The 144,179-nt window shown below is 42.3% G+C and overlaps 4 protein-coding genes across 6 annotated transcripts in view; 2 read left to right on the forward strand and 2 right to left on the reverse strand.

Moving 5' to 3' along the window:
- Positions 1 to 5,710: 5,710 nt before the first annotated feature.
- si:ch1073-126c3.2 (uncharacterized protein LOC555816 homolog) lies at positions 5,711 to 8,625 on the forward strand. The gene is made up of 7 exons (XM_061690804.1): positions 5,711 to 5,782; positions 6,057 to 6,121; positions 6,207 to 6,289; positions 7,010 to 7,118; positions 7,996 to 8,108; positions 8,178 to 8,292; positions 8,449 to 8,625. Exons 2-7 carry the CDS (start codon positions 6,079 to 6,081, stop codon positions 8,622 to 8,624), a joined length of 639 nt encoding a protein of 212 aa, XP_061546788.1. The 5' UTR covers positions 5,711 to 5,782; positions 6,057 to 6,078; the 3' UTR covers position 8,625.
- A 1,644-nt stretch (positions 8,626 to 10,269) lies between these two features.
- On the reverse strand, positions 10,270 to 24,198 carry ccdc172 (coiled-coil domain containing 172). The gene is made up of 9 exons (XM_061690805.1): positions 24,039 to 24,198; positions 23,214 to 23,309; positions 22,899 to 22,984; positions 19,077 to 19,193; positions 18,805 to 18,964; positions 17,979 to 18,086; positions 17,807 to 17,909; positions 10,480 to 10,567; positions 10,270 to 10,305 (listed from the first exon to the last, which is right to left on the reverse strand). Exons 1-9 carry the CDS (start codon positions 24,139 to 24,141, stop codon positions 10,270 to 10,272), a joined length of 897 nt encoding a protein of 298 aa, XP_061546789.1. The 5' UTR covers positions 24,142 to 24,198.
- A 1,832-nt stretch (positions 24,199 to 26,030) lies between these two features.
- Positions 26,031 to 96,921, forward strand: gfra1a (gdnf family receptor alpha 1a). 3 transcript variants are annotated; one of them, XM_061690627.1, is made up of 11 exons: positions 26,031 to 26,291; positions 28,258 to 28,554; positions 34,472 to 34,552; positions 50,224 to 50,379; positions 79,916 to 80,094; positions 82,650 to 82,822; positions 84,631 to 84,740; positions 86,507 to 86,641; positions 92,384 to 92,556; positions 94,441 to 94,488; positions 95,514 to 96,921. In XM_061690627.1, exons 1-11 carry the CDS (start codon positions 26,252 to 26,254, stop codon positions 95,664 to 95,666), a joined length of 1,545 nt encoding a protein of 514 aa, XP_061546611.1. In that variant the 5' UTR covers positions 26,031 to 26,251; the 3' UTR covers positions 95,667 to 96,921. The 3 variants fall into 3 exon arrangements, with proteins under 3 accessions (XP_061546611.1, XP_061546613.1, XP_061546614.1); XM_061690629.1 differs by lacking the exon at positions 50,224 to 50,379; XM_061690630.1 differs by lacking the exons at positions 92,384 to 92,556; positions 94,441 to 94,488; positions 95,514 to 96,921 and adding an exon at positions 87,937 to 89,119.
- Positions 96,922 to 102,284: 5,363 nt separating this feature from the next.
- Positions 102,285 to 144,179, reverse strand: part of atrnl1a (attractin-like 1a) — a 111,829-nt gene continuing 69,934 nt past the window's right edge. The window contains exons 28-30 of the mRNA XM_061690662.1: positions 116,531 to 116,626; positions 107,357 to 107,471; positions 102,285 to 102,472 (exon numbers count right to left, since the gene is read on the reverse strand). Coding sequence (XP_061546646.1) covers positions 102,369 to 102,472; positions 107,357 to 107,471; positions 116,531 to 116,626 — 315 coding nt within the window. The 3' untranslated portion in view covers positions 102,285 to 102,368. The remainder of the gene's footprint in view (positions 102,473 to 107,356; positions 107,472 to 116,530; positions 116,627 to 144,179) is intronic.

A 144,179-nucleotide genomic window follows, 5' to 3' on the forward strand; every position in this document is an offset into this window, starting at 1 on the left:
TGTAACAGAAAGGCGATGCTTTAGTCAAAACGTACGATATGCATCAATAATAGAATGACGCATGTAGTAATAATGATAGAAGACTGCAGCAGCTTGAAATAGAAAGTCAAGTAGGTGGCGGAGGCTCGCACATCGCGTAGGGAATAAGGCGACGAGGACAGGTGATAAACAAGAGCACGCTAAGCCATTTGCAGCGCGTAAATATTTGATCAATTAATAGCTTCCGCCATCTGCTGTGCACTTGTGATGACGAGGTTCTCGTAACTCACCGCAGACTCATCTGGATTATTTAGTCCAAACCATTAATGTTGTACACAATCCATTTTGAGATGCCTCTGGATTTCTTTTTTTTTCCCATAGGAAATAATGGGAATAATCCATTCTTGGGGCAAACTGTCGCCAGTCTTACAAAAGTAGAATTTAAAGGAGATGAGGTTTGCAAACTTTTGTGCCTAATTTGATTTTTGAAAGGGATAAATGGGGCAAGCCATTCGTAGATTAGATTTTTTAAAAATGTTTTTAAAATGAATATGTAAAATACATTGTATGTCTAAATTGTGTTCTTTGATTTAATTAACCAATGACTGAATAAAAATAAACAATACTCTGTATGCAATTTTTTTATTTTAGAAATATACTTTATTTACAATAAATAAATTTAATTATTTAATGAGAAATTAATAAAAACAAATAAAAAATGGATATGTGTAAAAATGTATACAATTAACTTAATTAAAATAATTTTTTTGCTTATTTAGATTATTATAATTATATTATACAGATGGGCCAGGTCATTCTTTGATAAATTAAAAAACAGGTAAATTCTATATGTACAGTATTTAATAACCCATGCAAACAAAATGCATAATATGTCTTTGTTAAAGTACAAACCTGCTCTTAATTTGTGGTTTATGAGGCCTGACGTTGTCCCACCTGCACACTCACATCCTGGGTAATTAATGAGAGTAAAGCAGTAAAGTACGTTCTGCGGCTTCCCGCCACGCTGAGGCCGTTTGATGGCTCACGGCGGGAGAGCCGAGCGATGTTGCGAATTAAAAGGCTGTTTGACTTCGTTCCGTCCGACGCAATTTTCACACGAATCCCACAAAAGCTCTGAGTGGGGCTGTAAAATGTGTTTACGACACCGACAAATGCACAAAAGTAATTACAACAAGCTAATACGTGTTATTAGCCATTTCTAAACCAGGCCGGCTGGCTCGCTAGCCTTGCATGTTCCAGAATGCTAATGAGGCCGCCAATGAGGTAGGGCTAATCCCAGATTGGCAGTCAATTCATTTTTACTTGTATATGAAATCCGTTTTCCTCAAATTAGCTGGTGCAAATAGTTCTCAAGCACGAGTGGCCAGTATAAGTCAACAATATGCAAATAGTGCAGAGTGACGAGAATACTACAGTGAGTGCACGAATAATGTAGTAGTGTCTTAAAAGAGATGTCCAAAATTGACAGCATGTTACAATGGAATTGTAAGTTAACTGTTTAAGCAAGATTGCAAGAAGGAAGAAGCTGTTGGAATGTTTACTGGTTTTGGTTCGCATTGTTCGATAGCGCCTACCGGAGGGAAGGAGCTGGAAGTGGTGGTGACCAGGATGTGGAGCATCCAAGAGGATTTTGCATACCCTTGTCTTAGTTCTGGTAGTGTTCAAGTCCTCAAGGGTGGGTAGGTGGGTACAGACCTTTTTTTCGGCAGTCCTGACTGTCCGTTGCAATCAGAGTTTGTCCTTTTTTGTGGTAGCACCAAACCAGACTGTGATGGAAGAACCGGACCGATTCGATGACCGCTGTGTAGAACTGCCTCAACAGGAACGTGGCAGGCCGTGCTTCCTCAGAAGCCGCAGGAAGTACATCCCCTGCTGTGCTTTTTTGATGTTGGTCTCCCACTTCAGGTCCGAGAGAACTGTGATTCCCAGAAACTTGAAGGTCTCGACAGTTGACACAGGGCAGTTGGACAGCGTGAGGGGCAGTTGTGGCGAAGGATGCTTCTTGAAGTGTCATTTTCAAATCTGCAGTAGGTGTTGTTCAAGTTGTCAGCCAGTCCTTTGGGGGGGGGATGGTCGTTTGTAGTTAGTTAGCGATTTTAGACCATGGCAGACTGACTTAGAGTCACTAGCAGTAAACTGTTTTTCCAGCTTTTCTGCATAATTTCTCTTGCCGATGTTAATTTCCTTCGTCAGCTGGTTCATGGCCCGATTCTAAAGGGCCTTGTCCCCACTCCGATAGGCGTCCTCGTGGTTGACGTTTGGCAGTGAACCACGGGTGTAAAAATGTAATTGTTGGTACACACACACACATCTTCACAGAAACTGATATAGAATGTGACACTGTCCGTGTATTCATCCAGGCTTCCAGTTGAATTTTCAAGGACATTCCAATCTGTGCAGTCCAAAAAGTCTTAAGGTTTGCTGTGGTGTCCTTGAGCAAGACACTGATACCCTGAAATACTCCCCGGGCACTTCAGCTGACCCTGCTCCAGTGTGTTCCACTAACGTGTTTGCTGTGATGGGTAAAATGCAGAGAACAAATTTCGTGTGCATGCATGCATGTTCATGACAATAAAAGGTGATTCTTCCTCTTCTTTTTCTTCTTCATTGGTCCACTTCACTGTTTTCACTACAGGCTTCACATATTTAGGTTTGTGCCTGTATGTTGGTATTAAGTAACTTAAAGAGTGATCCGACGAGCCTAGCGCTGCACGGGGAATAACATGGTATGAGTCTTTTAGCGTGTTACAGGAGTGGTCTAGAATGTTGTTTTCCCTGATGGGACAGTCAATGTGCTGCTTGTATTTAGGGAGTTCTCAAAGCAAAGTTGACCCATAACGCCTGAGCTGCTAATAATTTTTGCTTTTGTGTCACTTCAAACTATAAAACAACAAAAACAAGACTGTGAACGGGCTTTTGATGGCTTAACAATCATTTATGTACCGATATACAACCATGCAGCGGCATCATCTTTTCTCAGAATGGCGACACACACTTTCTGCTACCAACCGCAGCACACACTCAACTATTTTAGATCGTACATATATGCAACTCTGTTGGAGTTTCAGGTACGTAAACCTGTCCGACATCCAACATGATGGCATTTATTTCCTTCATAATCAACGTGTCAAGCCGAAATCCACCGCCTAATCTTTACGTTCTACTCGAAAACTATGCTGATCTCAAATCCAAAGTGATGTAATCCCGCCATCTACAGGAAGAAGTCAGTCATGGCTTACAAAAACCTGAATTTCACAGAAGTTCCGGCCGGGCAAACCATCTTCCACGCTGACCTGTTGAAAAAAGTACTTGATGAATATACAGACCCTGTCCAAAAAAATTGAATATCATGGAAAAGTTTATTTATTTCCATAATTCCATTCAAAAAGTTAAACTATCATAGATTATAGATTCAGGGCCCACAATTTAAACAATTTCAAGTATTTATTTGTTTGTAAATTTGAATACTGTGAAGAAATTTGCCCAACTTTTGCAGGCCATGAAGGTTTTAAACCGAGTGTCACACACTAATCATCGACTAAACTCAAAGCACCTGCACAGGTTTCCCCAGGTGTCATTAAATTGCTTCAGTTTGTTTCAATTGTCTCAGTTGGGTTCAATATAGGGAAGACTACAGATTTGACAACTGGGCAGAAGACCATCATTAATACCCACGCCATAGGATGGGTAAGCCACAAAAGTTCATAGCTAAGGAGGCTGGCTGTTCACACAGTGCTGTGTCCAAACATATCAATGGAAGGACAAAATGTGGCAGGAGAAGATGCACCAGCAAAAGAGATGACCCCGGGCTTCAACGGATTAGCAAACAGAAAAGATTCAAGAATCGAGCAGAGATCCAGAAAGAGTGGAATGAGGAGGGAGTCACAGCTTCCAAAACCACCACATTCAGACGACTGTCGGGTTCCTCGGGTCGAGCCGCTTCTGAGCCCGAGCCGACGTAGGAAGCGTCTCAACTGGGCCGAGGAGAAGAAGGACCGGACTGGAGGCCAGCGGTCCGAGGTCGTCTTTTCCCATGAAAGTAAAGTATGCTTTTCATTCGGGAATCAAGGTCCAAGGGTTTGGAGGAAGACGGCTGAAGAACAGAACCCAACCTGCTTGAGGTCCATTGTGAAATATCCACAGTGAGTCATGATTTGGGGTTCAATGTCCAGTCCAGGTGTTGGTCAAATCCAAGGTCACTGCAACAGTGTACCAAAATGTTTTAGAGGACTTGATGATTCCCTCTGCTGAGGATCTGTACGGAGATGCAGATTTCATCTTCCAGCAGGACCTGGCCCCTGCCCATGCCATCACAGCGCTTGACTGGCCAGCCAACTCGCCCGATCTAAACCCCATTGAGAATCGATGGGATATTATCAAGAGCCCAAAACGGAAGCCCAAATTATGTAACAATTGTTTAAATTGTGGGCCCTGAATTTATAATCTATGAAAGTTTAACTTTTTGAATGGAATTATGGAAATAAACTTTTCCATGATATACATTTTTTTTGGAAAGGGTCTGTGTACGTCGGTGGCAGTAAACAGTTGAATTCCAGTTGATGAATAAAAACGTCCAAGGCAGTCAATGAGTTCATCTGTTCCAGAACCAAGAAAACCACACACACACACACACAAAGCGTATGTGTCTTTAAAAAGACAAAATGTACTGCAATTGCAATCACTTAATGGCTCACTGATAAGCACAATATATGAGAACACACATGCCAGTCAACTAACAGCGTTGGGTGTATCTGCCATATCACAGCATGCACAGCTTCACTCTGATTTGACAGGATGAAAGTGGTGGAAAAACACACACGCCAGCACAAAGCGGGAGAGACGAAACGCAAAGGCAAAGAGTTCAACGGCGGCACACTGAAAACGACTGACAAGTCTCCGGGGCAGCTGGAATCAAAGGCAAAGAGACAATTGTGCGCGTTAACGAGCTCAATCATTTCTGCTAAAAGCTTCAATTATTCATGCGGCTGCTGATTGTCACACATCCATAATGGATCACATCACCTTCTATTATTCACGCGCTTGGCGGCGCGATGTTTGCTTTCGTGCTGACATATGGCGTTAACGCTGCAGACTCACTCACTGAGTGGCGGTAGCCTGCCTGTGCTCATAGCGTGGCCTAACAGCACCGCCATCAGGACAGACATCGCCAGAAGCCCCGACCAGGAATTTCAAGAAGAACAGTGCGCATTCCGGTCCGCAAATTCCATTTTCAGGCTGAATGAAGACCTTCTTCGGGAGCTTGGCATTTTTGACAGGCCCAGGAAACGGGCTCGGCATAGATCAATCACAATCGTCTTTGCATCTCCAAAGTTGTGTGTTGATTATATTTGACTTTAATTTAATCCTAAAGACGGTTCATTTGTGACACGCGTCAATGGTGTCATGTCATTGTTAATGGAATGAAATGACGTCATTGAGGAATGATGGTCTCAATTCCCCCAAACATTCCTACCTCATCCCGCCTTGTTCCTCTGTTAATATCCGCATCTCCTCGATGGAATTTCTGGTGGGAGGAGCTAGGAAGTAGCAAAGGAGAAATGAGACGAGCCCCATGTGTTTGTGTTTTTCCAGTCGTTATGGTGACCGTCGGTGAGCGCGGCACCTGCTTCCCATTGTCATCAGCTGAGTAGGTTCATCCTGGAATGGTCTGAAATGTCAGCCCCTGCAGCCAATTTCAGGTGGCAACATAACATTTGGTGGACATCTATCAAACCTAACAAAAAGCTATACTTGAAAATACTCTACTAAAATTTGCAACAAGGTAGGTGTGGTGCGTTGCCTTATCAACCTGATAAATGTTCAGATTACCTTGGAATGTAGTTCCAATGCAGAACAAAAGGTACCAAGAACCAATTGTTTCTGCTAATTTTGCCAATTAAGAAGAATCTTCATTTCATTTCCATGCTGCATGGGTAAAAGTGATCATGAACTAGCTGTTTTGAAATAAACGTTGACTTCACTATTGACCAATTCTGTAAACTTTGCTCCCTAAGGCTGAGTCAACAAATTCACTGCCTCTGTTTGGTGTGTTTTAGTTGTGCTGGACAACATACAAAGATGGCACTTACAGGAATATTGGCTTATCTCTGCTTGCTAGCAGGTAATGTTAGCAGCAAGAGATGTGTATTTCAATGTTTACGATGAGACAATGTCTTCTTTTTTTCCCCCCCTTTTTCTTCTGGTAGTGTTTCCATACTCTCAACAGGGTGACGTTGAAATGAAGAACTGCAGCTCTCAGTTGCTGGAGGACCTAACTTCTGATCTCGAGGTATTTCTAAGGTCCAGCGCATGATGTCTAACAAGTTCAAGGATCTTTTTGTTCTTGGTACTCGTAGGTCCTCCGACGATAGGAAATGGGATGCATAAATGTTTCGACCATGGGAAATTATTCTGTCGATGTTTAAAAGTGAAAAATCTGATTATTTTAAGTTTATAAACCCCAACCAAATGTTATTGAATCTTTCGTAAGCACTAACCCTGACTCGAATTATTGAGACAACTCTTCCCGTGGCCCAAAATCTCCTCGTTCCGGTGGTGCCATGCACCCGAATCTAAAATTATGAAGCTACTGTTTGGACTTGGTGGCACGGTGGGCGACTGGTTAGAGCGTCTGCCTCACAGTTCTGAGCTCTGGGGTTCAATCCCAGACCCCGCCTTTGTGGAGTTTGCATGTTCTCCCCGTGCCTGCGTGGGTTTTCTCCGGGCACTCCGTTTTCCGCCCACATCCCAAAAACATGCGTGGTAGGTTAACTGAAGACTCCAAATTGCCCGTAGGTGTGAATGTGAGTGCGAATGGCTGGTTGTTTATATGTGCCCTGCGATTGGCTGGCAACCAGTTCATGGTGTTCCTGCCCGATGATAGCAGGGATTGGCTCCAGCACTCCCGCGACCCTTGTGATGATAAGCGGCTCAGAAAATGGATGGATGGATGTTTGGACTTGTACTCAAAAACGGCACGTTAAAATGTGTTCCTGGTATGATACACCAGGTGGCAGTAGAGTGCAGCATAAAGCAGAATTGGACCCCACAGCAGAGGGCGACCTTGCTGGTCTACATGAGGAATCTGACTGAGGTGCTGCACACACAACAGCTGAGAGGTAAAAAGATCAAACTACTTCTTAAAAGAACATTTTGGACAATTAATCCCATGTTTAAATGATCTATAGAGCGTCCACAAAGTACAAATGGCTCAATTATTTGCTTTGTCAACAGTATTGGTACTGCATAAACGGATTTCAATAAATTGGAGTGACGAAATGTGCCAAATAAGAATCATTACATTTGTTAGTGCAGTTCTGGATAAGAGGTGAGAAATCGACATTTATCTTATGGTTAAATAGTAAAAATGTCACAGTCGTGATGTCACGTGAGACGTTACCATTCTGAACAAAGGAGTAAGTCTACAAGTGATGTTGCTTTTTCTTTGGTTATTTTATGCATTTCCTGCAGATGCAACCAGAGAAAAGGGAAATGGAGCTCAGTGCAAGACAGAAAAGTATCACACTGCTAAGTACCACACAATTCATAATATTCACTCATTTTAGCAACTTAATGTTACAATAATCAGAATCAGAATCATCTTTATTTGCCTCTACTACGACAACAGACAGTCAATATACAATATTACAGTCTGCTCGATGGGCAGCGCGCTGGTTAGTGGTTTAAGCGTCTGTCTTACATTTTGGGGGTTCGAATCTCAGCTACAGGTTTTTTTTTTCCCTCCCACATTCCCAAAAGCATGTTAGCTTCCCTTACAGTAATACTAAATTGTCCATAGGTGCAAGTGTGAATGCTTGTCTGTGTGCCCTGATATTGACTGGCCACCAGATTCTAATGAGGTCTCGTGCTGTTGAAAATGGATGAACACTCTCCTCACCATCCAATAAACTGACTAGAAATCCTCTGTGACATTATTTGCACACGTAAAACAATGTTTGAAAATCCTGACTTGTCAAAAGTGCCGTTTACATTCAGAATGCCAAGGAGCTGAGCCCGTGAAATGCCCGGAGCCCGAGGTTCCTGAAAACGGAGGCTTGGTGTGCGCCACCGTGGCTAACGCTCGCTACTGCAAACCCATGTGCAACCATGTAAGCGTCACACATCAGGGGGAGGAGAAGTGGGTGAAGTTGACATGACGAGCTTGTCTCCTCCCGCAGGGTTACGACTTTGCCTTCCTGAGGAGAAGTCGAGTGTTTGACGAGTGTAGCGCGGCGACAGGTTACAAGTGGAACAGTCAGTACGTAGGTGGAAACAAGCTGGCTTTTTGTAACGGTGGGTGAAAGAGTGGAAGGACTTTTTAGGACGTTTTCACAGTGCACCACGTGTAGTTGTCACCAACCCAGTCTTGAATTCTGCTACTACACTATACTAATAACTAAACTACTCTATTAATACTGCCACTCTTTGTCGCGTCTCTGCTGCCTCTAGAAGCGACTCAAGTGGTGGGGCCCGAGACGGCGTACTTTGCCAAAGACGAGGACTGCCTGACCACCAAGCGGATCGAACAAACGAAGAGCGACATCCTTCAAGACTTCACAGAGGAGCTCAAGCATCACGACGGCGTAAACGGAGACATCGAGTCACTGTGCCTGGTGTGTGGATAAATTCAAACCCAGTGCACAAGGAACTTTGTGGAAATCAAATGTTCACTTTTAAACTTTGGGCAATTTGGCCTCTGAATAAAACAATACTTGTTACAAAGCGCAAATGAGTTTCAAATCACTTAATCAATGTGACTAATTCTATTGAAATAGTTGCATGTCTGGAGTACCTGTTCACCTGTCAAGTGTGATAGTAAAAAAAAAAACTTGTTTGTGTCAGAGTGAAGCTCCTCACTTCTGACCAACTGTGATGTCACATTTTGGCTACATAAAACCTGGGCCCACACTGAGTTTCTCCACCCATGACGTGGCAGCAGAAGGTCAGCAGAACAGACGGCCTCTACTTGCTCCCTCGGTGAAGCTGTTGACCCCATTTGTCAATTCGTGCGTGTAGGATGTGTCCGTGCACGTGGCACATGTGCACACTAGGTATGAAGTGAATTGCCTTCACCAATGAAAATGCTAGCTTTTTGACACCCCACACAGAACTAATCAGAATCTCATAAGCTCCACCCCGGGATGTCATGGTAAGGAAAGCCAACGTATATGTCTCTCATTTCAATGAGACAGGATAGCCTCCTCAAAACGAGCTAATGATGTTGGTTGTAAACTATGATTCTTAATCCTTGGGGTATTTTGATAAAAGCATTTCACTGGCATGCTATTACGACACCTGCAAACTGTTTTAAATTGTGAAAAAAAGGTAGATTTGTGTAATTGGAGAAAAAAGTCCCGGATTGTGCTCCATCTAACATCAACTGTAGAAGTTTAATTATAACAAGTTGACAAACTGAGCTGAACTAACCTTCCCAATAACAAGTTGACAAACTGAGCTGAACTAACCTTCCCATTTTTTTCTTTAACAGTAAACAATAATTACATTTATTGAGGCGACCCCCTCAAGTCAACATGTTAGTGAACAGACATTCTACACGCTGCACACTAGAGGACACCATAGCACCACTGACTAGCAACACTACAAAGACATCAACTTGAACTCATTTGAGTTCTAGTAGGCGATATCAGTGTTAAGGAAGCCACATTGAAGAGATTTTTCAGGCTACTTTGATATAATTGAACACCTCGACTTCGCTGAGCATCACAACAGGGCCATATGGGCTCATTATCTAAATTCATTTTGCAGCAATGCTTTTATAAACTTAATTTTAGACTACATTTACTGAAGTACATTACCCAGTCCCAATTATCTATACTTAAATGAAACATTGACCTGAGTTGTTTTTCCTCACACAGGTGGACAATGGAACGGAATGACTTTCGAATGGAAAATCAAAGTAACATTTACGATTGTCAGCCCGGCCATTTTCCGAGCAAAAAAAATAAAACAATCTCTACACTTCCCAAATCACAGGATAATTACATCTTTTAGAGACATCTTATATTCAGGCCTTTGTTGACTTTGATAGAAAAGAAGGAATACGGCTCAAAATCGACACATATGTGTGTACCACACTTAAATTGCAAATCTACTATAAATGACGATATAGGTTCCAAGTTTGCACTTTTTTTGTATCAAAAGGAACACATAGACTTGAGTATTTCCCAACTTATTTCATCGCACCATGGTAACAATGTCAACCTGTCTGTTAACCTTCTTTCCACAAACAAGAACAACAATGTGCAGCTTCTAAGTCTTCTCGCCGCCCTTCCGGCTGTCCACCTTCTAGAAGGAAAAACATTCAAAAGACAACATGACTAAAAGTCTAAAAATAACCACTGGTGTGGTGTACCGTGACATGTGTTACAAGGACTACACACTCGCTGCGTCAGAATGGAGACTCTCTGTGCTACCTCGATCTTGGCTTAACTAACAATGATGACATCACGGAGTACGTACGCTCTGGAGGTGTTGTACTTCCATCTTGAGGGTCTCCAGCAGGAGTTCCATGTCCCCCTCTTGGTGCATCTCCAGCTCCTTCCTCAGCCTGGGCAAACAAAAAGGCGAGTTTAATGCAAAATGAAAAGAATTTACAGACAGCATATCATCATGAGATTGTGTTACCCAATAAATGACACATTTAAGGTTACTTCGGGTTCACCATTCCTAAATTCAGATTTGTGCCTTTTTTTCTGTGGAGTCTACTCTCAGCTATCCACTAACAGAAGTCACCTCAGTGGAACCACCTTTTTTGTATGCTACTGTTTTCTTATAATTCAGTATTCGCCAATTTTTTTCCATCAGAATTTGGGCTAAAGTTTGTGTGTGTGTGTGTGTATATATATATATATATATATATATATATATATATATATATAGAGAGAGAGAGAGAGAGAGAGAGAGAGAGAGAGAGAGAGAGAGACAAAAATCCCGCATGAGTCGGCCAGAGTGTTCTTGAGCAGACCGGGAGGCTTGTTTTTACCTTGAGTTGTTAATAGTGTGGAATACGCCTTGCGGTCTCGGTTGAATCTTTTTTTTTTTTTTTTTTTTTTTTGTTTTCACACACACAATACGACAAACAGAAAGCTCCAGTGCCAGTCATTTAATAAAGAAGGTGAGAGACATGATAGAATTCATGGAAGAACTCGGAAAATGGCTCCCTTTCTCCCATCCTCGCTGTATATGCCATTAAGCCTTCAATACAGGTAAAAGTGATGTTAAATGTTCATTTATCCACTTCATGAATCATTACATTACATTTATTTCACAGTTTCCGAAGCTACAATTATTCTCCATAAAATGTAATTGTTAATATTTTTTCCTGGAACAGATTAATTGCATTTGAGTTATCTCGTATGGGAAATATTGCGTATGATTTTGTATGATTTGGTTTTAGTCAGACCTTCTGGAATGGGTTAATCACAAAAACTGAGGCACCACTGTGTTTGTGGCAAGATTGCTATTTCTATTTCTTTCTATCTGAAACGCTCTAAGATGCCATAAAATGCCGGCTGATAGTGTCAGAGTTGGACATCCATGCCTGGGGATGGTGTTGTTACATTGAACATATGACCAGAGAAAACAAAAGGAGCCTGTTGGTTCACTCCAAGAGTAGCAGTTTCTGAGTAGTAATTGATGTTTTTACAGGTTGGGAAGCGGTGACAAACAAGCCACTGTCTTCGCAATTCCTGTACAATTTTTTTGAACTCAAATCATCCGTAAGCTATTAAGTTTTAAGCGTATTGTGGAGCCACCACACAAAGTCTTGATGACTAATTGCTTCTAAAGTTAGACACTGAGAGACTGCTTGCATGCTGCTGTTTTGGTTAGCAACAAAGTTCAACTGGGCCTGGCGATTCATTGTGTAATGCATGTCCAATGACTATGAACTGAAATAATTACAGTCGATACTCGTTTTTTTCGGACAGAGAAAAGCAGGCGTCTATTCGAGGGCGCATCACATGAGAGGAAATGCAGCATTTTTGTTGTCTTACTTTAGCGACATGAGACTTCAAGCACAAGAAAGATAAAGTTAAAAGAATACCTCTATGAGAGTGTCAATCAAAAGTGAGCACTATCCTCAGCTTATTTTTTTTTTTTATTGGATCTCATTTGATACCTAATGAAATGGTAAAAATGAAAAAAGTGTATGTGGCCCATTTGTAAAAGTAAAAAAAAAAAAAATGTGTCTTCTTTTTTGGGTGGTATAATTTCACTGCTTGAAGGTTCAGTTGCACTTCGAACGCCTCCATCTTTTCAATTGGAAAGTAATCAAACAGTTGGACAACTAAGGCAAAATTACATTTTTGCAAAGGGCAGCGCTTGTGTTTTTTTGATAGGCTATAAAGTAAATTTCTTTACAGGGGTGTTTCTGATTTTCTGCTGAATAACCCCCACATTCTCAAGATTGCCATTTTCGATTGTTTATATAACATTTCTGTACATCAGCACTGTCTTGTACAGTGGGAAGAAAATCCCCCACACGCATGGCTCTAAATCCTCCGCCTGTGCCTTTTGTGAGAGGGAAACAATGTGCACACTGACCACTTTTTAAACGACTCCAGCACTCATTCAAATTGACACACATTCAATTTCCACCAGTCGATACGCAGAGAGTTAAATATGACACTTAAAGAGACAGCGTGGCCGGGCCCGGGGCGGGATTGATGGCTAGTCATCATAAGAATGAGCCGAGGCACATCCTCAGCACTTCCTGGGGGGCAATAAGACTGAGGGGCTAATGAAGGGCGGCTTTTAATGAGGCTGATGGATGAAGAGGACACGCTATGTACATGCATGATTTAGGGTCAGCTCGTGGGTGGGTGGGGGTTTGGCAAAAGCCAATAGCGTGACAAAGACACAATACAAACAACCTAGATTGTTCCTCAGAATGTCAACAGGGTCACTTTGATTCACCAAAAGTGGATTTTTATATAGATTACTGAAGATACAGTAGCAGGAGTATATGGATTACATTCAGTCGATACGATAGGATACAGTCAGTACAATACAGTAGTACGATAGATACGTTGCAGTCGATATGATACAGTAGGTACTACGGATACATTGTGTTGTATACATTGTATATTGTCGTATTAATAATATAGTACAACCAACAACGTACAAACAAAAACAAAAATTAGCACTGAGAGAGGGATTAAAAGAAATTTGAATTAAAAAAACAAAAAAAACAAAAAAAGATTAAGACGTTGCAGGTTGGTATGTTTGTATATTCAATTTAATCTTAAATATGCCTGTCATGTTTTTACATTCATTCCAAAGTGGGAAGTGTAATCTTGGCACTTTGGCAGTGATACTTAATTAGGTATTGGAGACAATGTGCTAATGATGTAGTCACATTATCTAAAGTCACATTTAAACAATGAATGCAAAGAGGCATAAATATGAATCAATGTATAACATTATATTGCATGTTAATATGAATATTGTGTGTCCAAGTGTCCAAGCAGTATTCATCCCACACACAGTGGAGGGTTGTATATCAATGAATAAATGGCGAAACATCATCAAAAGTAGCGGCATTAGCAATAACAATGACTCTTCCTTGCTTCCTGGAAGTCTACTGATTTTCCGTCCACAATGAAATAAAGGCGCATCAACCTCGCGGAGCATCGACAGGCAGCGGCAGTCACGTTCATTTAGCGCCCGGCTAAGCCGGCATGACAAGTCACGTCATGTCATAGAAGTTGTTCTCCGTTTAGGACAAAACTAACATCGCAATGTTGCGTCTGACTCTTATTGAACGCTAAACCTTTGAATAAAACTCCAGCGTAAACCTCCATCCTGGTCTCTGTGCTTGCTTAATGCCAGTGAGGCGAAGGTTTTTCTTTTTACGTCCAGATGACCTTTTTTGTTTGCATTGTGTTGTTGTTTCTGGTTTTGATACACATTTTGTAACTCAAATTATTATTATTTTTTTAGATTTTGTTAAACTAGATAAAAGACATTAATATACTTGTATACATTGTATACTTAAACACTAAAATTAGCACAGATGTTACACAATCATCAACCTTCAAAAACTGCTACTTTAACCCTGGACCATCAACACATACAAATAGAGAATACAGTAAAACAAAACAGAATTAAACATTATATAGATGAGTTAGACACCAAAATGTTTAACCAAACCATACAAGTTTGTATAACATCCACTAGCTTAAAACTAAAATACAATCACAAATGCAGTAGATGGGCTAACAGTACTTAATATTGGTGTTGCAGGTATTAATATTAACAAATAACAAATATATATTAATAATATATTTGTTACCGCAACACCAATATTATATTAATATTGGTGTTGCGGTAACAACTGCAATTTTAACGCAAATGGAGCAGCAACACATACAAACAAGGCATACAGCAATATTCGCAGGCATATATTCTCCATGTGCTGTGAGAACGGGGAAATTCTTTGGCTTTTCTTCTTACTCTTAAGCTTTATCTCTGGTAGTAGAGCTCAGTGCTGCCCGGCATGATGTGGTACAATGTGGTACTACACTTAAGGCATGCAACGCTAAACACAGACTTGCCTGTACACTGTAAAAATGCATCAAAAATGGTATCTTAAAAATCCACGATATAGAGGGGGTCTAACGCTATACGTTACATTATATTACAATTCCAATGAAGTTGGGACGTCCGTAATGGACGCCTGCTGCTAAGCATCTTCGCTAAAAGCTCCAACCTGCCTGCCCCCTCATCCAGACTGCGTCAAAAAGCTGACGGCCTCAATGGAATGGCCTCATTTCTCCACGTGTTTAAAGAACAAATGACAGGTTAATTATGCCAAAATGGTTTTTTTAACATTGGTAGAAAAAAACTGGGGCCAGCAGGATGCCAGCAGCAAGCAACACAGCTTACTTGCCCTTGTCTTTAAAAGATCGATTTGCAGCTGCAGCTTTTAAGCGTATTTAACGTTAGAGGAGCGATGGAGGCTGCTGGCGAGATGTCCAACGATTATTAGGAAGCAAACACCCCGAGATGGAAGAGAGGACTCGCTTTCACAACCAATTAAACATCACAGCACACTCGGCCTGGAATATTTCAACAGCAGGACGCCTCCAAACAGCCTCTGACACAAAGCTGCAGTTTATTACTTTTTGTTATTTCTGCCAAGGACCTCTTGCTTGGTCTGATGCTTTGTGTGTGCCACATGCTTATAAGATGGATTCTTACTGTCACACACGTAAAAAAAAAAAAAAAAAAAAAAAAAAGTCAACCAGTGCTTATATTATAATGAAAAACGCTTTGTTTAAATTTTAGTAACGAATCTGAAATTAACCATTTAGGTTTTATGAACATGAAAAACCCTCGGTTGTAATTTGAATGTATTTGATGATTTTTACGCAGTATAATGTGAACGTGGTTTGCGTCACAGATGAACCTCAAACGGCTCACTTTTTAACATTCTTAGCTGTCTTACAAAGTGTCAAAATATATGAACATATAAAAAACATTTTTAAAAAACACTAGGTTCACTTTAAACACAAAGGCGTAATGTGAGGTTGATTCATGTCACAGCATTGCCTTACACATCTTTTATTTTTACATTCTTAATTGTCATGAAAGTATAAAAAGATGTTAAACACCACTTCAATTAAGCTGTCAAGAAATACAAATAAAACTCAGTTTTACCGTTTACAGAAAGGACGTAATGTGATGGTGAGTCGCATTAGATACGTTTCAATAAGGATAATTTACTACCGATTACCGATACTGTACGTCTATACTCGTAAGCCGCTCCAATACTGATACCAGTCTCTCATATACAGTACGATACTCAAGTTTTTGTTTTGAACGATATTTCATTGTGGATAAAATTTTGATTTGAGTGAAACCTTTTCCATGTTCAGTAAAGGTTTGTATTTTTCGAACAAAATATGATTCAAATAAAAAGTATTCCTCAATATTGCAAGACGTCATGGCATATTCAAGTATCTGTACTCGGCGAGTACTCAGAAGTAAGTACTTGTACATTCTGAAAAAAGTGGCATCGTTGCATCCCTCTGCCTCACAAATTAGATTTTTTTGTCATGGTCTGTGTTTTGGTTTGGGTTGTTTAGTTTTGTTCCATGTTTTCCTGTGTTCCATGTTTGTCGTGTGCTCATTAGGTTGTTGTGTCCACCTGTTCTCGTCTACTTTGTGTCGACCAATCAGCTCTCTCCAGCCACTCGTGTCTCGTCCAGGTGTTCCTCGTTGTCTCGTCAATTTGTTTGTATTTAGTTCCCTGGTTTCTTTCAGGTCTTGTCGGTTCATTGTCGTTGTCACATGTCTTTGCCATGTCATAGTCGCCAGTTGTCTTTATCATTGCGGTATGTCATTGTCAGGTGTCCTTTTCCCTTTCTATTCCACGTCTTACTCACAGGTCATAGTTTGTTTCCAGTTTTAGATATTCGAGTGTTTCTTTGTTACTTTGATTTGATTGGTATCTGTTGTGGGACTTTGTTCAGTTTTCCCTTTTTGAAGATTAAATATTATTATTTTGAGGCTCCCGCACTCCTGCCTTGCCTCCCTGCTTCCCTGCAATTGGGTCCACCATGTTCTTGCCTTGCGTTACTCGCCCTCGCCCTAACCACATACGTGACAGAATGAACCGACCAGAACAGGACCCAGCGGGAAGAACATGGCGTCACCCGGGACACCACCAAACTGCCTCCCACCGTCCTCAGCCTGCCATCCATACCTACCCTCCTCCAGTAAGCCCTATCATTCAGTCTTTTCTGTCCTTTTCATCGGGTCCCCCCACTTGTCCTAATTATTCACCATGCCCTACTATTTTACATCCACGTGTTTCTTTAGATTCAGATTTTTCTGATTGTGAAGATGGCCCCAATTTAGTTAACCTCCTGTCTGATCCTGACACAGACTTAGATTTTTCTGGTTCCTTCCCTAGTTTATCCCGTTCTCGTCAGTTTTTGCCACGTCTCCCCGTTTCCAACCCCAGTGAGTCCAAAACCTTTCCCTCTGACCTTTTCTTGGGCACCGGTTTGGCCATCTACCCGGGACCGCCGCTTGGTGGCCAACGGAGGCGCCCAAGTAAAGGTCAAATTTTCCCCCCTCGTTGTTTTTCCCCTGTTCACAAGTCCCTTAATTTTTCACCTGTTCCCACACGTTGTTCCACGGCTCCAATTAAGTCTCGTCTAGTCAAACCTGCCACCATGTTCAGTACCAGCCATTTTTCCTAGTTCACCTTCCCGAGACCTTGTGCACTCTTCCACTCCGGTACTCTCTACTCCCAAACCTCAATGGCGGCAGGCTGACGAAGCGACTGCAGGCCCCGTTCCTGCTCCTCGGCAGCTGCGGCAGGCTCCCGTTCCTGCTCCTCGGCAGCTGCGGCAGGCTCCCGTTCCCGCTCCTCGGCAGCTGCGGCCGCCACCCGTCCCCGCTCCGGCGGCAGCTGCGGCCGCCACCCGTCCCCGCTCCGGCGGCAGCTGCGGCCGCCACCCGTCCCCGCTCCGGCGGCAGCTGCGGCCGCCACCCGTCCCCGCTCCGGCGGCAGCTGCGGCCGCCACCCGTCCCCGCTCCGGCGGCGGCCGCCACCCGTCCCCGCTCCGGCCCGTCCCCGCTCCGGCGCCGCTCGTCCATCGGCCACCCGACCCCGCTAAGGATAATTTACTACCGATTATTAAAAAAAAAATAAAAAAAAAAAATAAAAAAAAAAAGTTCCAGGGGCTTATTAAATAAGTATTTTTGAAGTTTGACATTTGTTCTACCGTATTTGCTTGTATGTTAATGTGACGACCGCTATTTGAACACTCACGTGACTACGGCGCTGTCCGTGAAAGCCTTCTGACCGGCAGCGTGGCTTTCGGCCCGCAGAACTGCTGTCATTTCTTTGGCCTCGCTCAGCTCCCGCTCCAAGTCTGAACGGAGATTCGGGATTATTGATCGGATTCAATTTGGATGCTACGGCAGACGCCACGGTAGTTCACCTGCGTGTACGCTTTTGAGGGCCTGCAGTTCAAGCTGGAGACTCCTTTTCCGTTTCAGTAAGTCGCTAACTTGACAGTTACTCTGGATCATCTCCTCCATGACTGAGTTTGTCGGGACAAAAAAACGAGACCGCGAGAAGAACCGAGTCATCAAAGCACACAGGAACCTTTTGGATAGTTGTCAGCGAAAGGAAACATTGTTCAGAAGTGTGAAACACATTTACTGTGTGTGAATGAGAGAGAAATGAGTCGCACATGTAACACCGCACCATCTCGAGTTCTCGTCTGCCCTTTTCATTGCACAGGTGAGGCAAGAAAACTATGGAGATATTTTCTGCTCGGAAGCACATACCTCGGCTCAAAGGCTTTCAACGTGTATAAACGACTGCTCTCGCTTAACATAAACGGACAACATGTCTTTGGCAATGTTCATTGTCTGACTTCCACCGGGCTCCTTTCTTGTCACGCGCAAAACAATATAAAGATGATTCCGCTAATGCTGTCTGTTTCTTAGCAGGAATTAAAGTCACTAGTCAAATTTTTTTATATAATAGTCCTTAGCGGGATCTTCTCTGAACATGCAGCAGTGCACATCAGCGCGGACATGCCTTGAAATAGAGTGCTACCTTTACTTAAGTTTAAGTTAAGATTTCAATCCGGGAAATTGATTTGCTAGACAAGTAAATTGAGTTACAATCTTGGTCAAAGAACAAATTACACTCATTAGTCAAGGTACCACTGTACTTATATAAAAAGTCATTTTTCTGAGCAATAAACACAAATAATTGATTAAATAGATTAATCATTTAAAAGTGTGCCTAATGACCTTTGTACAAAGAGTCCACCTCCATGTCCAGGTTGAGGATGTCCGCGAGCGTATGGCCGCTCATCTCTGTGCTCCCGCAGAGACTGAAATCACAGTTGAAGCTGGATATCTCCTGCAGGAATTCTCGCTCCTTGTCCTTCAACGTCGTCTTCATCCTTGCCTGGTGTGCAAGGTCAGACCATGAGAAACTCTCTCAATAGTCTCATTACTGCTGCTGCGAGTGCTACTGACGGTTTGAACTCCTCGCACTTGATCAGACGACACGAACGTACCAGACGTTCTTGGAGGTGAGCTTTGTCGCCGAGGAGCTCCTCGCTTTTCTGGGATATCTGCTCATTACATTTCTTCATCAAGTCCCACTGCACCCTCATCGCAGACAACTGCAGGTCCTGAAGTGCAAAAAACGTGAGAAGGTAAAATCCAAGGCAGATGCACAAAGAGTAAGGTACACTCCTCACAAAAAAGTTGGGGCTTTCGGGTGAAATTTTAGGGATTAACATACGTAAAATGCACCATAACCTCAACAGCTGAACTTAATTGTTCAACTGTTTAAAGTTTCAGTATTTCTTTGCACATTTTGCTTTTCCCTAACAAGGAACTGAACAGCGAAACACACAAGAGATGTTTGATTCATGAAAATTTCCAAGGACTTATACCTTTCTGTGACTCTTCCAGTGTTTCTGTAGCAACTCGCTGATGACAGCCAGTGACACTCTATTCCTGCTTGATGACTCGGTACTCCGAACTACAACAGTCGTGCTTCTTTAGCGCGTCACCCCTGCGCCCAGTCTTGAGGCATGACTAATCGATTTACGCTCAAGCCAACGGTTGCGCAACTGTAACTCTTGGAATGAGCGCGGGTTGATTGATCACGCCTGGAGCGCGAGGCACAATGATGACGTAATAGAAAGGCAATAGTTGTTGTGTTACCGTCTCAGACGCTACATTAGTGATGACACAATACCCCACACATCAAAATAACGCTATAAACAACAGAGGGTTATATCCAACTGCAGACATTTTTTTTATATCGCACCATATTATATACTGTATATCGCCTCATATTGTACAGCTCTCGGCTCGAGAGGACGTAGCCCGCAAAATTTCCTATCTGGAACATCCGTCCATCCATCCATTTTCTGAGCCGCTTCTCTTCACTAGGCTCGAGGGCGTGCTGGAGCCTATCCCAGATGTCATCGGGCAGGAGGCGGGGTACACCCTGAACTGGTTGCCAGCCAATCGCAGGGCACATAGAAACAAACAACCATTCGCACTCACAGTCATGCCTACGGGCAATTTAGAGTCTCCAATTAATGCATGTTTTGGGGAGTGCCCGGAGAAAACCCACGCAGGCACGGGGAGAACATGCAAACTCCACACAGGCGGGGCCGGGGATTGAACCCGGGTCCTCAGAACTGCGAGGCTGACGCTCTAACCAGTCGCCCACCGTGCCGCCTTTATCTGGAACATTTTCAACTTATCCATAAAATTGGTACATATGTCAACTGAAAGAGAATACGCTGAAATCAGAACACTTGGCATCTCTGCAAGGAGGAATGTTTGAATACTAATTCGAATTGAACAAGGAAATGTATTGATCACTTGATGGAACAAAAACCTGTTGTGAAGTTCTCTGTTCTTGAGAAGTGCTTGCTTACAGACACATTTTCAGAAAAAGGTCATAAAAGATTTACTTGGTTGTTTAATTTCACACTTGATGGGTGGGCAGGCACTCCAAATTACTATTTGTGTACAATAAATGAAAGTTAATTTCACATCTCATCATTTTTCAATAAGAGAACTGTCTCACGGCCTGCTAACAGACCATGCAATTCATTATTGACATTAGCCATTGAAATCCAAATCAATAAAGATATCTCTTTGATGAAATCATCACTACAAATGTGCAGAACAGTTGAGAAAGACTACCAAAGTGATGACCCGTAACTTTTACAGGGCACGCAGGTTCAAATGCATTGCATCCCGTCGCTGTGAAAACAACTAGCTGCCAATGTATCGGTACGATCGTAACTCAACGTGATGGTGTTTATCCCCTCACACTGTGTGATTACGCTGCCTTCCACAAAAGCAATCCAATAGTACAAGTGTTGTTTTCTTTAAGAGGTTCTTCAAACTTTTCGCAGGTCAACTGTCCGCCTCTGTGAGGAGGGAGCAAGTTTATCGCTGCTTATATGGTCATGCAGGAGGGCGCCACAGTGGTTCTCAAACTTGGCTTTCCGGAACCCTGGGGGTCTGCAAAAAATATATATCATACCTACATATTGTTAACCTATAAGCGTAACTTCCAGAGTGATTTTTTAATGTTTTCGCAAAACAAGACAAAACTCAACAAATTGAACAAACAAGAAGAGTCCAGTTGACTCGATTCAACCTTTGGGATGACTGACGATCTACAGATATTAAGGGGAAAAAAAAGACTTTTTCGAGCACATTGGTATTTACATTTTGTATTGACACTGTGACAGTACATAAAAAAATGACTCGGGCAATCATCATATTAGGCTAAAAATGTCGGGATGGCCGTGCCAATAAAACAAATATAAGTCATTGACTCCTCCCTTCCTTAGCTTTGGGCTTAGTAAAAGCTCTGATATGATTGTGAAATATCATCATGAATCTGACATCCCTCCATGAATAGTAATTTTTTCAATCCATAGGTATATTGTTACAGGAATAATGTCCTTTTTTTTTTTTAGAATATTGTCCTGTTTTTTTCAAGAACAAGGGGCATATCTTTCAAGTATGTAGTTCCAATTTTTAGAGAATAAGAGCATCTTTTCCACAAAAAAAGGCATTTTACAAATATAGTCATATATTTGAAATCAAAATATGACTTCAATGTGACATTACATACATTTAATAAGATTATGACTTTATCCAGAAATTCTTTTTTTTTATATATATCTAATGACATTGAGGGGCACAAGTGGTGGTTACATTTAATAGGCTTAATTAGAATTGTAAGCAGGTGACTGTAAAAATGTATCCCTGGACCCAAACACTTTGAGAAGCCCTAAGCTAAGCAGCGTCATTGCAGCAACACACCTCATTTACACGCCGCTGCCATACACTAAGCGGGATGTAAACACAGCAGCGGCATGTAAACATTTCTGTTTTCATTCGGGACGGGTCAGAAGAGGTTACGGCGATGGCTCCCACGCACGCACACACAGACACACAATACAGATGAAGCTCACACGCATTTCACTGGAAGATTTGCTGATCTGACGCTACAGCACAGGATCAGTTGCTCAAGCGAGCTTGTCTCGGACACGGCATCTCATGCGCGCGGTACCAGCGTTGGGTAATGTTATCCGGTGGAAATTTGGCACCGATCTGACGCTGGCACTCGCCATCGATCTACCGCTACGCTCATCTAACAAATGGGAGAGCGTTTTAAATCATAAAGTGGATCAGATCTTCAATGTGCCAATACGCCCGACTTCTGCTGATGCGTCACTTGCCACCCGTCCTCAATGCCTCTTCAAAGGAGAAACACATATTACTGTTTTATGTTACACTCCTTATCATGTTTCCTAAAATGCAACATTATCAAACCGAACAAACATATACCAGTTTGGTATATAAAGTACAATGAACTCTTTGTGTGTGTGTTTTTTTTTTTTTTTTTTTATGCACCTACCTAACAACTATTCACTGACTGAGTCAAATGTGTAATAAAAGGCTAATAGGAAAGTAGTTTTTGTGACTTTGACATGTTTTGTTTTTAAAATCACATCATCTGTAAGCCATTTATTTTTGGGGGCCAACGCTCAGTAATGATTTTGAAATTATATTAAAGTGATCATAAGGTGGGATTCAAGTTCGGGATATATATTTAGGATTTCAACCGTTACCATGGGCAATTATGAAAAACATGAGGGGGCATCTACTATTCGCTAATTGTTGCATTTTGCAGCGGGTCTTGAGTTGCGTGCAAATTTGAAAGGACTTGGAAACAATTGGCCTTTAGTTACAGGAGCTAGGTGGGAATTCAGCAAGCAAATTGAAGATAAAAAGTCCACCTTTTTAAATTAGAGTTCAATACATTTCTTTTATTATGTGTTGCTTACCTTCACTTCAAGTTCTTCAGTGGTCTTCTGGTACGTTTCTGTGGTAGCTTTCAACTGAGAGTTGCTTCTGATGATGGCTGCTTTCACTGCGACAGACATGAAAACTATACAATATTAAAAGGCATTAAAAATGTCATGATACACCACACAGTTGAAGCCTACGCGTAACTTCAGAGATTTTAAAACACAATTTAAAAAAAAAAGACTTCTGACCATCAGACTGTAACCCCGCTATGCAAACCAGGCTAGCACTCAGCGTCTGAGAGATTTAATTTGAAATAATTTAGCCCCAAACTAGCAAAGTACATGACTGACCTTCTTTCAACTTCTGAGTCTGCTCACTGAAGTGTTGTTCTGCCCGGAGGATTTGGTGAAAGAGTTTGTCCAAACTCATCGTGGATGTGAGGAGAGCTGAACAAACGAGAAAAAAAAAAGCAGTTTTAACGAACGATTGTAGCTAACTGTAGGTCTCACAACAAGCTACACGCTCGATGCCGCCACAGTGAACAGTCATCGGACCGCTGTATTTCAATGCGTTCACGTTATTTTCCTTACCACTCCACATCACTAATGACGACATAGAACACAATTGCTAGTTTAGCCACAATTTCGACATTTTTGTATCCACCAATTAGCCCCTACACGCACAAATCTCAGATAACATTTCCTGAAATGAATCGCTGACAACCGACCCTCAAAACCATCAAAGGCATGGAAAACATTCTTTCAAATCCCCATTTTAATATGAATTATATAGTTTTCTGTAATTCTGCCAAATATGATAAAAATTGATCAATTCATAGTTTTTTCGAACCCGCAACTTGTGATGTTACTTCGACCGGTGATACGTGTCAAATTTTCTGTCACTTGCAATGTTTTATGAAGACAAATTCCTCTTTACTGTGCTATATTTATTCGTTACGATGTATGTTTAACTACATATGGAGTTGTTGTCCTTTCTTGACTCTTAAAACTCATTCACTGCCAGTCCTCCATGTTAACATTGATATTTGAATTCAGCAGCCATCAAAGGCAGTGAATGAGTTGTTTTTCATTATTTAACTTTAGAACTAATGAAAAATAATTAACATCTTTATCATGTTGTATTCTTCTGTTTTAAAGCTTTCCCGTGATACCAACCTTTTGAAAATAGGATCACGATGAAGGAGTTTATGAAAGTTTCATCCTGGGATTTAAAAACAAATTGGGCAAAAATTGCATTTTCACCGGTTTTAAAATTCATAAGTGTCTCAATATTTGTCCCAAAATAAGGGAGTTGACTTTAAAAGCTAATGCTGGTCTCATGGCCATCAATGAATCTTTGAAACGTTCCTGTTTGCACAGCGAGCCGTGACGCACCTGTTCTTTCGTCACAAGCTGGACAGCCTCACACCAACTTGCCTTGTAGCTCAAATGTGAACCTTCGGTGTTTCATATCGAACATTTATTACCAGCGTATGTTACCTAACGTTTGTACCTTTGTGTCAATTTAATCACAGAGCGAAGCTACGTTTCACCGAAATGCGTTAGCTAGCTGTAGTTGGCTAATTGCTAGCAGGCGGAGCACAAGTAGGCAATTATGCATTCACAATAAAGTAAAGAAAAAGACGAACAAACTGTATCCAAAACGTCGCGTACTTAGTCGGTGAAGTGTCAGCGAGTCAACACGAGTCATTTAATGGCTGTGACGGTGAGGCAAGTTCAGCCAAAATGTCCCATTGATTGCCCGGTGAACCTTGTTGTTTGAGACTCACAACGCATGGAATGTGTCTTGTGAAAGAAGCTTCAAGCTTTCCAAGTGCCTCCAGTCATTGCTAAAACGTCTCCAAAACGCAAGGTAGGTGATTTTTATGTCTCATTTCTCACAGTCATTGACTTGTTAAGTCTCTTTTTTTAAAAAAAAAATCCATTTTGAAGTTAACAACGTTACAGGGGTTTGTTTTGTTTTTCAAATAATGCTCCCGTCCGTCACACGGGACACCTTAATTAGGTACACCGGTCGGAGCCAAATACATGAGCTGCACAACACATTGTGCCTTTACAAAGATAATCATTCGTTTATCGGTATTTCTAAGTTAGTTATACGATATATATTTTTGCATTTCTTCTGATTTTTAAATGCATTTCTTGGATTTGCTTCCATTGGATTGAAAAATGGAGTGGAATCGGCAATGTATGGCCCGAAAACAATTTACATTCAAAAGTCCATATTGGTTGGACTAATTTAGCAGTTTTCTTTATTTTGTTTTATTATTATTAATTTGTAATTAAATAAGTGGCAGATTCATTTATTATGAATAATGAAATACAATTATTGGTACACATTTTACATATAGTCAGCATGTTTCTTTTGTGTGTTTTTTTTAAAATGTAATCATTGGTTAATTAATTATAATTCTCCCGCCCAAAGTCCGCTGGGTTCGACTCCAGCTCTCCTTCAAATGAGACGTATGGAAATGAGTATTTTAATGACAAATTCAAATGAGATGGGTTTTTATTTTACTTTTACTGTATTGTTGTTGTTTTGAATGACCTGCATCGTGGTGCTTTACTTCAAATCATCGCCAGGTGGCACCAGTGTCCGCTGTGTGTCGCTCTGATCTGGACGCGAGTTTATTACACTCCCTTATATTCTATATGTATATGTATATGTATATATATATATATATATATATATATATATATACACACACACACACATATTGACCTCGTTATGAACACATGTTATGAACATGTGAACGATGTGACGCTAACAGGGGATGCATTTCTGTATGATTTGCCATGTGATAAACATGCGACTGTCCAATTATGTCCAATTACAACCCAAAATAACACTCCACACTTAAAATGCTTGCTATAAATGCAACTCTGGTGCGTGTTTTATTTTAATAGGCGTGCAAATGAGGTTGGCGGATGCGAGAGAACTTAATGAAGCACTTCGAAAACGCGCCGAATTGTCCTTTAGAGAGCAGCAATGATAGTTTGAGAGGGGGGGAGAAAAGAAAAGAAAGAATCTGATTTGGATGAGGCGCGGCGCGTGCTGGGATCGCGGTGCTCCTGAAAGACGACTCTGCATTTGCGGCTGTTGTCGGTCTCGATTGCGCGCACTGAGCATTGTTGGTGGCGCACCGGAGGGGGAAGCTGGCGCGCGCTTCTTCTTGCTGCTCGCTCACGCGCCGCTCGCACACACGCGAGCATCCCGCCGGACGAGCGCAAGGACTCTCACGGCTTGTTTGCAACATTTGGGGGGGTTTTTGAATGCGCGGCGATGGAATTGCTTCCCGTGGATTTAAAGTGAGCCCAACTTTGCGTATTTTCACCCAGCGAGGCTGTTCGTCGCACGTCAGGAGAGGATGATGCTCGCTGGACTCTATCTTCTTCTGCCTCTTTTAGGTATAATGCTCGCCTTTTGGTTTGTTTTGTTTTTGTTTTGGCATTTCTCTGAGGGCCAAGCCTGCCTGCTTCAGGGTCCATTCGAAAGTCAGCCACGCAGGAGCTTGTTCGCTTTGTCAGGATCATCAACTTTTCTCCATAGAACTTGGAATTCATACTTATAATAGTGCAAAATTCACTTGTACTGGATAGTAAAGGTTGTACATTTTGAAAATGTATTTAATTTACACTGAGGGTTGAAGGATTTTGACTGCAATTTTAGTGATGGATTGATTCCCCCCCACCCATAACTGTATCGTGATGCCGCTACGATCGGACTCAGAAGTGTTTCTAATCTTTTGACCTTTTCATCGAGCTAAAGAAGATAACCGACATAGCCGAAACACTTGTATAAGACTTGATGCAAAAACGTATCGTCGACGATAACGATACATGACGATATCGATATTTGGTCCCGAACAAAATGTGATGGGAAATGATACCAATATGAAGAAAGTGTTTCTAACATTCTGAGCATTGCCTTTAGCTAAATAATGCAATCAAAATATCTGAAACATTTAAAAAAAGTATTGTGATATAGCGTTGAAAAGTGTTTCCAATGTTTTGACCCTTTCATGTAGCTGAATATCATCACGAAAATATCAGAAACGCTTAGAAGATACTTTATCCAAAAATGTATCATCAGCGATAATGATACATAACGATTTCTATATTTTGGCCCAAATAAAAATGGCCATACTTTGATAGCTCATTTTTTTAATCTTAACTGTCATGGTGTTTCTAATATTTTGAACCCTTCACATATCCGAATAAGGTCACCAAGAAACGCAAAAAAAAAATATATTGTTCAAATGAATGATATGTGACGAAATCGATATGCTGTCCCAAAGATGGCAAAACATCGCCACCGTGATATATTGTTTTGTATTTCTAGTATTTTAGAGAAATAGGGTAATCAAAAAACACGGATCAGTAATGTTTTGTCAGAGATAACACTTCAATATGCTATATCACGATATCGACATTTTGTCCCAAAGATTTTTAAAATTGTGGTACGTTTGATATCAAGTGTGATATAAGGTAGACTAAACATTGATATTTTTTCCTGCTGTATCAATAGTGTATCATAAGTGATAATGACACTTTGATATTTTGTCCCAGTCAAAAAAAATAACGTGCAGCAGCAATATCTTTTTGTAGCATACTGTGAAGTGTTTCTAATATTTTGACCCTTTCATACAGCCTATTAAGGTAACCAAATCCAAGACAAGGATACGATAGCGATATTAATATCGATATGTTGTCCCAACAGTTTTATTTTGAATAAGTTATAAGTATGATATTGGACAATGATAATATCGATATGTGTTGTAGGTGCATTGTTATTTGATCCACTTGTATCATTAATGATACTTTATTTGATATTTTGTCCCAAAGAAACAAGAACAAATATCAATACTGTGGAATATATAATTTGTTTGTAGTTTTTCTAATATGTTGAGCCTTTCATGTAAATAAAAGAGGCAACATAACAAAAAAGAGGTACAGTGAAACCATTCGCAAATTTACCGATTTGCTGATTTCTTTGTTGGAACATATCCTCCGTGTTTTGCTGACAAAAACTCACCTATTTGCTGTTCTGTGTTTAGGCCAAAGCCATGCCTCAGATAAAAATATTGCTCTGACGCCATCTGGTGGCAACTTGGCGTCGAGCACCTTTGTTGCCGACAAAAGGGCGGCGCTTCTTTTTGTCAGGCCATTGCGTTGTCTAACTGAAAAAAGCCTCTCCGCCATCTTCTGGCATCGATAAGCAATTACAAACCTTCCTGTGCAGGTGTCAATTCCATTGTTTTTTTTATTAGTAGCTAACCAAATATCATCTGTCAATATGGCGTAGCACAACAACAAAAAAAAACTCCGAACTTTTCCAGGTGTACCTAATCATTTCCCCCTTTGCCTTTTCCAGATGTGTTGCACGGGGCCGAGGAGGGTGGACGGGCGTCGCGCATGGACTGCGTGCGGGCCAGCGAGCAGTGCCTGAAGGAGGCGGCGTGCAGCAGCAAGTACCGCACCATGCGACAGTGCGGCGCGGGCAAGCAGGGCAACTTCAGCGCCGTGGCGCGGCTCGAGGCTCAGGACGAGTGCCGCAACGCCGTGGACGCGCTCAAGCAGAGCCCGCTGTACAACTGCCGCTGCAAGAGGGGCATGAAGAAGGAAAAGAATTGCCTGCGCATCTACTGGGGCATCTACCAGACCTTACAAGGTGTGTTCGGCAGTCTGTCTGTCTGTCTGTCTGTCAGTCTGGAGTTTTGGGTTGACATCGACGAGTGGTCACTCACTCGCTCAACTCTGCCGTCCAGGCCGATGTCACACATCTTACTGACTCGTCATTATTAGTTGCTAGCTTTTTCCGTTCGTTTCACCAAAAACACAGATTTCTGACCAAAAAGTGTCACAAATGAGCTTTCTGTGAAAATAAACGTCAAGCACAACAGTAACTTTCATGCTAGTATTTGATGGACACCTCAAACTGTAAAACAACAAAAACAAGAGTGAGAAAGAGCTTTTGATTAGCAACGTGACAAGATTGACCAGAAATGTCAAAATGCTGAGTCTGGTTGGCATTTCCACTTCAACCTGAGCGCAATGCACCACGAATTTTGAAAATCGGATAAAGGGTTGGGGAGAAATGTGTTTTTGTGTGTGTGTCTGAAAAAACAAAGGCTTTTTGTGTGATATCGCCTGGTCAAAAAACGGGTTCAAGTTGGAGTCGAACAGTATCAGTTGACTATTTGATTCTAGCGCCATTTGAAATGCTCATGCCATGTGTTTGTAGAAAATTCTACAAAGATGGTGGCCACTAGTCACGTTGCTATTTTGTTGGCAAAAAAATTTTTATTTACAAATATTTGACGAAATAAAACGCACCATGAGCAAAGCTGACTCAGTGTATGGTTCGAGTTGAATGTCTGTGGCTTTTTTACATGGCGTTCTCCGTTGACTCCATGACCTGTGTCATCCTTTCTCGCCATTGCGACACACACTTTCTATGACCTGCTGCAACACATACTCTACACTACCCTAAATATACTTTGTTCAATTGAGATGTGCCTAAACTAAACATGTCCAATTTCCAACGTGTCGGCATTTCTCTCCCTCACAATCGCCGCGAGAAGCCCAGATTTACCACCTAATCTTTATCTTCAACTCAAAAGCTGTGTCGATCTAAACTCCAAAGTGATCCAATGGCGTCACCGCATTATTACAGTGGTTCACAAACTTGAATTTCAGTCTACCTGTTGAAAAACGTACTTGACGAATTTATGAAATGGTTGAATTCCACTTGACGAATATAAACGTCCACGGCAGTGAATGAGTTAACACGTATTTATTCATTATTAAATATTTGTCGTAGTTCTAATTAAATTAATTCCTATATACATACAAATACAAAAAAATACCTCATCAATGAATGACCTGGTCCATCTGTCCTTTTTAAAATTCAAATGTGAGCTGGCGTCTGCATCCGCAAGTCAACATGACACATTGTTACGCACTCAACTCTGCTGACTGTGTCAATATGACACATCTTACTCATCTTACTGACTCATCGCAGCTTTTTAGAACAAAAACACCACCTCTTTTGTCCCTTTGGCCCACTGTACCCTCCCTTGTGTCTGGCAAAAAGGGACAGAATGTCAGAATGTACGCGTAATATATCAGACACATCATAGAGCTGGGTGACATAATATATTTTTTTTCCTCTTCTGGGATTTGCTTTGTTTTTCCTGATACTTTAGATTTTTTTTTTCCCAGCATTTTTTTCCCAACCATTATCTTACTTCATCTTGCACAGAAATAAGATAAGATAAGCGGTTTATGTTTACAGATAATGGTAAAATAAGTTTGTACTCTTGGTTTAAAAAAAAAAAAGTGAATGTCAAAACATGTATGCAAACATGATTCTTGGTTTAATAACATTTTAAATGTTCAACAATTTGTCATCATAAAACGAGCCGTCAAACGGCATGAATAGCAGCGTTAAAACAGGAGAGTATATTGTACGTGGCGCTTCAAAACCCGATATGGCTCGGTAGGCGGGGAAGAATCTTCGACTGTATATTTATCGCATTTGTCCATTTCTGTCGCTTTTGGCCGCGTCGCTCGGTGTGCGGCAGGCCAAAGTCGTCAATCCACGCTGACTGTGCTTTGGTAAACTAGCTTCACTTTGCAGTCATGTTGTTAGTGTAAGCAGCACATGTTGGCGTTGAAGTGCTTTTAGGTATGGAGGTTGCAAAAAAAAAAAAAGAACAGTGTAAAAAAAAAAATTGTCCTGACAAAGCTGTTTATTGGCGCAGCCTTAATGACTACTAGAACTACTGCTACTACTATAAATTTTTTTTTTTTTACTTTTTTGAAATGTTTCCTCTCTTTGAACCAGGGCTGTAATAGTTTTAGATTTTTTACTCTACAGCGGTTCGACAATTTGTGTATTCACATATTTGCAGATTTTTTTGGGCGAACCTAACATGTTATTCGCGGTGTTGTTTTTTTACCAATCTCCCGTTTATTTGTGTTTTTTGGTTCCGATAACCCGCTTTTTGCATATATTTTTTTTCAAGGCAATTATAATGTTCGTCAATTATTCGCGGATTTTCGCAATCAACCTTCATTTTTCATTTTGACCTTTGTTTTTCAAATTCAGTTTGATTGAATTAGTTTCGAGAGCAAGTTTGAGTTTTTATTTGTTTTCATTTTTTTTTAATGCTTAGTTTTAGTTCAGAGTTTATGAGTTTTAGTATTAGTGAGCCGTACAGATGTCGTAAAACTGGCCGAGCCGCAATAAATACAAAAGAATCCGAAAAGCTCATGGATGAAATTAATTGACAAGACGAAAACAAAGGAAATTTTCGCTGTAATTACAGTTCGTTTGAATGACTTTTGTTAACATAAAATGTTGTTTCAGTTTGTTAGCGGTTTTATTTTTTTCCCAAAGACTCATTCCTTCATTTTATTTTGTTAACGAAAATGACTTTTTAATTGGAGTGATTTTGTGAAATTTGGTTTAATGTGTAACCTCGCTGTGAAGCCACCACGCCCAACTTTTGCCGCTGGGCACTTCCAAGAAAGCCGGATGACGGCGCCAGTGCTCAGTTGGGTTCCGCTTGGCTTCACAGTGGCAGCGAGTCAACCCGGAGCAACAGCGCCTCACCAATATAACATCCACACGTCTCTGTTCACTTGCCGCAAAATGGCGGTTGCGTGTTGGCAGCGGGGACTTGTGATGATGGGCGCCGTCCCTCTGGACCAGCAAAGGGTTGCTGCTGGTTTGGCACCAGTTTTGTCACTTCCAAGTGTCTGCTTCTGTGGTTTTAAAACAAAACAAAACAAGAAAACAGAGATTTGGCTCTCGCTCCAAACCAGCGCGGGCTGGCACCAGCTCAGTTTGAAAAAGGGTAAACGTGACCCGAACCTTTCCGAATTCACAGTTACAACAGAAGTCGAAAGATAATGATGCGATCACATTACAATAGTTTTCATTTGTTCCATACTAACTACAGAATCTATTCACGAATCTACACTATAAAAGGTGAAATATTGTCCTTGTGATGTACAATCAGTATTTTAATAAGGGAAATTTCTTCATAAAGTAATAATAGCTTTGTGCATCATGATTTAATGCTTCAAGTCAATTCATTGTGCTGCTCCTTCGGGTGTGCCCGCCTTGGCCACCAGGGGCAGTATGATACAGTCGTGCAGACACAAATAAAGAATAGTTTCACAACTGCTGTGACTCAGTACGCTGCTGTAATATTTGCCGTTCTTCACAGAGGATGAGTCTCGTGTTGTTGTCTGTCTACATTGGAACACCGTTTGTGTTCAAATATCCGTTGCTTAAAGGGTTATAACACTGCGACTATTGATGCGATCCGTTAGCCCAGGGTCGTCCAAACTTTTTCCTGCGAGGGCCGTATACAGAAAAATCAGAGGACGTGACGGCCACATTGCTCTCCTTTAATTGATTAAACACACGAAACCCACTTTATCAAGTTTAGTTTTTAAGAAACTATGTCAAAGCTTTTGATTAAATGTGATAAAGCAAAGAGTTTAGGATTTTCCAGGATTCCAGGATCCATAAATCCCACCAGAATTCATACACAACAGTGATCCCTCGTTTTTCGCGGTTAATGGGGACCAGAATCCCCCCGCGAAAGGTGAAAAACCACGAAGTAGGATTTACCGCCCCCTAGGAATTTTCGTGTATGTGTATCTGGGTACCAGAATGTTTAAAATATGTAAACAGTATTTATACTTTATTATTTTTTTGATATTTTGGAAAAACCCGCGAAGCACTGAAGCCAGAAAACTTGAAGCGCGAAGTGGCGAGGGAACAATGTACACTGTATTCTATATTGAGCAGCTCTCGACATTCAGAACCAAAGCAAAGGCAATCCGTAGAAGGCTGATCATTTTTAAAGCAGTTAATTGATGGTCGGGCCTTGGCAAGGAGCGGAAAGTGGAGCAAACCATTTTAGCTTCTAAAACTGAATTATGAAAATGTTGTCACTACTTAGTTGTAAATATAGTTTGTTTGCATCTTCGCATATCTAGAAAAACTCCATATGAAATCATTTTGTTAGTCGTTGCGGTAAAAATGATCAGAAGCATCGCAATTACCCCCCCACCACCCAACACACACACACTTTTTCGAAACCCTCACAGTATATGCCACAGGGTGCAATAAAACACACAAATGGCCCTCGGGCTGTAGTTTGGACACCCATGCGCGAGCCGGTCAATGATGTTTTCCATTATGTGTTAGCATTAAGGTAGCAGTGGCATTCTTAAGGCAAAGTTGTTTGATTATTTTAAATACGCAACATGCAATTCTCTTAGTTTGATGTTTAGTTTGACCTCAGCTGGGAGAGGCAATGAACATCCTCTTTTTTTTTTTTTTTTTTTTTTTTTTAAATTGTTCGTCATCTGCTTTTTATCTAACCGAAGGAAACCCAAAAATTTATTCAAATGAGAAATAAGATTTTTATGGGTGGAAAAAGAAATCGGTTTTGTGTCCATATTGTCAAAAGAGAAGAAGTCCGAAAGTAGCGCCGTCTTCACATCTACCAGCAGTCCAGTGCCGTCATGACCAATCACTGGGCTTCCCTTCAAAATCGACCCCCTCTCGCCACCTTTTACGCGCTCCAGCGGAGGCGAGACGCACTTTGACCTCCGCAGTCACTTTCTGCGGGCATAATGGAGCTTTTTCAGCGCTGCCCAGTTCCAGCTTAAAGGCTGCATCACCGCTACAAGGAACAAGGAGGAGGATGGATAGTAGGGGGGCGGGGTCATTCTGTGTGTGCGTGTGTGTCGGGGGGGCAGGGCGGCACGCGTGGGGTGGGGTGGCCGACAGTAAACTCCATCCCCCGTCCCCGCGAGGCGACTTCCACTCGCGCAACGCCGCTGACCAACCTGCCTAATCAAGCGTGAGGCCACGGGCCAGCGTGGTTATCGACTGACCCAAATAAGCGTGTCACACGCACAACCGTCGTGAACGACACGCCAATATGCACGGCAGACATTTCTACACATCGTTGTGCCAGGCCTGGGAATCGCTGAGTAACCTGTGATCGGATATTATTGTGATAGTTTGGATACAATTCTGATCGCGTCACGATGCGGCAATTGCGCGACGGTCCGTCTCGTGGGAGAACAGCACGTGCGATACGTCATGTGATCCACGTAGGGAACTTATTGAAGTGAAATGCTTTTGTTTTCAAATGAACAAACAAATATTTAGAGAATATGACAAATATCAACCAGACGTGAGCTATCAGACAGTTGAAATATCAATATTTGATCCAGCTGTTTCAATACAGTATTGTTAGGGATTAGGATAACTGTATTCATGTAACGGTATGTTTTATTATTGCTGTTGTAGTTTCCATTGGTGTCTAACTGTACTATGTTAAAAATGTTACAAGCAACAAAGTATGATTTAAGGTGTTTCTAATATTCGTGCCCTCTCATGTAGCGACATAATGAAATCAAAATATAAGCGTTATTATCTTTGCGAAGGCAGAGTAATTGCATTAGATCATGTCACTAGTTGTATTTCATGAAGTGTCTGGTGGCTTTCCTCTCCATCGCGTCTGTCTATAACTTTGTGTTCTTCCTGGCAGGTAACGACTTTTTGGAGGATTCTCCCTACGAGCCCGTCAACAGTCGCTTGTCGGACATTTTCCGCCTGGCCCCAATAATCGGTGAGTCGAGCCCAGACCGTCCACCCCGTCTCTCGCCTTTCCGGCCACCGCTCTGCGCCGACAGCCTCCCGTAGTTTGTCCGGCGTTTATCCGCACCCTATCCCCTATCACCCGTGCCGCCTCCTCTTCCTCGCCGCCGCCCGATCATGCACGCCGCAAGGAAGTGATCCCGCATGGTGGAGATAACTTCTGAGTCTCATTGAGCACTGAAGGAAGATTGGGTGAAGGTTGTTCAGATAGCAGCGTTGTGCTTGTGTGTGGGAGTCGACCAGCGATGGCAAAAGTACTCCAGCCATTCATTTTCTGTAGCGCTTTTCCTTACGCGGGTCGCGGGCGTGCTGGAGCCAATCCCAGCTATCTTCGGGCGGGAGGCAGGGTACGCCCTGAACTGGTCGCCAGCCAATCGCAGGGCACATAGAAACAAACGACCATTGGCACTCACATTCACACCTACAGAACTGTGAGGCAGATGTGCCGGCAAAAGTTCTCCAGTTGTGGATTTCAAAAGGGAGTTTGCAGTGTTTCGACAGCGAGCAAGATTTGGATGTAGTCTCACTTCATTAATTTGCAAATTCCACGTCGCTTCCAATCTGAATCGTCACAGCTGCGAGGCTGGCTCCTCCACCTTTTAAAGGCAGCTCCTATGTTCACCCTTCTCGAGCTCTGTCCAATTCCTTCTCTTTATCATTTTTTTAAAAGGTGGATATTCCGTCATAGTTTCAGCAAAGCCATTTAAACTACAAGAGGGGCCAGAGATGGCAGATTTTTTTCACAGATTATTTTACTCCTGAACTACTGTCAGATCATTTAGCAAAAAATGAAAAAAAGGGATTTTTTTTCTCTAAATTCCAAACCTCCACTTTCAATAAAGGTACAAATGTGTAGAAGTACTGATTCAACTCCTCCATTTGAGTAAAAGTAAAACAAATAAATAAAAAATACAAACTCTGAAAAGTACAAAAGTAAAAAGTAAAAGTAAAAGTTGATCATAGCACCGTGAAATGAAAACATGCAAAATAGTTTCCCTCTTTTATTAACTTGCATAATGCTACTGCTAAGAAGTTAAAAGAAATTACTAGGCACGTTATCAAAACAATACTTTGTCATAGGTTTACCGAACATTGGGAACAAATAAATAACAAAAAAATGCTAAATTAGCTAATAATAACAACTGAAAAGAGTACCAATTAGCTGAATATTTTTTTAATACCAGAAGCTGAAAGTATTTAAGCTCACACAACACACAACACAAAAACAAAACAAAAAACCTCTTGAAGAAGGCCATGGATGAGGAATGTCTTCTTCTTGGCTTCTATGAATCGGACTTTCCTTTTCTGTAGTTGCATCTTTTAATGCTGCGTCGTCATCTGTGGATTTTGAAAAGGTAACGAGCCTATTTTGACCAAGCAAGGAGTAGAACGTTCAAATATCCATTTTCAAATGCAGGGAGAACAAGTAAAAAAAAAATAAAAATAAAAAATGTCAATAAAATCAATACTCAACTAGGGCTATAACTAACAATTACTTTATTATTTTGATAATCAATTAATTGTCGATTAATGGATTAATTGTTGCCCTTCCATACTCCAGTAAAGGAGAAACACCTGAAAAATCAACTGAAGTGCAGTAACCAAATCTTTCTACTTCGTTGCGAGTTTGTGTGTGCGTGCGTCAAAGCCACGATCATCCCTAGATGGCGATGTTCTGATATTTGTATATTCTGCCCGGCCTCACGAGTCGTGCGCGATCGCCGCTGCAGGCTAAGACGGACGGACATATGGAAGACACGTCAAATCAAAGGGACGCACTCGGCCTCCTCATCCTCCACAACTTCCTTTTAGCCTCACAGTGGGCTCGGGTGCCCTAAAAACAACAACAATGCTCTTCCTACTCGTACGAGTGACATCATATCGTGGGTGGCCGGAGAATAAATAGCATCTAAAGCGGATGTGCGTACCACATTGCTATTTTTAAAATGCCAGCAGGCCCCACACATGACGATAAAACAAATCAGCTAACACGGCTCATCACAGACGAGAACAAGTATAGCATAGCCAACAAACGGTCAAAAGCGCACAAGCACACAGGTCGAGCATTCTGATCAAAGTCAGCAAAGGCCCAATTATAGGACGTCTCTCAAAGATGATCGCGAGTGATTGTCGCGTGGTGAATGATGGGTTAAAAGTTACTTTTCCTCCCAGATCTGGCGGGAAAAGGGTCGTAGTCGACAATGGTAATTGAGCTCAAGCAGTTTGTGTAGGTAGCGATTAGTTGGGCCTGAAGCAATCGTGCATCCGTCTTGCATGGTTATTATCGCTGTAGTTCAAAGTGGTCTTACACCAAGGAAGCTAATTCAGCAAGCTAATTGGGCCTGAATGAATTGTGCATTCGTCTTGTGTGGCTGTTATTGCTGTACTTCAAAATGGTCTTACACCGAGCTGTTTTCTCATTTACATTCTTTTTTAAAATGCATATGGCAGCCCATTTGGGCAGCATGCTAGGCAGCTAGCTAGGCCTGAACCACGCTTGCTGTGCGTTTTTCCTTTGGCCTCACACTTGGCACTTTTGGGTTTTTTTCTGTTTACTTCTGTTTTCATTTATACACCAGCCTATTTAGGTCGCAAACCAGTTAGGCCTGAATTTATTGTGTACTTTTGTTATGCTTTTTTCCCTTTTGGTTGAGCTCCAAACGATTTTCCTCTTTCGGCAGCCTTTTTAGGCAGAAAGATATTTGTTAATTGTGCAATGTTGTGTTTTTGATTCTAATGCTTCAAAATGGTCTCACACAAAGCTCTTTTCCTGTTGACTTATTTTTATTTTTACAGCAGCCCATTGAAGCAGCAAACTAGTTAGGCCTGAATTAATTGCGTACTCTTTTTGTGTGCTTGTTATTTATTTAGTTGAAAGCGGTCTCCCGGCAAGCTCCTTTTCCTGTTGACTCTGCTTTGATTCCTCGAGCAGCCCGTCTAGGCAATCGCGCACATTTCCTGTTTCTGCCAAGTAGACGGCCGGCTTTGAAACGATGTCGGGCCGCTGCGCCAAAGAACCTTTTAAAAGAAAATCTCTTGAGAAGAAGTATGATGAGAGAAATGTCAAAGTCAGGCTAAAAAGTGACATAATGGAGTGTCTGGGCAGCGGCCAGACTTGTCGGGCTGCGGCTGCAAACAGATGAGATTTACATTAGAGCTTCCTCAAAGTGCCACTCAGGAATATTCCTGCAGTTTTTTTTTTTTTTGTTTGCAAGCGATAACGCAGCATCCTCAAGGACCTTGTGAAATAAACGGAAAGGTTTTGAAGGTTTGTCACAAGACAGACTCGAGGGCAGGGGCGGGAAAATGTTGTGCTCAAGAGCCATGTTTATGTAAAAATTTTTGAGGAATATTTTTAATTCAATTTTCAGGTCATCAAAGATGCAAATATTGGCGATTCTCATCCCGACCGCTTCACAGGCGACTGCGAACCGCTCCAGCGAGAGTTGGAGATCGCGGCCTGACAATGGCTGGGCTAATACATACATTTTAATTAACCACCTGGATTAAAGAACGGAGCGGGTGGTATGTACAGTATGCAGCCCCCCGGCCCTACTTTTCACACTCTTGCTGGAGTTTGGATTAGCCTCCTTGCCGCCTGTACTTGGGAGCAATTTCTTTTTCAAGCTGCATGTTTGACAAGCGTCCCTGCAGGAATTACAAAGCGCTTCCCCGGCTTGTTAAGGAGGTTCTCCCCCCCCCCCCCCCCGCCCCCCTCGCTCCCTCGCTCGCTGTGTGTTGACGTGTGTTTGTGTTGCCCCCTCGCTCCTTAATCTGCGTCTTCCTCTTCCCCGTCGGCTGGCTGGCTGAGCTTCACCCACTCGACGTGTCGACACTTCAAACGCATCGCGGAAACCGCCGTGCATGAAACATCTGCTATGGGGGCGGCCGCCAGAAGCCGGAGGGCTGGCGGCGCCGCTCCGACCACGCTGGCTGCGCAGCAAGTCCTTCTCAAGAGGCCACTAACTCATTTTATATATATATATATATGTAATATAACACACACACACACAACAACATTTTTATTATTATCCATCATTGTTATCTCAAATCAGCTTTCCCCATTGGAATGAATGGAAATGCCATTAATCTGTTCCAGCCTCCCCCGACAAAACAACAAATCATTTTGAAATGTTTTTTTTTTTTTTTTGGTAAGGTAAATATCACTCTGTAATAGTGTACTTGACCAAAACATCGTAACAACATAACTAAATGCAATGTAAATAATGAAGCAGTTTGTGCGGCTCCTTCTGGTGGGCGGGACTTGGCCACTGGGGGGCAGTGTAATGCAGTCATGCAGACAAATAAAGATGAGTTTCACGACTACTTTAATTGAATCAGTAAGCTGCAGTAACATTAGTTGTTTTTCGCAGTGAATAAAGAATACTTCGGACGCCCGTATATTTGTGGTTCGGCATTCCTAGATGTACTTATTCGCGGAACCTCCGCTCATTCAAGATATATTTTTTTTCTAATCCCCTCGATATTCTTGTTTTTTGGCCTGATCCTTCCTGCTTTCACCTGTTTTGCCAAATGCGGAAGTAAGTTACGCTTACACTGGATTACCCCGGTATTTGATTGTTGTTATTTATGCTCTCCTGTCCACAAGTTTGAGGGTCACAACTTTTGTTCAATTTCAATATAGGATTGTATGGGGGGGGGGGGGGGTGGCAGGTAATATATGTAATATAAGAAAAAAAGTTTGATACAGATTGTCAACAAATCCGTTTAGGAAGAAACCTGAAGTAGACACACTGTATTTGCTTAGCAGGCTGCCAAAAATTGTTGTGGGGTGGGGGGTGAATCTTATACTCAGGCTTTTGACATTATGGGCTGCGAATGTGTGGAGATAAAACTGTGTGTGTGTTTGTGTGTGTGTGTGTGTGTGTGTGTGCGCTCATGGGAGATAAAGATAAAGTCAGGAGGGGAATGCGGAGGAGTTTCTAGAGGCAGAAACAGGATTTGCTTTGCCGTGAAGAAGCATCATACCTGATCTTTCTAACTTTTTTTTTAAATTTACACTTGGCTGACTGACGACATGTTGAGTATTTGCTATGCTTCATGGAGGCTCACATCAGCAACTTACTAGTTCACAAGTTGAGCGCGTCACTTTACCTGTCATTGCTGTCCAACTTCATGTCACCGTGGCTCATTTGGCCGAATTTCCTTGTCGGACTTCGTCAGTGTACGAGTTCTGGAATTCACCCAAAATGGCTGCTTCAAACCCAAATGTTTGAAAATCTGTGATATGATGGTCAAATATTGACCCCATATTCTACCTACTGTATACTAAATAGCGTAGGCAAAAAAAGTTTGGTAATTTAGCCTCCCTTCCCACTGGTGCGAATAATTCCAAATTCTCTAATATGAGTTTTTCCAAATTCAGGCGTACACACATAAAACTGATGGGTGTCCTTGGAGAAATGTCTCTCTTGTAGGAGTTCCCTGAACCCAAAAACATTGAGAGCACCACCCTCGCCAGACAAAAATCAATCTGTGTCGACAAATAAAAAATTGATTTAGGATGAGGCCGTCCCCTGCAACGGCTGATTTAATTTAGCAAGAAAGGAAATGGGATGTTCCGAAAGTGCGATAATTGTTGATCCTTGGGGTCTTTGGATGAAGGCATGCCACAAAAGAAAATGTTAAGTCACCTGGGGACTTCTTTAAATTGCAAACAAACAAACACATCATTTGTCTCCTTTATAATGAGTTAGATTTTCCACATCTCGTTAAAACCAGATAATTTGAGTAAGGATTGACTTGTTATAAGATTTTAAAAAGTGGACCCCTGTATTGTAATGTAAGACACGATCCGTCACGTAAGAAATATAACAAGATAAAGCAGAGGTTGAGCTGGAAGAAGAAGATGACGACGACGACGACGACGAGCGCCTAAAAATAGAAAGGCTCTGGCGTGCGGGCAGCAAGTTGACCATCAGCACATCAGAACTTGATGGACTCGCCGGGCCGTGAAAGGTGAGATGTTCACACAAACAGCGCAGCTTCACTTCCGGCTGATCAACTCATTGATTTGCACCTTCCGTCGTCATCATCGTTTCCCAGAATAGAATCATCTTGGCGTCAGTTCCTTGAAGCTGCTGTGACATCATTCCACTTAACGCTGCGGCGCTTCGACTGATAATCCTTTCACGCTGACGGGGGGGCTTTACTTTGGAATTTTAAATGCTTTCACACTTTCACAAATGACCATGTTGTGCGTCAGATTCAAAGTATACTGGCAGTCTGGTGTAACAATGACAAATTAACATTTATTTATTTATATATTTGTATAAAAGCAAAACCTTTTGGATGGCCATTTGTTTTTTCCAAGCAAAAGGGCAAAAAACTGATTAAAATCAGAAATGTCATTTTGATTTTTAAATTAAAAAATCTGTGCTATTTCTTTATGACAATATCACTAATTCTAAATCCATCTATAAAATTGAGTTGGAGATAAACAACTTTTGATTGTCATTTGCTTTTTCTCCAAGCAAAAGGGAGGGGAAAAAAATAAATCAGATTTTTATGAAAACACATCGATGTTTTTTGTTTTGTTTTTTTATCTAACCTTAAATCTTTTTTTCTAACCTTAAATCCATCTACAAAATCAATTTGATGAATACAAACATTTTTGTCATTTACTTTTTCTAAGTGAATGGGGGGGGGATCGATTCAAATTTAAAATGGGAATTCTCTGAATAAATATCTGAGATTTTATTTTAAAAACCATATCCCTTATCGTAATCCATCCATAAAAATGTTTTGAAGCAACAAGTTAGCCACAAATTACCCTGTTGTGCGCCAGATTCAAAGTATAATGCCAGTCTGGTGTAACAGTTACAAAGAGACATTTATTGATTTATTCATTCATTTTTATAAAAGCAAAACATTTTGGATTGACATTTGCTTTTTCAAAGCAACAGGGGGGAAATCAATTAAAATCAGATTTGGGAGTTTTATGAGGCCATATCACAAATCCTAAATCCATCAAACACATAGATTTATAAGAAAATAATGTTTTTGATTGTCATTTCTAAATAAAGGGGGAAATAGCGATTAAAATCGAAATCAGAATTTGTGAAAAAAATGGCGATTTTATTTTTGAGGCCATATCATCCAGCTCTTATTCCATCTATAAAATAAATTACAAAAATTTAAAAATACGCCTTTTAATACCCCAAAATAAAAAACGTCCTTCCGTCACTGCTGTATTTGCATGACGATAGAGTTAATTTTGATGTTTTTGCGTAGATTTTATTTTTAAGGAAAGTTCGGTCGGCTTTGGAGAAATCATCATCCGACGTCGCCCGTTTCGGCATCCCCACGGCCGTCCGAGTCGGTCTGCTCTCCTCCTCGCCCAATCAATAGCGCTGCGTGTTAGATTGGAAACTTGAGGCCGTGTCTACAAGAATCTATTGATTTTTCTCTCTACCCCCAACCCTCCCGTTCTGCATTCTCTGCTCCTCTGCTCACGGAAGCTTCCAAAGCGCTATTGGTCAGCGGGGGCCCGCGATGGACGCTCGCAGCTGGTGGAGAAGGAAGCGGCCCTTTTGGGATTCGCTATCACTGACCTTGTCTCCTTGACGTTCCTCTTTTCTTTCTTTCTATTTTTTTGGGGAATACGGGCAGCCAAGCGGCGCTGATGCGGGAGAGGAGGAGTCGTCAGCAGATTCACAGTTCGATGCGGTTGTTGCTGAGGATTTAACGCAGCGATTCTTAACTGGTGGCTTGGCTCCCAAACGGGGGTCGCGGACGGTTTTCAAAGCAGAGTTCCTCATGTTGCCAAACATTTAAGAGCATTTTCACTGATCTTTCAAGACCCACAGAATATTGTGCTCTGTGTCAATATAAGTATCGGCCCTACCGGAAGAAAGAGCAGACTCTTTTCTTTCACCAGAAAAAAAGTTTGTTTCTAGCTCTTTCCATTCTTTAGTAATCAACAGTAAAACATGGGTTGATTTCACCCAAAACGCCCATTTCTAACCAAAAAGTTTTTGGTGAAAAGAAACAGTGACTGTGACGCTAATGTTTTTTGCTTTTGTGACACCATCCATTTTCTGAGCCGCTTCTCCTCACACGGGTCGCGAGCGTGCTGGAGCCTATCCCAGCTATCATCGGGCAGGAGGCGGGGTACACCCCGAACTGGTTGCCAGCCAATCGCAGGGCACATACAAACAAACAACCATTTGCACTCACATTCACACCTACGGGCAATTTAGAGTCTCCAATTAATGCATGTTTTTGGGATGCGGGAGGAAACCGGAGCGCCCGGAGAAAAGCCACGCAGGCACGGGGAGAACATGCAAACTCCACACAGGTGGGGCCGGGGATTGAACCCGTGTCCTCAGAACTGTGAGGTTGACGCTCTAACCAGTCGTCCACCCTGCCGCCCTTTTGCTACACCTCAAACTATAAAACAACAAAAACAAAGAAATGCTATTTATGACAAAAAAATTCATATCTTTACAGATACAATGAAGAAACCCGCCATGAGCGATGCTGACATGTCTCAAGTTGAACGTCAGTGGCTTTTTTAAATTGTGTTCGCCATTCTCTTCAACGACTGCGTCATGTTTCTCACAATTGCGACACACACTTTGTGCTACCTACCGACACACATACCCTGTTTGGGTGTGAGGCTTTATCTGTATTTTCAACTCAAAAGCTGTGTTGATCTCAAATCCAAAGCAATGCAACGACGCCATCTACAGGGATCTGTCAGTCAATGTTATGGTTTAAAAGCCCGAATCTCACAGTCCAGCTGACCAAGCTCGCCTTCCACTCCTGAACATAATGAACAAAATACTGTACTTGATATAGATATATATATATATATATATATATATATATATATATATATACACGCACACACACACACACACGTCCTTGGCAGCAAATGGCAGGATTCCGGTTGACAAATATAAACGTCCATGGCAGCGACTGAGTTAAAACAAATAAATAATTACCTCTGAAGCTAATTTGACTTCACATTGAGAACAGTTCTTCCAAAAAGATCTCCAGCTGCTTAATGCCGCTCCCAGTTGACGTTTGCTGTCAATCTAAATATAAAACAAAGTGAATTACACATTGTTGTGTTTTTTAAGACAAGTTACAACGATACGTTTGCCTTCAAGTCAGCTGGCTTAATGCCAACACACAAATGGAAATGCCTTAGACAGGCTAACAAATAGCATTGTTACTCGCAGTGTTATACCGTGATAAGCAATGGGTAGTTGAACACAGACGGTACATATGACAACACTCACAGGCATATATAATTTATGAGCTGCGAAAACCAACTCATGTTACTGAAGGTTACTGAATCACTTACAGTAGTTGTGAAACTCTTCTTTGTTTATGTCTGCATCAATGTATAACCCAAATTCCGATGAAGTTGGGACGTTGTGTTAAACATAATAAAAACAGAATACAATGATTTGCAAATCATGTTCAACCTACATTTAATTGAATACACTACAAAGATATTTAATGTTCAAACTGATCAACTTGATTGTTTTTAGCAAATAATCATGAACTTAGAATTCTATGGCTGCAACACAAGCTGGGACAGGTGGCAAAAAAGAGTGAGAAAGTTGAGGAATGCTCATCAAACACCTGTTTGGAACATCCCGCAGGTGAACAGGCTCATTGGGAACAGGTGGGTGCCGTGATTGCTTCCCTGAAGTGCTCAGTCATTCACAAGCGAAGATGGTGCGTGAGAAAATAGTCCCAACAGTTTAAGCACAAGGTTCCTCAACGTACAATTGCAAGGAATTTAGGGATTTCCTCATCTACGGTCCATAATATCATCAAAAGGTTCAGAGAATCTGGACAAATCACTGCATGTAAGCGGCAAGGCCGAAAACCAACTTTGGATGCCCGTGACCTTCGATCCCTCAGGCGGCACTGCATCAAAAACCGACATCAATGTGTAAAGGATATCACCGCGTGGGCTCAGGAACACTTCAGAAAACCAATGTCAGTAAATACAGTTCGGCGCTACATCCGGAAGTTGCAAAACTTGAAACTTGAAACTCTACTATGCAAAGCAAAAGCCATTTATCAACAACACCCAGAAACGCCGCCGGCTTCTCTCGGCCCGAGCTCATCTAAGATGGACTGACGCAAAGTGGAAAAGTGTTCTGTGGTCCAACGAGTCCGCATTTCAAATTGTTTTTGGAAATTGTGGACGGGGCAAAGAGGAAAAGAACCATCCGGATGCAAAGTTCAAAAGACAGCATCTGTGATGGTATGGGGCTGTGTTAGTGCCAATGGCATGGGTGACTTACACATCTGCGAAGGCACCATTAATGCTGAAAGGTACATACAGGTTTTGGAGAAACATACGCTGCCATCCAAGCAAAGTTTTTCTCACGGACGCCCCTGCTTATTTCAGGAAGACAATTCCAAACCACATTCTGCACGTTTTACAACAGCGTGGCTTCATAGTAAAATAGTGCGGGTACTAGACTGGCCTTCCTGCGGTCCAGACCTGTCTCCCATTGGACATTTGTGGCGCATTATGAAGCGTAAAATACGACAACGGAGACCCCGGACTGTTGAACAGCTGAAGCTGTAAATCAAGCAATAACGGGAAAGAATTCCACCTACAAAGCTTCAACAATTAGTGTCCTCAGTTCCCAAACGTTGATTGAATGTTTTTGAAAGAAAAGGTGATGTAACACAGTGGTAAACATGACCCTGTCCCAGCTTTTTTGGAACGGGTTGCAGCCATCAAATTCTAAGTTCATGATTATTGGCTAAAAACAATAGTTTATGAGTTTGAACATTAAATATCTTGTATTTGTAGTGTATTCAATTAAATATAGGTTGAACATGATTTACAAATCATTGTATTCTGTTTTTATTTATGTTTAACATAACGTCCCAACTTCATTGGAATTGGGGTTTTATTACACTGCCTCCTGGTGGTCAAGTCGCACACACCAGAAGGTGCCGCAGTGAATTCACCATGATGCACAAATTGTTTAATTCTCCATCCATCTATTTTCTGAGCTGCTTCTACTCACTAGGGTCAAGGGCATACTGGAGCCTATCCCAGCAAATATCAGGCAGGAGGCGGGGCACACCCCGAACTGGTTGCCAGCCAATCGCAGGTCACATACAAACAAACAACCATTCACACTCACATTCACACCTACGGGCAATTTAGTGTCGTCAATTAACCTACCTTGTATGTTTTTGGAATGTGGGAGGAAACCAGAGTGCCCGGACAAAAACCCACAGGGAGAACATGCAAACTCCACACAGGCGGGGCCGGGGATTGAACCCCAGACCTCAGAACTGTGAGGCATACGCTCTAACCAGTCGTCCACCGTGGCACATTTACAAAATTGGTTGGTGACTTTTCGCGCAAAAAGGAAAATGCGGGACCCAGAATCTGATTTATCTGGGTTGAAGTTGTCGGTGGTTTTGGAAAGATTGATTTTGTGATTGCCCGACTGCACCGTTTTAGCAATCACATCATCATCATCAGCTTGTTGCATTTGCGCCACGTGCCGCTGTACAGACCACAAGTCTCTGTGGTGTACTTCACCATTTTCTCATGTAGTCCATCATCTGTTATTGGTACGGCTCTGTTGCCATGGAGATGTTTACTGCCGCAGTCAGGAAAGGGAAGCAATGCGCCATGTCCACAAATTATTACCACCAGGTATTAAAAACACTATTATCCAGTTGAAATGCTTTAGCCCATCAGGCTCTAATTTAAGGAAAAGCTCATGAAAGTGTCACCGGCTGGAATTAGTTTGGAAATGACTTCTTTTATTCCTGAAATTCATCTCTGGAGATTTAGAACCCTCTTGAAATTGTTTTGTTTTTTTGTTGTTATTACTCCCAGGCCAAATTAATCTCCAGTTTGAAGGGTTTCCCATATGCAAACTCAACGCTTTTGGTAGGCATCCTGGTGAAAATGTACCTTTGAAAGACTTCGCCCCCTCCAGAATTTTTATTTTCCAAATGTGAAAGTGTGTACTAAACAGATAAACAACGCTGAGTTTGTTTGGTACATGTCACAGCCTAAAAGTTGGCTTGGTAGCGCCGCCAACATTTTTTGAAAAGTAATCTTCACAACCCAATTTGACTGAACAACATGAACTTGATCTATCATGAAAAAGTCTCAACAAGTCTGCCATTTAGGTTTGAAGTGCCCAATTTAGGGGCATTCTTTAAAGGTGAGCGCATCCTCGAGATTTTGTCCGAGTGCTAGCAAATTTGAACCGCACGTGCGCAGCGGACGGGCAAAGCGGAATTGCACATTTTGTCCATTCGCATTGAGTCCATCTGGCTTGTGAGGCCTCGTTCATGGTTGTTTGTCCCAGCTATATATTTTCTCATTTAAGTATTTGTTACAGTAGTAAATTAAGACATTTATGAGGTATTAGTTTTCAAATCGTGCTTAATTTCCATTCAAATCCTTGCGAAGGTCAAGCATTCCAGCTACCTTTTTCTTAACCCCCCCCCCACGGCGCCACCTGTCAGCCAGCCTCCTAATTGATCACGTTCCCACGTCACAACGGTGGCATCCGGCTGTTCGGCGTTCCGATGGCAGCCGGGTCGCCTGTCCGACCGCCGGCTGGGCTCACGGCGGGCCAAGAAAATCATTTAGTCGAAGGCGAGCAGGTTTGAGCCCCTCCGAGAGACCTTTTATTGGATGCGAGGCTGCCGGGTGATTTGTCATCATTAATAAAAGCGGCTGACAGCTCCAATCAGCGGGAGGTGGCCCCGCGCCAGGTCCGGCAGGTCTGCCGCCCGCCGTCGCTTTGCCGTGCATGCAAATACGCCCGATTAACTTTTTTAAACACACTGTCGGCGGTGTGGAGAAACTTGAGAGCACATTATACACATGCGCGCGGTCACGACCAAAAGTACTTGAAATGAAAATGGAATCATTTGAGAACCAGTGGTTCTCAAACTGGAGAGTGAAAAAAAGGCGGAAAATTCCAACATTTACAGGCAGTGTGAAAACAATTGGCACAGGAGTCTTTTTCACACAGGCTCAAATTGATTATCGTTGATGTATCAAATAGTTTTCGGACAGTGACAATTGCTTTCAACACGACGGGACAAGAGAAGCGAGTGTCAGGTGTGGAACCTCACACCACGGTGCGAATCTTCCACTTTCACACAACTGTTGCGGCTTCTCGTTTTCAGATAATAGCATAACATCAGCTGCGGTGACGAGTTTGATGTCGAAAATAGTTGCAGTAAAAATTGCTTTCAACACAACAGGCAAAGACAAAAACAAGTGTGAGGTTTTAAAATCTCAAACCCACGATTCCTTTCACAACTTGATACAACGAAAAATGCAGGGTTAACATTTTCCCGATCCAAAAAGGTGTAAAATGTCATCTTTTACAGGCACTATCCAGAAGGGAAAACCACATTTCGTTTAGTTTTAGGCTGTATTCTCATAATTCACGGCGTGTTTAGCGAAGCGTGGTAATAATCGTGCCGGTCAGGGTGCCAAGTATCCACGGGGAGGTGCGTCAAGTCGCCGTCGGCCGAGCTTTGCGAGCTGTCAGCCGCACAGTCGGCCGGCGGGATTAAAGCATCAGCCTCAGGAGGCTTTGGTCTTAATGGAATTTCCTCTAGAGTGGACACCGCGCGGCTATTCTTTGATTAAACATCCTCGCTCGCTTGTCGCTTTCCCACAACAACTAGCAGGACGAGAGTATTTCCTGTCATTTTTATAACTAATGTAGCTTTGCGGCTGCACGGTGAACAACTGGTTAGCGCGTCTGCTTCACTGTGTGGAGTTTGCAAGTTCTCCTCGTGCCTGCGTGGGTTTTGTCCGGCCACTCCGGTTTCCTCCCACATCCGAAAAACATGCGTGGTAGGTTGATTGAAGACTCTAAATTGTCCGTAAGTGTGAATTTGTTGTTTGTTTCTATGTGTGCCCTGCGATTGGCTGGCGGCCAGTTCAGGGTGTGCCCCGCCTCCCGCCCGAAGATAGCTGGGATTGGCTCCAGCACGCCTGCGACCCTTGGGAGGATTAAGCGGTTCAGAAAATGGATGGATGGATGGATGGATGTAGCTTTGCATTGTTTGTCTTTGAATGCAGAAGGCTTTTGAGAGGGGACGTTATGTAGAAGAGACGATTGTTTTGTATACATATCGTTGTGTAACTTGAGTGACTGCCCATCCATCAAGTATGAAATGAAACAACTTAGTTAATATTCGTTACCGGAGTATTTCTCAAACTGTGTCTGTGAGCTTTTTAATTTAGCTGAATTGTGGCATCACCGTGGGGCTAATTTACATAATTGACGCCGTTAAAGGCACGCATCCGACACACAAATATGAGAGTATGTACAATAATTGCACTTTATAACAGTTTTTCTTTATATTCATGTTTCATATTGGGATATGGTATTCATGATTGATGTTCATGTTTGCTACTGCGTTTGTAATATTTGTAATATGTACTTGAAAATATGTGCCTTGGCTCAATAAAGTTTGAGAAACACTGATAAAGACTCCTCGTTTCGATCACAAAGCGCAGCAATCTCCCGTAAGCGAACAACACAGCAGCCTATTTTGTGTCAGCGTTTGCCCGCTACCACGTTAAATGAGGTCATTGATACAAACATTTGCATTTGTTTCATCTCTGAAGAAATCTATAGCCGCCCGGCCCCAATTTGCCAGGCAGCTTGGGGAAGCTTCTATTCCGGGCTCCTCGTTTGCTGAGCTCGTCCCAATCGATCCGCTCTCCTCACAAACAATTGTCGTCTTTTCAGCCAGTAATCGAGGAAACGTCCCTCCTGCGCGCGACCCCTTTGTGTTCCACTTTAGCGGAAATTTCTCCCATCTTGTGGCGCCAGCGAGCAGGCAGCAGATCGTTTTGATTGTACACAAAGATGTTGCTTTTTTCCTTCGTGCCAACAAAGAGTTCTCCTCCTGTAGCCCCTTTCACACTGTCGTTCAAAGTCGTCTGTGTGAAAGAGTCCGGGGTTGACGTCCACCTGTAAATTAGTTTATTAGCCCACTGATTGTTCGAGTCATTGGACAGAAATAGATTTTTCTTTATTAAACGCGATAACGTACATGTGAGGTGCAGGTACTGTTTTTGTCCGGTTCGGATCGCCTACTGTAGTATCCGTGACTTTGAGTGTATATGGCTTGAAAGGCAGGGCCTGACCCGGTGAGTGATGTGGGCGTCAGCAAATGAGATTGTAGAGTTAGCTGGCTGATAATTTGCAAAACTGTCAGCTAGTTTGCGTGGGGAGTTACTCAAGTGAGTTGAGCTACTGCGGCTTGACGCATTTAGATAATTCACTTAGCTTGTGGCAATTGCTTTCAACACAAAGGGGCAAGGGAAGTGAGTCTCAGGTGTTAAACTTCACATATCGGTACCTTACACACATTGACACGGGCACAAAGCTGAAAAAATTCTGCTTTCGTGGTCAGTGTGAAAGTGGCTTCTGTGTGTGGAAGGCTAATGAAACTCAGCAAACCCCCTTCCCCCCTTCAACCTACCTGCTATAATGTGAGTCAGCTTCCCAGTCGACCCAGTTGTTTGACTTTTCCTCTCCGTCATACCCAAGCAACCCCCGGCCTCCCTTTGACTTCTGCGATGGTGGCGGGCCGGAGGTCCTGAACCGAGCGCGTTTCTTGCAGAGGGGGCCAAACCTTGGAGCAGCTCAGCCACTTTGTCACCGGCGAGGTGGGGGGGGCGGGCCCAAGGAGCTGCGCTGTCCCGGGGGGGCCCCTCCGCAACGGACCTGCAGGACCCCAGTAGAAACAGGAGGGCCCACCCCAACTGGGCCATACTGGGTAACACGTCTTTGTGTGTGTGTGTGTGTGTGTGTGTGTGTGTGTTTTCGTACTCTCCCTAAAGTTACAAGAACCTTTAGTACTTCTTGGAACTCAAAGGTTGCTGCAGACCCCACCTAAAATGCCATCTACCTAGTAGGTTCTTCTTTTGACATTTATAAATTACCCCGTTTCCCATAGATCTTGTGGTCCAAACACAGAGACACTGGTCCTCCAAGAGTTTTCGCACCTTTCAAAAATATTACCCCAGCCCAAGCAGTGTCTTCCCAGTTCTTTTCTCAGTCCAAACACATAATGGTCCTCCGAAGGTGCCTGGACAAAGTACTACCCAGCTGTTCAGGAGTCCTTTTGGCCCTGATAAATTACCCCAGAACTAAATTTAAGCAATAGGTCCAATGACACGATGGTCCTGTCCTAAAGTCATAAATAAACAGTGGCTACACAAGCAAAAACAACACAGAAAAGCAGTTTTTCAAGAGTAGCAATCTATTAATTTACTCAACTCAATGACAATTCCAGGAATCCCACTCCAATTCTTGGAAGCGTGGGTACAATTCAAACAATGATTTTCTTAAAAGGAAATTGCTTATGTTTTCGTGCAGTTGCACAGCAGAGGTCAAAATGATCTCTCTAAGTTCATTTGTCAATATAAGTCCCCCCTTTTGGGGTCACTGACCCACAAACCCCTGTCCCAATACGAGACGATAGCAGTTTATATCTGACTGGAGTCGTAAATAGAGTCCAACTTGATGGTTTTCTGAGTTTAAGTTCTTAAGGTGTATGTTCATGAAGTGGGGTGTGTGTGGTTGCAGGTGGGACTTATTCACTGAGGGTCTTCTGTCATCAGGATGAGTTCAGTGAGTACAACCCCGATTCCAATGAAGTTGGGACATTGTGTTAAACATAAATTAAAACAGAATACAAAGATTTGCAAATCATGTTCAACCTATATTTCATTGAATACACGACAAAGACAAGATATTTAATGTTCAAACTCATAAACTTGATTGTTTTTAGCAAATAATCATGAACTTGGAATTTTCTGGCTGCAACACATTCCAAAAAAGCCTGGGACAGGGTCATGTTTACCACTGTGTTACATCACCTTTTCTTTGAAGAAGAAGATGAATCACCTTTTATTGTCATGAACATGCATGCATGACCACGAAATTTGTTCTCTGCATTTAACCCATCACAGTGAACACATACACATGTTAGTGGAAAACACTGAAGCAGGAGGCAGCTGAAGCGCCCAGGGAGCATTACGGGGTATCAGTGTCTTGCTCAAGGACGCCACTGCCGTGAGTCCAGGGTATGTTGACGGATGGTCCAGTCGGCCCACTGCTGTTTATTGAACAACATTCAATAAACGTTTGGCAACTGAGGACACTAATTGTTGAAGCTTTGGAGGTGGAATTCTTTCCCATTCTTGCTCGATGTACAGCTTCAGCTGTTCAACAGTCCGGGGTCTCTGATGTCGTATTTTACGCTTCATAATGCGCCACACATTTCCAATTGGAGACAGGTCTGGACCGCAGGCAGGCCAGTCTAATACCCGCACTCTTTTACTACGAAGCCAAGCTGTTGTAACACGTGCAGAATGTGGTTTGCCATTGTCTTCCTGAAATAAGCGGGGGTGGCCGTGAAAAAGACGTTGCTTGGATGGCAGCGTATGTTTCTCCAAAACCTGTATGTACCTTTCAGCATGAATGGTGCCTTCACAGATGTGTAAGTTACCCATGCCATTGGCACTAACACAAACCCACACCATCACAGATGCTGGCTTTTGAACTTTGCGTCCATAACAGTCCGGATGGTTCTTTTCCTCTTTGGCCCGGAGGACACGACATCCACAATTTCCAAAAACTATTTAAAATGTGGACTCGTCGGACCACAGAACACTTTTCCACTTTGCCTCAGTCCATCTTAGATGAGCTCGGGCCCAAAGAAGCCGGCGGCGTTTCTGGGTGCTTGTTGATTAATGGCTTTTGCTTCGCATAGTGAAGTTTCAAGATGCACTTACGGATGTAGCGCCGAACAGTATTTACTGAAAATGGTTATCTGAAGTGTTCCTCAGCCCACGCGGTGATATCCTTTACACATTGATGTCGGTTTTTGATGCAGTTGCCGCCTGAGGGGTCGAAGGTCACGGGCATTCAATGTTGATTTTCGGCCTTGCCGCTTACATGCAGTGATTTCTCCAGATTCTCTGAACCTTTTGATGATATTATGGACCGTAGATGAGGAAATCCCTAAATTCCTTGCAATTGTATGTTGAGGAACATTGTCCTTAAACTGTTGGGACTATTTTCTCACGCACTTGTTCACAAAGAGGTGAACCTCGCCCCATCTTTGCTTGTGAATGACTGAGCAATTCAGGGAAGTTTCTTTTATACCCAATCATGGCACCCACCTGTTCCCAATTAGCCTATTCGCCTGTAGGATGTTCCGAACAGGTGTTTATTCAGCATTCATCAACTTTTTTGCCACCTGTCCCAGCTTTTTTTGGAACGTGTTGCAGCCATAAAATTCTAAGTTCATGATTATTTGCTAAAAACAATCAAGTTGATCAGTATGAAAATTAAATATCTTGTCTTTGTAGTGTATTCAATTAAATATAGGTTGAACATGATTTGCAAATCATTGGATTCCGTTTTTATTTATGTTTAACACAACGTCCCATCTTCATTGGAATTGGGGTTTTATCACACTGCCTCCTGGTGGCCAAGTCACACACACCAGAAGGTTGAGGTTGTAGTTTGAGACCCTGGCGGCCCACTGAGCGAGTGGGTCCGTCTTTGGTGATGGACATGTCCTTCGGAGGAGTTTCCACAGCAGATGTGCTCCCCGTGGAGAAGCCCTGGGGAAAAGACGGATGCACCGACATTTCTGATATTCCCGCTGTGTCATTGGACCATTTCCATTTTAGAGGGCAGGCAGCCCGATGGCGCCGAGGACATATTAAGCTCCTTGCAATCCAGCCTGAGGCGCGACGGAGATGTTATCGTCTTAATCGAGTGTGCAGAGCTGAAGGTGAAAATGGGCGATTCATCGATCTTCACCGTTAAATTGAGTTCATTTGTCAAGACTTTTTTTTCCAGCTTCCGTAGTTAAAAGCAAATCCCTGCTGATGTGCAATGCTTACATTAAAAACATGACTGCGGCCAGAAAGGAGCTAGTTTACAAAAGCAGACTCTGTTTAGGCACGCGATCCATGCAGCTTGTTTTTATTAAAATATTGCAGCGGACGTTTAAATTCGTCAGCTGCAATCCAGCCGTTTACTGCCACCGCTAAATATGTTCGTCAAGTACGTTTTTCAACGGGTAGGCGTTGAAGAGGGTCTCACCCACCCTGTCTGTGAAATTCAGGGTTGTAAACCAATGTAATGACTCACAGATCCCTGTAGATGGCGGTGTTGCATCGCTTTAGATTTGAGAGCAGCACAGCTTTTGAGTAGAAGATAAAAGTCAGGTGTTGAATCTCGGCTTGCCGCGTCGATTGTGAGGGAGAAAAATGTTGGAAGTCGGACATATTTAGGCACCTCACAGTCCAACAAATTATGTGTTGCAGTATGTAGTAGAAAGCATACGTTGCAATCGTGAGAAAAGATGACGCAGTTCATGGAGAGAAGGACGAACAGCACGTGAAAAAGCCAGTGACGTTCAACTTGAGCCACGCGGTGTGTCACCGTCACTCACGGCGTATTTCTTAGCTGCATATCTGCAAATACATATTTATTTTGCCGTCAAAAGTCCTTTCTCAGTCTTGCTTTTGTGGTTTTCGAGTTTGAGGTGCCACAAAAACAAAAGCTGCTTGACACGTTTCTTGGACAGGACCCGAAATGCACGACTCCAATACAAATGGACAGTTTCACAAAAGAGAGGTTTAATAAACTGAGCAGAGGTCGCTACACAGGCAGGCAATCCGAAAAGGCAACAGTATCCAAAAAACGTGAGGCAAAGAGGCAAGGTCAATCATCGGAACAGGGTCTAGTCTTACTAGGTGTCGGTGACGTGGAAACAAGGAACGCTGGAACGTGACGACAAGGTACAACGAACTGGCGACCAGAAAAAAATGAGACACGAGGTTAAATACAAGGGGTAATTATGGTAAACGAGGCGCAGGTGGGAAAAATGCTCTCAGGAGCAGGTGTGTACGAGACACACACCTGTGACAATTTGTTGTTAGGTGAAACCAACACACAGGAAATGCTTATTTTACTTTAGCGGTAAAGAAAACGGATTTATTCATCTTATTTCTGTGGCAGTGAATGCAAGATCGGGTAGCAGGAGAATTTAAGCAAATGTCTTGAATAATATCAATGTCATTTTCTTTTTCTCCAAGTGAAGGCAATCAGAAATCAGATTTTTCTAAAAAAAAAAAAAAAAAAAAAAAAAAAAAAGTCCAACTTGTACACACTTTTACTACACACGCTGTGATTGATGCATTAAGTCCTTTTGGTCGCTTGTCACGCCCAACTGTTGGCATTGCTCGTGCGTGTGTGCCAGGACGCTGGCATCCAGATTAATTAAAAAGGAATCCCTGTGTTCTCTGACAGGAATAAGGAAGCAGCCGAGGGCTTAACTGTAAACGCTGCCTCTCCCCAAAATTGTCACGAAAAAGCCATCCGGGCAGTAATTGACGATTCAAGCACGCCCCGAAGAGGATTTGCAATAAATGAAATGGATTCGCCGCTTTTGCTTTTCACGTACCGTCGTGTGATTTGTCACTTTTTTCCTGGCTTTACGCCTTCAGGACGCGTCGGTCCAATATTTAATATCAGCTCATATTTTTAGTGGGCTTTTATAGCCTTCTTTGTGCCAGAGGAAGCAGGTTAGCATATACAGAAAGAAAAAAAAAAATACAGGATTTAGTCAGGTAGACATGAGGATTTCCTTTATTGTTTTTGAAATATTAATAATAGCTTTGATTGCTGTGGCTGCAAAAGCTCTTTAGGAAGGTTCTGCAGTGGAAACGTGACTTTTGAATGCATTGTAAACATTTAGTTGTGTGTCTGGAATGACTTTTGAAATTAAACAACCAACTTAATCTTTTCTTATTTGAGTAGTTTCCAAAAGAGGAAGCCTTTCTGAATTTAGCAATTTGTGTTGTCACAATATGGCAAACTATTATTAGCCTAACTATTTTTTTGTTGAAAATATTAAATAAATAAAAACCTTCCCCTCCTTGAGCCGTCACCTTATCGTAGTGGAGGGGTTTGAGTGTCCCAATGATCCTAGGAACTAAGTTGTCTGGGGCTTTATGCCCCTGGCAGGGTCACCCATGACAAACAGGTCCTAGGTGAGGGACCAGACAAAGCAAACGATGGACTTGCTTTTCCCTTGCCCGGACGCGGGTCACCGGGGCCCCCCTCTGGAGCCAGGCCCGGAGGTGGGGCTCGAAGGCGAGCACCCGGTGGCCGGGCCTCCACCCATGGGGCCGGGCACAGCCCGAAAGGGTAACGTGGGTCCCCCTTCCCATGGGCTCACCACCTGTGGGAGGGGCCATTGGGGTCGGGTGCAGTGCGAGCTGGGCGGTGGCCGAAGGCGGGGACCTTGGCGATCCGATCCCCGTCGACGGAAGCTGGCTCTCGGGACGTGGAATGTCACCTCTCTGGCAGGGAAGGAGCCCGAGCTGGTGTGCGAGGTCGAGAAGTTCCGATTAGATGTAGTCGGACTCGCCTCCACGCACAGCTTGGGCTCTGGTACCAGTCCTCTCGAGAGGGGTTGGACTCTCTTCCACTCTGGAGTTGACCATGGTGAGAGGCGCCGAGCAGGTGTGGGTATACTTATTGCTTCCCGGGTCGGCGCCTGTACGATGGGGTTCACCCCGGTGGTCGAGCGGGTAGCCTCCCTCCGCCTTCGGGTGGGGGGACGGATTCTGACTGTTGTTTGTGCCTATGCACCAAACAGCAGTTCAGAGTACCCACCCTTTTTGGAGTCCTTAGAGGGGGTTCTGGAGAGTGCTCCCGTTGGGGACTCCATCGTTCTGCTGGGGGACTTCAATGCTCACGTGGGCAATGACAGTGAGACCTGGAAGGCCGTGATTGGGAGGAACCCAATATATATATATATATATATATATATATACGTGATTACTGCATACAAAACCACACTTTTAATCTCACAAAGAAGCTTCTCGCCGTGCACCTCCTTCAATTTTCCTGTCCATGTGATTAAATGGACCCTTGTTAACGGATTATCTTTTATCGCACCCGGTAACGCAAATATGAGCGTGCGCATTAATGGAGGTGAGACGCCAAGCCGTCGTAGGTTGTCAAACAAAAGAAAGGTCAGTGAGGAGCACTTCAGCTTCGACACTCGCGCCGGGAGTGAAGCATCCCAAACTGAGCGCTGTCGTGCGTGTTTGTGTGTGTGTGTGGTTCAGGAAAGACGCGCACGCGCAAAGGGGCCGACTGGCCGGCGTAGGCGGCGCGCTTCAATTTGGGAGATTTACATGCAAAGCGGCCGGCGCGGTGCGGTGCGGCGTGGGTGCAACTTAAGTCGGGGAAGTGAAGGTTGAAATGTACTCGCAGCAAATGCGCTTAAAGAGCGAGCGTGAGCGAGGGAGGGCGGAAAGAAGAAGACGGGGGGGGAAAAAAAGCTATTTCATTTGCAAGTGCAAAGTCAAAGTCACCAAACTTTGTCCCGAAACGATGGACGGTCCACTCGGGAAAATGAATGAGCTTTCGAAACGGTTCCTAAATGAAAAGTGCCGTCATTCGGTGACTTTGTTTCACATGCCAAAAAGAATGCTTGAGGTGCTACATGTGTTCATATTTTTAGGAAACAACTCCAGTGCAGCTCAGCCTCTGATTACAGTAGTAACGTTAATTACAGTTTAAAAACCCTAATGAGATGATTTTTCTTCCTGGAGTTAATCATTGCCGATTTTTTTTTTCCATATTCAAATCATTCATAATTTGTTGTATCATGGGATTTTCAGTGTCATTTTTTCTTGGTAAAATAAATACTTCCAAGCCTAAAACACAAAGAAAAATGAATTAAAACACATATTAAAAGGAATATAATGTACATAGTGTACGGTACTACTGTGCATTACTGTATGTTTAAGAGTTTAACAGGTGTTTCTAAGAGTATGGTAGATGTTAATAGGAGTGTGAGGAAGATGAATTAAGAGTGTGGGGAGGTTCATACAGCTTTCAAATATATATCAATAATGCCCCTACTTCTCAGAGTTCACCTTTTATTGGACAAACGAAGCGCTGCTTGCAAGTCAACGTCGGCTCACGTGTAGACAAACATTCATTCACAATTAATGATGTAACCACGAGGCCCCCCACCGTGCTGCCTTCAATGACTTCGTACATGGAAGGTTTTCCTTCCCCAAATCTGTTTGTGTTGTCGCTGCTGTTGCGTTCCCTTATTATTGTTATTATGATTTTATTTTTTGGGAGGGGGGGCTACGAATCGTCCTTTCCGCCTCGATGAGACGTTAATGCAAATCTTGGAGCTGGCCTCGAATTGGTGGTCACGCTTTGTAGCTGACTTGCATCTTAGCTAGCTCCTTTCTTCGCCGGCTCGCAGCCTCCTCTTCCTCCTCTTCATCCCACCTCCACTTTTCGCCGTGTTTGATTGGAGATTAGCGTCTCGGCACGCCTGACTCGGCCGCCTATTTTCGGTGGCCTCGAAGTGCGTCGGCGTAAGCCGGATGACGCCGTACCCCGTTATGTGCAGACGGTGGCTGGGGTTAAGCTGAACGGTTAAGATGGAATACATTTGCTCGGAATCGACGTGTCAAAAGCGCTCGTTTAATTGCGGCGTCGTGCTGCTGAGATGATACGTTGCTCTTCATTTAACGCAGCTCGACCCCACTGAGGAAAAATGCAACCTGAAAGTCTTCCGGGCAGGCTTGTCAAACTTATTTTCATCGCTTTGGACTCGAGTTCCCGTTTGCGTCAGAGGGAAAGCATCAAAATGTAAAATCACCTCTTCATAATATGACCTATAAAGTGGTGCCTTGAGATAAGAGTGAGCTCACCTACGAGCTTATCCGCCAACGGGTTGATTTTTATTTTTCTTGTTGTTGTCGCTTTGAATGAATCAACTCAGTTTACAGCAAGCAGCGCTCTGGTAGGAAACAGTTCTTAAAAAAAAAAAAAAAAAGGTTTCAAGTTGTTTTTTGCGACTCCCACTTGAACTTTGCCGCTAGCTCTATGCTAACACATCATGGAAAACGACATTGACAAGCTAACACTTAGCAGTGTTATTTGAACACAAATGGTGGAGCAACTACCGTAGACAAAGAATATTACGGTGCAGTGGATCCCCATATATTTGCATTTCAGCATCCGTGGATTCACCTATTTGCAGATTTTTAAATGTTTTTTTTTGGGGCAGGGGGTGGGCGGACCTGTCCATGTTTTTCACAGAAACCCCAGCTTATTGGCAGTATTTTTTTTCCTGATGTCCCCCTTAGTCACACTTTGTAAAAAAAATATTTTTGGGGTGGGTGTAACCCCATTTCCTTGGGAACCTTCGCTTATTGGAGGATTTTTCCTGATGCCTTCTTGTTCATGCTTTTTTTCTGAATTTTTTTGATGTTTACTTTTTTTTTGTCATGGCAATTATAATGAGCGTCAATTATTTGCAGATCTTTGCTGTTTGCGATCGGGCCTGGTTCCTATCCCCTGCAAATTGTGGGTGCCCACAATACTCACAGGCATATATTCTTTATCCTCTGCAAAAACATGACCAATATTACAGCAGCTTAGTGAGTAGTGAGTTGTTGTGAAATTATTCGTCTTGCACGGCAGTCTTATACTGCCCGCTGTCGGCCATGGTGAGCGCACGAGAAGAATCAGCACGATATATTGAATTGAAGCCTGAAATCGCCATGCAAACTGTTTCATTCTTTACATTGTATTTACTTATGTTATTACTGTATGCTATTTTCTTTAGAAAGTACAGTATTATAGCGTGTGATTTTTTTTCTTACATTAAGAAGAGATTTGGGGGAAAATAATTTGTAATGTCTGTAAAAAGTTTGAATTCTTGTAGAGATTTTCTGCCAGAATGAAGAGATGAAATACATTGAGTAAGAAACATGAAGTAGACACTTTGTTTGCTTTAGTGGGTGACATAAAATATAATATGTGCTTCAGAGGGTTTATGTGTTGGGGGGGGAATCATTTCTAAATCATAAATCAGGCTTGAAGAACAGATGTGTGTGTGTGTGTCTGAGTGAGTACGTGTGTGCGTGTGCCGACCCGGTACTGACTGCAGCTAATCTCGGTGTCTACACAGCAGCTCGTATCGCATATCAAGTGGCAGCAAACGGAGTGTGTCATGGAAAATGAACGCCCGTGCGCGCGTTCCAACTTTGTTTGACATTTTGGCCTCGTTCACACGGCCAGCAAGCCGAAAATCCAATTTTGCTCGTATGCGCCTTCGTTTCATTTGCTCAAGTCTTCATTGTAAAAATCACATGATATTGTATATTACTTAGAGTTGAAGCCAGACGTACACATACACGATATAAAAAGACACGCGTGCTTTTTTTTCCCTCATTGTCTGATATGCAGCCAGACTGAACTTTTCCTGTTTTAGGTCAAATAGGATTACCATAATGATTGGCATACTGGCATTTACACAATAGAAAAAAATTTATACATTAGCATTACCGCGCTAGCAATTACCATTTTGGATTAAAAAAAAATCTATATATGCTAACTACCATTCAGCTCACTCATACATCTTGTTATATGTACAGTACACATCTAGCAGTGTCCTAAAAATCACGTACAGACAGACGCCCCTGTCTCCTTTTTGGCAGTTTATCACTGGCCCAACACTGCGTCCGTCGTCTGCAATAAATGTCCGTGTGAAACATCGGTTGTGGCGGCGCAAACATATTTCCGGGTGAAACGTTTTCTCCCTTTTTTTATTTCAAAAAAATGTTTTTTTGGTCTTCGAGGTAGAAATTCTGCGTCGACCCATTTTTGAAGTCGAGTTAACCGAGTGATTCCATTACCCCCCCTCAGCCCAAGTTTTGATGGATTCCACAATTGTGAAATGTCTTAAATGTGACTTCCTTAAATTGTGACAGACGAACCTGATGAAGCACACAGCTTGATATATAATATGTTCCAGCGGCGTGCAGGCCTTTTTAATCGGTCGTCGTGCCTAATATTGTGGCCCACGCACAGGAGCATGTCCGCAAAATTGTGTGACAGCGTGAAACGAGATCTGCGCTGCAGAAATGTAGCAGCTGTCAGAGATGGTGACATTTATTGTCAGAACCGCCGAGATGTGCTGCTGAATGTTCACTAATCTTCTTAGCCCAATAAAAAAATCAACTCCACGTTTTTTGGCCAGCTGGAAAAAAAGTCTGATTTTCTTTCTTTTATCGTCATCCTTTTAACGGTGCACAATATGTGCGCATGTTTAAAAAGTGACAAGAGGCTGTTTTAAAGCATACTTACAAAGGAACAAGGATATGTTGTATATCATTTATAACATATTATGAAATACTAAATGATTTATTCGCACCACCAAGGGGCTCCCATGTTGACGTCTTTTACTTGGATTTTTTTAGTATTATTATTTGATGAGTCGCTATTGTAAATGATTGCATTGAAATTAAAGTCCTCAAAAATATTTTACAAATAAATGAATAAAATCACCACATTGATGACTCCGCTGAAAAGATTGATTTACTTATTTTTATGTATTATATTTTTTCCTCTTGCTTTTCTTTTTAAGTATCTTTCAGGACTTTTATAAACATGCAATCAAATGTATATTATTTAAAATTTGTGGGTTTTTTTTTATTTTTCAGGATGAATTCAAATACATTATTTAAAATTAATTAGAAATATTTTTGATTGTATATTTGTATATACTCTGTATATCCAAATATATATTATATTGACTATTATTCAGGATTATTTTATAGATATATATTATATATATATATTATTAGCTTTTTACATTTTTGTTTAGGATTTTCGAATGATTTATATTATTTGTCTATTTATATATCATGGTGTATATACAGTATATGAATGATAGTGGGCAGAATGGTGGCAAAGCCTTGGGGGAGGTCTCTGCTGTTTACGGGCTGTGCTCGCGCATTGGCGTGTCATCAATCTTTGTGTTTACACTTGGAGTCGCGCTTGGGCCCTAATAAGGCCTGGAACAAGAACATACACCTTTTTGACTCTATTATTATTATGCAAATGTGTTGCACTCGTTAATAATAAGAAGAAGAACATGGAGCCAGCGAAAGCTAAAAATAAAACGACGAGGCGGAAGGTTTGACGGACGCCGAGCGAGGAGGGAGACTCAAGCGATTATCCTGGGGTGTAGGGTCTGTTCAGAGTTATTTGTCCTTTAAATTGTCAGGCTGATAATCGTAAATGTTCAACCAGGTCAATATTCACAGTGGGGAATCCACGTGGCCACGGACTTGTGATTGTGATGTGAAATGGAACGATAGCCAAGTCGTAGTCTCAAAAGCGAGGTACACACATGCCAATAATCCTCAAATTAAAAGAAGGAATGCACCTAATTTTCAGCCCGATTCGCACCCTCCGATCAAAGTCAGCAATGCCCTCATTTTCAAATGTCTCTAAAGATGATCCTGATCGATTAATCTGTGGTGTGGAAGGCAATAAAAGTCCTTTTTCCTCCCTCAATCTCAAATCTCCCAGGCTAAAGTATAGGACACACATCGCAATAATCAGGACCAATTTGAGCATTTTCCCTCACGTCAGCAAAGGCCCGATTATTGCTTGTGTCTACAGATGATTCTGAGTGATTATCCTGTGGTGTAGGCTGTGTTAAGATACATTTTTCCTTTCAAAACTGGTAATTGGCCAAAGTAGAGGACACACAGAATGATAACTGGTCCAAATTTTTCCCTCCCTTCCGATCAAAGTCAGCTAAGGCAGAAATATCGGATGTATCTGAAGAGAATTCTGAGTGATTATCCTGTGGTTTGGGGTGTGTTACGAGCCCCAACAATCTGTTTACTGGGTAAAGAAGAGTACACACATCAAGATAATCAGGCCAAAGTTGAGCATTTTTGTCCCTTTCCGATCTGTACAGATGTGATTGTCATATGATCCTCATCCATTATCATGTAATGTGGAGTGTGATGAGAGTAATTTCTGTCTCCCCGATCTTCTTGGAAAACAATCAGCACCGACAATCAGTTCAGGTGTCTTCTTTGTTGTATTTGCCGACCGTTTCAATGCGGGTCAGCCTCGGTACTACGAACGACCTGGTTACGCTCGTGGTGTGCTGCGTTGGTCATCACCAGTACACCACACACGATAAGGTGTAAGTTTTTCATGGTCACGTGCGGGCTCGCTCATATTTTCAAACTTGTCATTTTCAGCTCTTAAATCTTTCTTTTGTTTGTTTGTTTTTTTTGCATTTTTGTTGTTGACGTCTGCGTCATCGTCTCGCTCGATTGTCCTCGTGCGCTTCGCCACATGCTGCTTCACAAAGACGAAAGGTTTGCCACCCTAGTGCGCTCTAATGCACCTTGCGGTGGACGTCTGCCAAAAAAAGCCGCACTCCCGCTCGGTTACGCCACTTCAGTGCAATTAGTCGCTGCCTTTAATTACAGCGGAGTGGCTTGTTTTGCCTATAAAACACTCCAAACAGTTACAGGATGATCAAGTGTTCTCTTGTGAGACGTGTTTGTACCAAATGTATTTTAGTCGCAAACCTTCGTGCCTTTGATATTGCTTGTAGAACAAAGCACTTCATCTTTCCCCATTGAAATGCCATTAATCCCAAAAAAAACCAAAAATAAATTTTGTGACTTGTTTTTTATCCATCCATCCATCCATTTTCTGTCGCGCTTCTCCTCACGCGGGTCGCGGGCGTGCCGGAGCCTATCCCAGCTGTCATCGGGCAGGAGGCGGGGTACGCCCTGAACTGGATGCCAGCCAATCGCAGGGCACAAACAAACAAACAACCATTCGCACTCACAGTCACGCCTACAGGCAATTTAGAGTCTTCAATTCATGCACGTTTTTGGGATGTGGGAGGAAAGCGGAGTGCCCGGAGAAAAGCCACGAAGGCACGGGGAGAACATGCAAACTCCACACAGGCGGGGCCGGGGATTGAACCCGGCTCCTCAGAACTGTGAGGCTGACGCTCTAACCAGTCGTCCACCGTGCCGCCTTTGTTTTTTAATTTAAAAAAAAAAAAAAAAAAAGCCCACTTCGGTATTGTACTTTATTTATAGCCACACACACTCAAAGTCGCAGAGGATGGGAACCTCAAGTGGACAACAATAATACCTGCACTTCGGATGCATATTTGACATTGGTATTGTTGTTTAATAATGCAAAATAATTTTTTATATGATGACTTGAATTACGGCCGGGATAAATGCTAGAATAATCAATTCTACAAATATTCAATACCCTCACCCCTAACCCAGGCTAAACTTAGCTTGTCCCCGACATAAAAACCTTGTCTCTCAGTTGAGAATCTCTTTCGCATACTTCCTTGACACCAATCACTGTACTACTTTCCTATTTAGACAGGGCTTTGGCAGCATCTTCAGGTGTTTCAAGAATTTGGTGAAAACTGCAAATTTTTCAGCAAATACTTTAGCTCGCAAAAGGCTTCACAGAAAATATTTCAATAGTGAAATTTTGGAGCCATGAACCATAAATACGGGAATTACTGTTGTTGTGAGTTGGAAACGTTAGTCAAGGGTAAATGGCAAATGTTTAATTATACAATTAGCTCTTCTTAGCATTCCAACATGTCGACCGGCTAGAGGAATCAAACATCCAGGCACACTTCACACGTCCTCTCCGGAAAGACGAAGGAATTTCGGGGATGCTGACCGTTGCGCGCCTGCATCCGTCTGCCTGACGTCTTTCTGGAAATGTGTCAAGTGTGCGGCACGCTTGTTTTTTCGTACCTTGAAAAGAAATAAACGCTGAGACATCTGGACGCCGGCCAGTCCAGCGATGGCCTGTGAGCGCACTCTCGCCGCCGATCTTAGCTTTTTCCGCTCAGCGATGTCGCCGCACCTGCGCGAGGAACGTAGACGGACGTTCTTTCTTTCACGCATTAACGCGAGGAATGTCTCGATCAGAAAATGGGAAAACCGTCTCGCTGGCCTCGGGAGGGTGATTGCCCTTTCTGAGGACGGACGGATTGAAGTGTTTTTCTCCAGCTTCTTCTCCTCCACCAAAGCTGATTCTAGCTTTACGAACTTCAACACATTTTATTATTTAGTCGTCAGCGCACTAACGTGCCCACGGAACGCTGCTCAATCCTCAACTTTATTACGATACGTTCCACAAATGTAGAACGCTCTCTCAATCCAACTTAAACGTGGCATTTTTGGCATTAAAGTCAAAATATAAAAATGCCTCATCGTCCAGAAGAACATTTTCAACCATGGTTTCGAGACTATGTTTTTTTTTTTGTAATATATTGTATATTTTATTTTAAACTCAGTAATGTTGTGCATTGCAGTGCAGTGCTATAACTTCTAATTTGCAGAGACCAAGCCGCCATTGCACAGGCGAGTGAAAGATTTCACTGCTGAGCCCGTTCGGACTCTGTCGCTAACTAAAACAGCAGCAACTAAAAAGGGCGGGTCAACAGTCTCTCGGATAAGTTCAAGCACATGTTGTAAGCGAGTATCAAAGATGTGCTTGCGTTATGTGGCGATGTCGTCTTTAGCCACAGTCCCTGTTTTATTTAGTCCAATCTGACGTGGTCACGCAACATTGTTGTCCTTGTTCAGAATCAGAATCAGAATCATCTTTATTTGCCAAGTATGTCCAAAAACACACAAGGAATTTGTCTCCGGTCGTTGGAGCCGCTCTAGTACAACAGACAGTCAATTTACAGAACACTTTGGGGACATCAAGACATTGACAAAAAACAATTGTGCAAAAAGATGCAGAGTCCTCTAGCACTTAGAGCAGTTCGAACGACTAATATTGCAATAGTCCGGTGCAATGACCATTGTGCTTCACTGCTTGAAGTTTTCTTTGTTCCCCGTCAAGCGTGCCTCAAATCTTCTGGCCGGAATAGCCCCTTTTGCGTTAAACTCCACTTTGAAATCAATTGTAAGATACTGGGCTTGCCTCCTCCCATCTGCAGTTGAGTAAGTAACAAACAAACAAACAGAAAATGGATTGAACGGCGTGAGATTCGTCAGACGGAAACGTTTGCGTCATGGGGGCAGGGGTATTAATTGTGTGTGTGTGTGTGTGTGTGTGTGTGCGTGTGTGTGCGCGTTTGACCCAAATGTGCACTTTTCAAGGACAAAGCTCGTCTGTCAGATTGGACACTCAATAAATGCTTCACATTTGGAGCCTGCAGACATTTTGGATTTGGACTTCTTCTCAACAAAATGACTACCTCCCATTATTGTAAATAGTAAAAATAATAACTTGAAAGTGCAGTTTGAATGCCAAAGAGCTGACGCCTGAACTGAAATGTCATTGTAATAAATTGTTGACATGTGGAATGTGAGCCCTGAAGTTGGAGGGGTTAAATTGGTCAACAAATGTGGAACGAGAACGTAAATATGTCAAATATCTCTTCATTTTGGAATTTTAGTTTGAAGGTTGGGGATTTCTGGAATGCCATAAATAGTTCCGTATATATTTCCCGAATGAGCTGAACAGATTCAAGTTGGAATGGTTGGAATCCGTTGTGAAATGTGGAAGAAGGAGCTAAATACGTCAAAAGTAAACCTTGAAAAAAAATCCCTCGTTTTAATGTAAAAAGTGGAATTCTGGAAAATGGACGACTTTTAGGGGGAAATGCTAGCCTGGAATGGTCATTAATCAGTTAAGAAAATATGGGAGTGAAATCGTTTTTTAAAAATGTTGAAAATAGAGAAAATGTGGACGTATTAGAACGAGAAAAAGTGGACATAAAAATCACGACGGAAAAATGTGTTGCCGAAAAACATATGTACTGTATATATACACAATGATGACGTAACTGCAATGCGAGAGCGCGTCAAATCGAGGAAGACGATAAAAGTTTGCGGCCAAATGAAGAGGTTTTAATGAAGGCGCCGGCGAGTTGGGTGTGGCTGGAAGTCGGCCACAGCGCGTTCTGCGGCCTGGCGCTGCTTGAAAGAGAATTTGTTTTTGTTCCCTGCCATCCCGCCTTGTGTCCTTTAACTTACTCGCTAAGTCTTCCGCGCGTTTCTCGCGTGGGACGATACTGCTGATTACGCTGTGAGGCTCGTGCTCGAACACAAAATAAACTATATTTATTTTTTTGCAAAAAATAAAAGCCATTTGTTGTGTATTTTCAGTGGAACTAAAAACACATTTTCTCAAACTAACAAAAGTTGTGAAAATAATTACAAATTGAAATCAGTTATTTCTAAATTAATGTTTTTACCCCAAAATACCATCGGATTAAGTGAACATATTTAATTCCATGGAGAGATTCCCTCTCGTTGTAGTTTTAGTTTTATTTTATTGTGTAAGCGTTTACACAAAAATAATTTCACATTATTAACATAATAATACAAATAGAATTTTGTAACTCCATGGACGAATTCACATTCATTTTGTTTTAATTTAGCATTTGCGCAGTCACCTAAAACAATTATATAATGATCCTTGTTTTGATTAAATTTGTTTTATTATTATTGGAACATATCTAATAGCATGGTGAGAATGAGGCATATTAGATCATTTCATTTTATTGTATGAACAATCACCCGAAAAAAACAATTTAAAAATAAATAAATACATATTAGATAACCTACTAAGAGTCATTATAAATAACCTAAAATCGTATTTTTCCCTGTTTTTTTTTTTTGCTGATTATAGTAATATCAAACTCCAAAGCGAGCATCTAATCACATGGAGAGATTCACATAGATGTTTTAATTGTATCATGTGAGCATTTACACACATTTAAAAAAAAAAAAAAAAAAAAAAATCTATTTAAAATCTTTTCTATGCATGTATATTTTCATTATTCTTTTTGTTGATGTTATAGCATTTCAGACGTTTGAAGCATATCTAATACTATGGATGAATTTGTTCATCCGAAAATCAATGAAGCCGCGACGAGGCCAGAAGAGCAGCGAGCACCAGAAGATTCATTCTGCGTGAAAGGGGATTTCTTTTTTTCTTTTCTTGTTATGGTGGTGGAAGTTTGAGGCTTTGCTTGACTGAGGAACATCTGAGGAAGGTCTATCAGTCAAGAAATTAAACCCGCATTTCCTGAGTTCCACAAGCTCAGCGACGCGGCCTGAACGCTCGCCGGGCGGTCGCTCGAGAGAGACGAGAGCTCGGGGTCGGTTGCGCTCCCCTCTACTCAGCGCCCCCCGCCGTCTTGTTTATCTTTGGCGCCGTCTTTACAACCTGGGAACATCTCCTCGGGTCCACCGGGACATCTGGACTGCGTCTGGAGGACAGGAGCGCTGTCAGCCCGCAGGATTCATGAACCTTCTAATGGGCCAACGCCAGTGCTGAAACGACGCAATTAGATTGAAACGCACATCTGTCGTCACTTTAGAAGAGAAAAAAAATAATAAATTGCATGTAAATCCCAGCGAGGAGCCCTCAGGTGTTAAATGTGTTTACACGGGACGCTCGCTTGATGACATCCAGGCCGCTTTGTGCTCTCCCGGGTTTGCGAGCACGTCTCACAGAATTACATGGCAGTCCTCGCTTTACGACATCTTGAACCATACAAAGAGAAATAGCTACTCTTATTATGACTACTTTCAAAAAGAAAAGATCAAAAATACACGAGTAATAGAAAGTACGGCATAATATTAAACGAAAAGTACAACATATACTAGTAAAACTCGAAAAAAATAGAAAATAGTAGACGGCACTTACAGTGTACTTTTGTGTCGCTACTCACTTTGTCATTGATGCACACAGTCGACCGGATATCGAGTAGTCCTGGCTTACAGTGTCATCGGCAGGTTGCAGAGAGACTGGAAGAGTCACAGAAAGGCATACAAGTGGATATGCCTGATCGCGTGTTAGTCGCCGACGGCCGCCTTGCGACCGTTCGGCATTTGGGGACGCCGTTTCCTTGGCCTGCATTTTGTAACAAATGTGTTTGCCGGATTTGCTTCTCATCAGCGGGTCCGTCGCCGCCACACGGATGATCGATGCTTTCATTTCTCCCGTGTCAAGAGATATGGACGTGCGTGTGTGTGTGCGCGCTTGTGTGTATCTTTTATGCGTTCCCAGATAAAACATCCCTCCTGTCCCGTGTAACCTCAGCTGTAATGGTTCTGTAATGAATATCCATAAACCACAGCCAGGCATCTGGACAGGACACGCGCACTCACCACGAACACGCATGCACACGCGCACTCACCATACAAAACATACACCACAAACATACAAACACACACACAACCAATCTTGTAGGTCAGGTCTTAGTTTGTGGTTGCCATGGCAACAAGGGGAAGAAAGCCTTTAAAAATATTTGTGTGTGCGTGTGAAATAAAAAAGTCACGAGGTTAGCTCTTTAGCTTAGCGCTTAAAAGTTGTCGTTGAACTTCAAGGCGTGTCGGATGATTGCTGCACGTCTCGAGAGTTGTTGACATCCTACAGCCAGTTAGCATTTTAGCATTTAGCCATTTAGCATTAGCTGAACCTTAGCAGTGAAAAGTTGTCTTTTTAGTGGTCAAGGCATTGTCTGTATCAAATTAGGTATAAATAAAAAGCGGGACTCGAGACTTGTCGATGTCCTTTAGACATTTTGCATGTAGCATTTTAGCATTTGAGATTAGCAATGAAAAGTTAACTGAGTGAACTTCAAGCAGTTGTCTGATTGAAGTAAGCAAGGTGAAAATAAAGAGCGCATCTGAAGACTTGTTGATGTCCTGCAGCCAGTTCGTAGCAGTGAAGTTGACTTTTTGTGGTTAAGGTGTCTGGCTGAACTAAATGAGGTGAAAATAACGAGCACGGCTGGACACTTGTTGACATACATCAGCCTTTTAGCATTTTAGCCATTCCACATTTTAACATTTAGTTGTGTCTTAGCAATAAAAAGTGGACTGAGTGAACTTTTAGCATTCACCTGTAGCTTAACGGTGAAAAGTTGACTTTTTAGTGGTCAAGGTATTGTCTAATTGAACTAAATAAAAATGTCTCGAGACTTTCTGACGTCCTGCAGCCATTTAGCATTTAGCTGTAGCTTAGCGATGAAAGGTCGCCTGTGTGAACTTTTAGTGGTCAAGGCGCCGCCGTCTGATTGATGTAAACGAGACGAAAACAAAGAGCTTGTCGACACCTCGCGGACATTTGATCAAAGTCCATCAAAGCGCATCCGGACGCCAGCTGGCTTGTCGCGTCGTCCTCGTTAATCGGGCTCCCTGGTCGTTTGCGGGCGCAAAGTAAAAGCCGTCGAGTGCTGATCGAGTGGCCGTCCGGCCGCCTGGCGACCGCTGCACTCGGGCCAAATGGAAGGAGGCCGCGGGCACTACGGAGGCCGCCGTGATTAGCTTGAGTGCTTTCTATTTGCTTTGAATTGGAGGCAAGGTTGGATGGACCACCAGAATGGACTTAAAGGTCAAGACGCTGGCAAAAAAATAATGCCGCTCAAAGATAAGCTAAGACTTGAGAGCTACCGCAGCATTGGAGAAGATACAAATTGAATTTGTTCCGTCTCGACACTCATGACGCAAAACACTCCCAAACCATCTTTCCCTGTTCAAACGAATGGAAATGCCAAGAATCCATCAAAAAATAATTGTAATGTGCATTTTAATGAGGAAAAATAGCACTCTTAGCTATCATACGCTATAGAATCTTTGCAATGACATAATGTAACTGGAGTATAAAGAATTAAACTGTTTTGATCTATTCGATGGACATTATGCTGCTCCTTCTGGGGGCAGTATAACACAGACGTACGGCTACAACTCCTCAGCAGTAACGTTTCTGATTCTTTGCAGAGGACAAAGAATATATGCCTATGAGTGCAACGTGCTGAGGGTAGAAATTCAGGTGGCCAATCCAAAAAGAAGCATGCACAAGGTGAATTTTCCAGCTCGCCAGCTAAAAAATATCAAACATTAAATATTTGTCTCAAGGCCTCGCAAGGTAAACAACTCACTGAAAATGACGTGCACGCAGTGAGCAATCGGCTTAGCTAACGGTCTCGAATGCCTTTTTGCTCAGCAGATAGCTTCAGTTTACGGCAGACTTCAGTGAGAATTAAAGCTTCGAGTCGCTTCCCCTGAAAAAAAAGAAAAGTCGCGTAATGTAGGGACCAAATTACCGAGTTGTAAGTAAAGCAGGCATGCTGTTTGGTTTAGTGCACTTTGAACTATTGAACCAGCTAAAAAAAAAAAAAAGGAGTCAATAAAAGATGAACAAAAATGATCAAAATGTCGCATGCTAAAATTACCATTGTCTATATCGTATTTCTATTTACTTGAAAAGAAAGATGATGGTAAAGAGGCAATATAACACTGTATTCAACTTTATTAGTTGCACTTTATGTATTTATTTATATATTTGTAGCGTATTTCGATGCAGTCGCGGGCATCAATCCGTCAGAGAGGGCTAATTGGAACTCGGGGTTGGAGCTATTGATTATTTTCCGATCAATTCCATCAATTGGATTTGATATGTTTACCTCATTAAATGTGATGTCATTGCTTTGGATTTGAAGTCCTGAACGCATTTGTATTTATTTTTTCTTTACGTGGCATCCATCACACTGATTTAATTTTTTTCAAAAACATCCCCTTCTTGACCTTCTTTCAAAGGTTTGCCTCTCCAAGCCCCAAGATAAGCGCAGTCGTGGTGTTAACAAAGGGCCCAAATTGCACAGTTGATCTCCATTTTTAGTTGAAAATGGGCCCTGTCGTGTTCTTTACCTTCTGGGAAAACATCTGATATTTTCCTTTAAGAGCTCGTAGTTGTAAAGGTCAGAGAACGGGAGCGTGTATCGCGTAATATTTCATATTCTCCCCGTGAATGTCCTCCCCAAATGAAAGAATTTATGGTACCAGGAGAATTTAGGAGGACATATTATGGAAAGGGCGGCACGGTGCCTGACTGGTTAGAGCGTCAGCCTCACAGTTCTGAGGACCCGGGTTCAATCCCTGGCCCCGCCTGTGTGGAGTTTGCATGTTCTCCCCGTGCCTGCGTGGGTTTTCTCCGGGCACTCCGGTTTCCTCCCACATCCCAAAAACATGCATTAATTGGAGACTCTAAATTGCCCGTAGGTGTGACTGTGAGTGTAAATGGTTGTTTGTTTGTATGTGCCCTGCGATTGGCTGGCAACCAGTTCGGGGTGTACCCCGCCTCCTGCCCGATGACAGCTGGGATAGGCTCCAGTACGCCCGCGACCCTAGTGAGGAGAAGCGGCTCAGAAAATGGATGGATGGATATTATGGAAAGGTGACTTTTTTTATGTCCTGTATTCAAATGTTTGTGCATCTGGAGTGGTTGCCCGCCCATCGAGTGTGAAGTTGAAGTCAATCTTTTGTTATCTACAGTATTTCCCAAAATGTGTCGTGAGCGAGACATTCTCAATTTTGACAACTTTAGACGTCACAAGTCGGCTAATTTACGCCGACTTTCTCTGTCCGTGACTCGGATGCTTGGCCGGCTGAAGGTCCGGAGACACTTTCAAACCGCATCCGTACTACACCGTTAGAAACAATGAAGTTGTCAACGTGGTCGTGGTGGAGGTGTACAGTATTTGCGTTTGCCGACGCGTCCTCCACATACACGGACGAGCGCACGAACTGACAAGTCTATGAAGTGCTGCCCCAACCAGTGAAAATGGATATGCTCTCTTTTGGTCCCACAGCCTGGGCTTCGGTGCCGCACAGAGAAGCCCCTGGCCTCGTCCCCAGTTGTCGTGGTGAACACTCATTTGCATCAGATAGGACCAGCCCCTCAAAACAGGCTCATTTCTGCAAGACAAGAAATAGGGTGAAGCGGGTTTCAAATCCACCTGTTTTGCAAGCCTGACGGCCGTTCATTGCTTTTCGGCATTCAGTCGACGAGCCGCATACAGTAGATGTCAAACTTCAACCAGATTTCATTTAGACCTCCGTTATGCATAAAACAGTACAAAACAAATATTCCTATGAGGTGTTATTTGCCCTTCTTTCAGTCTGATAAGGAAGTAGTTGTATGTAGTTGTAGTAGTACTACTGTAGTATGCGTGTGCATGCATGTGCGTGAAAGCAGACAGCATCCCGGCTTCATGCGATTAGCGCACATATGAGCACACTGTTGCTTTTGTTGGGAGAGCGCGAGCGGACAGACGGACGGACGGAGTGAGGGGAAGTCATCATGAGCAAAGCGGCCCGTGGTCGCCGGACGCTCGTTAAGTCCTCATTAACTGGTCTCATCGCCATGACCTCAGCAACACACATGTGCGCCACCACACAGGCACTGCCGTGTGTGTGCACGTTTGGAGTAATCATATCTTTATGTGACACTTTTATGAGTAGTGTTTTATCTGTACCTGTACTACTTTTGTGTTCCTACAATATGTGAGGAATATTTTATCAGTACGTGTAATGTTTATCAGTACTTGTAGTACTTTCCTTCTATGGCAAAGAAGAAGAAGACTTGTACTACTTGGAGACAAATTCCTTGCGTGTATTACGAAATAGGCGGAACGGTGACGGACTGGTTAGCACCTCCGCCTCACAGTTCTGAGGACCGGGGTTCAAATCCCGGCCCCGCCTGTGTGGAGTTTGCATGTTCCCGTAGGTGTGAATGTGAGTGCGAATGCTTGTTTGTTTGTATGTGCCCTGCGATTGGCTGGCGACCAGTTCAGGGTGTCCCCCGCGTGAGGAGAAGCGGCTCAGAAAAGGGATGGATGGACATAACTAAATATAAAAAAAATGTTTTGTTTGTATGTGCCCTGCGATTGGCTGGCGACCAGTTCAGGGCGTACCCCGCCTCTCGCCCGAAGATAGATGGGATAGGCTCCAGCATGCCCGCGACCCGCGTGAGGATAAGCGGTACGGTAAATGAATGAATGAACGAATATTGTAACATACTTAGCCAAAAAAAAGCTGATTCTGATTCCGATTCCGATACCTATGCGCTGCATGTGTGAGGAATGTTGTCGCAGTGCTTGTGTTTTATCAATACTTGTAGTACTTCTGTGTTTCCCTTTGTTGCTTTTCTGAGAACTGTTATGTACAGATAAGTACTTCTAGTATTTTTTTTAATCAGCCTTCAATGAGCAGTGTACTTGTAGTACTTGAGTGGAGTGACATTTGTGTGAGGAGTATGTGCTTTTATATACATTATATACTGTGTGTGTGTGTGTGTGTGTGTACAGGTTATGTTGTCCAGGAACGTCCAAAACTTTGCTTCATTTGTAATAAAGACCATTTCTTCAACATTAGAGTCAACTTTGGATGAAGGTTTATGCTTCAAAGTTGTGTTTTTATCTTTTTTTTTGCCCCCTAACCCATCTAAGTCCATGTTGTCTGTTCACGTCTGGATTTTCTCCATGAGCTGACCTTTTTTTTTTTTTTTTTTTTTTAATAAATATAAAACTCACCACTCACTCTGTCTCAATCCCAACACACAACAAACTTGTCTCCAGTCGTTCATCATGGTCAGGCCTCTCCATCCATCTTGCTCACCTCCGGATGTTCCATCTTGGACACCTACAGTCCCAGAAATGTTAAATTGGCCGACAAGTTCAGTGTCATCCATCTTTGGCTTCAAGTCCCACCTGCGATATCTTAAAATTGCCGCAAGACAGAGAGATCGCACATCTGAGGCGCGTGCAATTCTTGAAATAAGTGCAAAAGCTGTTTATTTGTCACTCCCAACTAACAAACAAAATATAAAATAAAGTGAATTACACCTTGAGTATTTAAAACAAGCACACAATTTACACAACTGTGCCTTCCGCCAGCCTAATGCTAACACACCATGCAAAACACCATGGACGGGCTAACGAATCGGTGTTATAACTGTTTAACTGTGTGGTTCTCAAGTGGTTCTTTTTACAGCCTCCTTTTTACCACCTCAAGAAATACTTTTCGCTCTCCAAGTACCACCATCACGACCAACATTAGTCCTAAAATTATATATATTTATATTCTTGTAAGGCACTGTTACATTTTGCACAGTTTAAAGATTAACACTGCGCTTGAATGTCAGAAAACCATCTTTTACTTCAATGATTCAAATGTATTGCACATGAAATATAAATAAAAATGATACATAACTAAATAGGCGGCACGGGAAAAGAGTGGTTACAGCGTCTGCCTCGCAGTTCTGAGGACCGGGGTTCAATCCCCGGCCCCGTCTGTGTGGAGTTTACATGTTCTCCCCGTGCCTGCGTGAGTTTTCTCCGGGCACTCCGCTTTCCTCCCACATCCCAAAAGCATGCGTGGTAGGTTGATTGAAAACTCTAAATTGCCCGTCGGAGTGAATGTGAGTGTGAATGGTTGTTTGCTTATGTGTGCCCTGCGACTGGCTGGCGACCGGTTCAGGGTGAACCCCGCCTCCTGCCCGAAGATAGCTGGGACAGGCTCCGGCACGCCCGCGGCCCGCGTGAGGAGAAGCGGCTCAGAAAAGGGATGGATGGACATAACTAAATATAAAAAAACAATGTTTTGAACATATGTTAAATCGAACTGAACTAAATTCAGGCAGTGATTCTTTTACATACCACTAGAGGGAGCCCACGTACACAAACGGTGCTTCGACGTGGATACACACAACATAATAATACTCGGTGTCGAGCGTCACTAATGAAAGCCTCCCCTCGCTGCGGAACGATTGCAGCAAAGATTTCCCGCTGGCATTTATTCTTCCCCGTCTTGCGCCGTTGGACCGCGAAGCGAAGCGGTTTTGTGCTGACGCCACTCAAGGACTGATGAAAGTAGAGTCAGTGAGCTAGCGTAGCTTCAGACAAAGTGGGTTACTCCTTTACGTTTACCTCCTGCAACCCCCTTTGTCCAGTGGAGGTTTCTGCTGTGTGCGATATGTGCGGCCGCACAAAAAAATGCTACGTGAATTAGTTTTCTATTGGCATCGGAAAATGTAAATGACAAAAGTGGGTCTCGCTATTCAAGATAGGACCGCCGTTGTCCCTAACGCTCACTCCAACAGAGCCACTTGGCTCATGGGCCTCAAGACAAGGTTAGGATTTCAAATTGGGGTTAGAAACGTTCAAATTCAGGGCTAAAGCCTGGGTTAGTGTTTTAAAGGGTTTCAATTGAGGGTTACATGCCCGGGTTAAGGGCTCTCGATGTTGGGTTGAAGCAGTGTCGTGGTTTCAAGTTAACGTTTTAAAGCAAGCAAGGCTTAATTGGCCTTTGAAGCTAAGCGTCTTGTTTTGTTGTTGTTGTTCCCTCCCTCGCTATTATTGTGAAGCGTCTTCCGACGAAGGTCTGAAAGCGTCGCCGACTCCTCAGTGTGATTTTGTCTTTTATTGTCGCTGGGCCCCAAAGCTCAATAAAGTGCCAAGACGCCGCCGACGACGAGGAGGTGAAACTGTGGACTGCAGTCAACACTGCGGGGATCAATTACCGCAAATGTGACTTATGCTGTTTGCGACAACCGCCGCGGCCGCGACGCTTTATTGTGCCGGGGTGCTCGTTATTAACGACACGCAAAGTCTAGACCCCAGAGCGCCACTGGAGATGCTTTTTCTGCTTCTTCTTATTATTATTGTTTTTGGGAAAGAAAGAATGAGCAGCCAGCCTTCCTCCTCGCCCTCCTCGTCTTCCTCAGGCCGAGCGATGAGGCCTCCTTTTTCCTTATTTGCCATGTGGGAGCTTCCATGGAGTCTCCATGAACGAATGAACCCGATGATTCTTGACCCTTTCCAACCGGGAATGCGCGAAAGAGGGTCCCGCCCAGCTTGTCTGTGAAATTCAGATTCGTAAAGAAGTGTAATGCATCAATTTGAATTTGAAATTCCAATTGTGCATTTAAATGAATTCTTCACTCTTGACGTGACTCACATTCCTTAAAGTGCGCTAAAGAGGATCCGTGGCGACTCTCAAACTTCTTCACGTTACCCCAAAACGATGACGATGGGGGCAATCAGAAAGAGTCATTGTGTTCAGGGGAATGTTGTCGTGGTGGAGGTCACCATTCGACCCGGCACTGTCCTGATTATAATTAGGGAGGGGCGGAGGGGGAGCCGCTGGCTAAATGGGGGAGGGGGGCCGTCGGGACTGTAGGAAACAGGAGACGTGATAATCAATTTGCAGCTGCATTGGAAACGTGAGCCACCGGGGGGTCCTCGCTCCCCCCCGGCCAGGCGTCCAGATGGCCCTGCGTCTGTGCGTGCATGCGTGCGTGCGATGATGCCATCGGCCTGCAGTCATATATCTTCTGACCCCAGGGGGCGCTGTTGACATCGGCGCTGTGGACAACTACAGTGGAGCCTTTCATGTCCTTAATTGACGTCATACAATTCGGAATTTGCATTTACTTTTTTTTTGGGGGGGGGTATTTCAACTCTGTGTACTTAAACAGCCAATGAAAACATGTCTTCTTATTTCATTACGTTGTCTGTTCAACATCTTGCTGCAATGCTGCACGTTCATTTTGCTTTGACGGCGGAGTCACAGCCAATCTTCGTCTTCAGAATTCTGATGTGAGCAAAACGAGTGAAATGTAAATACCAACGTTTTTCGTTTGAACGTGCTCTGTGGGTACGTTAGTGAACACTAAAAGAACATATATTTTCCAACAGTCAGAGTGCTTGTTTCTCAGGATATGCGAAGCTTCTTTCCTGCTCTTTTCCGCTTTGGAAAGTAACGTCAGAGTGGAAATGAATTGATGTCGGTCATGCTAGTTTTCTGCCTCGGTAGCAAGTCTATGATATTTTGATTACGATTTTGAAACCTTGACTTTTTAAAACTGTGACATTAGGGTTAGTTGAGGTTAGGTTAGGTTAGGTTAGGTTAGGTTAGGTTAGGTTTGCTGTCTGCCCGCACTCGACTGGCGCTGCCTTAGCGGGGGTCCGATTCTGCGGGGGGTGAAAAAGTGCAGATTGACTTATCGATTGTTTCTTGCCAAACAAGCCGCACGATGCCCGCAGTTTCCTCCTCCGGCTCCGACATAAAAACAGCAAGCCGCCTCCGAGGAGCCGCCGGCGCAAGAATCGATGTGGAATTGCGTCTCGTCTCGTCACGTCACCGAGGTCCGGAGAGAGCCGTGAAGATGAGGAGGAGCAGGCCTTCCTCCTCGTTAAATTTTCTTTTGCTTTTGGGGAGTTGCGGGCGCTTGTCGGAAAAGTTGGACTTTAAAACTTTGTTTGTGCTAAATTAAGCCGTTGTTAAAAACATGCTACCCAAAAACCTGGAGCTATGAAGAATACAGGAGATTGTTGTTACGTGTAGGACACAACATTCCTGCAGCTCATATGATGTTTAACTTGCTTGACCGCTTTTCATCTTGTCTTTTCATCAGGGTATGGGAGATTGTTGCCACATGTAGGACACAATCAGTACTACAACCTGAAATTCCTGCATCATCACCTGACCATTTTTTACTCAACTTTTCATGATATCTCTGGATTTTGTTGTGACATGTAGGATTCAGTCAATAATTGCCAGAAATTGCTGCAGCTCATTTAAAGTTCAACTTGCTTGACCGCTTTTCGTCTTGTCTTTTCATGGAGATTATGGGAGATTGTTGTCACATGTAGGACACAGCCAGTGCTTGCCAGAAATTCCTGCAGCCTGCCTGACCGCTTTTCTTCCCGTCCATTCATGGAGATTATGGCAGATTGTTGTCACATGCAAAAGGAAAACCGGCACTTTCCAGAAGTAGCCGAAACCACCCTGACCCTTTTCTGTCTCGTTTTTTCATCAGCGTATGGGAAATGTTTGTCACTTGAAGGACACAATCAGTACTTGTTAGAAATTCCTGCATCATCACCTGACCGTTTGTTACTCAACTTTTCATCATATCCCAGGGGGTTGATGTGACATGTAGGATAAAGGAAATCATTGCCAGAAATGTCTGCAGCTGCTTTACTTTTCTCTTCACTGCCTCACTAAACACGTCTTTGTCTTTCCATTAGAATATGGGAGATTGTTGTAACGTATTCTTCTCATCTTTTATCAGGATACGGGAGATTGTTTTCACAGGACCCAGCTCGTACTTGCCAGAAAATCCTGCAGAGTTTATGAGTTACTCCTTGATCACTTTTATTCTCATTTTTTCATCCGGACACCGGAAATTGTTGTCGCATGTAAGGAACAGCCAGTCCTGACCAGAAATCTCATGTTCCCCATACATCCTCCTCCATTTTCCCCGGTTTGATGATCTGTTGTTAATGAATACATGAGCACGTGGTCAACCTCGTTACCCCTCCCCCTCCCAAACCCGGCCACCCGTTCCCGTTTGGACTACTTCTGGTCTCCATCCCCCTCGCTTGGCCCGTTTGAAGTATTGCCTCTCATTAGCACACTTTTTAATTCAGTTCATCGACTGCCCGCCCGCCTGCTCCCAGATGTTTGTCACGCTGGCCCTCCCCTCTGCTTAATTGGCACTGCTTAATTAGACTCTTTTTGCTCCATTTTCAGCAAAGCGGCACCGCGGCCGTGCAAGTGAGAGACCAATCGCTGGGAATTAGTGCAGGCCGACCTCCACGCTGGCCGGACGAGGGCATTCGGAAACAAACGCAGTGTGTCGCTTCATGTTTTCCAGCAAGATAGACTTTTGATCATCATGTAATCGATGTATTTGGATATTTGTGTGTTCTCTGCCTTCCAACAAGTAGGCGATAGCATCAAAGGTTCTGGTTTTGTAGCTTGGACTCTTTGCATTTAGGAAACACACTGTACGCTAAAGAGGAAATGAAAGGGATCATTTGAAGTCCAGTAATAAATTCCTATTTTGGGGTTTATAGTGAGTAGATGAGTGGGTTTGTGATAGTGGATTAGGGTTAGTGGGTCAGGTTCATCTAGAATTAGTGTTAGTGGTTAGGGTTAAGAGTTAGTGGGTTAGCCTTTAGGTCTAGGCTGAGGGTTTGTGAGCTTGGGTTAGGTGTTTTGTTAGGGTCGGGGTTCACTGATCAGTGTTCGGGTCTAGCCTTTTGGGAAATCTCGCAAAGAGGTTTCGGGTTAGTGGGTTGGGGTTAGGCTTACTGCCTTAGTTTAAGGAGAACACTCCAGAAGAGGGTTAGAGTTAGGGGTTGACCAACATCAGATTTGTTTGTAGTCGATGCTACGCTGATGATAGTCGAGTCGACTTGAACTAACCGATGACGTCATTGGTGTGCTTTTCGATTCGACAGCTCACTGTGCAGCGTCAACACACAAGCTGGTCGACTCGCTCTCACCGTCGTCCTCGATTCGTTCATCCAATCACATTCAGATCCCTTCACGGCTTCGCAGACAGTCAGAATTGTACTTTTCTAACAACAATTCACGGAACGCAACTGTAAGATGGTAAGGGTTGATGTTAGGGGATGAAACAAGGATTGACGTCGCTTTCAGAAGAACTACCGCTTGTGTGTTCCATGACTGCGACTAGTATCACGAGTGACAGAATTCATGTGGAATTTCCGCTCGGTCCTGACTCGTTCTCTCTTCTCCCGGCCTCAGGGGAGCCGGCGGTGGCTCGGGAGAACAACTGCCTGAACGCGGCCAAGGCCTGCAACCTGAACGACACGTGCAAGAAGTACCGCTCGGCCTACATCAGCCCGTGCACCAGCCGCGTCTCCACTGCCGAAGTTTGCAACAAGAGGAAGTGCCACAAGGCCCTCAGACAGTTCTTCGACAAGGTAACAAAGTACACATACGGGATTATTTCACTCAAGACGATTTTTTAGCTGTCTGTACTTGAGTATTTATTTTTCTGATGACTTTTTAACTTTCCGCCCTCACAGATAAGAGTACCTCCTTGATAGGACGGATGTTGTGGCATGCTCTCTGCTGCCACCTTGCGGCGGCAATTCTGAAGCTCGCTCGTCATCCACATTTTGGCTCACAACACAACATAAAATACAAAAATGAACATAATCGCATAACTAAGTAAAAACTAAATTGGGGCACTTGTAAGTGAAGGTCACACTGTATTTCCTTACTGACTAAATAGGATAGTTACTTTCTTCAAGCTCCGCAGATGACGACATGATGTAAAAAAGATGTAAATAGCGAGGTAATGTCAACCGCGGTTGATTAATTGAAGTCTTGAGAACGTGAGGCAGGAATGCAAGATATTCGTCGTTCATGGGCTTGTTTAAGATCCTTTTGCGATGTTATGATTTGTGGCGAATGCATCGTGTCTTGTGCCAGCCTAAAAACCTTCAGCTTCTGGTCTTCAAAAATTCTAATTTAGTTTAATCTGACAAAACACGTCGTGTACAAGTAAGGTGTATTTTTCCAGTTGTGTTCATTGTTCCCTCTGTAATTTAGCATTTTTTGTTAGTCAGTTTACAACCTAGCATATATGTTGAGCCATCACTAGCTTGCTCTTGGTTTACCAAACAACAACATGCCAAATGTAACATGTAACGTGATTTTTTTTTCCCTTCTTCTTAGTCTGACCACATGTACGTTAATAAAAGGGAAACTATCTTGTATGTACAGCGGTATTAAAACGGGTATTTGTGTAGAAATGGCAATAAAAACATATGTTCTACTTTTTAGTTTTACTATATATTTTTTTAAATAAGTAAAAGAGTTGAATCGGTACTTCTACCTGATTCTTTTTCCACCCGTGGCTTCATGTGATGCACGGTATGATAAATACCCACGTTGAGCTTCGACGTGGATTTAGACGTCAAAACACAAAATATATTTTGACATCCAGATGATCGTTCCCAGCGCATGCATGCGGTACGACTTAAGTGGGAACAATCGTTGTAAATAAGATCTATAAACACAGGAGCAGACAGAAACCGCCGCTTGCTTCGATTGTCTGGTTTCACGCCTACGTTATCGTCCTTGACACGTTCGCAGTCCGCGCAACTACAGTACATAAACAAATGTTTAGGCTCTTATTGCACCTTTGAAAAATGTCACTTTAAATGTGAAAGACATTTTTTTCATGAGTCATCCAGCAAACATCAGCAGCCCACACTGACTTTCATGTGTCGCTTTTCTTATTGTCGATGTCCGGCGGAATTCTTGCATCTCAAAAATCACACTTTTTCAGGAAATTAAAAAATAAAATAAAAAACCAGCATATTTCTCCAGTTATCAAACACTGCATTGTTAAAGTTGGTATTGTACCTTATATTGCTATTATATAATGTTGTGCACCAGTGTCAACGCCACACCTCCTCAAAATCGATTTGCGAATGTAATTACTTATTTGATTATGCTGTCATTAATTAAAATGGTACGGAGACGTTGCCGCGAGCAGTGCCCATCCAAGTCTGCGGTCACGCCGGGCACCCAAGACAAAAGGCCTCAATAGTCAAGCAAAACTAAGATCTGTTGTGACACCGTTTTCCCAAACTCCATCTTTGAAAGTTCTAAGATCCATGAGTGATGCAATCCCAAAAACATTGAGCTGGCTAGACACCGTAATAGCAAAGCAAATTTATTTACAGTCCCCTCCAAAGGTATTGGAGCGGCAAGGTCAGTTCCTTTGGTTTGGTTGTAGTGTACTGAAGACATTTGGGTTTCAGATCCAAAGATGAACATGAGACAAAAGTTGAGAATTCCAGCTTTTGTTTTTTCATGCTATTCCATCGAGATGTGGAAAACAACTCAGGACAGAGCACCTTTTGTTTGAAGTCACCCACTTTTCAAGTGAGCAAAGCTATTGGAACAGACATGATCAAATTCAGTGAATAACATTGAATATTTGTTGGCATAACCCTTACTTGCAATAACTGCTTCAAGCCTGCGACCCAGTGACTTCACCAGACTGTTGCATTCTTCATTTGTTCTTAACTGCAACCTCTTTCAGCTTGCTTCTGGGGGTTTCTCCCTCCAGTCTCCTCTTCAGGAGGTCAAATGGATGCTCTATTGGGTTAAGGTCCGGTGATTGACTTGGCCAGTCGAAGACCTTCCACTTTTTGCCCCTGATGAAGTCCTTTGTTGTGTTGGCGGTGTGTTCAACGTAATGTGAGATCTTTGCTTAGGGTTAGGTCTGAATTTATGATTATTGGGTTAGGGTTAGTAAATTGGGATTAGTGCCTTTGGGTTGGGGCTACAGTTAGGGCTAGTGGTTTATGGTTAGTGGGTTATGTTTACATCTCGGATCAAGTCCATTCCTCTATGTACCATGGCAAATTTGGTTGAACTTTGGTTTCACTGTATTAAAAAGAAGAGTAGAATTGTCTTCATTGTTGTTGTTGTAGCCGCCTTGTGGTCTGCTTGTTAGGTTCCCCCCAAGCACAGCTACGGGATGATGTTCTGCTCGTGCCCACTCAGCGACCAGACGGCGTGCTCGGAACGCCGGCGTCAGACCATCGTGCCCGTCTGCTCCTACGAGGAGAAGCAAAAGCCAAACTGTCTGGAGCTGCAGGCCTCGTGCAGGACCAACTACATCTGCAGGTGCCGTGACCGTTTGCGCCATTGACTTTATCCACCATCCCTGTAATATTGCTTGCACGCACTTTGCCCTTTTTGCTATTTAAACTTGGTTTGTTCAAATGTATTTGTTTGTTTTTTTAATTCATGTAGCTCAGTGGTTCTCAAACCTTTGCCACCTGAAAAATTGTTTGCCCTGCAAGTACCACCATCAGGACCAACATGAACATACAGTAGCGTTCATCCCACAAATGAGACTTTTTAGGTTTTATTCCTAAAAGGTACATTGGATGTCATTGTTAATGAACAGTTTGTACATTACCACAGCAGTTAAATACAGGGAAATACAAGCAATTCAACTGTACTGAGGCAGTAATTCTTTTGCATAGCACGACAAATAACCTCGTACCACACTTTGAGAATGACTACTTTATCTCATTCAAAATGTGTCAATTGATTGATTGTAAATAATAAGATGAAAACTAAAATGTAAAATAAACTGTTTTACATTTACATTTAACATTGACTTATCATTGAATTTCTTGTAAATAATTCAATAAATTGGGCCAATGGGCCAGGTTATTTGTAGATGAGTTAAACAAATACACGTAAAATATGTAAAATGGTTTCATCCATTTTACATATTTTTTTTCCCATCCATCCATTTTCAACAGCGCTTATCTCCTGGTTAGGGTCACAGGGCGCCGCAGCCTATCCCAGCTGACTTCGGGCGAAAGGCGGACTACGCCCCGAATCGGTCGCCAGTCAGTCGCAGGGCACATATAGACACGGACAACCATTCGCACTCACATTCGCACCGTCACTGAGCGGGAACTGAACCCACGCTGCCCGCGCCAAAGTCAGGCGAGTGGACCGCTACACCATCAGTGACTCATTTATAAATGTTTTTTTAATTGTATTATTTCAATCAATCAACCAATTATTTAATGAGATTAAAGCATCTTAATTAAACATTTTAACGAACCAAATTCAGGCAAATTCAATGCAACAAATATCACAGGACTCTCGATATCTCGAAATGTACTCTGCAGTCAGTGTGTGTGCGTGTGTCGCTGACTACCTTGCTGACCTCAGGCATCCGACGTAAACACGCTAATGCTAATGACCCAGCACGAATGTAGTGATCTCATCACTACCATTCCTCCATGTGTGCGTGTGCGTGTGTGTGTGTGTGTGTGTGTTTGGCGGTCTCCGGAGCCTGCAGCTTGTGGTTCACCAGAATTAAATTGAAGCATCATAAATGAGCTCCATTTGGACCGAGGCATTGGCTCACAACACACACACACACACTCACACCGACTGCGCAGTAAATTGTGAGCTGGCGACGCGTCAGCGTCCCGTCTTGCTCCGGTGCCGTCACACGCTCGGCGGTCCATTTGTCAGGTGGCCGAGAGATGAATTAAAGTCTGGCTTTTTCCCTCCGCTTCGCTCGCCGTATGTCAGCCATTTGTAAAATGGCCGACGCTCTCTGCTGACAGACTGCGACCATCTGACTGATCGCCGCTGACAATGTGCGTATCGCGCGTCATCGTTCGCGCCGCCGCTATGTCACGGATTTGGAAGTGAACATTTTTTTAATGGTTTTTTTCCCGTATGCAGGCAAGTCTGACATTAGAGTTGCGCAGCTTCAGTGTAGTACCAAGTTGTGCCACAACATGCCGGGCAGCGCTGAGTTCTACTGTGAGACTTGCGGTCTAAAAAGAAGAAGAACAGAGTCGTATGCTTCGTTTGAATGTGTTGCCACTTGACCTTTCCACCGCAACTGCTCAATGTGTTTGCCGTGAAATGTAATCATTTTGGCCGTGTTTCAGGTCGCGTCTGGCCGACTTCTTCGCCAACTGCCAGTCGGAGCCGCGCTCGCTGTCGGGCTGCCTGAAGGAAAACTACGCAGACTGTCTGCTGGCCTACTCGGGTCTCGTCGGTGAGTTGACGCCCGTTATGTGACGCGCAGCTCCGCTTCGAACTTCAAATGTTTACTTGTGAAAGGAGTCATGTCACAATCAGAATCCGCTCGACTGGCCTCGCGTGTTACGAGGACACGCGAGAAATTTGTCTCGAGCGAGCTTCGGGTGAAAAAGGGAGCAGTTTAGGTACTGTCACGCCCTCGCATGTGGGCAAGGAGAGCCGCAGTTGCCGTTTAAATCGAAAACCGGAGCAAAGTCCTCGGCCCACGCACACATTGTCCTCACGGAGGTCCCTCATTACCCCCCCCACCCCCCACCCCGCTGCGAAAGAAGCACACACTGGCACAACGTCCTGATGTAGCCCCGCCCCTAACCAAAAGGCTAAAGATTCTGGAGCGAGGCCAGCGCCGGGGAGCGGCCCGTTGCGGGAGTGAAGAATCACTGGCTGAAGCAATTTACTTGCTCTCGCTTCTTCACTCCTCCTCTGCACTCCACTTCCTGCGAACGCGCACGCACGCACGCTGTCGGTATCAATGGGTTAACACTGCTGTTATTCATCACGGGAACACGCAAGAATTGTCCGAGCGTCTCGAGACTTTCGCTTCGGCGCCGGGAGAAGTCTTCGATCTCAAAGTCCAACATGAAGAAGTGTTTGCTGTCATCCTTCATGTTCAGTGTTCATCTTTTCCGATTGCGTGTTTACCGTTACGTGGGGCCTTTCTTTTCCAAGGAGACAAAAGCACGATCGGATGAGTTTCTTTGCCACAAAAGTGTCGTATTTGGACACGAATGAGCAAACGAAATGGCCGACCACCAAAACGTGTATTCGGCCCCCCCGAATGCTTCAGAATGTCACAAAAGTGGCCGGCCATTTGGTATTTTCCCAGGTTAATAAAACACGTTGCCATAGAACGCTACGTTTGCTCATGCTCAGACTCGTTTTGACGCCTACCTATTGAGACGTACTTCACTTGTACCTGAAAGGGCAACGGTATTTTAGGACTCAAAAACACTCTTTTTTTATCTTCCCAGGCTATATTTTACCTTGACAATGATAAAATGTTTCTAATTGAAATCCAACACAGTATTCTGCTATGAAAATAATATTGAGCAGTTGGCTCCCAAACACTCCATTTTGACACTAAAACAAAAATGAAAAAATGACATTACGCCACAGAAAAATAGTATTTTGTCTTCAAATGCTATATTTTGCCATTACAATTATTTATTGTTTTTTGTAATGCAGTCTGTTTTCCCATTTAAATACATGACGTTGCCATTAAAACAACAACAAAAGGGCTACATTGAGGCAGCACGGTGGGCGACTGGTTACCACATCTGCCTCGCGGTTGTGCGGTTGCGGGTTCAATCCCCGGCCCCGTCTGTGTGGAGTTTGATTGTTCTCCCTGTGCCTGCGTGGCTTTTCTCCGGGCACTCCGCTTTCCTCCCACATCCCAAAAACATGCGTGGTAGGTTGATTGAGGACTCTAAATTGCCCGTAGGTGTGAATGTGAGTGCCAATGGTTGTTTGCTTCTATGTGCCCTGCGATTGGCTGGCGACCGGTTCAGGGAGTACCCCGCCTTTCGCCCGAAGATAGCTGGGATAGGCTCCGGCACGCCCGCGACCCGCCTGAGGATAAGCGGTACGGAAAATGGATGGATGGAGAATTTTGCCATGTCATTGATTGACTTGCTTAAACAGGCCGCGTCCCCTCACGAATGTAATATTTCCCCCGATTGAAGGCATGCCGACCGATACGTTTTGTCTGTTGTGCGTGTGCAGGCACGGTGATGACGCCCAACTACCTTCGCTCCCCCAAGATCAGTGTGTCCCCGTACTGCGACTGCAGCAACAGCGGCAACAACAAAGACGAGTGCGACAGGCTGGCCACCTTCTTCACAGACAACACGTGCCTGCGTGAGTCCGCTCAGCCGACAAACAAACAAACAAACAAACAAACAACTGTGTGATGATGCCAACAGATGCGTTTAGGATAATTGGGCGCATTTTTGTCCGACAATGCCTGCCACTCTGTGGGAGGCCAACGTCTCTCCACACCAGCACGAGAAAAGAGTTTGAATTCAGCTGAAATGGGGACAGTTATTTCAATGGAAAAATAGAACACCTTCAAGAAAAATGGACAAAAAATAACAAATGTGATATTTGAGGGTCTGTTGGCAATTATTTCATGTGTTGGATTTCTATTTGAAAGGTAAGTCTTTGAAAAGGGTCACATTTGCTAACGTGTCGCTCGCTGTTTGACCACATTGTGTGTTATTACATCAGGCTTTGCGGACTTAAGTTTGTCGTATCTTACGGCTCGCTCTAACTGTCGGCCGTGTAGGCAAAACGTTTCCACATCTCACTCTGTGCATCTTTTTTTTTATCCCTATTTTACATTTCATCCTTTATTTAACCAGGTAAAAGCCTATTGAGAGATTAAAATCTCTCTTTCAAAAGCAAGCAGAAATGATACAGTACATGACACGACAACATTCATACAATAAATAAAAATAAAGACTAAAAAAAATAACAGTGATATTCAAATGTATGGCATCTGATTTCAAAACAGTGACAAAGCCCAAATGCTTTGGAGTACATACGTGGTGTTTTTTATGTTGTTTTCTGGGGGGGAATTCATTAAAATTTGACATTTTTTGTTGCTGTTTATTGTTGATTTATCGAAGATATTTTATTGATTGTTCTCCATTACAATGCCACTATTCAATGCTCTTTAGAATTGAATGTTAATTTCTCTTAAAAAGAATGTACTTGAATTATTATGAGCTATATCATCATTATATTAGCGGCATGGAAAAACAACGATACTATCGTTGATTGTGATAGTTTTTGAGAAAATATATCGTCCTAAAAAAATGGCTACCGTGGCAGGCTGAAACATAATATATTGAGAGAGAGCAAGAGCAATGGATAACACAAAAATACTGTACAAATGTACGAATAAAAATCTGCAATATAGCGGGACCGCGAAGCAACAACTGTCACATAGCGGAGGATTACTGAAACTGGACTCTGTGATTTTCAAGTTGCAGGGACTCATTGTTCCAGGGCTGGGACTCATTGTTACGAGACATGTGCATCCTGGGACTCACATCGTCTCAAGTGTAAAATGAACTATGTGTGTATATATATTTAAAAATTCAGAAAATCATTTTCAAAAATGTATCGGAACTTTTTTTTTTTTTTTTTAGGCGATTCCGATCACCTCAAAGTTAGGACTGAAGACTACGGCTTCGAACTAAAGAAGAAGAAAGCACTCGAGACAAAGTCAGGACAAAGACAGGATTTAAGACTGGGCCTAAGGACTGAAAACTAAAACAGGACCAAAAAGACTAAGGACTAAGATATGACTAATACAGTACAGGACTAAAGACCAAGACAGGACTAACATGGAAATAAAAATGTAGGATGTAGAGTTAAAGACTGGGATTCAGCACTAAATGCTCGGATTTATGACTAGAGCTTCAGAAAGAACTCAAGTCAAGACTTGGACCCTGGATTCAAGACTAAGACCGGACTAAATACTTGGACCAGGACTAAGGTATAACAAATTTAGGACTAAATACCAAGACAGAGCTAAAGACTAAAGACAAGCAGAGGGAAAAGGACTGGAACTTCATTTCCTTGACACCTTGACAATAGACTTTTTTTTTTTTTTTCTTTCTGTTTCAATTTCGGCTCTCATCCTTGCAGCTCAGGTCAGGTTGTCATGACAACAAGTTCTAGAAATTTCTCGGGGGTCCTTGTGGACATCCTGGATTCCTTTCTTTCTCTCTTATTTTTCACCGTCTTTCCGCATTTTGATTCCCACCCGTCCACTCGCCTCTCATTAAGCCTCCTCAGCAGTAACCGGATCTGACACCGCCCAAACCACCGACGAAAACATCCACATTATGAGAGATGGAGGACGTTTTGTTCTTGACTTATTATCGGATGTCACGCTGAAGACGCTTGCTGTTGTCTTTCTCATCCACGTGGTGTAGTGGAGACAATTTGATGGGTTGTCATTCTGACAGGAAGAGATGATTACTTTTGTCCTAGATTCCCACAGTGGAGTCAGGCTGTACCTGGAAAATGGCTCTGGATCTTCAGCCAGCTGAGCTCCCGAGTCATGGGCGGAGAAACCCGGTGAACGGGTTTCTTATGATATCAATTAGCCGCACTGTTAGGTCACAATTTGGCAACATTCAGAATGGTTCACTCGTCGAAATGTTTCCGGCAGATATTAAAGATTGACTTGTTTAATTTCACCTTTGAAACCAAAATCCAAACCCTATCCTGAACATTTGGTCTCACGTGAAGTTATGCATGAAACTCCAAAGTTTCGTGCCACTTTAAATGTGTATTTTGATGGATCAATAAATCATTGGCGGACACTTGATGTTGGCGGGATATTTTATCGATCCCCGAGGAAGTTAAAGCATTCGAACTTGTTATGAGGACTCTTGAAGTCCTGAAGGCTTTTTTGCGGCGAGTCGGTCGTGTCGATTCAAGGCGGGAAGCGGAACTAAGTGGAGACGTCCGTCTCGGTCAGGCGGAGTTCGAACACATTTTCACAGGACGAGCTTGGACACGAAAGTCACACAACTCAACACAATTGGACTACTGCCTTCCACGACGCTATGACATTTGGAGAGTCTGCAGTTTCAGGTTTTTTAGTAGTACCAGCCATGTTTCTTCTTCTCCACCGCACCTAGTAGCATTAGCATTAGTTTTGCTCACTCCGGCCAGATGACCGTCACTGGAAAAAGTAGCCACGTGACACGCCGACGGAGGAGCCTTGCTGAAGAAATGTATCATTAATCCAGGATTTATTTTTTTACATGAAGGTACTACTAGTAGGTTCCAGGAAGCCACTAGTGTGTGACGCATGCCTACTAGTCGGTCCTAGTATTGTTACTAGTACACTTGTAAGGTTTAATTGCAGGCTAGTGGGCCAAAAGTGTCACTAGAAGTGAAAAATCATTACTAGTAAGACAAAGTTGTTCTACTAGTGTGCCGAATTGTCTTACGAGTGAGGAGAGTATACTAGTACACGGACTTTAAGATGGGTATCGAGGAGATGGAGTAAGCACTCAAGCGGCTTTCCATATGTGTGACTATTGCAAGTATGAAGTGCATTGATTGTCACAGTCGGGTGTGGCTAACAAGAGCTTTAGAAAGCCGCAGTTCCGAGCTGCGCATGAACTCGTGACAGCAGACGCGCAATCGTGCCTCGGTGACGGCGAGCTGAATTGCGAAGCGAGGCAAGTGATCACCACAGGCGCTAAGTAGCCGCTCGCTCGGATTTCATTGAGGCCTCGGCCTGCGCGCCGTCAACTTTTATTTCCAAACGAGCTCCTGATTGAAGCCCATTTCAACATTTAAAACGGGTTCTTAACCTTGTTGGGGGGACGGAAGCCCGCAAGTTTCATACGGAGTGTGCGGAAGCATTCCTAAAATAAAACATGCTTTATTTCACATTCAAAACGGGTATATATTTTATTGTCTGTGTAGATTCTCAGTCATCCAGGTCATGCACGAAATGAACCACGCATCAGTTGCACACAAATTCAGTGTTAAAAGAACAAAACCCACAAAACATGAATTTCACGCAAAAAAATCAATTCGATGAAAACTTACTGGAAGTGAATGTGAATTGTGCTCTTGCCATTCGCCCTGGTAAGTGCCACTCTCAACGGAAAATTCACAACAAAGTCTGTTCCTTTTCTTTGTTATTTCTACAATCCTCGAAAAGGGTTCCCATTTTTTTATTATTGGATGCGCTGTCTGACGGCACAGCAATGCTACTCAAGTCAACTGGACCGTTGAAATAAAGAGAGTTGAAAAAAAGAAGAAGAAGAAACGGCAATGTTGACGCTCCCGTGCGTTTTGAACGGCATGAACGAGGCATTCAAAATGTAGCGTGTAAAGGCTTTTAGGGCGCAAGCACGCACGCACGCGCACGCGGTGTTTGTCGAGTCCTCCGTCGAGCCCCGGCGACTGCCTCACCCGAACCCCTGGGGTTCGATCGAGCCCGGGTTAAGAACCACTGGTTTAAAATGACCCGCTTAGATTCGCGCCGCTCAGTTTAGGGGAAAAAAATGATCCCTGCAATGGAAAACGGCTGCTACAGAAAAATATTACGATTTACTTATTTTTATTCTTGTTTTTTTTTTTTTTTTACTTGATGTAGAGTAATCCTGCCATTTTGAATTTACTGATCTTTCGGTGTTTGGGTTGGCGCTTTGGTTAAGTTTAGGGTTAGGTTTAGCCGTTCTGCTGCACACAAACGGATTGAGTTGCCAACAGAAGCGAAGTCAGCTCCAAGTGCCAATGTTTTTTTTAATCCATCCATTTTCTGTACCGCTTTATCCTCACGCGGGTCGCGGGCGTGCTAGAGCCTATCCTAGCTATCTTTGGGCGGGAGGCGGGGTATACACCCTGAACTGGTCGCCAGCCAATCACAGGGCCAATGTTTTTTTAAGTCAAAGTTAAAAACTATTCTTTTTTTGTTTCATGCTTATAATGGAGCATTTTAGAGCTTTTCCATTTTTAAATGACCTTTCTTGGACTTTGTTTTCAGTCATTTGAGTTTCTTTTAAATGCTTTTAAAATGTATTTTATTTTTTTGCTGTCCTTTGTTTTTCAATGTCTTTTGCTCTTTGTTTTTAAATGCTTTTAGTCATGTTAAACACATTGAGTTATCATGTGTACGAAATGTGCTATATAAATATTTTCCTTGCGTTAGCCTAGCATATGGGTTAAGGTTCGGGTTAAGATTCAGAATCAGAATCAGAATCATTTTATTTCCCAAGTATGTCCCAAAAACACACAAGGAATTTGTCTCCGGTAATTGCAGCCGCTCTAGTACGACAACAGACAGTCAATTGACAGAGAGCACTTTGGAGACAGAAATACTTTTTTTTTTTTGACAATTGTGCAAAAAGATGCACTTAGAGCAGTTCGAATGAGTAATATTGCAATAGTCCGGTGCAATGACCGTTGTGCAAAGGGCGCCGAGACTTCAAGCGAGTAGTGCGATAATCTGGGACAATGTTGATTGTGCAAATGTTGCAGATACTCCCCAATCAGTGTGCAAATGGTGCAGATGCTATTCAGGCACATGAGTGGCCAGTATTGGTCAACAAAAGATATGCAAATAGTGCAGCGTGGCGAGACTACTATAGTGAGTGCACGAGTAATATATAATTGGCCCGACAAAAATGTGACAACAAACTCAAGTCAAAAAATTGCCAGCATGTTGTCATGGAATTGTAGGTTAGGTGTTTAAGAAGTTGATGGCAAGACGGAAGAAGCTGTTGGAATGTCTGCTAGTTCTGGTTTGCATTGATCGGTAGCGCCTACCTGAGGGAAGGAGCCGGAAGAGCCGGCGACCGGGATGCGGAGGGTCCGAGAGGATTTTGCACGCTCTTGAGGGTTCACCATAACCCCGATGTGGGATGTCGAAGGGGTTGCTTGGCTTCAAAACTTGAAGTCTGCAGTAATTGTACTACTTCATCTGCATTCGAAATGTATGGAAGTATCCAAGATCGGACAGGATACAATACATCGTGGTCGTCACGTACCGACGTGTTAGCGTAGCGTTACGTTAACTCTGAAATGTGTTTGCGCGTGTGTCCGTCTGTCCGTCCACAGGCAACGCCATCCAGGCCTTCGGCAACGGTACGGACATAGGCGTGTGGCAGCCCGTGTCACCCGCCCAGACCACCGCGACCATCACGTCGCCGTACCAACGCAACCGCAACAACAACCTGGACAACCACATCAACACCGACCCCGGTATATACCACTTCTGCGGAAGTCTGCAGGTGTGTACCTGTGTGTGTGTGTGTGTGTGTGTGTGTGTGTGTAGCGAGTGTAGTAACAATATTCCCACCAGCGGGAATTGAGCTAGCGCAGTTGATGAAACGGAGCCACTGCTAGCGGCAATCGCGCCTCCGGGCGAGACGTCGGTCAGTGACGTTAGTGTTGTTAGCAGCGACACGGAAAACCACAACAACGATATCATCATACGAATAGGTGATACGGCCTTGAAATACAATCTCCATTTTATTTATTTTTTGGTTTGTAGCACAATGGTCCTCAACTACCCGTACTAGTAAAAACAATAAACAACTACAATAAAGTCAGCTAACTTCATGCCCCAAAAAAGTTGTATTTTTCTTTTTTGTTTGGGCGATAAACACTTTCTGTCTTCTTTCATCAGTGATTTTAAACAGCACAAACTAAATCTATACAAATATACACAGATGAAAACACAGACACAAACACACACATAGCCTGGGGTCTTCCTGTGTTTGCTTCGTATGGAAATGCGCCGCATGCTAATGTGACTTTTGGGTTCATCCAGGTATTAGACGAAGCCCGAGCGTGCGGATGTGAGACAGGAATACATTTCCTTCTCCTTTGCGTGTTTACATCTCTTTGAATTGCAAATAAGCCACGTGAATGTTTTTTTTTTCTTTTAAATGATTTACATCATTTCAACTTGGCGTTTGTTTTGAAAGGTCAGCTTACACGTTACACGCACGTTCATTTCCTTGGCTACTTCTTACTTACAGTACATCAAAATCCGAAGGCCGAAAAGCAGCAGCACCGCGTTTACACCAAAGTAATTTGTTCTTATGAATATTGTTTCATAATAAGAGCAGCCTGCAGAGCTTTCTTGCCGCCACACAATCAAACACGAATGCGAAGATGCTGATTGCTCAGCAAATCAATTTTGCAGCACGGTGGCCGTCAACAACATTTGCTTACAAAAGTCTCGCGGAATATTTCTTTACAAACTTAATCAGCTGGCAACTTTAACCGATGTCATTAGAATAACTCTTCAAATTGGACTATTATACAGAAGAAATGTACCACACGTCTAGATAAACGAAGTCTTACGACACACAGGAAGTGTACCGTACAACAAGAAAAACCAGAGTCACACAAACTGTAGCTACACGTAGGACGTTTAACGTAAACAAGTACCCTAGTGACCAAAAAAGTGTTGCACAACTACGGTGGCCGAGACAGGTCACAACAATTGCAAATGCCACAGCACAACGAAATTAAAACACAACGGAAATGCGAACGACACACCACGACACATTCAAATCACAGTTTTCCAACTTTGTTCATTCAATCTTGTTCAGCTTTCTGCCTCAGTCAATTTTTTTGTCCTCTACTTTATTAATCAGAGTCAATGCAAAGATATCGTTCATGGTTTTCTTTGGCTTTTGGTGACATGGGTACAGTGAGGTATATAGTTCTAACGCCAGCTTTAGTTTCATGAGGATAATATTTGCATGGATTTTTCCTTATTAAAGATAAAGGTCCCCGTTAAACTGGACAAATTAGACAGTCGGAGGGAGCGGGGGCTCACTTTGTCACTTCACTGCGTTGTGGTTTTAACGCATTTCCGTTGTGTGTTAATGTTGTTGCGTTGTGGTTTGAAATCATGTACGTTTTCAAATGTTTGTTATGTGTTAATTTTGCGGCGTTTGCAATTGTTGTGACCTGTCTCGGCCAGCGACAAACAGGAAGTCTAACGTAAAAGAACCCTAGCGACAAACAGGAATTGTGAAGACGCACAGGAAGTGGAACTAAAGCAAGAACCCTACTGGTGAACAGGACGTAGAATGACGCAGAGGAAGGAACGTAAAACAAGAACACGAGTGTTGACTGTGCGTGTTTTTCCTCAACAGGCTCAGAATTTGAAGTCCAACTCCAGCGTTGACAGCGTCTTCTGCGTGGTGAGTTGTTTTTGTTCAACTTGCGCTTTATTACTTAGTGTGATAGTGTGAGGATCACACACACACACGCATTGTTCGCACCTGAAGTTGAACGTGCTCATCAAGCGGACCTGCGATGGCTCCGGCCTCCGGGAGGCAAAGGCGACGAGTTCTCTTAAAGTTCAGCTAAAATGTCACCATGTACAATCAGTGACATTTCATGGCGATGGCCCGCCTGTTAGCTCGCAGCTTTATTAGCGTACGCTAGCAAGCACACGAGTAGCCGCTTTTCAGCGGTGGCATTTAGCAAGTAATAAAAACAACCTTTTGATGCGCCCGTGTGCCGTCAAAGAAGATGAATTCATTTAAACGTTGTTAGCGTTGAGTAAGGCTCCGGTCGCCGGCTCAATTTACCGCGCCGTCCGCTCGCCTCGCTAGCTGTGTCCACGGTCTACTTTTTGTACACACGCTAACGAAAAGTGAGCAGCAATGTTGGAGATGTAAAATAAACCGACAGTGACGCTTAAGACTCAAGTCAGAAGTGACAAAAATGTAAATAAAGTGGACAAAATGTAAACGACTTTGAACCAATATCAAATCCGTTTAGATTTCATTAGCCAAATAGCATAATTGCCTTGGTCATATTTCAAAACATGAAAAACACAACAAATTTAGCAAATAAGAAGAGCCTCTATTCAACGTTTGTGGATTGCCATCATCTGGATGACAGATTTAAAGACAAAAAGATAGACTAGGCAATTATGCCATCGGGCGAACGATTTTGGAAAACGTCATTCTCAAACTGTATATCACAGTTATATAGTTCAGGGTGTACCCCGCCTCCTGCCCAATGATAGCTGGGATAGGCTCCAGCACGCCCGCGACCCGCGTGAGGAGAAGCGCGACAGAAAATGGATGGATGGATGGATGGATGGATGAACTCACATTAACGTTTGTAAAAACAGTAGATTGTAAAAATCCTCACTCATTATCGTCAATAAAAGTGTAAGGAGAAAAAGTTGACAGAGTCTTGTTCGTTCCCCTAGGACCCTCAGATGGACGGTCCGAGCACGTCCAACGCCATCGTGAGGAATTCGTCCGTCCGCCGACGACCCGCCAGGGCGACGTATCTGCTGCCCCTACTGCTGTGGCTGTGGTACTGCGGCCGTCATCTTGAATCCTCACCGAGCGACTTGTAGCCTCGTGGCCAAAAACGTCAGACTGACAAAATAAATTTTTGGGGAAAAAAAAACGTGAAATTGTTTCCTTCCTTCTCCGTACTTCCTCACTGTACGAAATTCCCTCTGGATCACTTTTGAATATTTTTTTGGGGTTGTTGCTGTTTTTTTTGTCATTTTCAGCTGTGATTGACTTTACGACGTGTGTTCTTCTTTGTGTTGGTCAAGAAATGCGAGAAGCTTCTGACGTTTTTCCAGTTAAGGTTAGCGTAGCCTGTATCCTAACGCTAACATCGCAGAAAGCACACAAATGTGTCAAAAACCCATGTTCAAAAAACAGGGAGGGCTGCCATTTTGTTGTCGTGGCCGTTTTAGCCTTATTTCCAGCTATCTTTCCGAGACGAACTTCTCGACTGTAACACCCGCTGGAATGTTTGAAAATTCCTTACCTGAAGCCAGTTTCACTTAGCAACTTGAAATGTTGACAGGCATGTCTCTCAAGAGTAGGCCCACAAAAAAAGTCTCAAGAACCAATTCTTGAAAACATACAGGAAGTCTGCTATTTTGGTTTCCAGTGGCCATTTTCAGGGGTCATTCAAAAACAAACCCGTCGTACAGATTGCGTCCCATCCCAACCGAATTTCGCGCACGGTGTTTGGATTGCTTGCGGGCACAGCATGGTGGTAAAGTTGAATGATAAGCTAAGACGCACACATTTTTAAAAAATGCCTTTTTTTGGCTAGCTGAGGGCAGTGTGACTCATCAAGTAATTGTACGTACTTGAAGTGGTTCAACCTCAAAGCCACGTTTCATGTTTTTATGAAGTTTCTTTTTGTATTTTCTTGTATAGTTTTTTTTCTTGGAAATGATCCCCACCCCCCACCACATCTGTCAAGCTTTGTGCTTTAGCATTAATAGCGCATTAGACTCGCAATTTTAGCTAGCGTGGTTGCTAAAGCGACCACCATCAAACAGCCATGAAATAAAACATTTACTTGCTGGAATGCAGGAAACATCCATATTCAATAATAATAATCATCATTAGAAAAAAATGATAATATAATGATATAAGCCTTGAACGTTAGCCACCCACTGAATGTCTCTGGTCAGTTAAACTACTACTGGACCTGCCGCTAAAATAAGCTACGCTTAACGACAAAGTGAGAATATGTTGTGTCACAGGAACAGTTAGCCTCACCGTTATCATTGCCAATGTGTTGGTTTTTTATTTAGCGACAATTCACAATAAAAAAAAAAAAAAAAAGCGGGCCACCCACGCTATCGTTAGCATTTTCCTATTATAAGTACGGCACAACATGGTGAAAAATCCAAAGCGTTTTACTCTGATGGACTCGAAACAAGGAAAAAGTTGGCTCCCAAAAGAGAAACGTTGCCGAATGCTAACGCTAACGCACAGTTGTAAATCAGCCAATGTAAACATGGTGTTTTTCTTAACTCACATAACAGTGATTTCATATTCTTTCATCAACTATTTTGACCTGGAAGATTCTTGTTTTTTTTTACATATATGTCATGTATATTTTGTCCCGCTCCGTATGCAATATAAACAATATTCCATTCACATTTGTGTAAATGAGAGGATAGCCATGTATCTCCTGTTGTATTTCAATATAAGCAAATTTGATTTGCAATGTTGCTAAAATATGACTGTTTATTTCTTTCTTGAGACAAAAACTTGACTTATTTTTCTACATTTTGATTGTTTGATTTGCTTTTTTGATGTGTTGAAATGAATGAAGGCCTCTGCTTGTTTTTAATAATAGCGATGATCATAATAATAATAAGACGTGGTTGCTTGGCGGTTGAGGGTTTTAAAATGGCGTCACCATGTTTTTGACGCACAAGCAAAAAGATGGCGAGTTTTCCTCTACTTCATCTTCTTCGGCTTCCCGCCATCGTCTTCGCGCTTGTGAAAAATGTCAAATCTGTTGTACAAATAAATAAAATACAAAATAAAAATGTTCAATCACCCAAACTGACCGACTTGTGCTCTCTCGCCAACAAAATGGTGGTCGCCTTTTGCCAGATTCAAGCTAGCATGACCACAGCACAGCACAACTCCATTTTGCATGCACAGTTCATTAGCATTAGCCAGCCAACTGTTGACCTCAGAAAAAAAATAAAGTTATTGTGAGAATGTGAGACATGTTTTCATTTTAAAAAGTAGCCTTGGGAGACATTTAAAAAAAAAATGTCCTTAAATGTAAAGTAAATTTTTTTTCTTGCTAGAAAGAAATGCAACTTTGCACAAAAAGTGCCATTTTTAACTGAAAAAAAATAAGACCAAAGAAAGAAAACTTCTTGCTAAAACTTTTTTCGTGGAAAGGTTGCACACCCCTATTTAGCCAGGAAACCTTTTTTTAATTCAACCCGAATTTACGTGTGACATACACTGTTAGCATTAGCCAGCTGGCTGTAAAGCAGTGATGACGAACGATGGTCGTCGTTAGCGTTTTGCTTATTAGCATCGCAAACGTCGTCATCTTCTACGAGCCGCCCTCTCACCTGAGCTCGTTATCGGACGCTTCTTGAGAGGGCGCTGTAAAAAAGTCGTCATAAACACGACGAAGGCGGATGAGCGGGGGGTGTCCGGGGTTGCGCTAAGAGTCCCCACGAGCCAATTGGTGTCCAGGTGACGAATAGATGCTGAATACTAAAATGCGTCGTTGGAATACGACAGCGTTCCGGGATGCCTTCGGGAATGACCAACACCGCAAGTTTACAGTCCTAAAAGAAATATACCAGCAATAAAGCCCCAAAAGCTCTTCTGTGATTCCACAAACAAACTTTTCAACGGCATCACGCCTTTGACGGTCATCACACCAACCTAATCCGCAAATAATCTACACAGACACATCACACCAATGATTAAATGACATCGGCGGGAACAGGAAAAAAGGAGGGGGGGAGATTTTTTTTTTTATCTTGAATAAATATGATCTTTTTACACAAAAATTCAGCTTCTTTCTCGAAAAATACAATTTATTTTGATTGGAAATAAAACTACAAAAAATACAGCATTTATTCTCCAATAGTTTTCTTCTTTCATTCAGTGAATATGACTCTTTTGACCAAAAACATCTATATGTTTTTCAAAATTGACAATTTTATTCTCTGAAAAATATTTTTTTCATGAAAACTTAGAATTTTTCTCTTGAGAAAACACAGCTCATTACTCAAAAGATGAGACTTGAGAAACAATATGATTGCTTTAAAGGAAAAAAAGAAAATCACCCCAAAATATTTTCTTAGCAAAAGAATTGACTTTATTTCACCCCCTCAAACGTTTCATTGATTCTTTTTCTTAGAATTTATTTTCACTAGTAATGCAGCTTTTAAAAAAATAAAGAAATATGTTTGCTTTTATTCTTTCAATAGCACATTCAAAGAAAAATGTGACATTTTCCCACAAGTTATAATTATTTCTCTGAAGAAAATACACTTTTATTCATGAAAACATTGAAGAAGTGCAGCCCATTTTTTTTTTTTTTTTTTTAATAAAACAATCCAACCTTTTTAAAGGGGAAAAAAATGTTAGTTTTTTTTTTTTTTTTTTAGTGGCGCACGCTCTGTCTCTGGGTCCCGCGGGGTCTCGGGCGCGGTGTGAACGTCGGACTGAATTTCCGAACGGACCCCAAACACTAGGCTGAAGCTAGGATTGGTCGGCGACTGCATGACATCACGACGGGAAGCCGTTTTGGCCGTAAAACAAGCGGGAAAACTTTTGCGATCTCTTTTCCATGGGCGTTACTCTGAACCAAGTGGAGGAGCTGAACCTTCACCAACCTTATTGTTTGACTTTGTATTTTCGAATAAATTGTTCAACTTTTTTTCACCTCGACCAGAATAAAAGAAACGGGCAATAGAGGTTTGTACGGCCGGCAGGTTATAGCCGGGCCGCGACTTTTCTTTGTCCTCTTTGCCTAACCTCTAACAAAATCCCGGCCCCGCCTGTGTGGAGTTTGCATGTTCTCCCCGTGCCTGCGTGGCTTTTCTCCGGGTACTCCGGTTTCCTCCCACATCCCAAAAACATGCGTGCTAGGTTCATTGACGACTCTTAATTGCCCGTAGGTGTGAATGGTTGTTTGTTTGCATGTGCCCTGCGATTGGCCGGACCAGTTCAGGGTGTACCCCGACTCTCGCCCGAAGATAGCTGGGATGGGCTCCAGCACGCCCGCGACCCGCGTGAGGAGAAGTGGAACTATGAATGAAAATGAAAAGAATGAATACATTTTATCCACCAAAAAAATATATTTAAAAAAATCCAACTCTCAAAATACGCAACTTTCTCTGGCACATTTTCCCCAAATCACCTAAAATCTACTTCTTAACATGACTGCCGTAAGATTTTGACTTTGTCTTGAAAAAAAGAATGACCAGTAAGATTAAGACCCCTTTGTCCAGATAAGATTTGATTTCCACAATATGACTTGAATTCGTGGTAATACTCGTTTACGAATGAAGGCCTTCGTTTTGTCGACTTGGTAAGGACGTGTATGAGGTCACGGAAAGCGCTGCTGTCCTCACGTATTGAACGTCTTCACATCTTCCAACATCGCATGGCTGGATGAAGGGAGGCGGGGCGTGGGGGGGTGCATTAAGGAGCTCTCCGGGGGTGGGGGGGTTGGCCTTGGTTGTTTTCTTGCTGACGTGTGAAGCCGCGTCGCTGCCAGGCGTCCACTTACAGCTAAAAACGCTCGTCTTTCATGTACACAAAAGCAGCACTTATCTCCCCACTAATGGCCGCCGGCCGCCTTTTAAAACATCTTGAAACAGAAAAGTCAGATCAACTTTGTCAGCCTTTTTTTTCCTTCTATAAAATCGACCTCCATCAACCAGGAGGGCCAACGTTTTAGCTCCTCTTCAAGTTCCTCCACAGGAGCCATCACCTTCTATTCAACATTGACAATGTTTTTATTTTTCCCAATAACTTCTTTTCATCCAAATCAAATCAAATCAAATCATAACGCTGCTAAATTGGCAGGTTTTTTTTTTGTTACTGTACAATAATAGACGTGAAATATTGATGAAATAATTTAACATCACCAGCATCCTGAGATGACTTTTTATTTATTGACAACTGTCTTCTCGTACGATTAAAACTGTTTTCTTTTGGATAGAAAATTTGAATCTTGAAAAATTGGACTTTATTCTCGGAAGATTCCAATTTTCTAATCTTAATCATTTAATAATTTCTTAATAATTTTGGAAATAAAACATCAATCTTGACAACTTTGAATTTATTCTCATAACTCCCCCCCTTGAAAAAAAGACTATATTAGGCGGCATGGTGCTAACTGGTTAGAGCGTCTGCCTCACAGTTCTGAGGACCCGGGTTCAATCCCCGGCCCCGACCGTGTGGGGTTTGCATGTTCTCCCCGTGCCTGCGTGGGTTTTCTCCGGGCGCTCCGCTTTCCTCCCGCATCCCAAAAACAAGCATGCAAGATTAATGAAAGACTCTAAATTGCCCGTAGGCGTGCATGTGAGTGCGAATGGTTGTTTGCTTGTTTGTATGTGCCCTGCGATTGGCTGGGAACCAGTTCACAGTGTACCCCGCCTCCTGCCCGATGATAGCTGGGATAGGCTCCATGATCCATGGTCATTTTAAAAAGAAATCGCCCAAAATATTTGATCCTCATAAGATTATGATTTTGGGGAGCACATTTCAAAACTTTATTTTTAATATTTAAAAAAACAGTCAGTTTTAAAGAAAAAGTTGCAATGTTACGATAAAAGTAATTTTTTTCCCGAAAAAAAACCAGAATCTTCACTAAAATAAAATGGTGGACTTTTGGTAGAAAAACATTTGATTTAAAACCATTTTTCATTATATATAATGATAATCACCAACATCTTGGGATAAGTTTTTTTTTTTTTTTTTTTGTCCATCGACTATACAACTTTATTCTTATATGATTGTCGTACTTAAGAAAAAACACACAAAAAAATGTTTCCTCCAAAAAACAAATGCGATTATCTTGAAAGAACACTTCAAGTCGTTTCTTTTTTGCTGCAAAATCAAAACATTTGGGGTGCTAAAAATCAAGCTTGCAACTGCTAGTGAGACGAGTGATTCAGTAGCAAAGTTCTTTTTATTGTCAATGCCCTGCTCGGCTGCCTTTCTTAATAAGACAATTAATATAATAAAATAATGCTAATAATACAGACAAAACATATTCAACATTAAAATAACAAAAGTCAAAGGACAACAGGACAGAACATGTAAATTAGACATGTACTGTGGGGAAAAAAATTAGGAGGGTGATTTTTAGTCTTCTGTCATTAAAAAAAAAAACATTTTTGAATTATATTTGTCAAAGTTGCATAATTAACGTGAAGTTTCTCTACAAATTCCATTAGTAGCAGTAGCTTGAACGCTTCTCTTAGAAGCTCCTCCTGTAGAGTCAAGTTCCCTAGCGAGTCCAAGACGATTTATTAATGAGACACTGACGACATGCTGAATAACTGTTGGGAAAAGTGAAAAAAACAAACAAACAAACGACATGTTCCAGCTTCCAGAGGAGACATCAGGATTTACTGGGTCAGATTCTTCATCTGAGCTTCATGTCCAAGTGGGAAGCTTTGAACAACTTCCTCATTGAACTCAGTTTCCACCACGGATGAAAAATATCCGTATTTCCATTCCGTAATTGTTCCACCGGTGGAGATCACTCGAGGTCCCAGCGTGGTGTACCGCAGGGTTCAAACACAAGTCCCCTGGTGCTGCACAGCGTGTTTGCGTTGCTTGATGTCCGTCGCTCGCTGCTGCGACGAGGCGTCCACCAGGGCGCTGGCGATGGCCACGCCTGACGGAAGGTAGTTGAAAAAGATCATCGGAATGGTCCTTTGTGTTACGAAATGCACCCACAACAGCAAATAAGCTCAAATGACTTCAGCGTGTTTTTTTTAGTTTTACAAGTCAAACAGGAAGTGATACATAAAGTCAGAAAATAACACAAACAGGGAGTTACGCAGAAAGGCAACATCAAAAAACAAACTGAAAGTCCTGTAAAAAAAGAAGTCAGAGGAAGAAAATCAGGAAGTCACTAACACAGAAACAGGAAGTTGAACAGAAAGACAACTATGAACTCACATCGGCAGTCACACTGAAATCTAAACAGCAAGTTACAGAGGAATATACACAGGAAGTCCTTGAAGAAGACAAACAGGAAGTCAAACAGGAATTAATGGGGAAAGTCGAACAGGAAGTCAGAGGAAGAAAGTCCACAGGTCGCTAATGTCAAGAACCGGGAAGTCACAAAGTCTAACAGGAAGTCACATCGGAAGCAACATACAACATCGAACAGGAAGTAAGAGACACGCGAAGTCCTGGGACAAGACAAACAGGAAGTCACAAAAAGTCACAGGAGAAGTAGGAAGTCCCAAAGGAATAAAAACAGCCACCAACGTCCCAGAGGACCAAACAGGAAACATTTGATATTGATTGTCTGAGTTTGTCGTTTCAAACCCTTTAAATGTATCTATAATATACTATTTACATCAAATTGTACCTTTTTGGTCCCATCTTAGTGTCTTTTGACCAATCCGGAATACACGCAACCTACTTCTGCATTCGGCAGAACGGGTCGAAGCACTTGATCCCGGTTCGGGGGATTGGTGATGGGGATCGGGACAAAGCGCCCGTCCAAACTTTAAACGGCTGCAATGTCACCACAGAGCCAACAAAGATGACAATATTCCATGTTTACATATATCATATCATATCGTGTTATTTGTATGAACAAATGATATGAAATGTATTTAACTTTTGTCCAAAGACGCCAGGCATACACAAAACTAACGTTTTTGTGTATGGCTTTGGGTTCAAACCGTCACGTCATCAAATCGTAGTCACGCTCGTTAGCGTAGCGTAGCTCACACAGGAAGTCACGTGACGTTCCGCGTATAGTGGATTACTTTTAATAATAACATTAATATTCCACGTGTGACAAAGCCTCTTTTTTCACATCCATTAGCAAATTAAATTGCTCAAAAGTCATCAAAAGAGCACGCGGGCCAGCAAGCTTTGATGGGATTGTTTTGGCAGCTGACTTGCGTGACATTAACCTAATTTAAAATATTATTTAACCTAAATTAAAGTAAAACTGCCTTCTACCATCTGAAGAACATAATCCAGAGCTTGCATGTGTCAAGCAGACCAGGAGAAGTTCATCCATGCTTTTATCTTAAGTAGACTTGGCTATTGTAATGGTCTTCTGACTGCACTCCCTAAAAAGAGCATTCAAACAGCTGCAGCTCATTCAGAATGCTGCAGCTCGAGTTCTGACCAGAACAAAGAGGTCCGAGCATATGACTCCAATTCTGAAGTCTTTACACTGGCTTCCAGTCAGCTTGAGAATAGATTTTAAAGTTCTGCTACTGGTCTATAAATCACGAAACGGTTTGGGTCCTGAATGCATGAATGAAATGCTAATGGCATATAAACCCAGTAGGGCTCTGAGATGGACAGACTCGGGTCAAATAGCGGAGCACGGAGTCCAAAGCAAACACGGTGAAGCAGCATTTGGCGATTAGGCTGCACACAAATGGAAGACGTCGTTGCCCCAAGTGTGCATGTTTTGAAGTCCAGGTTCAAAAAAGGTTTTTTTCTCGTGCTTTTTAGAGCATTTCCACTTTTAAATGATATTTCTTGCACTGTACGCTGTTTTGATTGTGTTTGTATTTTATTTGTTTTTCCCCTTTGTTTTAAATGTTTATCAGCTGTTTTTTGCTTTGTTTTTCCATGATTTTAATCATGTAAAGCACATTGTGTTACCTTGTGTATGAAATGCGCTGGATAAATAAGTGTGCTTTACTTTGCTTCGCTTAATCATCAAAGCAGGTGGCACAATGATGTCGTTAGCTCAGCGGGCGACGCCACGTTGGTGAACATCGTCACGGAAACGCGGGACAAAAGCATCTGAGATGGGAGGAGACTTTTCCTGTCCTATTTCATAACAAAACTTTTTTGTTGTTGTTGTTGTTTTTTTTGTGAGGCGCTATCTGTGCTAAAGTAAAAGTAATAATTGTTGAATTGTATTTCTCTTTTAAATTTGAATGCATCCGCCCATTTTCTGTGCCGCTTTCTCCTCACGCGGGTCGCGGCGTGCTGGAGCCTATCCCAGCTATCTTCGGGCGAGAGGCGGGCACACCCTCAACTGGTCGGCAGTTTTTAAAAAATGATTTAGCCCGTTATTTGGTTAAATTTAAATTTGTCTTTTCAGTTGATTTATTCATTTTAATTATTGATTCCATGTTTGCTTTTTAAGTTAATGTTATTATAATCACGTGAAATTGTATTTCTTAATTTAATGTTGCTGTAGTTAAGGTAATAGTTTTTTTGAACAGAATTTTAGTGAGATTTTTTAAATAATTTTATTAGATTTGTTATTCAGTCTTGTATTTTGAACTTAAAAGAAATGCATTTATTTATAATTCAAAATTTTCATTTAATGTGATTTATTTTATTTTTTATTTAGTTGAATTAGAATTATTAATTTCATTTGATTTATTGAATTATTGATTACATTGTAGTTTTTTCATGTAATATGCAATTGTATACAATTGAATGTTTTTGCAATTATGTCATGTTTTTTGAATTACATTTTGAGTTCCTTATTTCAAAAATAAACTCATAATTTAGAATTTGAAATGTATGTATTTATTGATTCCGTTCCCCCCCCCCCCCCCCCCCCCCCCCCCCCATGTTTTAACTTTAAAATGCATTTTTATTTCACGCCCTTTATTTTGAAATGGTTATTTTTACTTTGGTCTGGGTGGTTTAGTGGAAAAACCTGGAGGGATGCGACTCAAAGGAGGCCGCTGCTTTTTGCAAACAAAAAGCAGCTAAAAGTGGAACGTCCTCACGGAGTATTCCTCTTGAAGCTTCTCCCAGCGAGGCCGGCCGGCGGTAGACGAGGCTGGCGCGGGGCCGACATCAATGGAGGACGCCGGCCTGACCCTCCTCTGAGAGTCTCCCTGGGGGACGTAAGGGGGGGGGGGGGGGGACGCGGGTGGGCGCCTCCTCTTTTATCTCCACTTTCACGCTCCCTGGTGGTTTTACACTTTTTATTTATTTATTTTTTTTTAAACTAAAACCAGGAGACGCTTAGCCGTAACGGGGAAGTTCATGAACGGCAATTGAATTTTAATCAGAAGTGAGATGCGACTAACCCTTACCATAACAACACCTACCAACCCTGAATCTACCCTTAACCCCAAATCTAACCCTCAGCCGAAGCTTAAAACCAACAACAATGAGAGAAGCGAAAGCTGCAGGCGAGAAGACAAAATTGAGACCGAACACAAAAGATTTGTGCCGAGCGAGCAAAAAGCTTTGAGGGTCCAGTTGGGAAGATGTCGGGAGGAGTTTCGGGGCTATCGAGTGTCACGTGATCTCACAGCGTCAGGAGAGTCGCCGGCATCGATCCGGATTGGGAGGTCCGCTCGTGATGATACGTCTACCCGATTTCGTGCTGCTTAATGGACTTTGTGAACCAGGTCTGTGAGACACTTCCCCTCTCACCATCCATCCATTTTCTGAGCCGCTTCTCCTCACGCGGGTCGCGGGGTTGCTGGAGCCTATCCCAGCTGTCATCGGGCAGGAGGCGGGGTACGCCCTGAACCGGTTGCCAGCCAATCGCAGGGCACATACGAACAAACACCCATTCGCGCTCACAGTCGTGCCTACGGGCAATTTAGAGTCTCCAATTCATGCATGTTTTTGGGATGTGGGAGGAAACCGGAGTGCCTCGGGTTAAACTCACTGCACCATTCACAATATTATATTTCCTCATTTTTCAGAAAGTTCAAGTGCTCCAATTTTGCTGTCTGTTCATTTGGCAAATGTTGTAAATGGAGCAGGAAGTAAACCGGGAACTATTTGGCCCGTCGCTGGCGAGATCGGAAGTACGTAAGAAGGCCAATCAACGGACTTTTGGTTGCTGCTCTTTTTATTTTAAGTTCAAGAACTGAATTACTACAATCGTGTCTTTATTGAAACGGACCTTGGAAATGACCAAGTATCACCTGTATCTTGTTGACCCCTTCTTTGGTCACTTATCAAACTTTGGTATCATGCTCCGCCCGCTCACAACAACAGAAACTCATATTATTCGCAAAGTAGTGCCGTCCGTCTGTGTAGTATACGTGCTTAAAAGTTAGAAGGAATCCGAAATAAATCTTTTGGAAAGTTTGTCTGTGAAGGACACCCGACAATGACTGAAATGAGCTGCAACTGGCCGCTTTGAACCAAAATGGCAGATTTCCGGGTCTTTTCAGGCTTGGCATTTTGAGACTTTTTGGAGTCTCCTCATGACAAATGGGTCTACCAAATTTCATGTTGCTGAACGAATTTGGCTCCAGGGGTTGACTTAATTTTTGTTGGAAAAGGTTTTATTGCCAGTCATCAAACTTTGCTGCCATGCTTCACCCACACACAATCACGCAAACTAAAACTCTTCACAAGTTAGATTCCTTCATCTGTCTGGTGTGGGTGCCTCAAATTTGGTAGCAATCGGCCCAAATCTCCAGGACGACACTTGTTTCGTCTTTGAGGCACACCCGGAACCGAGCCAAATGATCCCAAGGGCGTGGCTTCTTGAAACCTTTTAATGCTCAGGAGCTAGCAAATCTCTGCTTATTTAAAAAAAAAACAAAAAAACATGAAACTTAAAATTTGACGTGTGTACCAGATTGTCCCGGCGGCGGCGTTCCACACGACATTCTGGGTAAAAACATCAGCACGGTGAGAACGGCGGCTCCGCTCCCCCAACACGGCTCCGTGGCGATGGCCTTCGGCAGCGCCTGCAAATGCACGCATACGCACGCGTGAACATTAAGTACACGCGTTGATAAGACAAAATAAGATCCTTACGGGCACCGGCGAGACGAGATGGTGCGCATCGCGTTACGACATCCGACGCTACGGATAATGTTTCCGCGCTATCGATCGCGTTCAACCTTTATGCTCAGCTACGCCACAAAGGTCGCACGCCAAGACCTGATGATTAACCGCGCCAACACACACACACACACACAGATCCTATACATGGTGGGTGGAAAGAAGAACAACCCTAAAATGGCTGCTTCAAACCAAAATGGCAGACTTTCCGTGTCTTTTCAAGCATGACTTCTTGAGAATTTTTTGTGGATCTCCTCATGATACACGTCTACTAAGGGCGTAACGATTCGTTTGCGATTCGATTCACATCACGATTTATGGTTGCCGATTCGATTCAAGGACGACATTGGTTCATTAAGATCCGATCCGAAATGATCCAGTGGCTGGAAATCGATTCAGTAACTTTTGAGTCCAAAATTCATCCAGTGTGAATGTGAAATAAAAACCTGCATACTGGACAGCGCAGGGGACATTTCTTAAACTCTCATTGTTGTAAGCGGAAAAACTAATTATGGCCATTAAAGATGAAACTTTTCCTGATCTACTTTCCTTTAATGTGTCTTATTGTGTACTGTATGTGTTTTCGAATGGACTATGAGTCTTCTGAATAAAAGTTGATTAATTGTATTGTTTTGCAATAAAACAAAGGGGAGGGGGGGGGGGGTCAATTGTATGAATTGATACATCGATATGATGAATGAATGGTTACGCCACTAACGTTTACCAATTGTCATGTTCTCAAGTCAAAGCCAGTTAGACATGGCGAGGGAATCTCATTGTGGCTCGCGAAAATGACTTCAGGGCCTGAATTTTTCGAAATAAGCCTCAAATGGCTGCTTCGGAACAAAATGGCAGACTTGCCGTGTCTTTGAAGGCAGGACGTTTTTTTTCGCGGGTCGAGTTATGACGGGCCCGAAATGTCGACCAAATGTCCCGTTGCCAAGTAAAACAGGCTTCAGGGGCTGGCAGGGTCATTCTGGGACCACTGCAAATGGCCACTTTAAACCATAATGGGTTTTTTTTCTTGGGACTTTTTTGAGGGTCTCGTCACGACAGACATGCCGAGCAATTTTAATGTTGCCGTGTCAAATTGAATTGGAACGCTATGATATAAAAACATTGCAGCAAGATGTTGCATTTTTCTTGACGACAGCTGTTTGCCAATTTAAGGGTAAAATCGTGGATGTTATTTTAGCGGGTCAGGTTGCGGTGTGATTGGCCCTAATGTCCGGTTTGCGCGCCGGATGCGGTTTTGGTGCCGGGTCTGCAAAAAGAGTTATGCGCAGGGGTTCCTTTTTAATGAAGTCGAGGTCTTTTTCAAGTCTTAGGAAAGATTACAAGACGTGAAGATCTTTCATAATGTCAAAAGCAGACGTGACTTGCGGTTGGAAATGAGAACCGAAACGTTTCCTGAACTTTGGATGAACGTCGTCATCGGCGACCGGTGTTACCTTAACGCACGAAAAACATCCCATAATGTCAAAAAGGTCTGTTAAGGGGGCGGCCTGCTCCCCGGGGGGTTTTGCGACGACATTGACACATTCGTTCGTCTACGCTCGAGTTGCGCAGGCAAGCGCGGTGGGCGGGTTGTCAGCAGTTGAAGTTCAAACAATACAATCGTGCTTCTGCGAAACCCTCACCCAGGCTCCAAACCCTACCCACGGCTTGAAACCAGAATGCGAAAACCAGGCCTTTCGTTTGAAGCGCTTATAGGAAACTCTTAACCCTGGCTTGGAATCTCACCATTAGTTTGAAATCTTCATTTGGAACCTAACCCACAATTTGAAGTCCTTACTGTACTTTGAAACCTGAAACCTGCCTTGAAAGCCGAATTTGAAACCGAAACCCTCGTTTAAAGACCTTGTTTTAACCCTCGTTCAAAACTTGAACTCCTGTTTAAAACCGTGATTTGAACCCCAAACTCTTATGTAAAAACAATTTGAAACATTAACTCTTGTTTAAAACCCTAATTTAGGCTTGAAGCCCTAATTTAACATCCTAACCCCTGCCTGCAACACTGACTTGAAACCCTAAGTCTTGTTAAATTAAAACCATAACTTGAAGCACTAACCTTTGTTTGAAATACTAATTTAGGCTTAAAACCATAATTTCAAACCCAAACTCCAGGTTCTAACCCTAAACCCGAAACCTCACCCTAATCTGAAACCCTAACAACTGTTTAAAACCCTAACTCCTGTTTGAAATCCTAAACGAGGTTTGACTCCATAACTTGAAACCATAACCTTTGATTGAAACCCTAACACAGGCTTGAAAGCCTGTAGCCCAGAGAAGAAACGTGAAACCCTAATTTGTAACCTTAACCCATGCTTGAAACCACAAGTGGAAACACTAACAAGCCTGTGTTAGTACCGTAACCCATGATTACATCCTAACCCAGGTTTCAAGCCTGAATTTGAAAGTCTAACTTCCGTTTGAAACCCTCATTAAAAACCCAAATTCAGCCATGAGACCCTCATTGAAAACCCAAATTCAGCCTTGAGAACCTCAATCAAAACCCAAATTCAGCTGTGAGACCTTCATTTAAAACCCAAATTCAGCCACGAGACCCTCATTAAAGACCCAAATTCAGCCTTGAGACCTTCATTAAAAACCCAAATTCAGCCATGAGACCTTCAAGGAAAACCCAAATTCAGCCTTGAGACCCTCATTAAAAACCCAAATTCAGCCTTGAGACCTTCATTAAAAACCCAAATTCAGTCATGAGACCCTCATTGAAAACCCAAATTCAGCCTTGAGACCCTCAATGAAAACCCAAATTCAGCTGTGAGACCTTCATTTAAAACCCAAATTCAGCCACGAGACCCTCATTAAAAACCCAAATTCAGCCTTGAGACCTTCATTAAAAACCCAAATTCAGTCATGAGACCCTCATTGAAAACCCAAATTCAGCCTTGAGACCCTCAATGAAAACCCAAATTCAGCTGTGAGACCTTCATTTAAAACCCAAATTCAGCCACGAGACCCTCATTAAAGACCCAAATTCAGCCTTGAGACCTTCATTAAAAACCCATATTCAGCCATGAGACCTCCAATGAAAACCCAAATTCAGCCTTGAGACCTTCATTTAAAACCCAAATTCAGCCACGAGACCCTCATTAAAAACCCAAATTCAGCCTTGAGACCTTCATTAAAAACCCAAATTCAGTCATGAGACCCTCATTGAAAACCCAAATTCAGCCTTGAGACCCTAAATGAAAACCCAAATTCAGCTGTGAGACCTTCATTTAAAACCCAAATTCAGCCACGAGACCCTCATTAAAGACCCAAATTCAGCCTTGAGACCTTCATTAAAAACCCAAATTCAGCCATGAGACCTTCAATGAAAACCCAAATTCAGCCTTGAGACCTTCATTTAAAACCCAAATTCAGCCATGAGACCTTCAATGAAAACCCAAATTCAAGCCTTGAGACCTTCATTTAAAACCCAAATTCAGCCACGAGACCCTCATTAAAAACCCAAATTCAGCCTTGAGACCTTCATTAAAAACCCAAATTCAGTCATGAGACCCTCATTGAAAACCCAAATTCAGCCTTGAGACCCTCAATGAAAACCCAAATTCAGCCTTGAGACCCTCAATGAAAACCCAAATTCAGCCTTGAGACCTTCATTAAAAACCCAAATTCAGCCACGAGACCTTCATTGAAAACCCCAATTCAGCCTTGAGACCTTCCTCTGAAACAGTAACCCTGCGTTGCAACCCGGATTTGAGGCGTTCAAGCTCTTGTTGGTCAGAACGACTCATCCCCCGCTTCCACTTTTGATCAAGATTGAAGCAGACCTTCCCTAAAACCTCCCGAGCTCCGAGAACACGGTCGTGTCGATAACGAGCACCCCCCGCCCGGCGCCTTGCCCGACCCCGCTTCCCCCGCGACCCATCGGGGCGTCCGTCCGTGTCGGCCCCCGCCGTGCGCAAAATGCTCGTGTCCAATCTTTTCCACGTCCTAAAAAATGGGACGGCTCTATGGAGCTCCTCCCTGGGGAGTCGCGTGTGTGTGTGTGTGTGTCTCAAAGGAAAGGAGTGAAAATGTGGAGTTAGAGCGTGAAGATTCATCTTGTGTCCTGAGGATGTCGACGTGAGGGAAGGGTGGGGGGGGGGGGGCGCAGTGGGGTTTTTTTTCCTTGGGGGTGGGGGGGATGTCCACATCGTTTGAGGTAGTTTTTTTTTTTTCCTGAGGGCAACAAGAAGAATAAAAAAAAAAAAAACCCAAAAAATCCCTTTAAGGCTCAGACGGTGTTAGGGTGCAAAGTGGCAGCTTCATCCCTGCAATCAAGGAGATGCTGCGGCAGATCAACAACAAATTCACGCCGCCGCATTCTTCAGTTCGACGGTGGCGCAGCAAGGAAATCGCAAGTACGTAGGTAACAATTACATGAATACATACATAATAAACACATAACGAGGAGAAAATAGCAAGTGAACAACAACAAAAAACAACAAATTACTCATGACTAGTAAACAACTAAACGTGAAATCAACAATGTCAACAGAAAATGGCAAAAATAAAGTCGCGGACAAGCGAATAACAATAAGGGACTAATAAGCACATAAAATAATACAAAATGAACGAATAAAGTAAAAAGTCAAGAAGTCATAATAACAAGTAAATAATGGATATAAAAAAGTGAATAACAAATAAGCAAGTAAATAAAAATAAACACATAATAGATAAACAAACACACATGAATAAGTTAATAAAAATCAATAACAATAATAGTATTAAAATAATGAAAATAACAAATAAATGTAATCAAGTAATAATTATATATATATATCCATCCATTTTCTGTACTACTTTATCCTCCCGCGGGTCGCGGGCGTGCCGGAGCCCAGCCCAGGTAACTTCGGGCGAGAGGCGGGTACACCCTGAACCGGTCGCCAGCCAATCGCAGGGCACACAGAAACAAACAACCATTCGCACTCACATTCCCGCCTATGGGCAATTTAGAGTCATCAATGAACCAAGCATGCATGTTTTTGGGATGTGGGAGGAAAGCGGAGTACCCGGAGAAAAGCCACGCAGCCACACGGGGAGAACATGCAAACTCCACACAGGCGGGGCCGGATTTGAACCCGCAACCTCGCAACTAACCAGTTATATAATATATATTATATAATACAAAATAGATATAATACAAAATAATAAAGAACAAAACAAATAAAGAGCAATGTAACAAAATAAATGAATAAAACCAATCTCAAAATAAATCAAACACACAGATTAGAGATAGATTAGATTTCCTAAAATAAAAAAAAGACAAATCAGACAAATATAAATAAAGAGCAAATAAGTCATGAATAGCAAGTAAATAAAAAATAATTGAAATACAAAATAACAAAAAATAATAAAAATAATAATAAGAAGAAATAATAAAAAAACAAGTCAATAAAAATAAAATCAAAATAATAAAAATAAGCAAGTCAATCAAAATAAATCAAAATAATATCAATAAACATTGATATATATATATATATATATATATATACATCAATGTTTTCATGCCACTTGATAAATGACGCGGAGCTAATTAGCTCCTCCTTGTCTAATTACTCGACTGATTCATCCTACGACATCACCGTCGTCTTCTCCTCGTCACAGGTGGCAGACAGCAGGTCAAACCTTCGTCTCCGCACACCTGCGTAGTAAATGTGCGCGTGTGTGTCGTGTCGCGTCTCCACTTGAGTGGTCTGCAAGTGGAGGACGACAGCGAGGTCTTCTCTCCGCTTTGTCCCCCCGACGCCTCGTCAACTTTTCTTCGTCCTTATTTTCTATCGCTTTCACATGGCCTTCATTTTTTTTTTTTTTAACCGTTCTTAGCATTGGCGAGATGAATGTGCTTACCCGCTCAAATAAACACGCACACACAAACATCACGCGCGCACAAGGCCGTCATGGTGACGGCTGGCGAAAATGCAATTTTTCCTGCCGCGGGTTCGATATCGATGGATGAGGAGGATTATTATCGACCCGCTCGCGAACACCAAGAAAAGGTGAACAAAATCGTCTCATGAGCACAAAGGATCTCAGCCGATCCTCCGCAGAACAACAACGCACGCACTGCAACACACGATATCCACGCACACACAACTCCAACGACGTGCGCTCCGTGTACTTAACCTACTTCGTACTATATCGTCGAAACGCTCTGATTGTATCTGTAGCTGTATATCTAAGAAGAAGACGACATATGAACTTTGCTCCTCAATCTCAGAATGTCACTGGTGTGCTTAAACAAACACGGACTGCCGGTTCAGCCGGCTGTGTTCGCTCATCTTTCTATCAGAAAACATTTCAAATCAATCAATCCATCGAATAATTTGCTTAATAAATAAAAGATCATTTGCTTAATAAATAAAAGACAATAGGAAGATTATTCGTGAAATGAGCGACACGGACGTAGTTTTTGTTCTCTTTTATCGGACAACTGAGTGGAGGCTCACCTGCAGTGTGCGCGCGCGCGTGTTTCGTTGGGTACCTCGCCGCAAACATCCTCACGCTCACCCGTCGTAAATATCCTTAATCGCCGTCTTCCTCACCTGCGTGCTGATCTACATTAAAGGCCCGCCCGCCACGGCAGAGTAAAGACGCCACATTAAATGAGCGCCTCGGAAATTGATGGATGGCTTACTTGAAGCGACATTTTCAAAATGGCGGCTCGCCGTTAATCAGTCACAAAGGTGCGAACGCACGGAGCCGATCGCGGGGCAAAGTGGGGGTGAAGGGGGCGAAGGCGCCCAACAAGTATTGGGGAGTACACAGTACGGCCGGGGAACGTTTTGTTTGTTTGTTTGTTTTGTCACAGTGTGCGACTGGTTAGAGCCTCTGCCTCACAGTTCTGAGGACCGGGGTTCAATCCCCGACCCCGCCTGTGTGGAGTTTGCATGTTCTCCCCGTGCCTGCGTGGCTTTTCTCCGGGCGCTCCGCTTTCCTCCCGCATCCCAAAAACATGCACGCTAGGTTCATTGAAAACTCTAAATTGCCCGTAGGTGCGAATGTGAGTGCAAATGGTTGTTTGTTTGTAGGTGCCCTGCGATTGGCTGGCGACCGGTTCGGGGTGTGCCCCGCCTCCTGCCCGACGATAGCTGGGATGGGCTCCGGCGCGCCCGCGACCCGCGTGAGGGGAAGCTGCTCACAAAATGGATGAATGGATGTTTGTTTTGTTTTTTTATTGGCGTGTGACATTTTCTGAACATAAGAATTACACTGCAAAAACTGGGCTTACAAAAAACCACTTGGCAAGATTGTTTTAAGCAAGTAAGCGTAGATAAATAAATAGACAATGGTTAAATTGTACCATTTGATGCCCAGGCGGAGGGGCTAAGAGTGTGTAAGGTGCCATTTTCAAAGGTGAAAGGTGAAGTGTGCCGAGCTGGAAGGAAAAATAGAGAAAACCAAAAAAAAAAGGAGAAAAAAAGAAAAGTGATTTGTGTGTGGGAAAATACAATAATCAAAAATATTTGGGACTTTTTGCTGTACTTTTTGCGAGTCAATATTCGCCCTTTTGCACTTTGGGAGGTCAACACCTGTTTTACGTTTGAACTGTGCCAGGTGGTTTGGGTTAATAATTGATTGGTTGCCAACGAATGTCAGGGCACGTATGACAAATGATAGAGGAGCCGCCAGTCAAAATAATGGAATATACATTCATTCAAAGTTAAGGATGTGGAGCTCGTCACGTTTTGCGACGAAGCTGCGATGCGGTGTGAGAACAATCACTTTTCATCCGTGAGGCAACAGGAGACGAGCTCGACCTCGCAGATTGCATTAATGTCTGGCGGTTTCACGGCTCTACTTAAAGAAATGAATGCATCATTTGCGTAAACACGCAGTAAAATAGCACGACGTTCAACACAACAACAGCTGTTGCGTTCCACAGACGCGCGGCGTGTAACGGGCGGATGACGACGACTTAGCATCACATAAAAAAGAGGGAGCGGCGCGTAAACGTGCTTTAGTGTGCAATTAGCACGCCCTCGCAACCGAGCAGATGTTGCGTCGTTAAGCGCGCCGTCGAGATGGACGCGCACCTTTGCCGGTGAAGCTCCAAGCGCACTTAAAGGAGCGTGCGCCGAAAGAGAACGTCCACATTTACGAGGGCGACGTCAACAATCAAAATAAAATGCTGACGATCACAGAGAAGATCACAAGCATAACAACAATGATCCCAAAGAGAACGCTCACAGAAACACAAAATGTCAACAATCAAAGACGATATCAAAAATCGAAGGAGAACATCCAGAAAAACAAAAGATAAGGTCAACAATCACAAAGAGGACAGCAACAATCCAAATCAAATGTCGACATTCCCAACGCTTGAAAGAGAACATCCACGAGCACAAAAACAACATGACCAGTCCCGTCCAGTCACTGATGGTGTAGCGGTGCACTCGCCTGACTTTGGTGCAGGCAGCGTGGGTTCAGTTCCCACTCAGTGACGGTGTGAACGTGAGTGCGAATGGTTGTCCGCGTCTATATGTGCCCCGCGACTGACCGGCGACCAGTTCAGGGCGTAGTCCGCCTTTCGCCCGAAGCCAGCTGGGATAGGCTCCGGCGCCCCGCGACCCTAACCGGGATAAGCGGTGTTGAAAACGGATGGAAATGGACAGTCCCGTACAGAACATCACCGATTGGAAGACGACCCCAACAACAACCTTCACAATCAAAACGGAGCACGTGGCGCATGACGCGGCCAAACGCAAATATCACCGCATCGCCAAGTAGATCGCTTAGCCGAACAGTATTATGACTTTATTATCCAAAGCTAATGATTCTAACAGCTAACCGCGTACCTTTTTTTTTAGCAGGCAATCCAGACACACAACATGAAAAAGTCATTTTTCCCTCATGCAGTGCAATGCTTTTTGGGTTGTCCACTGTTCTCGTGATGGCCATCGACAACAAAGGAAACCAATTTGAAAAAGCGGACACTCAAAGCGCTCACCTGTAGCCAGGCCTCGCGGTCGGGGCACGCCTCCAAAGCCACCGCTACCGACGCGAACGGACGACTGGCCATCTGCTGACGCTCCCTCAGCAGCTCCTAAAAAAATCACAACAACAACTTCTTACATCGTCTGCTTATTAAGCCACCTCAGAGGGTAAAAAAAAATATTCGAAACGGGATGTGCACAGTAATCAGCATTTTGTAACCCACCTGCTGTTTGTTTCTCTGGGACAACAAAAGTTTTCATGGGTCAATATGACCCGAGCAACTAGATCTTTGCATTAAAACAAAATAAACTCATTCAGGAAGCGAGAGAAAACACTGTAAAAATTGTTGAAATGACATATTTCACACCTCTTGTGTCACTGCTAGCTGCCATTTAACACACTGTGCCGTTGAAAAAAATTTATATTGAAAAAAAAAAAATATATATATATATATATATATATATATATATATATATAAAATAAAACAGAAATAAAGAAAATCAGGAAAAAGTAAGATTTTTTTTTTACATTTTTAAAATATTTTTTTTCATGAGTAGGCAAGCAGGCAAATTCAAATTCATATATACTGTACAATTAAACAGAAAAAAGAACCGCAGCAGAAAACCACATTAATTACAATTTAAATAGTTTAGTGAGCACATTAAATAAATAAATACATACATAAATCAATAAAACTTATCCCTTGCTTGTTTTTTTTTCAGTTTGTGGATATTGTGAAATCTCAGAAATAAGAAATTTGACATTTCTGCAGCCTCACATTTGCTTGCTTCACTATAAAATATATAAACTATACGCTGTGAACATATATATATAATTTTAAAAAAGATAGCAGAAAAAGTATGATAATTAAGCTCATTCATTTTGATCATATTCTTTCTTAAGTTTTAAACTTGAAAATGTATCTATTTTGACCATCGACGAAGCGGATTTGTCCGTAACAGCGCCGTTGTGTCTTTCTGAATCTCATAATGCAAAGTTGGCAGTTCAACGTGTGATTTACGCCACCTCGTCCTTGTCGTCTCCTCAAGGACGCGCTCAAACAAACATCTGCATGCGGCGCACACTCCAACAGACAATTAGTACGAGACGGCCATTTCCAAAAGTGCTAAGATGCAACCATCGATGCCGATTACGGAGGAATTAATCATTTGGAATCTTTGGAACGAGATTCAGGTGGCAGACAGGCCGGTGGTCGGTCTGTCTGGAGCACACACGCACACGCATTTGTCATGCTCGCCATCATCATCAGCATCACCGTCATCATCATCATCATCATCACATGGAGAATGCTTTGTCATCAAAACTTTCATCATGGAAGCCTTCAAAGTCACTGAGTCATTTTTTTGTTGTCGTCGTGTACACAAGTAAATGACTGATGCGTAACTTTTCAAGAGTCATACATTTGAACTATTTTTAATATTTTACATAAACTCAACTATTTTTTTTCTGACAGAAGACGAACAATAACCCAATATATGTATTGCATGAAAAGTAGCTCTTCCGCTATATCGCAGTTCATCTTTCACGTGCCTCACTGTATCACAAACTTTTATTATTCACAAACATTCACCCTACGAACAGTTCGGAAATACAAACAGTTCTGTGTTAGTCTAAACTATTTTTTAATACTTCCACAAGGTTTAGAATAATTGTGACAACAATGTTCATTTAGGTTAGCCTGTCTATGGCATTTCATATTATATGTTAGCATTAGGCTAGCGGACTTTCATGAGATGAAATGTGATGGTTTGGTTGAACAATTTGGTGTTTAAATATACGATGTTTAGTTGTCAATTGTTTTATGTGTCAGTTTAAAAATGAGCCCCTAACTCAAGTTTGAGCAATCGACATGAAATTGGGTACACATTTATTATGAGGGCATATGCGAAAAAGTCTCAAGGACCCATGCGTACGATTGCACAGGGAGTAGCCATTTGGGTTTGAAGTGTAACACTGAAGTATTCCAAGTGTAACGTTGCATGTTTAAAAAATGGAGGGCCCTATGACTGAGCCCTGAGGAATACCACTGTACAGAGCAAGTAGTCAATTTGTCTAAAAAGTCATTCAAATAATCATCGATAGCAACGCTGGCATTGATTGATATCAGTGTAATGAAATCGTTACGTTGAGTAAAATGTTTTTGTTCCAATGATGATCAGGTACTTTCCGTTTACGTATAAACTTTAACTGCCTCTTATTTGGAGAACTGTGTGAGTGAGAGAGGAGTCTTCTTTTCCTTGTCGCAAAGTCATGTTATATGAGAGTCGCACATTTCTTGACAGCAAGAGATTGAGAACAGGTGCTAAGGAATACTTTTAAAAAGTGTGTTTTAAGAAATGTGCGTGTGTTTTCGTAAGTTTCATGTCATGGTCTGGGTTTTGGTTTTGGTTTCGGTTGTGTTTAGTTTTGTTCCCTGTTTTCCTGTGTTCCACGTTGTACATGTCGTGTGCTCATTTAGTTATTGCGTCCACCCGTTGTCGTCAACCTTCTCCCTTGTGTCGACCAATCGGCCCTCTCCAGCCACTCGTGTCTTGTGCAGCTGTTCCTCGTTGTCTCGTCAATCTGTTTGCATTTAGTTCCCTGGTTTCTTTCACTTCTTGTGGGTTCGTTGTCATTGTCAGGTGTCATCGTCTCTGTCTGTGCCACGTCTTAGTTACCGGTCATGTTTTGTTTCCATTTTTGGTTTATTCAAGTGTTTCTTTGTTACTTTGATTATCTGTTGTGGGACTTCGTTTAGTTTGCTTTATCCGTGTTGCTTGTTTGCCCCCCCCCCCCCCCCCTTTTTTTTTTTTTGGGAACTCCAATATAATTTTTGCCTCCCTGCTCCCCTGCACTTGGGTCTTCCACGTTTTTGCTTTGCCTTCCTCGCCTTCAAATAACCTAATCGTGACATTTAAACATGTTTAAAGGATATAGGAGCGGAAAAATAGTCCTTAAAATGTTTTTATATGGTCTCGCTATGTCACAGTTTCATCTATAAACGGCAGTTCACTGTACTTAACTAAATTAAGTTTCCCCACAATGAGCAGCACTTATATATAACGTGAACTTTTTTTTTTTTTTTTTTTTTTTTTTTTTTTCTGTGGTGCCTCCAAAACGCTTCCATCACGGTATATCTTCCCTCCTTGCAAAGATAAAATAGTGTTCCTCTAAATCTTTATTTCGGCTATTAACGTTATCATTTTTGTCACATTTAATATGAGCACACGTGCACGCGAGCTGCCCTAACATAAGCGCGCTAACGGGCGACAAGCAAAAAGTAAAGGCATCGCATCCCCGGAGGCGCTGCGGCAGCGTGCTAGCGCTGTCGCTACAGGTGCAACACTCATTGAGGGCACCTGACAGCTCGTTAGCATCACAGAGTCACTGTGTGTGTGTGTTTGTTTGCCTTGAAGGGCTTTGTGTGCGTTTGCGCGGTGAATAAAAGTCGCAGGTTTGTGTGTGAAACAGGTGGCAACCCTCCAGTGACAGCGAGTCCATTAGCATGTCCTCAGTGACTCCGTTTGGATTTGCAATGCCTCTCGATGGAAAAGCCATTGAAGAATATTACATTGATTTGCATTCGGAGAAGTCTTAAAGAAGACAAAATTAGCTACTTTTTAAAATGTCTTGTACAAAAATTGCTGTGTCTAAAGTGCCAGCGAAATTAAACAAACAAGAAAATAATCTGTAATAAGATGAGCATTTGCCAGTCCATGTTGCCAGTCATTCTTAAGACACGAACATTGCTTTATTTCAAATCCACTCTGCTGGTATACGAATAAAGAAGAGAATATTTGGAATACGTTGGCTTTGTGGAACAGCTTTTTTCCATTTCCCCACCATAGGACTTTTACGATAAAATCTATGATCTTCCTGATCTTATGCATCGCAGAATCTTCCTAACCGGACTCATCTTGTTGAATTTGAAACGCGGAATGGGACACCAAGAGAGGAGATTTCCTCCCCGTCACGCAAATTAAAGAGAGGTGTCAACAGCAATTAGTCGGCGGCGACGGCAATTAGGGCCGAAGGTATCCCGGAGACGGCCGACGACTCTCCTATCTCAGCGGTCGTCTGTGTTGGCACTCCAGGAACAAAATGTGAACAAAAGGCCGTACGGATTTTGTGGATTCAATTCTTCGGCCTTGATGCGGCGTTGATGTTTGCGCAGCTGCTCCGTGTTCAACGTGCTCGTTTGTTTGCCGACAAATCTGTTTGCTCGCTCAAAGTGAGCGATCGGTTGGCATTTCGCAGCTCATCAAGTTGTACCTCGGAGATTTCGACACATCACGGCACCCGCGTAGGTGGAACGCCACCACAAAAATCCTCGTTTTTGTGTTCACAGTTTAGCTCAACGCGGGAGCAAAATGTAATTCAATAATATAACCAAGCTGCAGTGTCTTCTTTTTAAGAAAGTGTTACATCAATAGTTTTGTGTTCTTATTAAAAAGCAAAGCCAGCACAAGTCACAGTTGGAACAGCCTGAATTGTGCTCTAAAAGCATCATTGCCCTTAATAATACTGTAAATATAATAGCGTTTCAATTTTTTTTTTAGGGAAGGGAAACATCGTTAGTCTGTCTTCTTATTAGCAAATGAACGACGCAGCCAAGTGCACGTGTAAAGGTTTTGAACCTTCGGATTTGTGATGCTTTAAAAACACAAACTTTTTCGGAAAGAGCAACGCAATAGCTACTGTTTCCCGAAAAGAAGACAACGTTTTGGGAAACAGTAACAGTTTGAACATTGTGATTGATTATAGTATAAAAACATCAATCCCTGAAATAAAATCTTCTCTATTTAGGAAATTTTTTAGGAAAAAAATGAATGACAAAGACAGAATTATTATGCGATAAAAACGAGGTTACTACTAAATAATGTCCTTGATAATATATACTCTATGTAACAGCTTAAAGAATGTGCAACAACAATAGTTTGTCTTCCTTTTTAGGAAACGAGCTACGCAGACAAGTGCATCAGAAACCGTTTCAACAGTCTGAATTATGCTATAAAAACAACAATGGCATCAATAATATACAGTATACTGCATATCAGTTCAAGTCTTTTCTTTTTAGGATAGTGCAACATGAATGGCTTGACTTGATTTTAGTAAATGAAGGATGCAAATGTAACAATTTGAACTGAGTGAATGATGATGTATAAAACACCAAAACTAGCACACAGATTAAAGATTTCCTAGCAGTCTTTAATTGTAAGCATTTCCTTTATGAAGTGAAACGTTTTAACGAAAACAATTTGATTTCATACACTATTGACGCTATTGACGTACCGTAGCTGTACGACAATAACTCGGGCTAATTTTAGCTCGCGCAATAAATAGAACAGAAATCTGTGAGAGTGTCGTCTTGTCGGAACACAACCGCCAAAACCCCAAATTGGTGTTGTACGTGAAGGCCCACATCTATAGTGCAACAACTCCGTAAACTCACTCAGTAGCGCCTCCTGGAAAAGTTGGCAAAATGTAGACAAAACATTTTCAGCCTACGGCATATAATAGGGTGTCAAGGTTTGATTATCAGTTTGAGGATTCTCGGAACGTTGAATAAAATTATCCCCCAACACGAGTTTGATCGATCAACACGAAATCGTGTCTATTACAAGGGGACGAACCAAAAGCCTCAGAGACCCATGCTCAAAACTGAACAAGGAGTCACCTATTTTGTTTTGATGCAGACATTTTGGAAATGTGGACATCCGAGTGTAGCGTTGCATGTTTAAAAGATGCAGGGCCCTACGACTGAACCTTGAGGAACACCACTGTACAAAAAAAAAAGATAATGGATCTGAAAAGCGATTCAAATAATCATAATATCAGTAGCAATGCTGGTATTAATTGATAACAGTGTATGAATATTCTTATCATAATGATAATCAGATATTATTTGATTGAGTATAAATGTTGCCCAAATTCTTTCCTGGGTTTTTTTATTCCTGGGAATAAAATTCTTGGCCAGTGCCTCAATATGCAGCCATTGCCGGTCCTAAGCCCGGATAAAAAAAATTGAGCGGGTCGCTTCGGGAAGGGTCAAAATTGTGCCCAAACAAATCATGCCGGTGACTCGCTGTGGCGATTGACGAAAGTCGCTACAAAAATCCAAAAGGGGGGAAGAAAAAAAAAATCAAATAAAAAAATAAATCGCAAAAAGACTTGCAGGTCAGATGTATCCTTTTGAGGATGCAACCACCTTAACTATTGTCAAAACATATTTGTAACAGCAAAATATTGGCCCTATATTTGCTTGGTATTACAACAATACCAAATCTTGGAATATCGCAGAGCACTGGCTTTGACGCGGCTATCCTATCAGACATTGACACGGTTATAGCAAACAATATGAACGATAATTACACACGCATAGCCAAACACACACACAGAGTATCCTGTTGTAAATCCATTCAAACAAACAGGCTGCTGATAGCGACTGATAAAAATATCAATTATTTGCCCATTTCGTGACTTTTGAAGCGCCGTCTCTCAGCATGAATAATCATGATGGATGCTATTGAATGACACACACACACTGATACACACTGCTGGTTCCATTATGAGCTTCAAAGCAGCTGCTTTACAAAAGGACACACTTCAGTGCACTCTTTGGATTGACATAAAAACACTCGGAATATCGGACACAATTATTGGCTCTGGTTGGATGGTGTGTAAGTGTGTGTGTGTGTGTGTGTGTGTGTGTGTGTGTGAACGTGGCAATTGGTACGCCAGAGCGCCGATAACAAATCTCATTTCCGCCATGTTTGTCAGCCTTGCAGACAAGCATTTGTCTCCCGCTAGGATTGGCGGGCGCGATCCGAGCGGCGTAAACAAGGAAAAAGATTTCCCGGGCTGATGAGCGTCCGTCTGTGAGGATGATGCTCCTGAGACACGTGTCAAGAGGTGGGACGACTTTTGGCTGCAAATTTGGCTCGAGAGGATTCTCACGTTGCAATGCTGTATACGCTTCAAAGCTAAAAGCTAAAAGCTAAAAAAAAAAAAAAAAAAAATGAAATGGGGAATATATTAATTCAAGCAAAACGATCTGCCAGTAATACAGGGAAATTCTTTTTTTTTTTTTTTTAAATAAAAATTTAAAATATGATTGACGCAAGCTAAATGTTCTCACACAAAATCGCTTGGTACGAATAAATATCTTTATCAGACATTTTAGATTCACTTGACATGTTTGATTTGAGTTTTTGCAGTGTGGCGTCTGGTGCCACTTTCTTTCTTTTCGGGATGCGGACCTCTCGCATTGCCGAGGGAATTAAAAACCCCGACGATTTCTATGGAGGACTAATTAGCCAGCGCTGCCAGACAAAGAGAGACAGGAATTGTTGGACTGGACACACGGCCCGTTGTGTTCAGCACTCCCGACTAAGCGGACGGCAATTACTGTGAAGCCGTGACTGCAAAGCGTCTGACAGGACACGAGCAACACAGTTGAAGTCGTCAGACTCTGACAGAAATAAAACACTGCATTTCGTTCACATTTAGAAACGGGAAAGAATCAAATTGGCTAACTCGCACTGCCGGAATCTTTTGGAAAATTCAGCCCCTGGTGCCAGTTTGACTTGGCAACGTGAAATTTGGTAACGCATGTGGATAATGAATGGACCCACCAAAAAGTCTGAAGAAGCCATGCCCGGGAAGACGCAGGAAGTCAACTAGTTAGGTCTGAAGCGGCCATTTTAGGCTGATTTTGACCATTTTGCCCAAAATGGCTTACTTCCTGTTCAACATGCACACATGTACCCAATTTCAGAATGCATACGCTAACCGAAATTGTTAACATTTTCTGGCATGTTGAGGGCTCAGAAAAGGTGATTTGTGTTCATTTGATGTAAAATAAACAGTTATTCTTAATAAGTATATTTTAAATGTAAATGTTTCTACAGTGTGCACTTTCACACACAAGTTGTCATTAAGTTCAGCTGCGGGCGGCATTAAAAAATACTTGGTCTTTTCTCTCGTCTTTGAATGTATGCAAAAGAGGCTATTAATATTCCATGAAAGCTTTTGGTTGACACCATTTAGCAGAGCCGAAAGTCTCAAAGAAAAAAAACAAAAACACTTTGAGAGTTCAGCGAAGCGTTAAATCAGCCGCGTTTCAAGTCTGATGAGACGTCTCTGGTGGCGATGGCTGACCGAACCGGGTTAAAAGCAGGCACGCGGTCCTCCATTTGAAGCAATTACATCATCCTTCATCACCGTCCTCCTCGGACAGACGCCGTCCGTTCGTGTCGTTCCCACGCAGGAGCGGCGGCGAAGATCACAAGCGAGCTGCGAGCGCGTGCGCCAAATGTTACGCTTGGTTTCGTCACAAGAACAAGGAACAGCTGGAGTCCATCTGATACACCTGACAACGTGGCTAACGCTGATGCTACAGCGAACATGCTAATAAAACTGACAATACCGCGAACGCTTTGGAGCACAGCCGTCCGACTCAAGGCGAACGTTTTTTTTTCAAATTGTTGAACCAAATGCAAGGGTAATAACGTAATACGATGGGTAAAAGGTTTGTCACAAAAAATATATTCGCACTCACGCTCTAGCAGCTAGCTTAGTCCGTACAAACAAATAAAGTGCAGCTCACCTTTTGGCTAGCACACGTCATGGCTGGTCATAATGTTTCAACATGAAAACAAACTTTTGATGGAGTCAAAGCAATTGCAGAAATCATTATTAGTGTTTGTATCGCACTATAACGTTAGCCTAATACCATAATTGCCTAAGTCATTTGGAACTTACTATCACAATGTCAAAGCAAAATACTAACGTGTTTGCTACAAATGACGTTTTTTCTTTTTGTCAATTAAGATTCTCAGTCATCCAGGTAATCTGCGAACGTTGATTCGCGGCAGCTGGATTCTTCTTGCTCGTCTCAAAAAATTACTCAGGCAATTAAGCTACCAGGCTAACGATAATTCACATTGTTTAAAGTGTTACTGTTGCACTTGTTTGCATCTCTCATTTCCTAAAAAGAAAACAAACGATGGATGTTGCACGTTCCTCAAAAGAAAAGATTTGTTGAATTTGTATTTTAATTTTGAATACCATTTCATGTATTCCTGTTCGCACAAAAAGATTCAATTTGTTTGCGTGTACAGTCCACAAAAGTTAACCCAACAGTGAAACGTACTTAACCGGGATTTTTGGCGTAACATTACACCCATCCCGATTATACATTTGCTGTTTTACCAATATATAGTGACTAACAGATATTCAAGTCGAGTGGTACTTTGAAGTACAAACGCTCAAAATGTTAATTAGGAGTATGACCCAAACTTTGGTGAAAGATATGCCCGCAAATTCTTGCTTAAAAGTTCATGTTTAAAAAAAATGAGATTACTGCGTTTTATTGTTTTTAATGTAACAATAAACTGGTTCAGGTCTGCTTAGATGTGAATGTCATTTAATAATTGCATAAATGTATTGACTTGAAACACAATCTGTACAGCAAATGAAGGTCGAGGGCTTTAATTTTGATAGTTTCGATACCGTTTTCCTGGATTCAGTGATTCATGAATGACATCATGAATCCACTCCATGTACATTGCCTCCATTCTATAGAGTCTGCTCCATAACTAATAAAACTCCACACGATATTTTATGCGTGCGTGTACATGTTTTTCAGCCGCTACATGGACAGGCGCCGTGGAAAGCACGTTAAAATCATATTTTATGACTTGATGGACAGACTGCAACACATTTTTGAGTCGATGATTAAAAAAAAAAAAAAAAAAAAACGGTCAACAGATGGAAGTCGTTGAAGAGCAAACACACACGTCTGGTCTGTGAAAGGGCGTAAAAGCATACATGCTTCTCGTTATCACCGAGAATCACAACTGGTCTAACACTTTTAAAACACAGACAAACAAACACACACACACTTTTTTTTTTTTTTTTTTTCAATCTGCCTTTGAGAAATGCGTTTTGTATTCTCTTAATAATTCTGTTGGGGACATATGGAAGAACATGAAAGGAAAACAAAATTGGATCGCCAACTGGACTAAGAACATATTTGTAAACAAAACTGGATCAAGATCAGCCTTGGATCCAGTGGATTGAGAAAGTGTACGGAAACAAACCTGGATGGAGAACACGAAACTAAAACTAGATTGAGATCAAGAAAAGAACGCTGAATCGAAAACACGTATGGAAAATGAACTGGGTCAAGAACACGTAGAGAAACGAAACTGGAATCTGACACTTACAGAAACATAACAAGATCAAGAATACATGGAAACAAAGCAGTACCAAAAACAGGTATGGAAGCAAAATTGGATCAAAAAAACGTGGAAGCAAAAGAACAGCCAAGGGAACAAAAGATGGTCAAGAATGTGTAAGGAGACAAAAGTGGATTAAGAACACTTCTGGAACTAAAACAGGATTAAAATTACGTGTTGAAAAAATACTGTATCGAAAACACGTATGGAAAATTAATTGGATCAACAACACGTATAGAAAATAACAGGACCAATAATATCATAATACAGGACACATGGAAACAATACAGAACCAAAAACACATGGAAAGAGAACTGGATCAAGACACGCTAGGAAATAAAATCAGATCAAGAACAGTTTTGGAAACAAAACTAGATCAAAAACACTGATGGCATGAAATCTGGATCAAAAACAGAAAATATCAAGCTCAAGAACACTTACAGAAACAAAACTGAATCAAGAACATGGATGAAACCATAAATGGATCTAGAACACATTTGGGAACAAACCTGGAACGAGAACATGTATGGAAATAAAATGGACGAAGACTGCATATGAAAAGAAACCTGGATCAAGATCACGCTAAAACAAAATTGGATGAAGAAGAGCAATGGAAACAAAACTGGATCAATAACGTGTACAGAAACAAAACTGGTTCAAGAACACATACAGAAACAAACTGGATCAATAATGCCTGGATCAGACTACAAGACAAATGTGGTCTATGTCAGACTACTGCTATAAAATCTTGCCGTATCTTGGTCAGACAGTGGCAACACTACACAACATTTATGACGATACCACTGTATCCTGTCTTTTACGATTACTGGGCTTTATTTTGTCAAATCAAACACTGTCGGGGACGCGGGACCAAAAAAACGTGTCATCCATCGGTCAACCCGACGAGATACACCCGTTACCATGGTGACGATAACAACAATGGATCGTGCCAATGTATTGTATCGCTTTGGGGGGTACAAAAAGAGGAAAAACGTGGTTTTGTCACCGGTGCTCAGGAGTGGGCTGTCCATTCAAGAATAATTTGAGGTATGTTCACACACTTGTAATGCGATACGGTTCGCAAGCAAACAACAAAACATTATGTAGCTGAGCAAGCTAGTTCTAGCACTAACCTTTGTACGTAAACATGCCAACGTTCTTTCTAATCATGTTCTAAAGCTTCAGTAAGCACTGGTTCGTGTGCGTGAATAAATGTTCACACCGAAGCCCAAGTATGTTGACAACGGCGAGCACGGGAGGCAATCGCAATCCTATTGGTCGACCTCAAGGTGCGCTGTCGGACAGTTGTCATTGATATGGCACACCACACGGAAGCTATCCCAAAACATGCGAGACTTTTCTTTTTGGAGTCGGAGGGCTATGGTAGGGCCAAATCGTTCACACTACACTACATCCCACTCCAAGACGTTTTGTTGTTCTCGACAAAAAATGTAGCGCCTGATCCGGGAAATCGGCCATGAAAGCTAATCTGGCCAATATCGGGGCTAAAACCCTGTCGTCTGAAGTAGGCATAACACATACAGAATAAAACTGGATTAAAAATATGCATGTAAACATGAATGAATCAAGACAACATATGGTAACAAAACCGAAGCAAGTAACCCCCCCCCCCCCCCACACACACACACACTCACACGGTTTCCTTGGTGACTGTGTTTATTCTGTTCATTAACACCATTTAGCCGCGTGTCCCATTAGCATCAAGCTCCCATCTGTCTCCAGCCACTAGAGACCTCCGTGTGTGTGTGTGTGTGTGTGTTGTTCTGATGCCCTCCGCAAACTAATCAAACATCAGATACATTTACTTCACATTTGGATCAAGCAGCCCACCGGGATACAGACCAAAAGCTCCGCCAAGCAGCAATGCCTACTTCTAGTCACGTGACCGACGGCGTGTGTCATGTGACCAGGTCGAAGTTGGGAGATGCTGACGAGTCGCAAACGAGGAGACGTCTTATGGCGGCGCTCCTTACAGACTGTCACACGTGTGAGGCACACGAGTACCAGTCGCTAGCTGGCCGCGTGCTATAAAGGAAATCCAGTTTTGTTGACGTGTTCTGGATCCAGGTTGTTTTTCAACATTTATTAGTTTCTGGATCAAGTTGTGTTACTATACCTGTTTTTTTTAACCTGGTTATGTTTCGATAAATTTTCTTGATATCTAGTTTTGTTTCTGTACGTGTTCTTGATTTACTGCAGTTGTTGCCATACTTGTTCTTCATCTAGTTTTGTTTCCACAGGTTCTTAATTCAGTTTTGTTTACATAAGTGAGTGACATCATGAAGAAAGTTTACAGAAATTATGTGAAAAACATCATTTCTGTCAACTTTCTCAGTCCCATTTTGTTTTCATACATGTTCTTGATCCAGTTTGGGTTTCCATAAGTGTTCTTAATCTAGTTTTGCTTCTGTAAGTGTTCTTGGTCATTTTATGTACATCATATTCAAATCAAGGCAGATTTTTTATTAGTACACTTCGCTGACCAATATGGACAACTTCCCAAGTGTGTGTGAGCGTGTGTGTGTGTGTGTGTGTGTGTGTGTGTGTGTGTGTGTGCGCATGCGCGCACATGTCTGGATAGAAGGCCGACTCAGCATGTTTGCCAGTCAGCCCGCGGGCCTTGTCTCCAGAACTTTCTAACAAGGAGCAGCCCAATCAATCTCCAATCGATAGCCATGTGGAGCCATTAAGGTGTGTGTGAGTGTATGCGTGTGTGTGCGTGCACACGTGTTAGTGTGTGTGTGTGTGTGTGTGTGTGTGCGCGTGCCATAGCGCGCCGTGTGCCAACGGTGAGGATGAAGCAGCGTCTTCAGGTCAGCTAAATGTGCCCGAGACGGGAAGCTGGCAGTGAGAAGAAGTTGATGGCGGCCCGGATGGACAAATGCTCATAAAAGAGCGAGAGGGCGAGAGAGAGAGAGAGAGATTTGAAGATGTGTGAAAGAGAGAGAAGAAAGAAAAGAGACAAAGTGCCAACCAGATGCCAGCGCAGCAATATTCAATATCAACAAAGCACAATGCAACATCATGTCACTTTGAAAGTCCATTTACACTGCACCAAATCTGTTTCAACAATTCCAATTTAGATTTATGCGCAGGTCTGGGATTAGTTTAAGGAAACAAAAATGGATCAAGAACAAAAAAAAACAAAAACAATCAAGGACAAGTACAAAATAACTGTATAAAGAACATGTCAAGGACACAAATGGAAACAAAAGTGGATCAAGGACATGTACAAAAACAAATCGGAATCAAGACCAAACTAGCTAAAGAACAAGTTTTAAAACATCTAGATCAACAACATGTATGGGAACAAAACTGGACTGAGAACGTATAAAAGCAAAACTTGATCAAAAATGTGTATGGAAACAAAACTAGAACAAGACCACATACTGTATGTATAGAAACAAAATTGGTTTCAGAACACTGCGCTTGCATTTTGTGAACACGTCAAACAACAAACACACACACGCCCAAAATATATGTAAATGAAACATATGTCAACATTGGACATAAACGCTACTAATGTTCACTTTGATGTCCAACTTTCCTATTTCCCAATTTCATTGAATCCATCTTAAGCACACGGAAAGGTAAGCAATGATCGCACGACACGTACTAATCATCCAATCCGATTGCTATGTTGTCAACACCTCTAACTCGAGTTTCACATTTACATCCATCCTCAACAACCATTTTCTAGCCATCAGAAGCTGAACGGCGGCCATCTTAACATAACACTTATTTACATTGCAGTCTGCGCAACGATAGCAATAAACCTTTACATAATGTTTGTAAACAAGGGACACGGCGGGGGTTTCTGGGTGGCAGAAAGTAATTTACTACCGTTTTGGGGTGGCGCTGCTACCCAAAAGGTGTAGTTAAATTTGTATTTTATTTTTTCTTTAAAAAAAAAAAAAAAAAGAAAAATGTGAATTAATTCAGTGAAACCTGCGGGTGAGGAGGATAAATCGAGCCATCTTCATAAATAGTTGTACAAAGAAGATGGCAAGACTGCCAGCTGTTTCAAAAGCGCACGACCGGCAACCAAACCGCCGTCATCGGGTTTGTGGAAGACTTTTTCTCACCGGCGTGGAGAAAATGTCTGTGTGGGTTGTCTTGAGTAATTTGAAGTAAAAGGAGCACGTGTGCGCCATTAATCTGAGCAACATGAAAGTCAATTCATTAGCCTGTCCCTGAATGATCATGTTAACCATGTCTGAGTTCACATAACATTTATTTTTGTCATCAATCTACCTGTTGAAATGTAAATGATGGCTCTCTCACTGAAGCAATTTACCTCATGTAACATCCTAGTTTCAACTGACACGTCACACATTCAACTACGGTGGTTTAGAAGAAGGCTAAACTCATCATTCAAGCCATTTCCCCCGATTTCTTAATGGCTCTGCCTTGTTTGAATAACATCGAAGGGTTTGTTTACTAGGAGAACACTTGATCTTTTGCCACCCGGAAGTACGTGTGACGTCATGCTGAAAAGGTCAATAAACTTTGATTGAATGTGTTTCTGTCTTCGCCTGAGATGAAATCAGCGCACATCTGGTGTCCTCGTTTAATCTTTTAATGGTCAAAGTGTGTGCGTGCGTGCGTGAAGCAGTTTATTGTTATCTGAGCAGATCTCCATCTTGCCTCCCCGAGGACCATTCCAGTCCCGCCGTCATTGATTGGCTGCGGTGTCTCAAACAACAGCGAGCGCCCAACGCCAGCGTGACAAAACGAAGAGTGAAGACTTGTTACTGTTTCTTTGTCTCCACTTTGAATTACAGCGCGAGTTTGGAGACGACAATAACAATAAGACTGAAGAGTTTTAGGAGTGCTTACTGCTTAGTGTAACCTGAAAGGAGTGTTTGTGTTCAGATTGACACAGCAAACTGGTTCACTTCTTATTGTGATGAACAATAAAGTTAGTCCAAGGCAGCAAAAAAAGAAGTACAGTAAATGACTGCTAAAGACAAGTGTCTTTAATGTGGATCATAATTTTACGAAGTCATAAAAGTATTGAACTCAATCAGAAGTGCCACTGGAAACAAAACAAATCAAGAAAATGTATGTACATGAATCAAGAAAATATCCAATGGAAACACAACTGAGTTGAGAACACATGCGAGCATGGATCATGAACACATGGGAAAACAAAAAAAAGATTAAGAACAAGTACAGAAAATGAACTGGGTCAAGAACATGTACGGAAACAAAAGAGGATTGAAGACACTTTCAGGTAAATAAGAATGATGGAAACAATTGGATCAATAAGTACGGAAACAAAAGAGGATCAAGAACACAAACACGTCTTGTGAAAGAAAGCAAAAGACTAAAGAACAAAAAACAAACAAAAAAAAAACTAGCATCCGCTTTGATTTGCCACCTTACTCGTAAGGAGCTTTTGTCCTTGTTCACGAATGGATGCTCTCTGATGTGTGATTGGCGGTGAGAATGGAGGCTGCTCTGGTTTCAGAGAGACTCTCCACACTGTAATCACCTTCAAGTGAAGCACACTTCTCAAGTCACACAACCTCAGCAACACACACCAAAAAATACTTACAGCATTGATACAATGTATGCCGCCCCCTACAAGACCGACAATGAAGAGCGGGTCACACGGCCCGTCTCTTCAGTCTCCTCACAAACAGTCAAAGAAGTGGGATAAAATCTCCTAATGTCTGAAATGGATTAGCCACGAACATAAATACTTCAGCTTGCCAGCCCATTGACGCTAATGCTAATAAACAACTAGCTAAACTGGGGATTGTGCCAATAAACAAAGCATTTTTGAGACATACCACTTCAGTTGTGCTTCTCACGTGCTAATCAATAGCCACACAAGGGAACATGTTTACAAATATGTCAAGTTAGCATTCCCCTTGAGGGATGGAAATGTTTTCATTAGAATCCATCCATCCATTTTCTTTACCGCTTCTCCTCACGTGGGTCGCGGGCTGCTGGAGCCTATCGCAGCTACCTTCGGGCGGGAGGCGCGGTACACCCTGAACCGGTCGCCAACCAATCGCAGGGCACATAGAAACAAACAACCATTCGCACTCACATTCACACCTACGGACAATTTAGAGTCTTCAATCAACCTACCACGCATGTTTTTGGGATGTGGGAGGAAACCGGACTGCCCGGAGAAAACCCACCCAGGCACGGGGAGAACATGCAAACAAACTCCACAGAGGTGGGACCGGGATTTGAACCCTGGTCCTCAGAACTGTGAGGTAGACATGCTAACCAGTCTTCTACCGTGCCGGCCATTAGAATACAAATTAGTAAAAATATCCTTTAATGTTAGATCCGCTAGCTAACACACAAATATATGATGTTAACCACTAGGAGAACATGCTGATATACAAGTTAGCATTCTAACTCAATAGCAAAAATGTTATTTAATGTTTGCCATGCTAACAAGTATACTAATAAATATATACTTTAGCTGTCTGACGGTTTTTTAAAAAATATATACACACGGCCAGTGCGCTAACAAACATAGTCTCTACGTGAACATGCTAACAGTAACATAACATTAGCCAGTGAGCTAACAAGTACAGTAAATTCGCTGAATGGCATTTAATGAAAGCCACATTGGTAAAAATGTTAAATTAGCTATGCTAAAGAGTGTGCTGATAAACAATATAAATATCTAGAAGTTGAACATGCTAAAAATATATATAGCTTAGCCACACAAGTTCACAAGCTAACAAATATATAACGTAATCCAAGTCTACATGCTGATAAATAAGGTAAAGTAGCTTATACACATTTAATGAAAGGCCTACTTTATTGTTAGCTACACTAGCGACCATGCTAATTGACGTAAAAGGTAAATGAGCTAATCGACATTTAACAAAAGGCTCACTAGCAAAATGTATTTTTATGTTAGCAGTGCTAGCGAGTATGATAATAAACAAAAAAAACGTTAGCCATCCTAGTAAACCTGCTCATAACAAAACACAATTTTAGCCAAGATGCTAGCCAATAAAACCTTAACCTCCTGTTTCATGGGAATATGACAAATATTTTGTCATATTTCCACCTGGAGCCTTGGAGGAGGAAATGACTTTCAGTGAGTGTCAAACTGTTGAAAGCTGGATATCTCATTTTGTTAAAAGCGTCTTCCTTTTCAACTCATAATGTAATAATAAGCACGTCAGTTATTTAGAGCGATCTTTTGGATATTAAATTTTTTGATAGTGTGTGTGTGTGTGTGTGTGTGTGAATGCTAATAAGCTAGCTAACAAAGGCGGTGGAAGCGTTTTGGGCCGTCATGGCTGAGTGGCCCGCTGCAGGGGCTCTCGCTGTTTGTTTTGAGAGTGCTAATAATGATGCCGCAGACTTATAATTAGCAACTTAGTGAGGTGAGGAAATTACAGACGAAGAGTCAATGGCGGGAGGGACGATCGGCGGGAGGCCAACGTCCCGACTTGCTCTGACAACGACGACAAAAAACAAACAATAATGTCAAATATTCACATGTTGCAAAAACATCTAAGTCAAGAACAAGCTATGACTAATATTTATACTCCTTATTAATACTCAAAAACGTACGGAAACAAAGCTGAATTTAAAAAACACAAAAACAAAACTGGATAAAGAGCACCTACAGAAGTAAAACTGGACCAAGAACTCCTATGGCAACATAATCGGATCGAGAACACGTATGGAAACAAAAGTGGATCAATGTTGTATGGAAACAAAACTGGATGCAAAACGTGTATGGATTTAGAAAACAGAGAGCTACAAAACTGGATCAAAAAAACAGGCAAAACTGAATCAAGAACATGTTGTATGGACACATAACTAGATCAACAATTTATATGGGGGGCGGGGGGAAACAAGATTAAGAACATGTATGGAAACAAAACCGGAACAAGAACATGTATAGAAATATAACTGAATCTAAGTGGAGAAAAAACAGTACAGAAACAAAACCGGATGAAGAACACATATGGAAACGAAACTGAATTTAGAATGTACCGAAACAGAACTGAATCAAGAACATGTATGGAAATAAAACTGGATTAATAACAGATATGGAAACAACCAGACCAAGACAATGTTGCATGGAAACAATATTGAATCAAGAACCCATATGAAACAAAAGTGGACCAAGAACATGTATGGAAATGATACTGGGTCCAGAACAGGTATGGAAACTAAACTGGATCAAGAACCCAAACGGAAACAAAACTAGATCAAGCTTTAAAAAAATGCTATTAAGCATTAAATATTAACCACGCTAATGAACGCGTAACATTAGCCATGCTAGCCGACATGCGAATAAATAATAAATAGCATAAAAAATAATTTATGCTACTAACATTAAACGTCATCCACAAACGTATTATGGCTAAATGCAAACAATACAGTACTGCAACAGAGATTTCCCTTTGAAATACAAAAGTTGTGACTCTCTCCATGAAAACAATAAACAGCAAGCTTGTGTACCGTTGGGTTTTGTTGCCTCCTCTCATCATTCCTAGCTTGTGACGACGACAACAACAGATGGCGAGCGAGCGTACCGAACGACAATCGAAACCTTAAGACGACCACAACATCTGCCCGCGTTTCTTGCGCGTCATTCCGCCCACTGAGCCCCACCGTAGGTTTTTGTTTTGGTTTTTGTACTGTACAGTAAACCCTCGCTATTCTGCACCAAGACCCAATAAGAAATGGCAAATGATAGACATCCCCCCTCATCTTATAACAAAACTGAAACGGAAATGACTTGCAAATGAATGATTTTGAAAATAATGCACCAGAAGTGCGATGACCTGGTATTGTCAAATCTTTGCAACCCGGAAACATTCCACTTCCTACCTGTTTTTCATAAATAAAGATAGCACTGTGTCGTATAAGAAATGTAACAAAACATAATAAAAGAGAAGTAAATAAACTGGTTATATAAAGTGTAATTACGGTACGTACTGTAGTATTCATGTTGGATGTGTGCCTTTAAGGGTCGGGGCCAAGTGAGAGACGGTAGCAGCTGGACCCGGAATTGCTCCATGTGAGTGTTCTCATTTTCTATTTGGGTTTGACTATTTATCCTGTTTTTTTGTTTTGTTTTGTTTTGTTTTTAACGTGTCCTGTTTGCCTGCTTAGTCAAGCAGAATGGCGGCTCTGTATCCTTTTTATACCAGAACAGTTTTACTGTGCAATAGTGGAGTTTTTTTTATACTGCCACTGTATTTATGATGGAAATTTATTGAAAATTTCGATCGGACAGAACGAGGTTTTAAAGGGCACTGGCAATAAGAAAAAAACAACAAACATTACTTGCATACCCCCATGTTTGTCCGTTTAATAAACAGCTGAAAAAGCATTGGCGACAGTGGCTCTCCTGGCCCACATGCATTACAGTACAATTTTTTAAGCAAAACAAAAACAAACAAAAAAAAAAAAATCAACCAAGCGACGGCTCGTAATTGGAAACACTCGTAAGTTGGGGCGCTCGTGAGTCAAAGAAATGATCTTACGCGATGTGGAGACGATGTCTTAAGCGACGATTAGCCTTCCAGTAGACTGATTGGTTGATTCGCAATGTTTTTTTGTTTTGTTTGTTCTGTCCAGTCAGCCTTATCGATAATAGGCCTTTTTTTTCCTAAAGTCTCTTCATTGGCTCCATGTCAGCTCGAAAAAGTTGTGCTACTGATCTATAAATGACTCAATGGTTTAGGTCCTGAGTACATGAAAGAAATGCTAATAGATTATAAAGAAAGTAGGGCTACGATGCTGCACGCAAATGGAATAATTTGCAAACGGAAGTCAAATCAGCCCCAAGTGTCCATGTTTTGAACTGCAGCCTAAAAAATTATTCTTTTTTCTCATGCTTATGATTGAACATTTTTCGAGTATTTCCATTTTTTAAAATTATCTTTCTTGCAGTGTTATTATTTTAGTAATATTAGTAAGCCGCCTTTTACTTGTCTGTATTTTGTTTTCAAATGCTTTTAATCATGTAAAGCACATTGAGTTACCTTGTGTATGAAATGCACGATATCAAGACGTTTGAATTCACTTTGCCTTTTTATTTTGTTTTTAACAACTCTTTCACTTGACATAAATTGCAGTACATCACTGATTATTCAAACGATCCAAATAAAGTCCTCCCCCCTCAATAACAGACCCCTTTGAGATGGTGATTTTAACATGAGAGTTGCATCGAGGCCACGGCTCCTTTAGAAAAACAAGGCTTCCGATGAAAAATGATATTTATCCATGAGACAATAATAGTTTAATACCTCGCCGGGTGATGAATGGTTACATTTAATTGGGGCGAGATATTATTAAAGGCAGGTCATACGTGGCGTCAACTGCATGCGTATTTGCTGGCTTTTGGACAGGATGATGGATGGGTTTTTTGACCAAAAACAAACATGGCCTCGTTGTGTGCTTTGAAAAGGAGCTCATGATTTGCGTTATTATTAATATCAACCACAATGCTACTTGCGCTACTTCATCAAAGTCCAAAGGGTCACATGACCACATCGCGGTCATAGTATTTCTACCACGACCGCCACTTAGCTTTTTTACATCCTCACTTGGGGCACATGAAAAAATACATTCAAGTTAATGTACATGTATGGACGATTCCTCTAAAATCAGCCATCAATGCAGTTTGATTATTGAATAATAAGAATCTGAAACTTGCTGGAGTCATAATTGCAGTGAATCATGTCATAATCCGACTATCGTATCATAATCAGAGTGAATGCATCCTAATCTAATCGGAGGTGAATCAAATCCTGTCGTAATCAAAGTAAACTGTATCATATTGTTTTGTAATCTGAGGTAATTGTATCAATTTATATACAATAATAATTGGAGTGAATGGCATCATAATTGAAGTAAATCACATCATATCGTAATCAGAGTGAACACTTGGTAATGTATCGTAATTGGAGTTAGTCGTACCATAACTGGAGTGTAACCTATTGTATCGTAATCGGAGTGAATCATATCATGCTGTAATTGTGGTGAATCATAACGTAATTGGAGTGTATCACATTGCATCGTATAATATTGTATTATAATTGGAATGGATCACATGATGCCATAATTGGACTGAATGCATTGTATCGTAATCGGAATAAATGAGAACATACCGTAATTGGAGTGAATTGTAGTTGATCGTATTCTGAGTGAAAAATCTTGTATTGTATTTAGAGTGAATTTTATTATATTGTATTCAGAGTGAACCGAATCATATTGTATCGTAAGAGGAGTAAACCATATCATATTGTATCATTATCGGAGTGAATTTGTATCGTATCGTAATTGGAGTCAATTCATTGAACCATAATCAGAGTGGACCGTACCATATTGTAATTTGAGTCAATTGAAAATCAAGGTGAATAGTATCGTATTGTACTGTAGTCAAAATGAATATTGTCTTAAGTGGAGTGACTTGTGTTTTATTGTAATCGGAGGGAATCATACAATAATTGGAGTGAATCTCATTGTATCATAATTGGAGTCAATCGTATCAAATTGTATTGTAATCGGAGTGAATCGTATAGAATCAGTCCCCAATCGGAGTGAAGGCATCGTATCGTGATTGGGTTGAATCGTATCCTGTAGTGTGCTACATTTTACGTCATGATTCAATAATACATACTCTAAAGTCAGACTACACAAAATTGCAACCTTTTGCAGTTGGGGCTTATGCCATTATTAGTTTTATAAATATATACATAGATAGAGAGAGAGAGAGAGAGAGAGAGACAGACAGACAGATAGATAGATAGATCCCAAGTTAGCTTTTTCTCCAGGTATCTGAATTGCCAAACGTCCTTAGATCACGTATGTTACCCAAAAACAACAACAACAAAACAAAAACAGCCGAAAAGAACAGACGCTTGTGAAGTCTGCGTGGGGGTGGGGCGGGTGGGGGGGAGGGTGTTGGGCGAAAAAAGCGCGACAATCAAGCAAAACAGAGGCGACATTAACCGCCCGCGGCGACACAGGCGGCGGCGTGCGTGGTGGTGGAGGCAGAGTGACGCCACATAGGCGCCCGCTGCTCGCGTGTGCGACCGCTTGTAATCAAACACTCCACATTGGCGCTTCTTTGTAATTATGTGCAACTTAATGATGTGTTTGCCGGCTTCATTAAAACACTCGCAGACTTTTTTTTTCCACGTTATGGAAACTTTTAGCGGCACTTTAATAACCGCAGAGATTAGATCGCCGTCATGAATATTTACTCGGAATACATTCACGCCCCTGCTATACTGCAGATTTTTAAGCAATTGTTTTGATGGGTTTTTACAGTACCCAAGCAAGTCCGGATTTAGAGTTTCGCACCTTCTGTGTAGTACTACGTTATGCCACAACATGCCAGGCAGCAGTGAGCACTCCATACAATTCAAAATGCATGATGCAATTCACTCCAATTACAATATGATATGATTCACTTCAAATTTCTTACAATATGAAACGGATCACTCTCGTTACGATGTAATATGATTCACTTCAATCACGATGTGATATGATTCACACAAATTACGATGCAAAATGATTCACCTCCAATTATGATACAACGCTTCTGAGAAAGCACGGCCTGCCACCGGAGCTGCTGAGACAGTTCTACACAGCGGTCATCGAATCGGTCCTGTGTTCTTCCAGCACAGTCTGGTTTGGCGCTGCTACAAAAAAGGACAAACTCCGACTGCAACGGACAATCAAAACTGCTGAAAGGATTGTCGGTACCCCCCTGCCCACCATTGAGGACTTGCACGCTGCCAGAACTAAGACAAGGGCGTGCAAAATCCTCTCGGACCGTCTGCACCCCGGTCACCAGCTCTTCCGGCTCCTTCCCTCAGGTCGACGCTACCGATCAACGCAAACTAGAACTAGTAGACATTCCAACAGCTTCTTCCCTCTTGCGATCAACTTCTTAAACACCTAACCTATAATTCCATTACAACAAGCTGGCAATTTTTTGACTTGAGTTCGTTGTCACATTTCTGTGGGGCCAATTATGTATTACTCGTGCACTCACTGTAGTTGTCTCGCCATGCTGCACTATTTGCATATACTGGCCACTCATGCCAGAGTAGCATCTGCTCCATTTGCACACTGATTGAGGAGTATCTGTAACATTTGCACAACCGACATTGTCCCAGATGATCGCACTACTCGTCACTTTAAACCGCATACACTCCTTGAAGTCTCAGCGCCCTTTGCACAATGGTCCTTGCACCGGACTATTGCAATATTAGTCGTTCGAACTGCTCTAAGTGCTAGAGGACTCTGCATCTTTTTGCACAATTGTTTTTTGTCAATGTCTTTATGTCCCCAAAGTGTTCTGTAAATTGACTGTTTGTTGTACTAGAGCGGCTCCAACGACCGGAGACAAATTCCTTGTGTGTTTTGGACATACTTGGCAAATAAAGAGGATTCTGATTCTGATTCTGATGCGATTCAATACGCATGAAACACTCCAATTACGATATGATGTGGTTCACTTCAATTTTGTGTCACACAGCCGTGCAAAATTTACAGACTTCTATTTTAGAGAACTTGATGACGCAGTGATGCAAATGAACTGCGTGAACATTTTTTTAAGTGACAGGATCATTTCAGGGTTTGGCGAGGGCGCGAGCAGGTCCTGTCACCGTGCGCGGGGGTGTTAATGGTATTACCGCAACCGGCCATTCTGGCAGCTCGGGTAATGTGCGCGGTGTAATTGGCCATGATTTAAAGACCCTCTGATGGCTTCAGTAGCGTTCAGCACAGTTAAGCAAATGAGTAGCTGAGCATCAGACACGAGACCACGCACTCTCATATGACCAAGATACACACACAAAAAGACATATTTAGTCTATAGCATGGGGGAAATGAGAGAAAGGCTGAAACTTGGTCACCCAATGACTTTTAACACAATAGGATGCAATTCACTCCGATTACAAAACTGTACGATACGATTTACATCGACGATGAGACTCACTCCGATTACAATCATGTGTTCACACCCATTACGATACATTTCACTCCAATTACAATACAATTTACTCCGATTTTGATAAGGTGCATTCAGTCCGATTATGTGCTAATCGATACGACTTAACTGTGATTAAAATATGAAAAAAAAGTAACTTCCAATTATGATACTGCTTTCACTCCAATTACAAAATGATACTAATTCACTCCGATTATGTTACCATATGATTCACTCTGCTTACGATAAAAGACGATTCACTCCACTTACGATACAATTCATCCAAATCACGATACAATAAGATACAATTCACTTCCAATTACGATACGGTGTCTTCACTATGATTAAGATACAATACAATTCACTTTGATTACATGATACGATTCCCAACCAATTACGATACTATGCGTTCCCTCTGATTACAATACCAAATGATTCAAGAAGTGAATCATATCATGTTGAATCCGAATTGGGTGATTCCTATCATAGTTTGAGTGAATCAAATTACGTTGCATCGTATTTTGTCACCGTATATTAGTTTGACTTAACTTTATCATATCGTATTGCATCAAATTTAGGGTATCATATAGTAATTTGAGTGAATTGTATCACATTTTAATTGAAGTGAATCACATCACATCATATTTCTTTGTAATTTGAGTTAATCATTACAATTAAACTGAAATGTATTGCATCGTAATTGGAGATAATCGTAGCACAATTTGGAGTGAATCCTATCAAAATTGAATTGAATTGTATCGTAACTGATGTGAATCCAATCGTACATTTAGTGATTCTTAATGTCATGTAACTGGAGTGAATCATATCGAACTGTATCGGCAGCATTTTTATAGTTATGATGACTATACGGTATTGGTAATGTATTGAAACATGTATGGTATAAGCCTCAGTGATAAAGATACCCATTTTAAAAACAAAAACCTTTCATCTAACAATAAGTGTATTTTAAGTTGAACAGTGTGTGGTTGTTTTTAAAGTGAATCGGTGTCATGGCTGGGTTGATGGTGATGAAGAAGACGCAAAGCCTCTTAGAGGAGCAGGATTAGCATGATCATTGTCCACGAGCTTATACCAGGACAGGCGTTTGTTTGCTGAAGAGATATGTTTAGCAGCGCATTTCCCACAATAGGCCGGCACGCAGGAGATGAAGCTTATGGAGAATTTTGGACTCAGCTCTGCTACCAGCATTTTTATTTATTTATTTATTTATTTTTAAATCTAAATGTACATTTTGTGCTGATCTATGGGAGAATTTCCACACACACATCACTACGTTGTTATGCTGCTCATCACCACTTTTCTATACTCGAAAAAATTTTTACATAATTTTGCAGGCTTGGTGATAATTCGTATTCGGTAGGAGTTGCGGGCGTGACCCCCAAAAGTTGGATAAGTAGGGCCTTGTATAATTTCTTTTAAAATTCAGCCCCAAAAGCCAGTTTGACTTAGCAATATGAAATTCGGTTGACATGTCTATCATGAGCAGACGCACAAAAAAGTCTCATGAAGCCATTATTGAAAACATACAGGAAGGCCGCCATTTTGATTTAAAGCAGCCATATTAGGGTAATTTCTGCCACTTCCATTAAAAAAAAAAAAAAGTCCCAAGGAGACGTGCTAAAAAAGACACAGGAAAACTGAAATTTTGGTTTGAAGCAGCCAACAATAAAACACAGTTTTTATAACACGGTTCATGAATGATTTTATTTAAAAAAAAAATAATAAGTAATAATAATCTGTGCTAGAAGCTATTTTGCCTTAGCAACAGGAAATTTGGTAGGCATGTCTATTACTTATAGATAACCCCAAAAAGTCTCAAGAAGCCATGCCTTACAGGAAGTCTGCCATTTTGGTTTTAAGCTTTTTTCTTTTTCATGTGTCGACTGTACCATCCTTCAGATTATTTTTTGTCTCCCATGTTTTACTAATCAGTGACTCTCAGTGTGGTACAAGTACATTTAGTGACTCACGGGCTCCTTCTAATGGCACAAGAAGAATTGCTGAATGTACAAACTGCATGATACGTTTTCCCCCCCCCCTCTTTTTAAAAAAAAAATCCAGTCCAGTATATGTTTTAAGTACAGTTCAGTTGTATTTAACTTTGAAGTGCAATATAGTTAGATTTAATCTTTCAGAACTGTTTGTTTTTAGAGCTGCAAAATTTGAATAATGAAGTACAGTTTGTAATGTTAAAACTCTGCACAACGTTACAAAACAGTGGCGGGCGTGCAGAGGTGGGCGCGGGGGTAGTTTGATGCCCACACAAACCCGTTTGGATGCCCCCCCAGAATTTGGACACCCATGGCCACCGCCCCCCTTTGGACACCACTGGGAATAAAGCCTAATTTTTGATGAGCACCTGGGCCTACTATACGCTACTGTATTTTAACGTTGCTCACAAAGGTGGCACTTGGAGAGCTAAGTAATATTTGAGGTGGCGCTTGGTGTTAAAAGTTTGAGAACCTCTTGTTCTCCAGTATTTTATCACTTGCATCGGACCTCCAGGCCACTTGGGGGCAATACAAAACCCGTGGTCAGCATTTTTTCTTACAGTGCTAGCGCAGCCTATAAAGTTTTGATATGGAACGGTGCCTTGCATCAATAAAAGGATGGTAAGATCCCAGGTGGTAGTGAGCTGCTGTGATATGAAAGCAGCTGCTAGCTTAGCTTAGTTTCGTGCCCTGGCTGGTGCGTTGTTGCTGTTGTGTGTATTTAAGGGGTGCGCACGCTGGGCTCCATTATTGATGAGCAGCATATAGCAGCAGCATGCAGCATTAATGCATCCTTTATGGAGCCATGTTTCTTTGCCGTTTCCTCGCTGGGGGGGTGTTTTCTTCTTTTGTTGTTTTCAACGTCTGAAATGACGGATGAGGGGGAGACCCCCGCCGCCCCCTCCAGGTTGGACCAGTCAGGGGATTTCAACCTGGCGCCGGCTTCGTCGTTCCATAAATTCACATCGGCTCGGCGGGAATGGCGCATCGTCCGTTACCTTGCCGAGGCAACAGCGGGCTCTCCGGGGACGGCGGCGTGGAAGGGGAGGACAGGACGATGTTGGCGTTAACTGCGCGTAGGAATCCGTCAGAGCGTTCGTTGTTTGTTCATGCGACAATCAACTGTAAATGAATAAGTCACACGGATACAAGGTCTGTCGACGCTTTAACGCTTTCCATTTTTCAGCGCCAAAGGTATTAAAAGTTAATGCGTGGTGAGCGGCCTTGTCAGGCGACGCCAGGATGTGTGTAAATATTTGTGGAAATTGAGCAAACAAATAGCCAAGGAATAACCGAAGACCTTCCAAACCATGGGAAGGACTGTACCTTTCACGCAGAACCCAGCAAAGCAGGATGAAGTCACAAATTCCGCACAAAGACACTGACTTCGGCATTCAGATAATTAGATGAGGTTGAATATTTGTCAAACTTTAT

This window comes from Phycodurus eques, chromosome 11 (genome assembly GCF_024500275.1).
Source record: "Phycodurus eques isolate BA_2022a chromosome 11, UOR_Pequ_1.1, whole genome shotgun sequence".
NCBI lineage: Eukaryota > Metazoa > Chordata > Actinopteri > Syngnathiformes > Syngnathidae > Phycodurus > Phycodurus eques.

What these genes read in the sequence shown, in the direction of transcription:
- si:ch1073-126c3.2 (XM_061690804.1), top strand. Translation starts at nt 6,079, where the DNA reads ATGGCACTTACAGGAATATTGGCTTATCTCTGCTTGCTAGCAG. An exon ending in TTATCTCTGCTTGCTAGCAG is followed by an intron (nt 6,122 to 6,206) that starts GTAATGTTAGCA and finishes TTCTTCTGGTAG; the next exon opens with TGTTTCCATACTCTCAACAG. An exon ending in CAAGCTGGCTTTTTGTAACG is followed by an intron (nt 8,293 to 8,448) that starts GTGGGTGAAAGA and finishes TGCTGCCTCTAG; the next exon opens with AAGCGACTCAAGTGGTGGGG.
- ccdc172 (XM_061690805.1), bottom strand. Translation starts at nt 24,141, where the DNA reads ATGAATTTTAAAACCGGTGAAAATGCAATTTTTGCCCAATTTGTTTTT. An exon ending in GGTGGACTCTTTGTACAAAG is followed by an intron (nt 18,087 to 18,804) that starts GTCATTAGGCAC and finishes TTGTCCCGACAA; the next exon opens with ACTCAGTCATGGAGGAGATG. An exon ending in ACGGACAGCGCCGTAGTCAC is followed by an intron (nt 10,568 to 17,806) that starts GTGAGTGTTCAA and finishes TTGTTTGCCCAG; the next exon opens with GCTGAGGAAGGAGCTGGAGA.
- gfra1a (XM_061690627.1), top strand. Translation starts at nt 26,252, where the DNA reads ATGATGCTCGCTGGACTCTATCTTCTTCTGCCTCTTTTAG. An exon ending in AGGACCAACTACATCTGCAG is followed by an intron (nt 82,823 to 84,630) that starts GTGCCGTGACCG and finishes GCCGTGTTTCAG; the next exon opens with GTCGCGTCTGGCCGACTTCT. An exon ending in CACAGACAACACGTGCCTGC is followed by an intron (nt 86,642 to 92,383) that starts GTGAGTCCGCTC and finishes GTCCGTCCACAG; the next exon opens with GCAACGCCATCCAGGCCTTC.